Raw genomic sequence first — 113012 nt, 5'->3', positions numbered from 1 at the left:
ATAGGTTTTTGTCTAACTACATAGTTAGTGTTATTATTTACTATGGTATCAGAAGTGTGTTTTTGATTATTGGAGATAGTTAGAAGTGTCAAAATGTATTATGGTTTGTGCCATTAGACTCGGAGGGTTATTTAAAGTCTTATGGCGCAATAACATTTTTTCATATTTTCGGACAAAACTTCTGTTCAAAACTGTAGATATTATTGGATAAAAAGAAATATCTTGAGGTAATTTTCATGAATATTATTGGGTAAAAATATTTTGAGTTGATTTTTATAGATATTATTAGATAAAAATATCTTAAGTTGATTTTTTGTAGATACTATTGGATAGAATATTATGAGATAATCTTTTATAGATATTTTGGGTAGGAGAAAACTACACTCAACTCTCAACTCCAGCCTCATCTCTTCCATATCTCATTCATAAGTATCTCCAGCTACCTCTCCCCACGAAATTATTTCCATTTATACTTTCCATTAAAAGAATATCAAACACTCTCTCTCGGACAGCTTTTAGGAGTTCTTTTGCACGCCCATTTCGAAGCTTTTGTAAGTGTTTTATCATAAAGTCTCCTTCATATAAGTTGTTCCTTTTTGAGTCTAGTTTACATGGATATCTTATTTGCCCCATTTTAAGATCATTTGGTCAGTCAAATATTGTGTAAACTATAGAAAGGTCATTCTGAGAGATAAACTGGAGAATATGTTATAGTTTGGAGTTTTTGACCAAGCTAATGGATAGATATTGGTCCGAAATTTTTATGGAGTATTGTTAACATGTATATGTGACTATTGGTTGAGGATTTTTGCATGATTAAAGGTTTTGATGAAAGATTTTCTTAGATTTAGAAACTTAGAAACTGGAAGAAGAAAAACAGTTTCTGTTTTGAGAAAGTTTAACTCTTTGGTGGTCTAAACCTATTCTAATGACTTTAATAATTTTATTGGAGGATCCTAAGTATCTTATATACATGTTATATTATTATTTTGAAGGTATTTGATGTTAGTTTCAAAGATATGAAATTTTATGTAAAGAGATATTCAAATAAGCCAAAGTGTGGATATTCTTGGCTAAATTTATGTTTTGGTTAATTTCTAACCATGTGATCTTGAATTAGAAGCTTATATATGTTTTAGGACATCTTTTTAAACCATGTGATGGTTTGGTTTGAAGATCATATATTTATAAGTCATAGATGAAGAGATTTATCAAAACTAGTTAAGGAAAAAGTTTCTGTTTTTGGACTAAGTGTAAAATCAAAAACTCCAAATGTTATTTTGTGATTTTGATGATTTTAGTTTGATGATTTAAAGCATGGTTGATGTTAGGATGATATTATGAATATGTTAGAAGTAAGATTTGATTTTTGAAATTCTTGGAGATGTTTTGATTTAAGGTCAAAACTTGTGATTTAAGTGTTTGGATCCTTTTACAAAAAAGTTTGATGTTAATTATTAGCTTTTTTTAAATGGATGTTTTAAGTATGGTTTTGAACTTAGGATTGGAAGATGTTTGTTGCAAAATTTTGGTTTAAGCATGAGTTTTGAAATTGGAAGGAATTGCAACAAAAATCAAGGGAAATGGCCTATGGATGTTTCGGCCATAGTGTGTTCTTCATAGTTGTGTTTTGTTTTAAATTTTTCTGAGTTGATATTTAAGTTTAGGACAAAATTTACATGAGGAATGTAAATTTTGGAAACTTTTGGAGTTAGTATGCAAAATCCTTAAGTTATGGGTAAAACGGTCATTTTCCCATATGTAGAGAGTAAAATGAAAATTTTACTCTTTAAGTTAGTATTTTTCATATTTCAAATTATTAGTGATTTAGTTCTAACTTTTAGAATCACTAATTACAGTTCCTCGTGATCGCACTTGAAGTTTTATAAGAAACGTGGAGATCGAGGTAAGTTAGTTTTTAACTTACTAGCAGTCTACTGTGTATGTGTGCTAAGTAAAGGAACTACAATGTATGTATGTGTGTTATCATATATGTCATGCCATGCCAAGTTATCACGTAATTGTCTATTGTATAGAATTTATTCTGTAATCAATTTTTATCTGTTACATAATATATTCTGTTATGTATTACTGTACATTACAAGTACGTCATGCTAAGTATGTCATCTATTACATGTATGTCAAGTCATGTAATATTCACTGTTGCAAATATGTCATGTTAAATATGTTGTCTATTATATGTTATGCCATGTTACGAAATGTTTCTATCTCAAGTTGGTCATGTATTTCAAGTTATGTTCAAGTCACGTTATGTTACGTCAGGGCTTCAGTCTTTTCGTATTCCAGTCACGTTTCATCTTGATTACTTATGTATGGGGTCACAGCAATTGTGACGCATACATTACGTGAGACACAGCAATTGTGACACGTAGAATACATGGGGCCACAACAACTGTGGAGTATGTATTTAAGCAGTTAAAGAATAAGTTTCCGTATAATACATGGGGCTACAACAACTGTGGAGTATGTATTTACACGTAGAATACATGGGGCCACAACAACTGTGGAGTATGTATTTTTCATGTTAAGTCAAGTTTGTGTAGAATACATGGTGCCACAATAACTGTGGAGTATGTATTTACACGTAGAATACATGGAGCCACAACAACTGTGGAATATGTATTTTTCATGTTAAGTCAAGTTTGTGTAAAATACATGGAGCCACAACAACTCTGGAGTATGTATTTACACGTAGAATACATGGGGCCACAACAACTGTGGAGTATGTATTTTTCATGTTAAGTCAAGTTTCAGAACAAGTTCATGCTAAGTCAAGTTTCAGATCAAGTTTATGTCAAGTCAAGTTCAGTTCATGTTTCAATTTTAGTTATGTCAATTATGCTATGTTGTATGCCAAGTTATGCTTTAATTACTTATGAATTTGATTATGCATTTATGCTTTTACTGTCATCCATGCATTATTAGCTTGTGTGGAAGTTTTTTGTTAACTTACTGAGATTTGTAATCAAATCTCACTTTGGTAGTCACAACTACCATTCCCCCCGAATGGTAGATCTTGTTACAGGACCTGAAAGAGAATCAGGAGCTGATCAACTAGACACAGTTGACTAAGCAATGGTGCGACGTCAATGTTAATATAGTAATTAACGTAAATTACTACTTGTACGATTGAGTTGCATCTCTAGTACTTTTTGGATCATAACTATTTTGGACTAGTGTTGTGATCTTAGTTGTTCAATGGGTTTTTATGTATGAAGTATGTTTTAAGCATTTGGGATATTTTCAATTTGGTGCATAGTATTGCTAAAGAAAAAAATTTATCCGCTGCGAATATTGCATATTGTTAGATGCATGTTAGGAACATTGCATCTTATATGTCATGAACGGGGGCAGGTAACCTTGTGTTGCATGTCTCGACGCTTCAAATGTCCGTCCAATCCCAAACGGAATTTGAGGGCGTCACACAACGTACCCAATGTTCCTTCAATAAAGCCCCTCTGATTCCACCACTCAGGAAGTCACTTATAAATCGTGTGAGTCCTCAACTTCTTTAGACTCTTCCGTTTCTCCCTTAGACGAAGACCTTAGCTTTGTGTCACGGATTTAGAATTTCTTCACACGTCCCGTGCGGCCTTAGGAGGCTTTCTCTCCACAAAGCTCCTAAGTAAGCCTTCTAAATGACTCAAGATAATAAAAAACAAACTAGAGAGAGAAGATAGAGAGAGAAGCTCTAGAGAACTTATTTATCTTATTGCTTGGTGATTTATATAAATGAGAGCCCCTCTATTTATAGGGAACTCTTGGTACAAAGAATGGTTAGGATGGTGACACTTGTCACCAATCCAAGGGTAAAAAACTTTCTAGATTACTACTCTAGAATTGTCTAAAAGGCCATTTCCTAGGGAGTTCTACATCATTCTAGAATACTCCACACAATTCTACAAGATTACAAAGGACTAGGAGACTCTAGAAGGTTAGGGAATTCTCTAGAAAAATCTAGGTGGTGACATTCTCCCCCACCTAGTTTCGCGACGTCCTCGGCGCGGTATCTTCATGGAACCTTCGGATGTGATCTTCAAACTGCCACAATGACTCTTTTGGTTCCCAAGTTGTCTCACTTTCGGGTAATCCCTTCCACTTAATCAAGTATTCTTGGCGTGGCTTATGACTCTTTCGCCTGATGACACGGTCCGCCAAGATTTCTTCTACTTCCTTGTCAAAAGTGGTAGTTATGCCCAAGGGGGCGCGCTTAGACTCTCTTCGTGTTGGCTCCTCTTCATCACCATGGTAAGGCTTCAAACAGCTAACATGGAAGACTGGATGAAGCTTGGACTTGGAGGGTAAGTCTAGCTTGTAGGAGACCTTCCCTATTTTCTTGATGATTGGGAATGGTCCCTCATAACGTCGTACAAGCCTCTTGTGTAGCTTTCTTGTGAACTTGTGTTGGCTCGACAATACCTTTACTAACACCAAGTCGCCTATACGATATTCCGCGTGCCTCCTTTTCTGATCAGCCCACTTCTTCATCTTTTTGGTTGCTTTGTCTAAGTAGGAGCGGGTCACATCCAATTGTTCGTTCCAAGACTTAACAACCTTGAAGGCTGTTGGACAATTCCCCGCATAGCTTGTCTCCAATGATTGCGGAGTAAGTGATTGCTGCCCCATTACAATCTCACTGAGTAAGTTCATCACTTCTTGCACCCAGTGAATCAACACTTCTCGTGGCCTCCTTGCCGACACCAGGTGCTTCCCCATTTCTAGAATATACTCTCTCTCTAGTATGTGGGTTCACTCATTTTTGTACATGTAATTTGAGTCATGTATAAGTTGAGTTCTAAGTGATTTTCTTACTGAGTTTTACACTTAGGTCTTGGAATTTGTATATTTGAGTTCTGTATATCGATTAGAATTTGTTAAATTCAAGTGTTTTACATCTCTTTAGCAACCTGTATTTTTTTTTCGTGATTCAAGTGTTTTTTTCTTTGAGTTTCGTGTATCAATTTTACATCTCTAATTAATTGATAATGAAATAAGCAAAAGTTGCAAAATTCAGTGGAGATGAAAGTGAGACTTTTCAAAGCGTATGATTGTGTGGAATTGCAAACAATTATGTCTTGAAGTCATAAGAATTTTTTTTGAGATAAACACCTCAAGGCTTCATCTAAACTGTTTTGGAAAGGTTTATTTCTCAAAGAAAGCATCGGTAGGAAAAAAAAAAAAAAACTGGTTGAAATTCAAATGTTTTTCTTTCAAGCTACATATGATGCTTATTACAATATTCTCCACCTTTTGTAACTGCTTAGGATGTCGGGAATCTAGGCATTTGCACAGTAGCTTAAGCATTTGCAGCTAACTTAATTTTCTTTATGCTCTTTTGGTGTTTCATCTTATGTAAAGAGAGCAATGGTATATGACACTAACATACTGTACTTTTTTTTTTTGTCTCTCATTAATTTAAGTAGTAACAATGTCAAATTTGAACTTCAAAAAGGGAAGATGAAGTCTTCAAAAGAGAGTTTGAAGTTCAGAAAAGGGAATGCAACTCGTACAAATGTCAATACTATTACAAAACCAGGAGGATGAGCTTAGAAGGCAAAGGGTGGAGAAGAGGTGTTCATGGCTTGCTTTGTACATTTACTGAAGATTGATTATGATATTCATTTTCAACTACTTTGGCAACCAAAGGGAGCTCTCTCAACTGGGTTAGGGCTGAGCACCGATTGAACCGGAGTCGGATTTGGCATCCTCCGACTCCGACTCCGACTTTGTCGGAGGCCGAATCCGACCTCCGACTCCGACTCCGCTTACACCCTACTCCACTCCGACTCCGACTCCGACTTGTCGGAGCGGAGTCGGAGCGGAGTCGGAGTTGGGCTTTTTGTTGGGCTTTTTTATTGGGCCTTTTTTTAGACTTTTTTCTTTAACCCAATTAACATTTCAATTTTACAATTTCCAACTCTAATCGGATTTGGACTTCTATATCAATTTTTTTTTTAAAATATAATTTGAGATTTCTAATTTATCTAACCAAAATCATCACATTAGAAAATAAAACTAAATTCAAAATCTATCACTATAAAAAATAAAACTAAATTCAAATGTGCAACTAAAATTAAAAACTAAATTAAAACTAAATACACACATTAAAATTACATAACCAAAATTACAAAATGTTAATTAAAAAATACATAACCAAAATTAAAACTTAAAATTAAAAATACATAACCAAAAGTCCAAAATTACAACCTAAAATTAAAAATACATAACCAAAGGTCCAAAAAATGTAATTTTTCAACTTGTGCCTGAAAAAAAAAAAAAAAAAATTAGTGAAGAAATAAGATATCATATAAATTTATAAAAATAAAGAAAGCAAAATTGAAATAAGATACCAGAAACAAGATTGTCAATCCTCTTCACGGAGTATGTTGGCCATAGAATTGGCTAATTCTGCATTAAGATGTTAAAGTATAGGAAATTAGTATTACAAAATGTTAAAATCAACTCATATAACAACTTAAAAAAAATCTCTAAATACATTACCTGAGTCTAGCTTATAACTCTCTGCATCATCAATGGCTTCAGAATAATTTTGACTCAAGCATATGGGAGTAGACTTCAACCAATTTTGCGAGCACACGAGAGCTTCTACAGTTCTAGGAGCCAAAGAGCTCCTAAACGGATCCAGGACACGGCCTCCTGTGCTAAATGCTGACTCAGATGCAACGGTGGTGATAGGAATGGCCAAGATATCTCTTGCCATTAGAGCAAGAACTGGATACTTGGTAGAGTTGACTTTCCACCAAATTAAAATATCGAAACTCCCCGTAGGAATCTCAATATTCTCCAACAAATACCGCTCTAACTCTGACTTACAATCCATCAAAGATGCTGTATGCTCTTTATGGAACTCCCTCAAAAAATCCAATGGATCATAGTCTGTAACTGTACTACTACTCCCCATTGATGCACTAGCTTCACCGCTTTGAGTTTTGTTAGCACCAGTTACGCACCCACCACCAAACTCTACATATGCCTCATACAAATATTCCATATCCCTCTTGAGGAGTGCAACAAATTCCTCACCCTTCGCCTCACCCAATGTTTTCTTGAACCAATAAGCTTGAGTAACCAATTTAAACCGCGGATCAAGAATAGCAGCAATAAACAACAACCGATTTATTTTTTCAAGATCACCCCAATATTTATTATACTTTGTCTTCATTCTGAAAGCCATTGAACTCAAACGTCGATTACTATTGTCACAAAAATTATTCAAGTGTTTATGAATGGCAATAAGCTCCTGGACATAATTATTTGATGTGACATATAGTGTACCAGAAATGCGCAATGTAACACCATAAAATATTTGAAGAAACTTCGAAAAGTTTCTTATGGTCTCCCAATCATCCGGCCCAGGAGCTCCTAGACCCTTTCTCCCATGTCCATCCTCAGACAAATAAACTCGTGAGTAGGGATCTTCATCAAGCAAAAGTTGGAAGGCTTTTTGATACTTCTCAGCCACGTCCAACATAAGAAAAGTCGAATTCCATCTAGTAGGCACGTCAAGAGTCAAAAAACTAGAGCATTGAACTTTTGATCTATCAACACAAGACTTGAAAGTGGCAAGTCTTTGGGGAGAAGACTTCACATACTTAATCAGATTTCGGACCCTTACAATTGAGTCATCAACATCTTTCAAACCTTCACTCACAATAAGGTTTAAGATGTATGCCGTACACCTCATGTGAATAAACTCGTGATTTGCTATACAATCCGCACTTCCTATTTCCCTTGTTCTCAACCAATCAATAGCAGAGTCGTTAGAGGTAGCATTATCCACTGTAATTGTGAGGATTTTGTCAATGCCCCAATCAAGCATACACTCCTCCAACTCCCTCCCAATCGTTGCCCCCTTATGGTCGCTAATCCGAACAAATGAAATGATCCGCTTATGCAACTTCCAATTATTATCAATAAAGTGAGCGGTCACACACATGTAATTAATATTTTGGATAGAAGTCCAAGTGTCGGTGGTTAGGCATACTCTTTGTTTGGTGGTCAAAAACATTTTCTTCAAGCTATCCTTCTCTCTCAAGAATACCCTCATACAGTCACGCATTACGGTAAATCGAGAAGGAATAGGAAACCTTGGATCAAGGGCTTTAACAAATTCCCGAAACCCTTCTCCCTCAACACATCTAAATGGTAGCTCATCCACTATCACCATCCTAGCAAGGGCAGCTCGTATTTTTTTCTCATTATATTTGGCCATCCCTAAGGTTTTCTCCCCTTCCCCTCCTTCACTTCTTGCTTCCGGGACCAAGAATGTTTGACTCTTATCCAATTTACTCTTACGGTTTTTGGGGCAAAGTTGGATGTGTGTTTTCATGGCCGAAGTGCCTTGCCTTTTGGGATGGCATTTCCATTGCCTATGACAATGATTACAAGTAGCTATAGGCTCTTCGGGATCACAATCGGGCACTCTTGTGAAGTGGGACCATACCTCAGACCTATTCTTAATATTTCTACTACCAGGTGGAGGGCGAGGGGTAGAATGAAAGGCACTAGGAGTACCTACTGAAGAGCCTATTGGTCCGCTAGACTCATCAACTATTGGAATGAGAATATCAATCGGTTGTTCTGGGGCTGGAATGCCAGGACAAGATGCACCTGTGGATGTAGGAGTGTTTGTGCCTTCCATATCCATTATTTAATAACTAGAACTGTAGAGCACAACAAATAAGATAAACATAAAGAAAATAAATTCATGAACTAATGTAAAGATTACTCAAGTAACTTATATGATATACATATATACTTATATAGTAGTAATGAGAAAAAATGTCCTAGGAATCTATAAATGTGGTTGCATCGCTCGACCCTCGCTCGACACTTCGCTCGAGCGAATTCAGGCAGAGTGTGCCGCTCAACCCTCGCTCGACACTGAGCTCGAGCGAATTCAGGCAGAGTGTGCCGCTCAACCCTCGCTCGACACTGAGCTCGAGCGATTTCAGGCAGAGTGTGCCGCTCGACCCTCGCTCGACACTTCGCTCGAGCGATTTCAGGCAGAGTGTGCCGCTCGACCCTCGCTCGACACTGAGCTCGAGCGAATTCAGGCAGAGTGTGCCGCTCAACCCTCGCTCGACACTGAGCTCGAGCGAATTCAGGCAGAGTGTGCCGCTCGACCCTCGCTCGACACTTCGCTCGAGCGAACTCAGTGCTTACTGGGTTAAAAGCTTCTGCGAATCTGCTTAAACCCATGACCCCCATCCATCTCTCATGAAGAAAACCCATGGCCTTTCATAAATAGCACACAACAATCCTAAAATCCACAACTATCCAACGATTCCAGCACACAAACAAACCTAATATCCACAACTATTTCGAAAATGAACAAAAATAATGCAAAAATAGTTAAGATATACAAATTATAGAGAGAGAAAGAGAGAGAGAAAGGCACCTCGGTTTTGCAAAGAATGGGCTTTCAGAGGAGTGACGGAGGTCGGAGGGGCGACGGCACGGCACCGGTTCAGATGAGAGGTGAGGCACTGAGGAGTGAGGAAGAAAATGACTTGTGAAGGCAGTGGGCACTAAACTGTCTAAACACTGAAAGTCTGAAGGGGGAGGGGAGGGAATCGGGGGGGGGGGGGGAAATGAAAAGTGGAAAACCCTAATGGGTTAGGCTGAAATGGCGCCGTTTCAGCCTAACCCATTAGGGTTTTCCACTTTTCACTTTTAAAAAATTGAAAAAAAAAAAGTTAAAATACAAATTATTAATTTAGTAAAAATAAATTAATAAGTTAGTAAAAATATATTTAAGTTAGTAAAAATGTATACTAATAAATATATTATATATTAGTAATATACTAATACTAATACTATTAGTCTATTAATATATAGTAAATTAGTAATATTTATTAACTTATTTACTATAGTCTAATAACTAGATAGTCTAGATGTAATAACTACTAACTAGTAACTAATAATATGTCCATAACACTAGTTACACTAGTACTAATAGATAATAACTTAAAGATATATATTTAATATATATAATAACTTAAAGTTATAACTAATAACTAGTATATTAGTATATTACTAATTTACTATAAGTATATAAGTATAACTATATATATATATATATTATATAAGTATAGTTAATTAGTAAGTTAATATATAACTATATATATTATAGTATATAAGTATAACTATATATATATATATATATATATACTATAAGTATAGTTAATTAGTAAGTTAATATATAACTATATATATATATATTATATAAGTATAGTTAATTAGTAAGTTAATATATAACTATATATATTATAGTATATAAGTATAACTATATATATATATATATATATTATATAAGTATAGTTAATTAGTAAGTTAATATATAACTATATATATTATAGTATATAAGTATAACTATATATATATATATATACTATAAGTATAGTTAATTAGTAAGTTAATATATAACTATATATATTATAGTATATAAGTATAACTATATATATATATATATTATATAAGTATAGTTAATTAGTAAGTTAATATATAACTATATATATTATATTATATAAGTACTCCTCCAATATATTATATAAATATAGTTAATTAGTAAGTTAATATATAACTATATATATTCTAGTATATAAGTACTCCTCCAATATAGTATAGTTAATTACTAAGTTAATATATAACTATATATATTATATTATATAAGTATAACTATATATATTATATAAATATAGTTAATTAGTAAGTTAATATATAACTATATATATTATATTATATAAGTATAACTATATATATTATATAAGTATAGTTAGTTAATTACTATACATAGTATAGTAACTATATACTATACAAGCCCTTAATATATATAGTATATATATAACTATATATTATATATTGACTTATAGTAAACTAGTAATGTAAAATATAAAATAAGCTATAGTAACTTATATAGTAACTTATAGTAAATTAGTAATGTAAATTAACTATATAAGGTATAGTAACTTATATAGTAACTTATAGTAAATTAGTAATGTAAATTAACTATATAAGGTATGGTAACTTATATAGTAACTATATTAACTTATAGTAACTTATAGTAACTTATAGTAAATTAGTAATGTAAATTAACTATATAAGGTATAGTAATTAGTAACTTATAGTGTAACTAATAACTATATTAACTTATAGTATCTTACTAACTTATAGTAAATTAGTAATGTAAATTAACTTATAGTAACTATATTAACTTATATTATTCATTATAATGTTTATAGATTATTATTTATTAGATGTTAATATATTATTGATAACAAATATTTTTATAAAATATGCACAATATCGGAGTCGGAATCGGAGTAGAAGTCGGAGTCGGAGTCGGATTGGAAGTCGGAGTCGGAGTCAGATTGGAAGTCGGAGTCGGATTGGAAGTCGGAGTCGGAGTCGGAGTCGGGACACCTCTGCCTCCGACTCCGACTCCGACTCCGACTTCCAGGGGGAAAAAAACTCCGACTCCGACTCCGACTTGTCGGAGTCGGAGCGGAGTTGGAGCGGAGCCGGATCGGAGTCGGAGTCGAAGTCGGATTTTCGGATTTCTGCTCAGCCCTAAACAGGGTCTTCTACCATAATATTGTAAATGTAAAAGTAATGCTAGTATTTGAGTTGAAATGTTGTATATTTATATATTTAAAATTAATGTATTTTAATTACTTCATGACATTATTATTAGTTTTAAATAAAAAAAATAGTTAATATGTATAAATCTAAATTATGATTTAAATTAATTAATATTATGATTTATATTTATTTTTATGATCTATGATTTAATTGAGTAATATTTTTTTACATGTAAAATATATTTATGATTTTTTATTTTATTTTATTTTATTGTGTGTTATTTTCGGACTTTTAAATAAATAACATTCTCGCGGTGAGCTATTTCCGTGGGAGTTTCAATGTTGAAAAGAAATAAAAGCAAGTTATAGTGAATGGCAAGACGACACGCAAATCATGCAAATTAATTGTAAATGTTGAGTGGAAAGTAGACGAGCACATACATTCCGTAAACACATTTCTTTTATTTACAGCTTTGGGAAATGAAACACATATGGACAAAAAAGAAAAAAGAAAGCATTAAATGATTTATGTGGAAAGCATGAAACGAACGTACAGAGGAGCACCTTGGCTCTTCGGCAGGACCCAAAGCAAATATTCATTGGTTAAAAAATTGTAATGCACGGCTTGAAGCTATAGAGAAAAAAAAAAAAAAAAAAAGCGTTTTGTTAGATATAGTCGGTAAATGCAATCGACGTACAGTCGACTGTACAGAATGAATAAAAAAAATTATAAAAAAATTATTTTATATTCAGGAGGACTTACATGAATAAAAGAAAGTTATAAAAATAATTTTTTTTTATGTAGGTCCCGTATTAATTCACTTTTTTTCTACGACTGCACGCTGACTGCATTTTCCGACTACAAAAAATATTTCTCTTAAAAAATTGAAGGAGAACGCGAATGCTTGGAAATGTGGGATGCACTGAGGCAAAATGAAGTCGAGTGTGATGCTATGGATACGGAAAAGGAAGTGAGGTGCAGCAGGTGCCTACTTTCAGCACATTTTTCAACAGCTTTCTTAGTGCAAGTTGCAGCACTTTGTTGAGACGCACGACTATAAAAAGAACGAAAACAAGGTCTTATGGGATCTCATTTTTTTTTCCTGTAAAATCAGTTTTCTCTTAACTTTGTTTTGTTTTTGAGTGAGCTCAGGTAGGGAGGGGAGACAACACAGTGGAGTGATACCACTGTCGCGATCTCCCATACCTCCTCTGCTTATAACTTTCTTTCTAGCTCTTGTTAATTTTAGTTTACTTATTTAACTTATGTCATTTGTTTTTCTTGTATTTTACTAAGGTTAGAGGTGAAGTTCAATGATTTCGATATTATTTCCAATCAATAATAGAGTTTATATTGTGAGTTTGATCGATTGAATGGTTTTATTATTAAAAACTTTGACTATCTATTTATTTTTCTTGATCCATTGTGATTTATGAATACATTGGATGCTTGAAGAATTTCTGTGGTATACAAATGGATTTGTGAATATTTTAATCATCAATTGTTTATGCTTAATATTTAGTGATTAATTTTCTTGACTTTAAATGCTAAATCTTCCAATTGAACAAAATCATTATTCTAGTTTAATTGAAATAGATTGATTGGAAACAATATTCAAAATTATTATATGGATCCTCGAAACCTTAGTCATTCCTTAAAACTGTAGTCATTTTTCATATATCTGTATTTTATCATTTTAGTTGTATTATGCTAATTTCAAAATCTTTACCTCAGTAATTTTATCTTCCATTCATTGTACATACCATCACTTTTATTTTCTCTTTGTAAATATCTTTCATCATTATATGAGTTTGATTTTAAGCACATTTTTTTGGAGGAGACGATTTAGGAATTTTATTTCTAATTATTATGCGACATCCCCTACATTTGAAATAACTTTTGTGCTGCTTGTTTTGGAACGAGTCAAGTTTTTCTCTCAAAAGTCTGCCATAATATTGTAAATGTAAAGGCAATGCTAACAACTTGGTCGTGAAGTAGGGATATTTTGTACTTGATAATGGTTGGTTGTAAACATTACTCTCTTATATGAATATTGAATGAGCAGTTTCAATTTTGCCCATTATCTTCACGTTGCTTTTGTCATTTCCTATATATTTCAAACAAATTGGATATGAACATGTTTGCTTTTTTTGCTTTCTGTGCATTAGGATTGTCATGCAAGTCATCATAACTACTTTTAATGAAAGTGTATTTACGCTCCAAGTCCTTTCTCTAGCGATCTAAAATGTAATTAGATGGTAAGGATGAATCCTTATTATGGAGTCTATACACAATAAATGCATGTCTACACAAAATTTCCCGGGTCTCAAACAACGCACATGTACCTTTCACTCCAATCTCATCATTATTTACATAAACAGAGAATTTGACATCTTTAATAAAGTTCTCGATTTGCAAAGTGTCTGAGACGTGGTACGTGGAGATCGCACCCTTTGTTATAACAAGTGAGCAATTACAGTATATCATTCCCATTACTTCAGATTGCACCTCCTTGAACTTAGCACATGTACATTTCACTTCAATCTCCTCATTATTTACATAAACAGAGAATTTGACATCTTTAATAAAGTTCTCGATCTGCAAAGTGTCTGAGACGTGGTACGTGGAGATCGCACCCTTTGTTCTAACAAGTGAGCAATTACAGTATATCATTCCCATTACTTCAGATTGCACCTCCTTGAACTTAGCATTTGTGTAAATGCTTTGAAACTGTTTTTCTATGGTGATAAATGAAACACATGTTATTATGGCGTTGCATGAGGCGAAGTCGGTAGCTTGTTCATTCTCAATTTTTTTCCTAAGGGCATTATCAAATTGGTCTATAAACTCTTTCAGTTTGGTATCCAAATGCACAAAATCATAAAAAAATGCATTCATACTTTCACTTCTCTGTGTGGTGCTCATTCCAGTTTAATGAGCACTCATTATATAAACCACTCAACCACGCATTGTCCTCAAGTTTGTAAGCATGAATTAGCCTCTCCCAACTAGCTTCAAATTCTTCACAAGTTTGGGAGTCGTACAAACAACCTTGAATGCTAGAATTTAGCCAAGTTTTCTTGGGAGTTTTTTCATGATGTGTTACTAGATTTCAGCCAAGTTTTTCTGGGAGTTTTGTCATGATGTGTCACAGACAATATCTATACCTAGTTTTTGGGAAAACAATTGCAATATCTTGATTAGTTATGATTGCAACTGGAGCTCGACCATTCATACACTTCAACTATGTTCGAAATAACCACACGAATGATTGTGTATCTTCACTGGATATTAATCTAGCACCAAGAAGTATAGACTGTCCATGATTATTAACCTCAACAAATGGTGCAAATGACATCCCATACCTATTAGTCAAATACATCATGTCAAAAGTTACAACATCTCCAAAATATAAATACGATGCTCTACTCCGTACATCAGCTCATAATATATTCCGCAATCCCTCTTTCTCGTCCAAGTCCATAGAGGCATAAAAATCATCGTTCATATCGTGCATTCTATCAAAATAATCAATAAGTGCCCCAGCACCTCCTTTACCTAGGTGAAGGTGCCTCACTTTGTCAATGAAATTTCTGCATCCTTTTTTAGTAAACTCAAGGTTCTCAAAGCCACCAACTTCAACAACTAAAGTATTAAAATTCTTATTCATCCTTATTCTCGCTCTATCATTAACTTCTAGCTTCCACTTGGCGAATTAGCCTATACTTCAATGGCATCTCAAGTATCTAAATTTCTGTGGACTCAATAATCCATGATTATGGACAAGCTCTATGGTTGTCAGACACCACTCACCATTACTTTTATGGGCATTGATCTTGGCCTTGCATTCCATTTTTGTTGTTGGACGTGGTTTTGACACGTCAGTCCATCTACTTTTGTGCTTTCCACTACATGCACAACCAATAGTAATGTATTTAATTGTCCTATCTAATTCTTGTTTTGTTCTCTGTGTCAATACACCAAGTCCTGCTTGCTTTGCATACTGCCTGTAGTATGCAATAACATGTTCATCCTTAAAAATCATTCCTCACTTCGGAGTGTTGACTAACTCAATTTCAGATTTTTTTCTCATTCTTCTCATCATCAATATACCCCTCTCAAGCCCTACATCAAGATCATCTTTTGGTTCTTCTAGTTCATGCCACAATAATGGACAAATATGAAACAATCAACATTTACTTAATAAATGAGAGTAAAACATGACTAACGTTAGTTTGTTGCTCAATACAATACTCGCTTAAGTCTATAGGGATACCTTCTTTAGTTCCATACAAGCTCCTTAGTTTCCGCGCTAGATGAACCAGAGTAATTTAATTGAGTTGGATATAAGGGGGCTACCCAATGTTAAAAAATGCAGTGTAAATAATAATAGTATTTTGCAATCATTTTTAACTCATGTCATTAATTTACCTGACTTCCCCATATGTAGGGGTAAGTAGTTGCAGAAGCATTATGTTTTGGAGGAGGCGTATATGGATTTGAATGAGTAGTGGGTGCTGGAGGTGTATATGGGGGCAAAGGCCCAGAAAATGGAACCGGCAGAGATCCATAATATAAAAATAAAAATAGCATTACTTTAACATCAACAATAACAACGTGGACAAATCCAAAAAAAAAAAAAAAAAAAAAAAAAATTGTACTTTTCTCATATTTGTAGAACTTGACAATTCACTCAAAGATATCTTCAATGATTGGCTTACGGGTTGTTTATCTTCTCCTTTGCCCAGTATTCTTTTTGGCCAATGAATTGCAACAAGCAATTTGTTTAGATACTAATATGTACATTGAAGTTAACAAATTAAATTAAATGAAGCATAAATGCAATGCAAAATATTCGAGACTAGGGAATCCATAGAAATCATCACAGAGTACTGTTCAATTTACAATCTGCTTTGACATAACAATACATGATGCATTTTACCAACTCATGCAAATAACACATGCCACATTATTGTTGCACTAACCTCAAAAGTCACACCTCATCCAAAATCCCCTTATATACACTCGTACGTATATCAACTAATGCACATACATAATGCACAAAAATACACAAACAAATTAATGCAAAAAAATTTTGAATCTAACAAGTTAAATACACAAACAAATGAATGCAAAAAAAATTTATCTAACAAACAGATAAAGGTATAAAAATTTCATTACATACACACACAAATTACATTTTTTTTCTCTCCTAACTCGCTTCTCTTTTTCCTGTTAGTGGGTTTCGTGGCAGCAACCTGTTTTTCGTGTGTTTTGACTTCTGTTTTATAATATATATTTTTATTATATTTTTACTGTACAACACTGGCCAGTGTGTTAAAATTGTAGTGTGCTCCGTAGCACAACTCTTTTCTTTAATTTGAGCACGAAAGAGGAACTCAACTTGGAGGGGTGATTTCTTGTCATTTGATGTGGTTTTTAAGCGAATTATTGTGATTTGGGGATGATTTATTGTGGTTTATGTTTGATTTCTAACTTTTGCCCTCTACTTATTAACTCAATATTATGGGTGATTGTAGAAATCCCAACCCCAACTTTTTGTACCTTGAAATGTTAATAGAATTTGCCTAGATTTTTTATTTTTTTTAAAATTTTTTTAAATGTAACCAATTAGAAATGCAGAGCTCTCGCTTGACACATCTAGAACTCTTGGGAGTGTCACAAGATGCTGAATCAGTCGTACATGTGACCATATGAAAACAAAATTGTAAGAGTAAAATGGCAGGTGTGACTTCTGGGATTTCATTGCTGATCAGAAAATTTAGAAGGGCCTTCATAAGTAACCAGTTTTGTAAGGGCCGACTAAATGGCTGCCTTCTCTAAATCGAATACACAAGGAATAATACTATACAGGTATACAAGGATCTTAAAAAGCTGTACATTTTCAAAGACGCTGAGAATCATTGCAGGGGCTGCTTACTGTATATACGTTAGTTTGTACAAATGTTTCAGCAATATTCTATTAAGAATTCAACAAAGGCCATTTGGCAAGGGTCAATGCAATAGCTTCTTCCAAATCTTCCACGGGAAAAGGCATCCTCCTCCTTAATGTTCAAATCTTTCGCACCTGCGGCAGTCCCACAAAAATGCATAGGTGAGGTTCACATCATTTACTCTGGCCAGCAGATCGTGCATACAGGAATAAAAGCAACATTCTGTCACCAGAAAGGGAACCAAAAGATTTTAGTTTGTATTGTATGTGAATACAACAAACTCAACGAAAATCCCTTGTTTATGGGATAGAAGATGCCATTTGGTCTCATTGGCTCAACAAAGCTTCTGCAAATGGATCAACTCTACTACAATGTACCATACCTATCTTATACGAGTTTTCTCCATTGAATCATATTTTTCACTTGGAACAAAAAGAGAAGCTGGTCAAAATAATGGTCGGACAGTTCAAACAGAATTTTCTCAATTCCAATTACTTGTTTCTCATTATTAACAAAAGCTAATAAAGATAAAATACAAGCTTGCCATATGGTATTAGTAATTAATCGTTATTGTTTTAAGTTTAGTCTATTCACTTGTCAAGATTTTATTTTTTTCTGGTCGCTAATAAATCAACTAATGCAATTCATGTTTCTATAATCAATTTGCACTCACAACATCTCTGCAGATAAAGAGAGAGAAACCAAAATGCAAGTCAACCGACAGCCTTGACCTGCCAAGACCATGGTCTAGTAAAACCCCTAACCTGCCAACAATTTGTACCCAAATACAATACATTGAAGAAAAAGAGTCGGTGATCATGATCATAAATGGAAAATGCATATTAATACCTTTCAAACAGTAGGGGAAAAATTGGTTGGTTCTCATGACCTGATAAGAAGAGAGTGACACATGATATTTCTCCAAAGGCACTGACTTTTAAATTCAGTCAGTACTGCTGCCGAAACTTGAACTTATAGGGGCTGATCCAGGCACCTGTTGGGGAGACCAGGTGCAAATGCCTTCTTTCAAAGTGACTTCAGCACTGGTACCATCAGCAATTGGTGAATATGGTTTTGTCACTTTGCTTTTTAGCATTTCCTGAAAAAAAGAATTTCAAAATGAAGTCATCATTAGATGACAGATCAGAGGCAAATATGATGTACTTAAATAACAATTTAATGTATGTAAAAATTGCACACATCTATATCAAGCATTTGTGTAAATTCTGTAGCATTCCATAATTGGATTTGAAGAAAAATAAGTATGTGAACTTAATAGAAGGAATCAGCAGACCTTGACCAGAGTATGGCATGGTCTTTTACCAGCAAGAGTTCATGTAAGTATATTAACAAATGCATTTGTCAACTTCATAGAGGGAAACTGCAAAACATGACACAGTAGGGCATGCTCTTTTGCCAACAAAGGTTCGCACAGTAGAATAACATACGGCATCAGAAACCAACCTTTGAAAGTTTTGACCCATAAGTGTTCCTTGCTTGCTCAATTGAAGCATAAATTTCAAAAGCCTGGTTCGTTTCACGGCTGCATTTTATTACACGAAAAACTTCTTTTGATTCCATTGCTCTAGACTGTAAATATATGATAACTCGTGAAGGTGGAGAATTCTGATGGTCCTTCTTTCCATGAGTCAACTCCATCATCACCAGGCCATCCCACAGTACATCCCACAGTACTGAACATGGATCCCTAGCTGGGCTGAACTTCCTCTGAGCAATAACATTTGAAGGTTGCTGTAGAGAGAGAGAGAGAGAGAGAGAGAGAGAGAGAGAGAGAGAGTTTAAGTTTTGTAGGTGTCCCTGGGTGTAATAAAAGATGGAAGTGAAATATCACAATATGTTCTTTATACTCAAGTTAACTTACTTGCAACAATATGACCCTCCGGTGGGTGACCACAAAGATTTTCCCTTTTGGGAGTAAAAAGTGATCTTCATAAGCATCTGACAAGGCAAACTTTCCACGTACTTTAAATAGATCAACCTGGCCAAAAAATGAACCAGATTCTGCCAGCTGCAATATAACCTTCATGATTGAAACAAAACAAATAGATTCAGAATCATAGTCAAGTTTATAGTGAGAAGCTAAAATTTTAAATAGGCTATAATCATGGCTCATGGTTAGAAAGGGTTGTAGCTGCTTCTTTTTTTCATATGTAAAAGCAATTATGTCAATAAACATATGGGGTGCACCCAAGTTCACATTTATCCATCTCACTTGCTTTAATCTGATCCAAATCAGACGGACACTCCCAAATCCATGAAATAAACAAAAATAACACTGTTAATGTAAATGACTGAGAGCATGGCAAACAACTACTACCTGCCCCTGTGCTTTGTATTCATCATATGGTCGAAGCAAGTTATCACCACCAATAACACGAGGTAGCCTCCGGCGAAGGAGTTGTTCATCTGATGTTATAGCAGATGCTATCTTCATTCTCATAGCATTGGCACCTTCAGTAGTTTTTGACAAGAGATCCAAAACCCCACTCACTGGTTGCGCAGCTGCACCTATTATTCCTTTTCCAACGCCCTGAACAAATCCCTCAACACCAGAAGATTTCGCACCTTCAAGAGGCTTTGTTAATATGCCAGTAACGCCTCTGAATAGGCCTTTTGCTAATGCTCCCCCGCCCTCTCTGATAACATCACCAAGATCCTCCACACCCTTGTTTTCCTGAAAAAGCAAATTAACTGTCAGATTATTACTCAATGTGAAAATAGCCATACAACTAGATAAGTTTTTAATTGTGAAAAATTAGTTATATCATGCCTTGTATCTGAGAAAAAAATTAGCTATGCAACTAGATAAGTTAATTGAGAAAAATTAGTTAATATATCATGCCCTGTATCATACACTGAGAAAAAAAAAATTAGCTATACAACTAGATAAAAAATAACTATACAACTAGATAAAAAAACACTGTATCATGCACTGAGAAAAAAGTCAACCACCAACAAAAATAGCTATACAACTTGTTAGAGGGCATGGTTGTAATTAGTGTAGATGAGGGTATTAGTGTCATTTGTATGTCATATGTATAAACTCAGTAGATCAGTGAATAATCTCTCTTGTAATTTCTCTCTCTCTCTCTCTCTGTCTCTCTCTCTCTCTATTCAACTACATGGCATCAGAGCTCTGCGTAGTCAGTTGGTAGTGGTTGTGCAACAAGAGCTTTTTTCAACACGTTTCCGTGGTTAGTGGTGGCTAGTGGCAACGTGTGGTATCACCGTCACCGTCTGCGGTGGTTTTTCTCTTCGGCGTTGGCGGCAGGGGGTTGAGGAAGCCTTTTTCAACGTGTTTCTGGTGACCTCAATTGTCAAATTCACCGGAATCCAACTTGCCGGCTTTTTTGTGCATGCCGATGTGTTTTCTGTCGTCATTGGCTGCCGGAGCGACGGTTTATCACCGGCAACGAGCTCGGTTTCATGTGTTTGGTTGCAGGTCTCAACAAACCCAGTTCTCAACTGGGTATGCCTCCAACCTGGATTAGGAACTTATTCCTATCCGGAATAAAACCCATTTGGTAACGCATATAAGGTAAACCAGCTTGCCTTATTCTCGTTTCGGATAACTTATTCCAGTTTTAAGTCAGCTGTGAAACTAGTACCCGAAATTTCCCAAAACAGGCTGGTTCAGGCCTGAAATTTGGGTTTTTAATCTGGATTTCTACTTTTCCCGATTATATTTTCCAGTTTTTCATCCATATTTCATGTTTTTGTGTGAAATCTTTGTTTCCAAGTGAATTTTTGTGATACTTTTCTGCATAGCAACTAAATTTGAGTCAAACATCTCTTGTACCAAATGTTAGTATGCCTATGACTTTGGTGAAGTTGAATGGAAAAAAATCTATGTTGTGGTCAAGATCTATTGAAATGTCTTTGAAAGGCAAGGGTCTTCGTCATACTTACTTGGTTGATCCAATGCCTGCCTCGACTAGTTCTACCTTTGCTCAATGGGAGCAAGAAGATGCTTAAATATTGTCTCTGATGTTGACCAGTATTGCGCCTAATATTTGCACAAGCTTAATACATTTTGATACCGCTCAAGAGGTGTGAAGGCATCTCAAACAGATGTGTTTGGGTGCTGGAAATATAACTCGTATTTATTAGTTGTGTAAACAATTCTTTGCATTGGAATAGAGTGCTTTCGGCCTGGAAGAAGATTATTCTCAAGTTATGAGCATATGTGAAGAACTCAAAATGTATCAACCTATCACTTCTGATGTTCCAAGTATACTAAAACAACGAGAAGATTTTAATGTTGTTTGGTTTCTTGTTGGCTTAAAACCTAAGTATGAGTTAGTGCGTTCTCAACTTTTGGCAAGTCCACAGCTTCCCTCATTTCCTGATGTATTATCCCAACTTTAGCGAGCTATATTGTCTTCTGATCAGAGAAATGAGAGATTTGCTTTAGCTGCCTCCTATGTTGCTCCTGGTGGTGTGGAGGCCGGAGTGGTAGAGGTGCATGTGGGGGATGTGATACCAGATATAATCGTACTCAAGGTCATGAATCTCGTAAGTGCACCTATTGTGGTCGCACTAACCACTCAGTGGACTATTGTTGGCATCTACATGGTAGACCATCTGGGTCCACTAATCAAGCCACTTTCCAAGATACTACATCACCGTCAACGAGCTCCAACCTAACTTCAGAGATGATCGAAATATCAAAGGATGAGTATGATCAGTTTTTGGATTGCACACAGGTGGCTTCATCTTCCATAGCTACTTGTGCCCATTCAGGTACAACGTCCGCATGTCTTGTCTCATCTACTCAAGATTCATGGATTATCGATTCAAGAGCCAATGAACACTTGACTGATTTGTCTTATTCCTTATCTAAGTTAGTTCTCTTGTTAAAGTTACAGGCATTGAATCCATTAAGCTCACCGATTCTATATCATTATCATCTGTTTTATATGCTCCTAGTTTTCTCTTTAATTTGCTGTCCAATAGTAAAATTACTCAAAACTCTTTGATGTTCCATGACCTTTAATCCCTCTGTATGTATCTTTCAAGATCTCTAGACAGGGAATAAGATTGGTACGAGGCATGAAGCTGGTGGTCTGTATTACCTTGATGTCAAACAGTCACCTACTCGAGCCCTCACATCCTCACCATCTGCTTTTGAATGGCATTGTCGCCTTGGACACCCATCCCTTTCTCTTTTGAAACATCAAGTTAGGAATCTTGGAAATGTGTCTCATTTTTCTTGTGAAGTATGTCAGGTTAGCAAACACCATCGTGTGTCTTTTGTACCTCGAATTGATAATTGAGCTTCTAGTCCTTTTGAATTGGTCCACTCTAATATATGGGGACCAATTAACATTGTATCAAACAAGTTTTAGTATTTTTTTACATTTGTTGATGACTATTCTCATATGACATGGTTGTTTCTGATGGAGGCACGATATAAACTTTTTTCCATATCAAGGTCTTCTGGGAAGAAATTAAAACTCAATTTAGACAAAAAGTTCACGTCTTGCGTTCTGACAATGCTAAAGAGTATCAATCTAATGCCTTTGCTACTTGAGTAACAAAGGTATTGTCCATCAAACTTCATGTTCTTATAGACCCCAACAAAATAGGGTGGCTGAACGCAAAAATCACCATTTGTTAGATGTAACCTGAGCACTTCTACGGCACATGCATGTTCCTAAACACTTTTGGAGTGATGGTGTTCTTATTGCGTGTCACCTTATTAACTGTATGTCCTCATTAGTCCTTGATGGTTCCTCTCCCTTCTCCATCTTGTTCCATTCCTCTTCACCCTTTTTCTATCCCTCCAAAATTTTTTGGATGTGTTTGCTATATTCATAATCTTGGTCCAGGCTTTGATAAGCTTGATCCACGTGCTACTAAGTGTTTGTTTATTGGTTATTCTTGGACTTAAAAAGGATATCGTTACTATAGTCCTGCTCTTAGATGTTACTTTACTTGTCCTGATGTCACATTTTTTGAGTCCATACCCTATTTCTCGGAAACATCTTCGGTTGTTGAGTGTGATCCTTTACCATTATATGCTCTTACCCTTTCCCTTGCACACTCACCCATTGACACAAGACTTGGGCAAACTTAGATACTTTCTTGGAATTGAAGTCGGTAGATCAAAGAAATGTATTAACCCATCTCAGAGGAAATATGTACTTAACCTTCTGGAAGAAATTGACATTTTGGGTGCACGGCCCATTGACACACCTATGGATTCAAATCGTTTTTTTGATAAGTAAAGTAGAAAAGTAAGTTATTGACGCCCACCGTGGATTCAAATCGTAAACTCTTGAAAAAGGAAGGGGAGTTGTTTGGAGATCCAGGTCGGTATCAAAGACTTGTTGGGTAATTGAATTATCTTACTATTACTATTACTAGACCTGATATCTCTTATGCAGTGAGTGTAGTGCACAGATTTCTACAAATGCCCAGGGTCTCACATTGGGATGCTGTAATCCATATTCTTCGTTATCTTAAGCGAGCTCTTGGCATTGGATTGTTGTATAGATCAAATTGACATTTTAGAATTGAAGCCTTTTCAAATGCTGATTGGGCTGGATCTCCTTCAAATAGAAGATCGACTACTGGATATTGTACCTTTGTGGAAGGTAATTTGGTTACGTGGAAGAGTAAGAAGCAAACAGTCGTAGCTTGGTCTAGTGCAGAAGCTGAATATAGAGCAATGGCTCACACAACTAGCGAGTTGACATGGTTGTAACACTTTCTTCAAGAGATTAGGTTTCCAGCTCCTGTCCCTCTTCAGTTACTTTGTGATAACCAAGTTGCAGTGCATATTACATCTAATTCCATTTTCCATGAGAGGACTAAACACATTGAGATTGATTGTCACTTCATTCGGGATAAAATACTAAGTGGTGACATTTCTACACTCTTTGTGAAGTCTGGTGATCAACTTGCAGATATATTTACCAAACCATTGTGTTGTAAATGGTTTAAACTTATTTGTTCCAAGCTAGGTTTGTATGATATATATGCACCAGCTTGAGGGTGAGTGTTAGAGGTTATGGTTGTAATGAGGGTATTAGTGTCATTTCTATGTAGTATGTATAAACTCAGTAGATCAATGAATAATATCTCTTGTAATTTCTCTCTCTATATTAGACTACACAACTAGATAAGTTAATTGAGAAAAAAACCAACCACCAAATAAAATTCCAAATATCACACGTTTAAAAAAATGTCTGCATATCATCAAATTGGAGCTAAATTTATATACTCTATAATTTTTAAAGCATTAAACTTACTCCAACAAAGCCACATCATCCAGTCTCCAATTGTATTATTGAATGAAAATTAGTTAATATATACAATTAAGTTAAATGAAAAATATTTAGTTAAATTATTACCATGTGTTTGGTTTCATCAATGTACATCATTTATAGCTATGTAACCAAAAGATCCATAAATGTTATTAAATTTTTAAAGACGTTTTTTTTTATAAGTAAGAAGAAATTTTATTAGAAAGGAATGTATTAGGCGAAGCCCATGTACATAGAAAGTATACAAAAGAAAACACCTAAATACATTCTACGAAATAGTAAGCGACATTAGAAAATCATGAGCAGAAGATCCGTTAAAGACTAAAGCAGAAAAACGAAACAGCAAAGAGTGCACAAAAGAATTCCAATTTTGCTCCAAAGAATGCTCATTGTCATTAAAACACCGCTCGTTCATTTCCATCCAAATGTACCACATAAGCCACAAAGGAACCATCTTCCAAGCCACACCCACTTGAGAACAACCAAGAAGCCCGTTCCAACACACAAGAAGGTCAACCACTTTCAAAGGCATTACCCAAGCCAAACTGATTATACAAAAGATGCCATCCCACAAAGCCCTTACCACCTCACAATGCAAGAGTAGATGATCCACGGTTTTCCCATTCTTTTTACACATGAAACACCAATTCATAACTCTAATACCCTGCTTCCTTATTATCCAGGGTCAATTTTCCCGAGAGAGGCAATCCAAATGAAAAAAGCCATTTTGGAAGGCATGTGAGACCTCCAAATACACTTCCAAAGAAAAGGAGGACTATCCTGAAAAGTCAACGGCTTATAGTACGAATGAATAGTGAACTTTTTACACCCCTTAGACTTCCACAACATCCTATCCTCAACATTACCACCAAGCCTCAAAGAGTATAAAAAGCTGAAACTTCATCAATCTCCCAATCCTGTACAGCTCTAGTTAAACAAATATCCCACTGAATCGAACCATTAGAGCGACAAAGCAAATCAGAAACAGCAGCAAACTGATCTGAAGCCAAACGAAAAATAGCCAGAAACACACTATTGAGGGCCCGATCACCATGCCAAATGTCAAACCAGAAACGGATCCTAGATCCCTCACCAACAGCATAGCTAACATGACTAACAAATCTCTCCCAGCCCTTTCTAATGAAGTTCCAAAGCCCCACACCATAAACCCCCCAAACTTCATTAGAACACCAACCCCCCCAAGCAATTCCATACTTCCGATCAATGATCTCCCTCCAAAGCAACTCCCCTTCCGGTAGATATCTCCACAGCCACTTTCCCAATAAAGCCTTATTAAATATCCTCAAATTATGAACTCCCAACCGTCCAACTGAAATAGGAAAACAAACTTTATTCCACCTAACAAGATGGAATTTAGTTTCCTCTCCCATACCACCCCATAAAAAAGTACGAAACAACTTCTCGATCTGATTGGCCACCTCTACAGGCAATGGAAACAGCGATAGAAAATAAGTGGGGAGATTAGAGAGGGTACTCTTTGCAAGATTGACTCTGCCCCCTTTACATAAGTATAGTCGCTTCCAACCAACCAACATTTTCTCAACTTTCTCAATAACCCCATTCCAAATATCACAAGCCTTAAAAGTCGCCCCCAACAGAAGACCCAAATATTTCAGAGGTAAAGAAGCAATTTTACAGCCCCAACAAGCTTGCCAAGCTATTGATGCTATGCACCACCCCCACCCCCACCGGAACCAACTTGAAAGGAACCCCCCTAACAACGGCCTCTACCCTCCGGTGCAATGCCTCCATAATAATGACACAAAGAAAAGAAGATAAAGGGTCCTGTGTCCCAAACCATGTGAGCTATGGAAAAAACCAGCAGGGTTACCATTAACCAACAACGAGAAATGGGCAGTAGAAACACAATGTATAATCCATGAACAGTAACTTTCCCCAAAACCGCATCTCCCAAGCATGTAGAAAAGAAAGTCCCAATTCACACGATCAAATGCATTTTCCATATCAAGCTTACAAAGAACACCAGGACCACCCTCCTTCAAATGATTGTCTAGGCATTCATTTACTTGAGCATCGAATCAAGAATTTGTCTTCCCCAAAAAAATGCATTTTGGGGCTTAGAAATGATTTGCTCCATCACCTCGCCCATAAGTTTAGCAAGAACCTTTGACATCATCTTGTGAACCCCGCCACAAAACTAATAGGTTGAAAATCCTTTAGCTCTAAAGCCCCAGGTTTCTTGCGATAGACACCACTAATTTTTGTAACTTGATATGGTAGAGAAAAAATGTATTCATAAAGATGGATTTCTTAGTTTTTTTTATTCTTGATTTTGGCGTTATGTGGTATAAAATGATTATAAAGCATTTTAAATATCTTTAAAACATTTTAAACATATTCAATGCATTTCAAAATATAAAATATTTTAAACAATTATATATATTATTTTTAACTAAATATCTTAAACTATTTGTCTGCAACTAGTTTAAGTAGTTTTTAAGACATGGTCAAGGATGTAGTCCAAGAAGAACAAGCATAATTAAGGTAACTTGACTTTAGACTATTTTATGGTTAGCATCCAGTATGCTTACTTGAAATTTATTAATAAACTAAAGGATGTACTCACTTTTGAAATTTTCTTCTCTTTCCAACCAAGCCATGCAAACAAGTAAAAAAATTTTTAATTGGTGCAGAACATCCTTTTTCTCATGACACTACAACATTTTTTGTCTTGGGTTACATTATGTAACAAATGCCTTGTACAAATTGCAAGCACCTAGACAGCCAATAAGTGCATGGCAGAGCTTTGGAATGCCTTCTTAGTTTTTAGGAACCATGGTGCATGGTAGAGATTCAACAACTTTGACAATAAGAAAGAATGACAATGGAATACCCTGGATTGAGTGTATGAAGGAGGTGAATGGGATCCCAGATTTTACGAGAGGGAGTTTTTGCAGTTTATCATAATTCTGCAGGGCTCCAACTGTAGCATTAAATAGTCATTTTGGAATATAAGCCCACATGTGGCTTGGGCTTCTACTTGTAACTTGATATTAAAGTCCATCACAACCAGTGTGGGACTTGAGCCATGCCACCTACAATGAAATTGCTTGACAAGCATGGCAATGATTTAAGGGTGGGGATTGCAATATCCTTGATTAAGCATAGCAGTGGTGAATGAGATTCCACATTGCTTGGAATGAGGGATTTTTTGCAGTTTACAAAGATTCCAAAGGCTTTCAATCGTAACATTGATTGATCCTTTTGGAGTATAAGCTTAGATGTGGCTTGTGCTTTTCCTCGGGTTGTTAAAGGAAAGATTTAAAAGAACATGTTGCAAGGTCAAAAGGGACACAAATTTTGTTCAAGAGAACACCTCACAAATTTATATTAAAAAGCTAGCATCCAAGACTGAAGGATTGGGCAAATTAGATTGGATATAGACTACTCTTAGTCATGTGCTATAGGCACCTTGAGCAGTCCACTTCGAATTCTCCCACATCTTATTAGTAATGTATGCTGAAGACAGAAGGAAATGGGCAAAGCAGAATCCATACGGCTAACTCTTATTAGTATGGAGAAGGATGTAAAAAAATTTATTGAAATCTCTTATGTATGTACATATTTGGTCGTTTTCGTTTCCAATGAAAATTATAAACATGGAAGATCACCTAAAAGCTGCTCCAAAATTAACCAGCACATTTATATTTGCACTCCACAAATAGTTTATAAGTCCATGCTATATATTGTATAAATTCAAAATGGCAAACTACAGAAACTATGAAAAGATGAATAATAGATATGAGAATATTTAGCAAACCTGTCTCTGCCGGCTTTGAATGAACTTCTTATCCATTGATAAGGCAGCCACACCTTTACTCATATGTCCAAGTGCGCTGCTTGCATTGCCTAATATGTCAACACCAGAGAGAAGTTGCAGAGGTTGGCTTAAAAGATCCTTCCGAATGTTTGAAATAGCAATACTAATCATGGAACTCTGGCTCATGCACAAGTTCTCACGGATCCTATGATTTATCCTGACCTGATAAACAAATAGGAAAAAAAGAACTTATATTCAGATTTTCCATGATAAAAGAAAAATATGATACCCTAGAAAATGTATAAATTACAAAAATCATCCAGCATTATTTCCACTTTTCAAAAAGATATCTTTCTAGGAAAACTCCATAAAATCGTGGCACTGAGAGCCTGATGTTTAGACAATTGAGCTTTATCACATATGCTATAGAAAAAGCTAAAAAATGCTTTATGCATATGATTTTGAGACTGGAATGGTAGGCTTGGTGAACAAGCATACTAGAAGTAGTTTACATGCAGTGTTAGAGCACTCCCAATGGCTCATCTATCCTATCCTTCAAAATACATCACTAAAACTCTCTTTTTTTATTTTACATATTGACTTTTACACTATACCATACATCAGCTTATCTATTTTTTCTTATCATTTAAATATTATATTTTTTATTCTTTTGTATTCATTTCAAATATTTTTAAAAATGTTTAGACATGAAGAGGAAATGGGAAGTCACGTGAGGAGGAAAGAGAAAGTAATTAAAAATGTTTACATTTGATGAATAGGATCCTCTACATGTAGAGGGATCACTGTAGAAAAATGTATAATATTTGTAAAATACAAAATCTAATGGAATAGTATTTTAAGAACATTTCTTTATATTATGAAGGAAAATGCATTTTACAAGAGCCATTGGGAGTGCTCTTATAAGTCCATTATCCGATTCTACCACAGATAACACACTCTTACAAGCATATTGAACTAAACGGGATGAAGAATTACAATTATTTTCTCAAAACATAATTTGGACCAACTGAATTCATAGTTTTCATGTTAAATGATGAGACATTCTCCATGAGCCTCTTGTTTCAAAATATCATTAAGGGTGGTTCGTTCAATCCAGCCTGAAATTTTAAAGGTCAATTATCTAAGAAAATGTCTCATAATGAGGATCATGTGAAGAAGGATCATAACACATACAGGCATATTCTCAGTGTTCCCCAAGGCAGTCATTAAGGATGACCAAAATCCAAGTACACCCGTTGGCCGTTGACTTGGTGACATTGCCATTGACACTTTGAATCGTACTTCCGAGATGTCAAGGGCTCTGAAATTTCAAAGACGATATATAACTGCAACAACTTCAAGAAACCAGAATGCAGACATTAACCAAAATTTCAATTACAAGTTGAAAAAAGTTCCAAGCATACACAATCTCAATAATGCGGTCGACTGAAACTGCAGTTGTTTGAGTGTCATATAATCTCTTGAGGTTCACTTGCTGGATCATTTCATGAAGGCGCCAAATGATAGGTTCATGAATGTTTACTAGAAAGGCAGAATTTGCAGGTCCCTGTTTAGAAGCAATCAAGATATATTTAATTAGTTTATAAAGGAAACAAAGTGTCATATTTCTGCAAGACATTTAAATGATAGATGCTCACAGTGACACCAATATATGGATACACATAGAGATCTAGGGATCCATTGGATTGCATTGTCAAAGAAAATTTGAATATATAATCATTCTCCTCCCCAACTCTCTGTGGCCTGAAGAGAACTGGCATTGGAGTTAATGGCAACTGGTTATCCACTTGTATTCCTCGCATTCTTAGTTTGAACCTGTAAAACAAAACAATATGTAAGTTAGTTCAACAATTGCAGACAAATTGATAACCAGAAAGCAAAAGAGCGAACCTGAGTAACCTAACATGCCTAATCAAGCGACCATTCATAGGTAGTGAATAATTGGTCAGCTTAGGGAAAAATTGTATTTTAAAATTCTAAAATCATGAAGCAAGTGTGCTCTGAAGGCAAAGTTGTTTTGTTACGTTGAATTGAAAGGTATGTTCTGTCATGATGAAATCTGAAGGTACCCTAAACTCCAAGATGTTATACTATCCAAGATGAAGTACTTCATTGAAAGCAAATCTTACCTACTGATTCCAGAGCCCAAGCCTGTAGAATATGCAAAAAGAAGATTCTGCACTGATAAGTATAACATTTCCTCGGGTGTATGGTCAATAATGGATATTCCAAGCTCAGCCAGCTCAACAGTAACATGAAATTCACAATCTGAGATGGATGCTGATTGCTGCTGTTGAAAGTCATTTGCTGAAAGCTGTGATGAAAGTGATGAATACCTTCTACTCAATGTTCCTGTAGGCTCATTTTCTGGCATCCAATCACTGATCTTAACAACATTCGTTTTCTCCTCTTTTACAATAGTAACACGTACAGCTTTTGTAGGTCCACCTTCCACATGAATTGGTCGGTGATCCAAAGTCTCATCAATATCATACTTCTCTGATTTCAATGGATCATTCCCATCTGCCACTAGTTCCAGGAAAAGTCTTCTACCAAGATCTTCCCACAGAAATGAAGCAGCTGAATTAGGTAGAAGAAACTGCCATGAATCACTGGTACCATCCACTTGCCGAAAGCGAATGGGCAAAAACATCGAGCGATTTTCAATCCTGTTTATGAGAAGTTGATTATGCTATTGATGCAGGAACAAAAAATACCTACATAAGAAGGCAAAGAAAAGATAAAGAAAGTTTTCTGAAAGAAAACAAAAATAACCTGTAAGGACTTGATAATGAATTTGGGCGGAAAATAACTTCATAGCGGGAGTTCTTTCCTCCACTTCTTACTGCTACCCTTAATTGAATCTTTTCATTTCCAATAACCTTTTTCAAACAAATGCGCATCGCACCTTCGGTACAAACACTGAATGGTGTACTCCACTGGTATGCATCAAGGCGCAACTGAAATAAAAAAGAAACTCCACCATGAGTCACGGAATATATCTATGGAATTATCTGGCATAGATGTTTGTATTACACAGACCTTTAACAGTTCAACTTTGGCAGAAGACTGCCATCCAAAGGGTTTTGGAGGATCAGCAGGATGAAACCATACTTCTGAATGAGAATCACACTGCTGCAGGCAGAGACTTTGTCCAACCCTATTAATAAACAAAGTGTGTGGCTGAAAATGAACAACCTGAACATCAACCAGTAACCATTTGTTAATTACTGAGGAGACATGAAGAGAATCACAATTATCATATCTTTGTTATGGTATATTTTAAATACTGTGTCTGGTGAATAAAATCCAAAATACAACAGAACCTTGCATGCAAACTCTGTGTTGTTAACTCATATGATGCATCTCAGGCTTTAAGCATTTTGGTATTCATGGTGTTGGCTATTCACCATAACTTCTTATAACTGTAATGACAAATTCTTTTCAATTGATAAAGATCTAGAGCTCTGTTTTTGGCATGTGTAAATATCAATAACTTTATCCTTTAGTTAATTCTCTTTTTGGCTAAAGAAAATAATTTATTTTACTGTTAAAATCTCTAAGATAATATTTGATAATTTTAAAAAATAGATAGAGTAACTGAAGTAGATTCCTAAAAACATTACAAAGCAGGCAGTCGAGGGCGGATCAATATTAGAATATATGCACCTTAGACAGTATGGCATGATTGCTAAGAATTATACTCCTTCCATCCCACAAATGATGTTGTGTTTCCTTGCTCTTTTAGGTTATCCCATATCCAGCTCCATTACTAAGCAATCTCACTTTCAATTATGATATAAAGAATCTTAGATGGGAGTTTCCAGAAATTAAGGCATTTATTGATTAAATTTCCCATATTTACCTTTTATCGAATCCACCGATAATCAAATTTGAATTCACCTCATTTCATATTTGAACCTCCTATCTTTTTTTCCCCTATCAGTAAATAAAGACTTTATTGATGAGGTATAGGCATAAGACAAGTACATGGGACAGAGACAAAATCTAAGGAATTTTAGGAAGAGCATTGCCTCATTAAGCATAATCTTTTATCTATTGCGGATGGAACAAGTAACATGAAAGCCAACCAAAGATCTACCTACTACCATGAAGCACAGAAATTAATTGAAGATAATTAGGTTCAACCTTTGTTCTGTCTGAAGTCAGATTCAGTAAAGCTGAAAGCTTGTAGTACGATCCATCTGAATTGTATGCCTTGACATCAATTCGTTCCTGGAGAAAAAGTTTCAAAGGGAATCGCATATTATGAAAACTTCTCACACGCACACGCACACAAAAGGTTAAAACAGTTCTATTTGAGTCCATAATAATCTGGTGAACACTTGATCATGAATCTAAGTCACCTTGTTTTCGAGCTCATGAAAAGAAATCCCAGGACTGAAAATTTCAGAATTGCGGATAGCAACGGCAATGCCCACCCGCAAGGACAGATGTGCATCTTTGTTAGATGTAAATGATATAACACCGCTTCTGCCGGCATAATCTTGTGGAGAAAGCATGCTAGGAACAGGAGTAGTATCCTCAATTATTTCAAGTACTTGGATATTTTTTCTTGGGCCAGAATGTCTCCTATCCATTGAGTTTGAAGGATGTTTCAAGGCTAACTTTGCTGACTTAACTGCTCTTGAAAGAATCATTGTATCCACATCTGCTTTGTCCAAAGGTTCAACTTCCACCAATCGATATGCTAAAGGCAGAGATGAATCATTAATAACCCAATAGGGAATAAAAAACCTAATGGTTTTGGGAGCTGCGATTGTTCCTCCTAAGTCACGTTCGATGGTCACACGCAATCTCCTGCATATATGATAATAAAGGAAGACCACTGGTACAATGAGCAAAATTATTCTTCATTTCAAATATTCACATCAAATTAGTAAATATTTATTCATGGCTATGCAGAGGTAAACTAGTATACGTTTTATTCTTCATTTCATACATCCACAAATTACAATAACTAGACAAGACTTCAAAATTTCACAAAATACATAATATTTTTTTGATGACGGACTGTCCAATGTCACAAAAAACATAACATACACAAAATGTATATACACAGCTGCACAGGTATATGAAGACTCAATTTATCCAGAATGTATATTGTAGGATGGCACCAAAATGGTTACCTCCCACAAAGTCCTTGTGTTGCATCGTGTAATTTTGGATGCAATCAACGATAAGCATCAATATAAATGCTTAAATACCAGGCATTGGAGCTGTGTTCTTTATTATAGGACATAAATATACTACTCGTTGTTTATAGATACGATTCCTTATCTATGCTCAATCATAGAGGATTCATGTTTTATATATTTATTTATTTCTTCCTTTTTTTTTTCCTTCTTTTAGTGTGTGTGTGTGTGTGTGTGTGTGTGTGAGAGAGAGAGAGAGAGAGAGAGAGAGAGAGAGAGAGAGAGAGAGAGAGAGAGAGAGAGATATTAGGGGAATACACCTATCTCAACATCACTTAAAATAGAAAAATGTTTATTCAAAGAAGTAGACACAACAGGCGATTGTACAATTAGGGGTGAAAGAAAACCTGTCCGGACAGGAAAACTGGACCGGACCGATAAAACTAGTGGTCCGTTACGGGCTCTTTCATGACAGAAAATCAGGTGACAGCATAATGGAGCGTGCAACTTTATCAAAGGAGATATGTTGGAGATAGAAGTCAAGGGCTCTTTGGTTAAGAGAAGATGATAGGTGCATAAATGTTTTCTATAGAGTAGCTAACTCTAATTGGAGAAAAGATTATTATTAATTTTTTATAAGCGATTGGATAAACAATTATATTGAGATGCTCTTGGTTGATGGCTTGATCTCTCCACTGATCAAGAAAAGATTAGGAGTCATATGCCCAATTCTATGATGACCTATTCTTTAAATAATTAATGTGGAGGCCTAAGCTTGATGGCCTAGTTTTTTTATTCAATTGGAGAGGAGGCCTCTTGGCTTGAGAGGCCTTTTGAGGAGATGGAGGTTCTTAAAGTAGTGAAAACTTTGAATGGTAAAAAGCCGACGTGCCGGAAGGGTTTCTCTATGGTTTACTTCCATGTTTGTTGGGATGTGATCAAAGAAGATATTATGCGAGTGTTCTAAGATCAACATGTAAAGGGTTTGAAAAAAGTCTCAATGCCACTTTCATTGCTGTCGTACTGAAGAAACCAGGGGCTGTGGATGTTAAAGATGTTAGGCCTATTAGCTTAGTGAGCAGGATTTACAGGATCCTCTCTAAAATTCTTGTTAATAGGTTGTATATGGATATATAAAAGATCATCTCAAAGCTGAAGAATGCCTTTGTCAAAGATAGACAAATACCAGATTCTTCTTATTGTTAACTAGATTCAGATGGTAGGGTAGATTCGGAGAGCCTCCAAAGTAGACATTAAGACGGCCTATGATCATCTCAATTGGGAGTTCCTTCTATACTAAAAATTTTGGTTTTAGGGAAAAAGGAAGATTTTGAATTGAAGATTGTATTTCTACAGTACACTTTTCTTTTTCGGTGAATGAGACTTCTTCCAGTTTCTTCAGTAGCTGTCCTCGCTTGCAACAAGGAGATCCCTTCTCCTTTACTTGTTGTCATTATCATGGAGATGCTCAGTAAAATGATATTTGCTTCTAATAATGGATAAGTGACTTTGGTGCTGTCAGAATGAAAGAGGCCCTGTGGAGAAATGTAGTAGATTCTAAATATGGATTCATGTGGGTGGGAAGGTGTTCTAGGGATTATGGATATAGGGCTCTCAAGGAAGCTTTCCTGAACTTGTATTGTGTTGTGTGCTAAGTATGCTTATGTGGCGGACCATTTGAAGATATCTAGTGACCTCTCTCATCTTCTAATCTGTAGTATTCCATCAGGTCGAGAAGACGAGGGCAAGATAAGCTTCTTTGGGCCCCTTTGAATAGAGGGCTCCTCAATGTTCGCTTTTTCTATAATGTACTAATTTCTCATGATAACAACCCCTTTCTTTGGAAGAGTATTTGGTGGATGAAGGTCTGTTTGAGAGCTGGCTTTTGATTGGACAGCCTCTCTAGGAAAGATTATGTAACATACGAACCTAGAATTTAGGTTAATTCAGTTAGAAATTATTTAGTTATGTTATGATTATATTTATTCTTTTTATTAATTACTTATTTATTAAATTATCTCTATGGTAAGATTTTAAGTAATTAGATTGCTACGACACGTTTTCTAGAAAGATTAGTAACGTCTAGTGCCTCGTATAGGTCACGAGCTATAACGTGAGATTTTGGAAGCAGCGCTAAGAGGTAAATAGTATGATCATATAAATGTACGCGTAATGTAAATATTATAATTGGGTATGATAATATGATATGGTTTTGATGGTTATCTACGTTGCGCTAAGAGCCAAGTCAAGGTTAGATTGCTTTCACGAACTTCTATGAATTACGATGATTTACATGAAAGTAAGCCTATATATATGTTATGCTTTTATGGATTGTTGATTGATGGATTGAATGTTACAAAAATCACATGGAAATCATGATATGATCATATAATAATTTAAGATAGGTATTCTATGAATTAAAATAGCCATATCATGCATGCTTCATTCATGTAGTACTTAGACCATATATGCCATGTATTGTTCATGCAATAACTTAAGTCAAGCATGCCATGTAATAAATAGCCTAATCATGTATGACATGTTCATTAGTTCTCAGATCATGTATGCCATGAAATGTCATAAAATGATTAAATCATGTTAGGCCATGTCATGCTATACTATACCATGTACAAGAATATATCATGTTATGCCATGCCATGTACAAGAATATGCCATGCTAGAAAAGTCTAAGAAGTCCAAGAAAATTATCATGCATCAAGAAAGATAAACATTTTAAGGTAACACGGATCCAAGCGTGTTTACCACAATTATGCTAAGACGGTACCACGGACTCAAGCGTGGTTACCACAAGTTAAGTGAAACACGGACTCAAGCGTGTTTCACTCCATGTCATGCAAGTTAGGTGAACATGGACCCAAGCATGTTTCACTTTATGTCAAACAAGATAAGTGAAACACAGACCCAAGCGTGTTTCACTCCATGTCAAGCAAGATAAGTGAAACACGGACCCAAGCGTGTTTCACTCCACGTCAAGTAGGATAAGTGAAATACGGACTCAAGCGTATTTCACTTCATGTTATGCAAGTTAAGTGAAACACGGACTCAAGCGTGTTTCACTACATGACAAGTTATGTGGTGCCATGGACTCAAGCGTGGTTCACCGTGAAATAAGTACAATTCAAGATAAACAAGTTACTCATGCATTCATGCTTCATGTTTGCCATGATTATGAATGTTTCCGCTCATGTTAATCCATGAATGTTATATGAAAGTTATGATAAGGCTTTAAAAACCAAATTTATGCTAAGCTAGATAGTATTTTACGGTATGATGTATTATTTATTGAGTATTCGACTCATTTTTGTTGTTTGTCTTTTTGTTTTCTTCTATGTTGATTGCCACAAATGGTGATTATGATGATGCAGAGCTGGATGGCCAGGAGTAGATTTAGTATAAGGACTTAGAGATGAATAAGTGTCATTTACACAAGGATTAAGTTTCTTTTATGTCATTTCAATAACTAGTCTTGTTTAAGATTAGCTCATGTTTTGCTTTATTCAGTTTCAAGACTATTTATATCCTTTCAGTTAAGTTTCTTTCAATAAATAAGGTATTTCAGAGTAATGAGTCTCTTTACCGGGCATTTTATCATGTTTGTTAGTAACGTCTCTATCCTATGGGAACGGGGTGTTACAGATTATCACAACGGATTATCTAAGGAAAAGAAATATAGTCGTGATTGAGTGGTGTTGTATGTGTACCGGGAGTGAAGAGTCTGTTGATCATCTTTTTACTCCATTGTGAGACTGCTAGAGTTGTGGGGTGACTTCTTCAGTTGGGCGGGTTTGACTTAGGTAACACCTAGAAGAATAATGGAATTTTGTGGTGCTTGGAGAGGGTTAAGTGCAGTTAATTGCAACAGTGTAGGAGACAGTCCCAACTTGCCTTGTATGGTGTATTTGAGGAGAGATAAATGATAGAAATTTTTAGAATCATGAACAGACATTATAGACTTTAATGGGCTCAACTATCATGATTTTCTTGTCATTTTCTTCTTCCAGACAGTATTTTTTTTGTATATATCCCATGTACCTGGCTTACACCTTTTTTTATTACTAGAAGATATTTTATTAGTACTGAAATAGGCATAGCCCAAGTACACAAAACCTGGCCTATACCTTTTGAGTCCTTTACTGAAATTTACCACTTATAAAAAAAGAATTACGCTAATATCAGCAAAACAACCTCTTTACCTCCTATGATAAATTATATGCTTATAGATTAAAACAGGTTGGAGATGACAAGATGCGCCGGAATTTATCCATGAAAGGGATGCATGAGGTAAGCCTTTCTACTATGAATTACTCCCCATGACAACATTGCCTGTCCATGGAAGTCCATTGGAGGAGCAAGTATACCTTGAGAGCAGCTTTCTTTGTTTGGATGGCTGCAATTGGGAAGATCCTTACTTTAGACAACTTGAGAAGAGACACATGATGGTGATTAGGTGGTGCTGTATAAGTAAGAGGTAGCTGGCTTGCTATGGCAAGCTGTTTTCAGTTTATATGGACTTAGTTGGGTAATGCCTTGTCAGGTGATAGAGCTGTTGGACTACTAGAAGGGATGGGTTGGTTGCCATCATAGTGAGATGGGAAAATCAGCCCGATTTGTTTGATGTGGTGCATATGGAACGTAAGAAATGAGTGAAGCTTTGAAGACAAAGCAAGGACCATCCAGGAACTCAAGACTTTCTTTCTAATGCACTGTACCCTTGAATCTCAGCCACTCTATGCCTTACTAGTCTATGGTTCTGGAATTTTACAGCTCTTATCTCCTGACTAGAAGCTTTTGATGTATACCCTGGTGTAGTTCCTTTTCCTTTTTATGGTTGTTAATATTACTTATCTTAGGTATAGGAAGAAAATAATTTGATTTAGCACTTGCAAGGAATTTGACACAACATATATGCAACATACATTTTGTGGAGAGAATATTCAGCAAAATTTCCTAGCTCCAGAACTGTCCAATTAAGAAACTTGAGATCCAGAATGCATGTTATATGCCAAAAAATAAAAAAGTTCCTTCAGAATCCCAAACCTTTTAGTTTGCTGGTGAACCATCCAGAAAGATGAGACATGGTCAAAGGAATAAAGATCCAGAACAAGAATAGGGTCCTGCATAAGAAAAAATAAATAAACATACAAGAAGGGAATAATGCTTGCATAACGTAAATACTCCACATATACTCTTTACGTAGAACAAACAGGAATGAGCATTATTTAGACTATGTTATTACCTTCTCCAGTACCCAACCTCCCTGAACAAACAATGTAAGGTAAATAGGTTTCCGAATATCTGCTGAATATATGTGAACACTTTTCCGTGTAGAGATTATACCATGCTGGCGCTCAATACAACTCCCTTCTTTTGCTTTTTCCCAGATTGTGAACTCAGCTGGACAAGGAAGTCGATTTTCCAACTTCAGAGGGGAGTTAACAGATATTCTCCAATCATAAACAGGTGCATTTAGTTCAGTATGAAGAACAGAAGCATCTACGCCTATGCTAAGCCAGCATTGTCTGCTTCCAGTGCTAGAACAATGCAAAATTATATCCTTCTTCTCAAGCTCATTCAACTTGAATGTATAATTGGACATTTTAGATTCCTGCTTTTGTCTGATTGAACCTTGGTCCATGAATGGAAGTTCCTTTCCATATGTATAGCCAGAACCAACAGCAACAGCACAACCCCATGAGTATGGGGACTCTGGATGATCCACAGAAGGACGTACTTGTAAACACTGGTCAGAATCCTTGGATCTACTTCTCCAAGGTAAAACAGTAGAAGCACCAGGACTTATGGTAGCAAAGTTATTCTTCATGCTATTAATGTCTTGCTCAGGAGATTTTTTTCTTGAACGAATCCATCGCCTTCGACGCACAACATCAACAGCTGACTTGGTGCACGACTTTGAAGATGTTGGTGGCCATTTCAAACTGTTGAAGTCAGTACCATATGCCCAGCCATCGTTGTCAACAAATTGACATTTATCAATATTCCAAGTTGATGTCCATTGCCATCCAGGGGGAAGGGGAGGTTCATAGAATTCCTTCAAAATAAATTAAGAAGAATGTGAATATACACATTGCACTAATAGTTCAGGAATAAGAGTAAACAAATGATATTAAAGCCACACTCTTTGAGAGAACTCACCTTTGATGAATATGAGTAGTACCGGTTGCTCCAACGCCCTGGGTCATCACTACGAAAGCCAGGCCACTTGTTACCCCAACCAGAAATTGGCTGATAACGTTGATTTTCAAAAATCTCTTCCACCACGATGTTAAAACTGCTTGTTTGTGATGAGGGACATATGCAAATATCCAATTTAATATCAGTGTCATTTACAACTGTTGCAAGACCCCTGAAAATCACATGCTTCTTGCCATTTTTCATGACAACTTCCACAGCAATAAAATCATTCTGTAATAATTTGGGGACCACTGAAATTGGAAGCAATGATCGAACACTCTCCCATACACCCTCCGGACTGAGTCCAATCCAAAATCCAATGTCTCTATCTGTAACTTTCTCATTTTCAGCATCTCTTTTTAAGTTTGCAATATTCTTCCTCTCAAAATAAGTAGTAGATACAAACAGACAACTGTGGTGATGTATGTTTTCTGCATTATCATGCTGAACCAGAAAAAAGCAAACAACGAAGCATTGTAATATTCCATAAACATCAAAACTAAGCATGTTTTACTGCATTAAACAAGAATTCATAAAGTGAAACAAATAGCTCACCCTTCTATTTAGAGGATAAGATACGATATTCTGAACATTATAGGGTTGATTTGACATCCTCGCAGAAGCTACCTTCTTCAACATATTTGCACCGTGTCCAACAGAAAATGAAAGTGATCCAACAACTTCACCTGTACCGTTCAAAAACCTTTTTTATGTTATGTGAAATACATATTACTGCAGAGAAAAATCCCACCACTACTTGAAAAGCAATCCATTGGCACTTAATAAAGCATTATGCATTTCAGCATGGACAGTAGATAAATATTGCTCCATTTTGAAGGTGCCACATCACCCATTCAAAACTAAAACTCAATGAAAAAAAAAAAAGACAATAATGAGAAACCCAAGTCTGGGCAAAATATTTCATTGACAGCACAATCAGATTTAAAATAAGTGGAGTACGCTGATTAGCAGCTCAAGCGCAGAAATCAACAATACATTCAAAAATTGAATCTGTTGATGTCCTTGCAAATTTCTTTGAAAGCAAGTCTAATCTGGAGGTTGACGATCCAATAACACCTACCTTTTCCAGCTTTTGCTGCAAGGTTTGTCACCTCCACTTCCAACTTAGCTGGGGCCTGCATCAATAAATGTATTTCATTTATAAAGTAATAAGGCATAGCCAAATTTCACTGGGAGTATACAAGAGAGAGCACCTAATTAAAGGTAGAAAAGGAGGCAATGTAAATATTGGGATCACACAATAAACTATGACAACATTAATTTACAAAGATACAGATAAACTTCAAAAATGCCAAATTACATGCTAAATTTAAATAACAATAAAATCATTATGTTCAAGAAAGTAAAAATGTGTTGACAAGAAAATAATCACATGCTGAAAGAATCATTAGCTTGTGAGAAATTTAATATGGGAAATTTCCAAATAAATATCATTGGGGAGAGAGAGAGAGAGCTCATCTCATTATGTTATAACTTAAAAAAATACAATGACACAAATATACATTTCAGGCAAGCAGTTCTTAGCATACACAATAAGAGAGATAATGATGCAATAAGAACTGAAAGAGAGCAAAGAAACCATTAACCAATGGAATAGTCAATCCAAAGTGCTCCCATCATTATGGCTAATAGATTTAATTGTCATAGATTAGCAAATCTTTTGACAGCATGCTCACATGTCCAGATATCTTTCCAGAAAAAAGATTGGCATGTGACATATCCCTAAATGAAAAAAGGTGCATCTCCACAGGAGACAATAATCCTTTCTTGCCCGACTACCAACAGTTGAAGAATCCTCTTGTCACATGCCTCAGACAGGACAAATTTCTACATCAACCCACTATTTTGAAGTAAGAGAAAGTTTTACATTTGCTTAATGATATAAGTAAATTTAGACACTATCAAACTGTCCTATGCGAACAAGAGAACACCCATTATAATTAAGCTATACTCCATGTTTGTAGGAGGGTTTTGAAAGCCAAAGGTTTAATACTATGATACTAAGATGAGGATGCCTCAATTCCCAACCAATCAAAGTGAAAAAAAATGACATTTAAATATTTTACATAAAACAGGCCGAAATGGACAACAAAAGAGAAGCCTTGGCTAAACTAAAGAGCATAATCTCTATTTTGGTAGATATTAGGACAGACAATACTGATACGGGAGTAACAAGCACAAACGAGAGCTTAATTTTCCATAAGTTTTTTAGAGCTTGCATGCTATAGTTTTTGTGCCAACACCTCTCATTAACTGTCTAAATTGATGGTCCATTAATTGAATAAGTTATTTCATTCTTTAAGAACATAGAAGCAAAAGAAAATAAGAAAGCAACATTGAAGGTATTTCATAAGATACCTTCTGAGAATTTATTTCTTTTTTCTTATTTTAATATTTTTATGGCAAGCAATCCTGGAAACCATGCAAATGCAACATATCTTTATGCTTATTAAACCCCAGAGCCGTGTAATGTGTCCCCATCACACAGCTACAGTAAATCATTGGCTTTTCAGCAATGGAATGTGGCCCCTAGAAATGCTTTACAACCAAGGGTTCAAACCATAGACCTGGAGGGAACATACCACCAAGACCAAGGCTCTTACCACTTGAGCCAACCCCTAGGGTTTTGCCTTCTAAGAAAATTTAAATACTAAAGAAATAAGAATAGCAAAAATGAAGCTATCCCATACGATACCTTCCGAGGAACTTCAAATATGAAAAGTTCATTCCACTTAGCGGTGCCTGAATCGAGGTTATTGGCTTTTGAAATGAAAGGCTTGACACATTTTGTCCTCGCACTCTGAGGAAAAAGCTTTTGTTGATCTGCTGCCTGGCTATCAATGACAATGCGCAAGGCACAGAAAAAGTTATGGCTATTTCCATCATCAATGATCGGTATTCCCTGGAAAAAAGCATAAAAATTATTTTTCTTTCCCAGTAGAAGAGAAGATAATAAATGAAAAGTTGGACGAGTATTTTATAAACAAGAGCCACATTTACAACCTTAGCTTCAAGAATCTGTATAGCTACATAATAACGTGCTTCCCTCGATTCATCTGCAACATTTAATCTATCTGAAAACCTTGGAGGTGGGATCCAAACAGAAGTGCAACCACCATGATGTAGTTGGTCAACGGAATCTGCATTTTGCTCAACTTTTTTCAGATAGATATCAAACCCAAGTTTGTTTTCTATAACCACAGTCTGAAAGTCATCTTCATCTAATGCAGAAAAAGTTGGATCCTCTCCATGCCTACGATGACGACCAGCTTCCTGCAAAGATGGTCAGCTAGTAAAGCATTAAAAGAATCTTCTTAATAGAAAAAAATGAACTCAAGATCAAAACCTCATTTAGCTTGGCAGCTTTCTGCTCGAGTTCTAACTGCCTTCTCCATGAAAGAATGCTCCCAACCAAAGTCTCAAGATTTGCAGCACTGACATTTACATTCAGGATATTAGTAGCAGCTACACGTACTCTTTTCCCAAGTCTTGATGGTTGGTGTGCATTGGTATCATAAGTTTCAAACCTAAAAGGTAAAGAAATATAACACCAATTAGGGACCCAGAGATTTATACTTCTCAAAAAGAAACGAAGAAACACATCATGGATTGAGAAAACTGAACATTACTTGAAGATTCCATCAAATGGCTCAATAAGGGGCTCCCAAGCTTCTAATTGTGTGTTGAATGCAGATGCAGCAATAGAGGAAATGAGTACTGCATTCATTGCCTCCAGTTGACCATGTGTTGCAAGCTTGATATTGGTTATTGTTGTGTCAAATAGTGGAGTCATCTGAAAGGGTCCAAATCCAATCAAAATGACAATATCAATTAGAAGAAAGCAAACTATTACATTGTTGTATCAAATGGTGGTGCCATCTGAAAAGCTTCAGTTTCTATCCCAAAAATAGCATCAGTTAGAAGAAAGGGAACTATCTTAACATCAGATCCTAGGTATTCAAGTTTCATAAAAAAACAGACCATTCCACATAAGCTGTCAAGAACCGTCAAAGAGAAGCATCTTAGCTTCATTTCAGCAGTTATGTTTTCCCGAGCCTTTGGTTTCATGGAATCACCAATAGTATAAGCTAATCGACTCGTTGGTTTTTTCAGATCAGAACGAGCAAGAAATGTGCATGCCTACAAAAAAAAAAAAAAATATAGCGAGTTATGAATGAGAAAAAGAATAAGGAAGACAACACCATCAGGTAGGAAGGATAATGAAAAAGGAAAACCTGGACATACACAAAAGAAATGTCTAGATGAAGAGATCAAATAGGAAATCAAATATTTAAAAGACGATTAAAGTACTAGCCCTGTGAACATTCATTTTAACCTGGTTTTCAACTTTCCAAATGCTCCAGCACTGAGATGCTTTTGAACTTGAAGATCTTGAAATGGGAAGCTCAAGTATATTAGCTTGGTTAACAAGATCCATTCTTGGGCAGCAGAATGAATCCAAGCATGGTGCTTCATCTGTTCTTGAGACTACACATCCTAGAGAAGCATAACCAGGAGGAGCAATTGGATACCAGAAGAAAACTTCGTCAATGCCCTTTCCTGTGATATGGGCTACTCTAGTAAACTGCACAGGCTTTGCAGAAATCTCAGGATTATTGGCCTTGAATATTATTCCCAAAGCAGGTGGTTCTAAGCTGACAAGAAACAAAAGTAACTAAATATGTTAGTAAAAAACAACCCATGAAGAGATTAACAAAATATAGGTTAAGAAAAAATTGCAAGATAAAAAGGTCTAACCCTTCAGTTATGCAATCACCCAGTATAGCATAACCTGGACGTGCAATAGGTCGCCATATTGAGACTGGTTGCCGGAGGTCACTACCCTTGTCCCACCAGATTCGCTCAAAATTAGGGGTGGACACATAACAATTAGTAGCTTTTGAAATTGATCTAACAACATCCCATCCAGATGAATTTGCACTCTGGTTATTTGTGTGTTGACTTCCACTGTCACAACCGTCCCTCAAATCAGAGCCAGATTCTTTCGAGGCAGAATGTTGCCAATTTGAGTTCCAGAGAAGAAGATGATTCAGGTCAAAACTTTTATCTTTGGTAGGGCATTGCGCTGAAGAATGGGCTAAAAATGATCCAACAACATTGTCTAGGCGCCAGATGCTAAATCCATTTGCCAAACTAGAATTTGAATGCACACTGAGTATGCATTCTGAAAATGTTGTTGATGTAACAAGGTCAGAGCGTATGCAATAAACAATGTGACTTGGTGGAGGTTGGTTTCCTACTTGTGCTACACACCCCAATGCTGTATATCCAGGTGGTGCAATAGGCATCCAAATAGAACAATCACTATCAAGATCAGAATGGCCTTCATGTCTTTCAAATCCTTGAATACCAGAGAAGGAACCAATGAGATTGAAACCAATGGGCTTCCTCACACGCCCATATCTATTACTCACTGCCATTACAGCCTGTGAAGGAGGAGTTGGCCTGAAAACACATGTTGAACTTTAACAAATCAGAGCATCTAAAACATAAAAAAGAAGCAAGCAAAAACTGCACCATAATTGGCAACATTGTATATTACGTTTGTTATCTCACTTTGATGTGAAATCTTAATAGTAATAAACAAGAAAAACAATTGCAAGGGTTTAATAAAAATCAATTTAATCTAGCTCAACCTTGAAGTCACGCAGTCTCCCACTATGACATAGTTTGATGGAGCTTGAGGCCTCCAAAAGGTAAGGTTGTAAAGGGACCCATTTACTGGCAAAAATTCTCCCACAGGTAAGTAAGAAAAATACCAGAAACTCAATGAAGACATAGAACCAGTTCATGAAGTACATGGCAAACTATACAGAAGTAAGGTCATTGGTGTCGTAATGAGAATGCATGTGTTTGCATTGATTAAAAAAATAAAAAAATCAATGTTAATATAGCTAATATGAGAGAGACCTTTTGGGGCAACCCATAAACGGTCAAAGTTGGTACAGGGAGCAAGGGCTATTGCATTTCCAAATTGCAATGCTGCTGCTGCCTGGTTTTGCAGATTAAGAATGACAGAAATGGCACTAAGTGAAAGATGGATACATATATCGGTTGATATCAGAGACAGATTTGTTTTGTCCTTTACAGAAGTATATCCTCCTGATATATCCACAGGATCAAGAATGATAAGACCAGAACCAGCCTCAACAGTGAGATCTTTCACCAAGGCTCGAATCCAGGTATCGTTTTCCTTAGATGCATACCTGAAGAAATAAAAAATTGAATTTTTTATAAGCATCTAATCTGTGTTATATAAACAAATGCACATAATTGAGATGGAGATATTGTTGCTAAAAAAATGCTAAAACAGAGTTGAAATTCATCTATTAAGGCTGAGAGAAACATACAAGTTTCAAGGGTACAAAGGACAAAGGAAGAAGAAGAAAACAGACACACATGACAAGCAACGAGTACTTCTCATATAAGTATCCTTTCCAAACTCTTCATATCCCAAAACGAGTTTCTCATAGGAAAAGCCCAAATGGGATTGAGATATCACATTCTGATAAGTGATAAGATTAGGTGGTGTATGGAAGGCCAAGCGACATGGTCTATACTACAAAAGGACTAGTCAAGGATACAACTAGAACTCAATTTGAATATTATAAAGAGCAAGAACTTCTCCTTTCCAAGCAATGTGGGAACTCATACACCACCTACCCTTATCACTTATCAGAAATGTGGATCGAGATGAGTAACTTGACAAAGTAAAACTAAGAATGCTATACAATATATGTGAGTTTCTTAGCCACAAATGTGGATGACAAGATAATAACAAAAACTGCAGCAGAAAAAAAAAAAAAAATCCTTAGAATTGAAAAGTGCAAAACATAAGCCATAATATGTGAAACTGGCAGAAGGCAACAAGATACATTCTTCCTACAATTTAAAGTTTCATTTTCGAAAACTGTGTCGGACTACTAAGGAATGTGGTGAAAACTGTTTTGTTAAATATAATTTCAGTTGTTATGAGATTTAGCAGCAGGATTCCTTGATAAAACTCCTCGATCTTCAGCATAAATGCCTTTTATGCAAATAGTCATATTCAACTCAAATAATAATGTTCACTCTCTCTCAATAGCCCCTCAGTCAGTCTATACTGCACATAGCCAAACCATCTAAGGCAGTTTTCCATCATGGTTTTCTCCACCCCACCTTTCAATTGAAAATAGCTTATTAAAAATTAAGAAAGAAAAGAAAATTCCATATACAGATAGAATGCTTAACAGAATTGGGTTGAAACCATCTAATGCCATCATTATACATAATTGTTATATATTGTAAATGGAAAGTTGGGAAAAAGAAGGTCCCATTTGCAGTATGGTTTACAAGAAGATATGTGCTCCCAAGTGGTATTTACCTTTGACATCTAAAGATGGGATACTTGTTCAATTTCTGTAGAATAATTCTTGCTTGTTATTTAAAAAAGAAAACCTTGCTTTTTATTTGTAAATTTACATTTCTAGGGCAGTGCATCGGATGTGGACCTGGGTATCCGGCTATACCCAGATCTGCATCCAGGTCTAAAATGCGGGTAAGGGTTAGTCTGGTTATAATATGGGTGGGTACCTGGCTTTACCTGATTATAAAAATACGGGTGGTTGTAATCGGATTTATCAAAAAACTGCTTTTAAAAAATTATAAATAAAAGCTATTGTCAATGCCCACCGGAAGAGAGGAAAAAGTGAATAGCAACGATAAGTACAAATCTTCAGACACCGTGTATGCTATGAACTGAAAGATAAAGCCCCAGTCTTCTGTTTGGCAGACAATAAAAGACAATAATTGTTAAATCCTTGGCTAAACAAACCAATTGTGCCAGGCTCAGTTCAGTCAAGGTTTTTGCTTTCTTTATCAGGTCCCAAACAATTAAGAATATAAAGAATAAAAAATTTCAGTTTCTTGTCCTTTCTAACATTTCCTAGGCAAACAAACAGAGCACAAGCAGAGAAATAAACAACGGCTCAGCTCCTAAATTTAAAGCTTTAGCAAAACGACTCAATGGAATCAGAAATGTATTCAGTTTTTGAAAGCATAAAATGATTCAAGGAATGAATTTTTTTTCTTCAAATACAAAAGGCCTACCTGTAGAATGAAGGATCAATATCATGAATTGAAAATGTGGAAAGGGATGTGGGAAGGAAATCGTAGCTAGCTTTCTCTACCCTAGGCTTTATTTTTTACTTCCCTATCTGGAAGAATCTCACTCTCTAGTTTCTTTCTCTTGTTCTGGAAGATCAAAATGATCGTAAGTCAAATTTTTTAAAAACAATTTAACCCAGTTACGAGTAACTGCATTATAAAACCGTACCCACATATGGGTAGATGCAGGTATGAAATCTGAATACCTGCCCGGATGACCCCGGTTTTCCAGGTTCCAGACAGGACCCAAAAAAAGGGGTCCAGACCAACTATACATTTCCTAGAGTACCAATGATACCCCATATTGACTGATGAGTGTAGATGGTATATGAGATCCCACTTTGCTTAGAAGAAAAAACTTCTTTTGGGCTCCGATTGTACCATTGACTAGTTCTTTTGGGGTGTAGGCCCAGATATGGCTCAGGCCTTCCCTATTGGGTGTTACAATCTTGCTCATTACATGATATCTCACATAACATAATCAATACTCCAAATAAAAGTTTACACATTTTAGCAGGATTCTGCAGACTTGAATACTAAATTCAACATCCATGTTCATATATCAATTATACGTGTAAATCGGGATGTTGATGTACTCCTTTCTATTGACATTGAAAACTTGGAGAATACCATCTTAGCTGACCGGAATTACTAATACAGCCTTAATGAAAATTACTTCTCTTTTCTCAAACTGGAAACTAAAACCAAAACTGCTTCTTGGGGACGTAAGTGGAAAATTGTTTCTATTCTCTTAATTAGTCTGTGCACGTTTATTTGCATATGTTCTGTAAGTGTGGGCATGTTTTTTTTTTCCCCCAGCCGGGGGAGAGGGGGGGGGGGGGGGGTTCATTTGTGGAGAGATGAAGAATAATTAGTGGTCTAAAATTTGTAGTAATATCTTAAGAAATGGGGTAGAAAAGTGAAAGCATATAAATTGCATCTGCAAAACAGGATCAGGAACATATGTTGAAACTCCTTCGAAGAGATTTTTACCCATGTGCACTATGGACAAGCACCATAACAAGATACAAAGATTGCACAAGGAAAATACGATGCTCTTACATGAAACTCAAATCCAATTTTGCACGGAGAAGTTTTTCACCATAGGACGAGTCATCCAGAGAAGATTTTGTACCATCATAGAAGGTGAGCTCAGGAGAAACAACCTAAACATAGTATTAAGCAATTCAAACAAGAATACTATCAGATTGGGATCATAAAAAATAGAAAAAGAAAACAAGAAAACACGTCTGAATTCAATAGAAAAAGCATTTAGAAGTGAGAAATGTTGAAAATCAAACTATCAGTTTGAACTCATTTTTATTATCAAGCAAAAGCAAATAAAAATAATGCCCTACATGAAATCTAGTAATGACAGCTTCCTCCCAAAATGACTAAACTTCTCTAAAGTCACCAGCAAAGTGAAAGGTGGGAGCCAAAATCAGAGATGTGGACTTCGTTATGTAATGCAATTATATTTGGACTATGGAAGCATTGTGTACAGTATCAGTAGCTCCCCACTAAGAGCCATATCAGCAGTTCCTTTCATAATAACAACTGGACTGAATGCAGAAAGCTCAAACATAGAGCCGTCCATCCAGGTTGAAGCTGGCAGGGGTGTGATTTTAATGACTTGTAGAAGAAAAGGTTTTTATGCTTTTTTTCTTTTTTCTTTTTTCTTTTTCCAGTAATTAACTAAACAATCTGTCAGAAGCTTGCTAATAAACCAGTGTCTTTCAATTGGCCAAGTGCAAGAGAAGGTTACAACATCACATTGCATCTCTAGGGGCGCAAAAGTCTTAAAAGCTATTGGTTTGATAAATCATCATTAACTTCTTTTTTCTTACAATTATTGGCCCAATGGCCCATTCCATTGTCAAAGAGCAGTGCTTTCAATATTGGCCGAGGAACTATACATAGTGAAAAAGGAGGACAAATAATAATGTTCCAGTTGAAAAAGCCACAGCTTTATATATTAATGGCAAATGAATCCACCCATTTTTCTTACAAGAATTAGTTTTTTTTCTTTTTTTTTGTTAAATGGCTGCAAGAACTTAGCAAGGAGCAAGATAGCCAATTAAGTTAAACATTACTGAAAAATTTAAGGCTTTAGATGGAAGGGCAAGAGCTACCTTGGTAGAACAAGATTATGATGAACATCACAAATCAAAGAGACAAAAATTCAAAACAGGACTGCAGTTCAAGGCTTAACACAAAGTTTTCAGAACTTTGCAAGGGGAGTGTTGCCTAATAATTTTAAGAAAATATTTAAAGTCCAAAGTTTAATGGTTAAAACGAGCAAGCAAATAATACAAATAGTTGACATACAGTAACCAGATATAGACAGCAGCAATTGAAGATCAAAATATCAAAAGGGCAACAGTTCAAAGTAAAACAGAGACAAAACAGGTTGAAAGAAAATATATTCGTACAACATATCTAGAAATGAAGATCAGTCACCTGGGTTTCAAATGTGAAACTTTGCATTGCATTTGTATTATTTTGAGAATACGAAGAGACATTTGTGGTGTCTGAAAATTCATGCATGTGGTGCACACTCTTTTTGTCATCAACAGATGAGGATTTGTCCAGAAACGTAACTTCAACGCCATCCTCTAATGAGACTGAGTAGCTGCTATTGTTACACAAGTATGCATACTTCCTCAAAAGAGAACCATTCTGATGGATAATGAACACAAAATCAATCTAAATGTGGAGTATTGAGCTGATCTAAGCTGTTAAGATATAAAATAAATAATAAAATTTACATCTTCCCATCAGCTTAAGCTTTTGGAACAAGTGTTGATTTCACATGTATCAGAACAGAGGTCCTGAGTTTGAACCTTGACTCTACACTCTACCTCATTTAATTAAATATTTCACGTGTTAGATCTACTAATTGAGGAAGAGCACACGTGAGGGGGAGTGTTAAGATATAAAATAAATAATAAAATCTACCTCCTCCCATCAGCTTAAGCTTTTGGGACAAATGATGATTTCACGTATCAATTGCACATTGTCAGCCAGTTTAATACGATTATAATGCCCCTTCAGCAAAACTGAACTCTTACATATCAATTGCCAATATACTAATAATGCCAATACCACCAATATAAATAAACACAGAAAATGAAAAAGACAATCATAAACAGTCAGGGGACTCTTCAGATTTTATATTTTACACATTGCAGATAAATATCCAGAATTCAGTTCATTCAACTTGATTTGAAATGATTTGGGATTATCTTTCAATTCCATTCAAATCTACAATGTTGGCATGCAAACAAAGCTGACATCTGTATTTACAAATGGAACCTTTTTGTTCATTTTTCCATGCCCAGTCCAGGTTGATGTTTATTAGCTCCCAATTTACATTTCCTTTTTTATTTCGCATTCTACTCTTCTAGTCAATTTTTTGGAGATGGAGACAAAAGACCTTGCAGTTGAGGGAGGGCAACAGCTGTACACAGTTCATCCACTAGGTTTCTAATTCACATTGGCAGAGCAATTCCAGACTCCTTGAGTATGAATGGCATAAATCTTGCCAATCACCAAGAAATCAGGCGATTGCATGGTATAATTCTATAGAGTTTGTACACAGAGCTGTTCAGTTGGAGACCTAAGCTGGATGGCCAGACTTTCAAATATTGGGAGTGGAGGAGGAAAGTGAAGTTTGCGAGGTAGTTAGAGAAATGAGTGGAGACAAAGCCCCAGGACCAAGGGGCTCAGCCATGGCTTTTCTCCAAACTTGTTGGGAAGTGGTGAAAGAAGACCTAATAAAGGTCTTTCACAATTTTTATGCTAGGGGTATATTTTTTAAAGTCTTGATGCAAACATTCATAGCCCTATCCTGTAGAAGACAAGAGCCACTGACATCCAAGAGCTCAACCTACAAGTCTTGTGAGTGGAGTATAGAAGATCATTTCTAATGTGCTAGCTAACATATTGAAGTTGGTGCTAGTAAAGATCATCTCCCACTCGCAGAATGCTTTCACTGGGGGAAGACAAATATCAGATTCAGTTTTCATTGCCACTGATTACTTTGATAGCATAATAACATCAACAAGACAGTTGTTTTGTGTGAACTAGATCTAAAAAGGCATACGATCATGTGAGTGGGGATTTCTTATATTATACGTTGAGGAGATGTGGCTTCAGGCAAAAATGGTGCAGTTGTATAGGTCAAAGTATATCCAGAGTGCACTACTCAGTATTGGTGAATGACGCATTCAGCTCTTATGTAGATAGCGACAAAAGGGTATCCCTTGTCTCCTCCATTGCTTATAATTGTCATGGAGGCCGTAGTAGAACAATCTTGGCACTGGTAAATGAGGACCACGTTTCAGGTTTCTCGATGGGGACCCGCAATGAGGAAGGATTTCTTATCTCACACGTATTATTTTCCATGACATGTTAATCCTTCATGAGTCTAATCCTGAACACACTTTCTCTGCATTGCATGTTCCATAGTTTTGAAGCTGTCTTAAGTCTGAAGATTAGCTGTGCTAAGTCTAAATTACTATTTGTTAGCAATGTGGATAAATGTTGACAGCCTAGTCCAAATCCTTGGATGTCAGGTGTCTACTTAGCCAATGATGCTGAATTCTCTCTTTTATTATCAATAAAAACTTATCTTACTTGTCAAACAAAAATCTGAACATTAGTTTCCTTCCAGCCCATCTGTTTTAGAGAACTCCAACTAGTGGCCAAATCTAATGCACACATTGCCCCCATTTATAAAAATAAGAAATAAATGCAAGTAGTATTAAAAGAGCAACAATCTGTAGGTAGGAAGTGATAGTACCTCAATCTTTACATTCACAAACCGCAGCCTCTTACCACGTCCAATAATTATAATTGGTTGATATCTGAATGAATGGGATTCCTTTGCATCAGTTTCTTCACTTAAACAGATAACCTTTCCACAACCATCATATGTGTATTCATCAATGCTTAAAGAATCTGCAACTAATTGTCTACTTGGGGACAGGTGCACCACATCTTCCTTCTGTTTGTAAACACGTTCACTGAGTACTATGCCATTTTTCCTACTCAGGGGATCATTGGTAGGGTCCATTGTTTCATCCCTTCCAGTTATTGCTCCCAAAGCAGGCACAAAAAACTCACCAACTGCAAGAAGAAAATCAGGTACTACAAGAACTCGAGGCTGCTGAACCCGAACCACAAATGATTGGGATGACTTCCGCCATCTGTAGTCCATCAAGAACATTGTTGGAACTAGCACATCAATGTCAAGCTCAGCTTCTGTGTTTGTTCTTGAAAAGCTGCCTTTATCCAAAAAATATGGAAAATTTCCAGGAGAAGCTTGTTTGGAAGCATCAGTGGATGATCCAAGCATCAGGCGCATCTCAGGTTTTATATCTGGGCGGATATCTAGAATGGAAAATTTGGGAATAGTTACATATAGGTCTGTTTCAGAGGACGATGTCATCCGATATGATACCCAAAGACCTTCCAGCTGAAAAACCAAACAAACAAGATAATTTAAAACATAGCAGCCAACGCTATGAAAAATAAATAGTACAAAGCACAGATACACACACACAGATGTATATATATAATCAAGATCAAGATTCATGTCAGTTGAATCAAGATAATTACTCACGGCAATTTGAGCTAGGGGTGACTCCTGAATGCCATTACACAACTCTAATAAGGCATGGTCAACTACAACCGCCACTGTCGTAACCGTATGTGAGAGTAGCATTTGACTACTTATGTTGACCTTGTCAGCCAGCATCCTCATGGTATCCTTTGAACCAGATTTCCTGCCTCGGAAGCTTGGAGGAAGCCTTGGCTCCTCACATAAGTTCATGTATGTACAATCCAGAATAACTTTGTATTCTTTGTCAGACATCACCCCATGCAATAAACCTACCTGCTCAAAAAATCACTCATACATATCAACCAAGGAATCATTTTTTGATGAGTAAAGAATCAACTAAAGAATCATAATCACAATCATCCCATAAAGTTTTTTTTTTTTTTCTTTAACTCAAAACATATGAGACCCTGAAAAGCTAACCAACCAAAACTGTATAAAATGCATCGATCTTAAATTTTGAATTTTAAGAGATATATTTAGAGTCGGTTGTAGAATAGATGATCCCACTTTGATCTCTAATCAAATTATTCAATCCATACAGCAAAAAAATATTTTCAGAAATGAAATGAGATAAAATCAAAAATATTAAAAAAAATATTGGAACCTGAAACATTGAAATAGGATTACATAAAAGATTCCACCCGACTCTCATCTAGTTCCTTTTCACTATAGTTTTTGAATTGCAGGCATGGATGCTATTATATGTTTTATGGAATAACTTGATAGAATAACTCAATTTTAATTAGGATTTTTTTTTTTTTTTGCATTGTAAATTATGTACCCCCTGAAGGCACAAAATTCATTTTGTCACACTGATGGTTGAGTGGATCTCTTGACAGAATGAATAATAAAGTTGAAACTTTTAGAAGATTACAATTGAAGTGCAACAAATTATAATTATGAGAATAAATTCAAATATCATATCAGGTTAGAATCCAGTCATGTCAGCCTCCTATTCCATGCTGTCAGTTTAAACCAAGAAAAAAATGAAAAAAAAAAAAAAAAGACTAATGGAACCCTTTGTTACTGCATAAATAAGCTTTATATTGTGTGTATATGCGCGCACAGGTGTGTATATTTAGATTGGTTATAATCAACCATTACATCGAATTAATATTTTTTTTTTTGTGTGATTTATCAATATAATTAAATAAAACCAAATTTGAGACAGATTTTTCATTACACTGATACATAATATGCCTTATAGCTAGCGAATGGTCTTCACCATCTTCACCAGAAACTTAGCACAAATGTTTACATCAGAAAATACAAGGAAAAAGAAAAGAAAATAGTGAGCCAGAGTCTCTTTGAAACACCACCACATGACCTTACACACACAGATTTCCCAAAAATTAGTCAGCTCAAGTCCAATACAAATCATAAGTATCATGGATAAATCTAATCAGAAAGAAACAATATCAATTAAGGTATAAATGAACCAAACAAAGACTGCAACCCTTAAAATAATAGACTTACTAAGGAATGACTCCGTTCTTCACCTTGAACCAATCACATCAAATTTAATCTAAAACCATATACTAAAAAGAACACACACAGGTTTGAACTCATTGTAATAAATAAAACTGACAGATCTAAAAAAGCAACCCAAATATATTTTAAATATGACAAATTAAATCACAAAAAATCATAATCATTGCCCACTGAAGAAACTATTGAGCCCAAAAAGTCACAGATTTTTCCACAAATTCTACTCTAGTAAGAAACCAGACTGGGATCATAATTTGTGGAAAAATAAAGCATATATATGTAAAAAAATTTAAAAAAAAAAAAAAAAAAAAAAAAAAAAAAAAAAAAAGAGAAGTGTTCCATACAAAAGGTTTCTTCCAGCACAGAAGCCCACAGATGTCAAGTAAATGCACAAGGCATATTATATACCAGAGAACTTCAGGTCTATACCATCTTCACGTGACACCATATAGAACAATGTAAACCATAATAGTATCAACACTGCCCCCCACACAAGGTATATTAAAGTTGTTTAAACCAACAAATGAAAAGAAAGAAAGTAACTATTTGATAAGAATCTCAAGTGCAAATACTACCTTCACTTCTAGTGAAAAGGTTGGAACTTTTCTAAACACATCTCTCAAACTTCGGCGCACATTAACATCAAATCCTTGGCCTTCCCTTATCATTGGTTTACCAATACTACCATTGATTCCTACAGACATGTTGATACCCAGAATCTGCAAAACAAGATGCCGGTGTGAACAATAGTGAAGTAAATCGATAATGTCAACACACTATGAAATAAAAAAGGATATGAACCTCAGCATGTAAAACATCAATACGGACAGCTGAAGGATCTTTCTCTGGGCTGCCATGCCAACTAAATTTATTTGTCACCTGCAGCTGGCCCAGATCAAGTTGAATGAAGCTGCAAAATACCAAAAGATTACACTCAACTAAACAGTAAGCCTACAAAAATTAACATCATGTAAAAAATTGCAAAGCTATTTTACCACGACTGTTAAATCAACCACAAAAGGAAAAATGAACCATAAGAAGGATAAAAAGGGGAAAAGAAAAGGGGTTCCTAATCAAAATAAATCTATACAACAAAGTTTAGCACTGCTAAATTTGTAGCTTAAGCTCAAATAGGCAGACAATTTAATACGATTTCCAAGCCATGCTCCTTGGACAGATTGAAATGATATAGCATATAATCTTTCAGTAAACATTATATTTTTGTATACATCTTTAAGCAAAACAGGAACTACAAGAGTTCATTGTCATGAAAAGATGTAGGAACTTGGGAGTTTCTGTTTCTGTTGAACTCAATAAAATAGGATTTTCAGAAATCTTTGTATAGAAATCCCAATCCCACCAATCAAAACTTAAAAAAAAGGTGGTCCTTCCAAATCACCCACGCAAGGAGTTATGTTTGAAACCCTTGTCATTGTCATCACAACCAAGACCACCATATTGAACCACCACCATCACCAACACAATGTTACACCAACATCATTGGCATCATTCATGGCTGCAGCAGTCACACCACCACCACCACCCATCATTAGCAGCTTCCATCTATTACCATACCCACAACAGCTGCTGCCGCCGCATTTTCCAACCACTACAGTCATCAATATCACCCAAAATACAAATTCATCGTTACTACGACAACCACCAACATCTAACTCATCACCTCTTCATTGCTATTAGCAACAACAAAACCTATTTGTCATCGCCTTCACCATTTTTAACAATAAAATTCATTCATTCCCATCAACTTAAGGTTTTTGGATAATTGGTGATTCAACATCGAATCACAGCAGTGATCCTGAATTCGAACAAAACTCCACTCGTTACATCTCATTTCGATTGAATATTTCACAAGTTGAACCCACTTATTGAGGAGTGTTAGGCCCACACATAAATGGATATAAGGATATTAAGTAAACAATTACGTTTAACTTTTGTTATCAACTTTAAAATTTGGGACAATTAGTAACTTAACCACGCCACCACCACCATTGTTGTCACCACCTCCACCAATACCAAGATCCCTGCGTCAAAAGTACTACATTACTCCAATTCACATACCTTCCAGATATTTATTTAATTTGTAAAATTTTCATGTGACACATTTCAACCTTTGAAACTAATACCTCTCTCTCTAAAACTCCCAGGTCGTAAATAGTCTCACTCAAATTGTATCTTGAAGTCTATCAAATTAGTATTATACAAGAAACAAGGCCAGATCTACGAACTCTTTGCTCATTGAATTTCTCGGAATGATGATTATTGGAGTGTCGAGTGAGAGGTCCAGCTTTAAAGCAGGAGATCCATCCATCTCATATTTCTGAATCAACCACTCAAAGTCTCCAACTTTATCCACAAGTTTGATTGCTTCTTCAGTACGTGGGGTAGCAAGATCCATAAAGTATGCTGTTATCTGCAGAAAGCATGTAATACAAATATCTTAAAAAAAAAGTTAAAAATCAAGGAAAAATTTTTCATAAGCACTTCAAATCACATAGAAACCATGAGAAACTTGAATGACAATAAATTAAAATACCTTGAGAATCATTAACACTGCTAAACATGGAAACTACGGAAATAATCACCAGTAGTTTTGTAATGTACCTCCTGAACAAACCTATAGAGGAACACAATGCGTACAGCAGAAAGTCTCCCACACAAGCTGTAATCATATCCTTCGTAATCATCATCTTCAACACTATAAGAATTGAATTGGAACTGGAAAAGAAAATGGAAGAAATAGTATTCTGAGAATAATTACTGTGAATATAAATATAGAAGAACAAAACCCACATCCTGCAATGCATCACTTGCTCAACAAAAACTGGGTAACAGACCTTAATAAGGGATTCAACCCCCGGGTTACGTATATCGCAAAGCCAACCCCAGCAGTGATCTGTTCCAAGAGACATGTCACGAAGTCTAAGATTTCCTAATGTGCCTTCAATCGAAAGAGAACTTGGGTGGACCTTGAAAAAGATAAAAGAAAACATGCAATTCAGAATATGGTACGGAAGATCACAGTGAAAAAAAAAACAAAAAGAAAACTGTTGTTGAACTATAGATGAAATTTAAAATCCACATTGGAGAAAACACCATAATATTTTGGAAGAGTAACTTAACTCTCAGAAACAATTCATATTAACAATATTGAAACAGGAAAGGCTGAAACAATTGACTACTGACAAGATCATAACCTTAATATCCAACAGGAAACTTTCTTGTACAAACATGGCAAGCTGGGAACCATCCTCCTTGTTAAGATATACAGAGACACTGTCAACATTCATGCCTAAGAAAAATACTACACGACCTTTACCGTAACCTAGCAACCCTTTAACATGTCCACTATATTCTGTCTTCTCCATGTTCATCAAAGATTCATCTTCTGAAGCTTTTGTCATATCTGTATTGCTTCCCATATGATTCCCAGCGCTTAAATCCAAGCCAAAACCAATTAAGGCAACAAGAGTGGGTCTGTTGCAAAAGAATTCTAGTTTGGACATTCGAATACTCATCTGAAAATATTCAATTGAAAAGATTAGTGTTACAAACTAATGTTATCAAGTCTAACTCAAAGTCCAAGATGCTCAGCTCAGGTACCTGTGTATCGACACCATCATAGTCAGGCGAGCCAGAACTCCTTGTCGAGAAGGTAACAGATACAAAATCTGAATTATCACTGCCCTCTGCCTCATAATAGATCTCACCAGAAATGCCCTTTCCCTTTCCCAGATCTTTTTCACGAGAGAAGGCTTCAGTGGACTTGAACAGAGCAGGATCGCTCATGTCCACCGTCGTTCCACAATGACCCACATCAATATTTGGTGAATAAATGCTGATATCTGACAAAGACATAAAATCTGGCAAAGCATCCTTGAAAATGTCGTCATTCTCAGGAAGTAATAAAGACGTTTCCCTTGGATGAGGATCCAATGAGCCAGGGGAAGCAGCCGATTTGTCATTTTTCTCAACTGAACAAGCTAGATACTGTGGACTTGAAGAGAGATGACCTTGAAGCTCATCTTTAATCTTTAAGGAGTGTAGCTTCATCTTGACTGTAAGGTCGGCCATGCAACGAACTACGTAAACCTGTAATATAAAATGACTAAATATTCAATGGAAAAATATATGATAATTGAAGAATCAGCTGTACTTGTAAATGGTTAGACAAAAAGTTTGTTAAGCCCAAAAAACTTCTCAACTTCAATAAGCTACATATGAACTCCAGTTGTGCACATCAAATATAAGGCTAACACATCTTATGGGAGATATTTATATGGACACACAGCCCCTTGAGGAACAGAAAGAGCTTCAATAAGAAACATCAAGCAATGATTTCTCAAATTTTTATATCACCCAAACAAATCTAGCAAGAACAGATTGGTTTGGCTCTACAGATGGCAGGGCTGGTCTGAGAGGAGAAGGCACTCAATCTCATTACCAAGAAAGCTCTCTCCAGAAACATGTCGTATCCAGTTTGGATTGATACAGAGAGATTAATTTGAGATATTGTACATCCCAACACTAAGGAACCTGCTTGCCCCCATCCATCTGTCCCACAAGGCTGGCTTGGTGTTCAGATTGGGAAGCTATATTGAGGAACCTTGTCCCTCCATTTTCCCACTACACTTCTCTAGAATCATGTCCCTTCTTTTGCAGTATTGTTAGCTGGCTAGCAAAACAATGAAAACCGACTTCACCAGTTTGTAAGGCATGAAGAAAGGGACTCAGTAAAACAATAGAATATAGCTAAATATCATGGATTTTAGAAGAATTAACAGGATTGAAGAGATATTTTATTCCAGTATTCGTACATGAATCAACAGATTAAAACCCCAAGTTCTTTATTTTTTATGCAAGACCCATCTGTTCTACTTGTCTCCTGCATGAAATCTAGGACTCGGCTACCGGGCTACACCCATTCTCTTCTTAAAAATGAAATTGACAGAATTTCCTCTGAACGCCCCATGTGTTACTTCCGTCCAATTATGGAAGAGACAAGAACATCACATTATTCAAGTTAAAACTTTTCAAGTGTGTCAACAGAGAAACCTTTTTCTGGTTAGGTGTATGTAATGTATACTTCATGTGTGCTTGGGTTCCCTTTTTGAGTTTTAATAAAAGATTTCACTTATAAAAAGGAAAAGTTTGTCAGCAGAGAAACAAAAGATACTGAAATAAAAGGCGCTATACAAACCTTGCCCCCACCAGCAAGAACCTCAAGAATTAGAGTCTCATCAAGCTTCTCGTCAACTATATCTCCAGTCTGCATAATTATATGAAATACAAAATTACACAATTGTAAGTCTTAAAGCAATGAAAATTAGCTAGTAGTTAACGATTTGCTAATATAACCTAAACCATACGGGAGGTGAATGAAGTCCCTAAAGATACCTTGAAACACAAAACCTTTAACTGTCATACTAATGAATAAATAAATGCACCTGCTAACCTTTCCGTATACAAATAACTTTGTTTCTACCAATGCCCCATTAATGACAAGGTCCGCTACTTTTGAATTTGAGGACTGAGGCTCACCAAGCACAGCTTGAACATTGCTTCTTTCTCCAAGTAAATCAACAGATGGAGGTGCCTACATGCAGCAGAAATACATATTTACCTTAATGATAATCACCAAAAACCGAATAATGAAAAGCTGGATTTAAAATGATTACAGAGGCTTGATAAGTGGCCTGAATAAGTCCTTTCAACCAGATGACTTTTTCCTCCTCGTTGGAAAACAATACAACCCAGGTACTAGAAGATTCCAAAGCCTGGAAAATAAAAGTTAAAGCATCAGTTTTTCACTTACATAGATGAAAACAAATGCCAGATCCATGCCCAAATTAGAGGAAATAATAGGTATAATAAATTGTTTTGTAATCCAACACAAATAGCATTTTGCCACACGTGGTAATAAAGTATGCAAAAATTTCAGGGCACATTGAATCACATGATACCTCATATATTGTCTAATTGCATTAAACAAAAGATTTTTTTATAGTTAACTTTTGAACAATAGGTTTCCACAAAAAGAATAAAAAAGTAATCTCCATCAGAAGCAAAAACTACATAGTTGAAATCTGTGGCAGAACTAGCAATTTTCTTGAGGGGGGACCAAATTTTCTAATGTGCGACACATTAAAATTCAAAACTCATAAAAACATATATATAAAATTAGATCTCGATAATTTGCAATTTACACGTAGAAATAAAATTCTAAACATACATCTTAATATATGTTTCAGATTTTTTACGATAATGTTTCACGAAATAATATTCATCCATTATTATTTTTATAATAAAATATTTAGAATTTATTTGCTTCATATAAACTATCAAGTGATCTTTGAGAATATCATCTTTCATTCTAGTATGTAAGCTAATTTATTAAGTTTCATGTAAACTCTAGATATTTTCGTGTCACATTAAGTATATAATACTATAATACAGACCTTCAATAAGTTTTTTCTTATTCAATGAAGTCTAGAGGATAAAACCTCTCAACTATTTTCCATATAGATCACCAACCTTAAATGATTTTTGTTGTATTTTTACTTTGGATTCTATATTAAGAAGCCTAATATTGTATAACAAAAAACTTTGGGATTTATATTAATAAGTTTATTATTTCTCCTAAACATAGTTTTGATTTAATTTTGGTGAGACCACACTCTTGAAAATAAATAATCTATAGAAATTATACAAAATTATGAGATTATAGGAAAAAAATTGGAGACATTTCTACGTATATTGAAATTTTATAAAATTTTGTAGAGCATATGGAGATTATAATTTTTTTTTTTTTGGGAGGGGGGGGGGGGGGGAGGGGGGCATTTTCTATATTTATAAAATTATGATTAAAAATTAGCGTATATTTTGATTTTTCAAAAAATTAGGCCCGCCACTGGTTGAAACCTCCAGTTAAGTCAAACTAATCAAAATCAGTATCAATGGGGCCCCAAAAGATAAAAAAAGAAAAAATCAAATCTACTAAATGGCTAACTTTCAAGATCGAGAAGGAAAACTGAAATATTTGCTTAGAATATTATGTAAACAATAAACAACTGGACATGTGAAGGTTCATGTATATATGTGTCTGTGTGTTGTACTAACCGAAAGACACCATACCGTTAGTGTCTGAAGTAAGGCATGCAAAGTATAAAAAACAGCACCTCTTAAAACTTTAAAATAAAAATCTAAAAAACAACAATAATTTTGATTCATACAAAGAAAATGTCAAACCATATTACTTAAAAGAACTAAGCTTACCTTCTGAATGTCCATTCCCCTGAAACTCACGGCAAGACAAAACCGCGCACCACCAACATTTGTTGGAGGAACTTCATGCACTTGTCTGCCAGCCATGCTGCAACACCCCAAAAATGAAATACAACTGATTAGGTCTCTTAAAATTCCAAAAAGAAGATATTTACCAAAGGGAAAGGATCATCCAATAAAAAATTGTGAGGATTGTTGGAATACATAATTGTAATTAAATGTATAGTATGAGGGTATAATGGTCACTACTTGTATATGTATAGTTGGATATTCATTAATAAAAAAACAACACAGTATTCTCTCTCTCTCTCTTGTTTATCGACTACATGGTATCAGAGAAGTGAGTGGTCGGTTGTGGTTGTACGAAGGAGTTAGTGGTGTTTTTCCGGTGGGTGCTGGCGGTTGTCGTTGGTTGTTGGTGGTGTTGTGAAGTTTTGGCTGAAGTTTCGGCCGGCAGCTCCTTCCGAACTGTTTTTCCAGTGACATAAGGGGTTATCTCTGGTAATGGACACCGGAATCGAGGTCGCCGGCGTCCTTTGTCCACTCCGGTGAGTTTTTGTCTCCATCAGCTGCCGGAAGGACTGTGTATCACCGGCCAGAGGAAGAGTCCAGGTATGTTTGGCTGCAAGTTTTTGGCTATTCCTGGTGTGTTCTGCTATCCTATCCGTGGTTGTGCATGCCCCCAATCTGGAATAAGAACCTATTCCTATCTGGAATAGCACTTGTTTGGCATCAGGGTTAGGAATAACTTATTCCGGGTTAGGAATAACTTATTCGCGTTTTCTTATTTATTCTTGAATCCGATACGCCCGAATCCTGTACCGGCCGATACAGGCCAAAACAGGCCGGTTCAGACCGATACAGGCCGAAACAGACAGAAACAGGGCCGATACAGACAGAAACAGGCCGGTTCAGGTCCTAAAATTGGCTGTTCTGACCGGTATAGACTGTTTTTGACCCGTACAGATCCGAGATTTGGGTTGTTAAGCTGGTTTCCATTTTTCCAGCATGTATTTGTTCGTTTTTTGATCCATACTCTCGTATTTTTCTCCATGGAAGCTAAGTTTGAATCATTATCTATTGCACCAAACGTTAACATGCCTATGACTACGGTGAACTTGAATGGAAAGAACTACATACTATGGTCAAAATCTGTTGAAATGTTCTTGAAAGGTAAAGGTCTTCGTCGTACCCACTTGGTTGATTCAATGCCTGAGTCAACTAGTTCTACCTTTGCTCAATGGGAGCAAGAAGATGCTCAAATCTGCTCCTTGATGTTGACTAGTATTGAGCCTAATATTTGTGCTAGTTTAGTACACTTTGACACTGCTCAGGAGATATGGAGGCATCTCAAACAGATGAACTCGGGTGTTGGAAACACAACTCGTATTTATGAGTTGTGTCAACAATTTTTGGATTGGAACATGGTGCTTTGGGTCTAGAAGAGTATTACTCTAAAGTGATGGGTATATGTGAAGATCCCAAAATTTATCAACCTATCACTTCTGATGTTTCAATTATGCTAAAACAACGTGAAGAGTTCAACGTTGTTCGGTTTCTAGTTGGCCTAAAACCTGAGTATGAGTCGGTTCGCTCTCAAATTCTGGCAAGCCCACAGCTCCCCTCATTTCCTGATGTGTTCTCCCAACTCTAGAGAGCCATATTATCTGGACCTGGATCTCAGTTATCTTCTGACCAGAGTAATGAGAGATCCGCTTTAGTTGCCTCTTATGTTGCTCCTGGTGGGCATGGAGGCTGGGGTGGTAGAGGTGCACGTGGGGGACGTGATGCCAGAGGTAACCGTACTCGAGGTCGTGAATCTCGTAAGTGCACCCATTGTGGTCGCACTAACCACTCGGTGGACTATTGTTGGGATCTACATGGGAGACCATCTGGGTCCGCTAATCAGGCCATTTGCCAAGACTCTACATCACAGGCAACGAGTTCCAACTTGCCTCCAGAGATGATCAGCATATCGAAGGATGAGTATGATCAATTTTTAGTTACACGAGCGGCTTTATCTTCTAGAGCTACTCTTACCCAACCAGGTACAGCATCCACATGTCTTGTCTCATCTATCCAAAATCCATGGATCATCGATTCAGGAGCTAATGAACATCTAACTGGTTTGTCTCATTCCTTATCTGAGTTAGGTACTATGTCATTTCCCAAGAGTGCTACTCTTGCTAAAGTTACAGGCATTGGATCCACCAAGCTCACTGAGTCTATATCCCTGTCATCTGTTCTATAGGCTCCTAGTTTTCCCTTTAGCTTGCTGTCCATTAGTAAAATCACTCAAAACCTTCAATGTTCTGTGATATTTTTTCTTTCTGTATGTATCATTCAGGATCTCAAGACGGGGAAGAAGATTGGTACGGGGCATGAAACTGGTGGTCTGTATTACCTCGACGTCGACCAGTCACCCACTCGAGCCCTCACTTCCTCCTCCGCTTTTGAATGGCATTACCGTCTTGGACACCCATCCCTTTCTCTTTTGAAACGTCAAGTTAGGGATCTTGGAAATGTGTCACCCTTTCCTTGTGAAGCATGTCAACTTAGTAAACACCACCGTGTGTCTTTTGTACCTCGAGTTGATAATCGAACATCTTCTTCTTTTGCATTGGTTCATTCTGATATATGGGGACCATTCAACATTGTATCAAACAAGTTTCAATATTTTGTTACATTTGTTGATGACTATTCTCGTATGACATGGTTATTTCTGATGAAAGCAAGATCTGAACTCCTTTCCATATTCAAAGTCTTTCGAAAAGAAATTAAAACTCAATTTGGACAAAAAGTTCAAGTTTTGCGTTCTGACAATGCTAAAGAATATCAATCTAATACCTTTGCTGCTTACTTAAGCAATAAGGGAATTGTTCATCAAATTGCATGTTCTTACACACCCCAACAAAATGGTTTGCTGAACGTAAAAATCGTCATTTGTTAGATGTAACTCGAGCACTTTTACTGCACATGCATGTTCCTAAACGTTTTTGGAGTAATGGTATTCTTACTGCGTGTCACCTTATCAATCGTATGCCTTCATCTGTCCTCGATGGCTCCTCTCCCTTCTCCCAGGCTTTGATAAGCTTGATCCAAGTGCTACTAAGTGTTTCTTTGTTGGTTATTCCCGAACACAAAAAGGATATCGCTGCTATAGTCCTGCTCTTCGACGCTACTTCACAAGTGCTGATGTCACATTTTTTGAGTCCATATCCTATTTCTCAGACATGTCTTCGGTTGTTGAGTGTGATCCTCTACCATTACCTACTCTAACCCTTTCTCCTCCACAGTCCCCACTATTACCCAACCTCCTTTAGTGCCTTCTCTTGTCCCTCTACAGGTGTACTCGCGTCGCTCACGGACCCCGGCTCCCTTGCCTCCACCAACTTTGTCTCCGTCTTCAGACCCTGAGTTACTCAGTGCTTCAGAATCTCCACCTATTGCTCTCCGAAAAGGTACTCGTTCTTGTGTTACTCAACATCCGATTAGCCAATATGTCTCCTGTCATGCATTATCTCCATCTTTTTCATCTTTCACTTCTCAACTGTCAAAAGTTTCTGTTCCTAAGTCAGTTCAGGATGCTTTATTTGATCCGGGATGGAGGACAGCCATGGAAAATGAAATGGATGCTCTTCACCATAATGGGACATGGGATCTTGTTCCTTTGCCGTCGGGAAAACAATCTGTTGGCTGTAGATGGGTATACACAGTCAAATTCCATCCTACTAGCATTGTGGAACATCTGAAAGCTCGCTTGGTAGCTAAGGGTTACACTCAAATTTATGGCATTGATTACGACGAGACTTTCTCCCGTTGCCAAAATTTCATCTGTTCGGGTATTGATCTCTCTTGCTACTAATTTGGATTGGCCCTTATTTCAGTTGGATGTTAAAAATGCATTCCTACATGGTGACTTAAATGAGGAAGTGTATATGGACCACCTGGTTTTGTTGCTCAGGAGGAGTGTCGAGATACAGTTTGCAAGTTAAAAAAGGCATTATATGGTTTGAAACAATCTCCTCGAGCATGGTTTGGGAGGTTCTCTGATAGTGTATTGGCATTTGATCTTCATAGATGCCAAACAGACCACTCGGTATTTCATATGCATAGTGATGCAGGTCATATCTTATTGATTGTATATGTAGATGATATTGTAATTACTGGGAGTGATTCAGCTGGAATCGCCAGACTGAAACAATTTTTACATGATCAGTTTTAGACAAAAGACTTGGGTAAACTTAGATACTTTCTTGGAATCGAAGTTAGTAGATCTAAAAAGGGTATCAACCTATCTCAGAGAAAATATGTGCCTGATCTTTTGGAAGAAACTGGCATGTTGGGTGCACAGCCTATTGACACTCCTATGGATCCAAATCGTAAACTCTTGAAAGAGGAAGGTGAGTTGTTTGGAGATCCAGGTCGGTATCAAAGACTTGTTGGAAAATTAAATTATCTGACTATCACGAGACCTGATATTTCTTATGCAGTAAGTGTACTGAGCCAATTTCTACAAACGCCTAGGGTCTCACATTGGGATGCTGTAACCCATATTTTTCGGTATCTTAAGCGAGCTCCTGGCCTTGGGTTCTTGTATAGACCAAATGGGCATCTTAGAACTGAAGCTTTTTCAGATGCTGATTGGGCAGGATCTCCTTCAGATAGAAGATCGACTACTGGATATTGTACCTTTGTAGGAGGTAATTTGGTTACATGGAAGAGTAAGAAGCAAACAGTAGTAGCTCGATCTAGTGCAGAGGCCGAATACAGAGCAATGGCTCACACTACTAGTGAGCTGACATGGTTGCAACACTTTCTTCATGAGATTGGGTTTCCAGCTCCTATCCCCCTTCAGTTATTTTGTGATAATCAAGCTGCAGTACATATTGCAACTAATCCTGTATTCCATGAGAGGACTAAACACATTGAGATTGATTGTCACTTCATTCGAGATAAGATATTCAGTGGTGATATCTCTACACCCTTTGTGAAGTCTACTGATCAACTTGCAAATGTGTTTACCAAACCACTTTGTCATAGTCGGCTAAAGTTTATTTGTTCCAAGCTAGGTTTATATGATATATATGCCCCAGCTTGAGGGGGAGTGTTGGAATACATAATTGTAATTAAATGTATAGTATGAGGGTATAATGGCCACTACTTGTATATATATAGTTGGATATTCATTAATAAAAAAACAACACAGTATTCTCTCTCTCTCTTGTTTATCGACTACAAGGATAAAAGTACCTAAAGGTTAAGAAGATCAGATCACAAAGAGCAGAGAAGAATCAATATCCAAGAAACACAAGGAAAAGGAAAATGAAAACCTTGTGCATCGCTGGTAGCTCTGGGACTTTTCCGACTCCAAAACATAAAGATATAACCCTGACAACACCAGAAAGCATGGTTGCCAAGTAGCCACAGAATTGCCAATTCCCTAAAAGAAGAAATTTATATCAGGAATGATTGAAATGAGATACACGAGGTGAATATCCAACCTGCTTGTATCCCTTGGAATTGAAAATATACCTTCCAAACTAGGATTCTAGCATCAATAGCAAGATCTGCAGGACTCCAAGGAGCAAGTTCCGCTTGAAAATGATCAACTGTAGGCTGACTGCCAGTTTCCATTGTGCCATACAATATTTTAATCAATTCCATGAGTCTGCAATATCTTGCGGGTGAAAAGTGAATACCAAGGTTTGGCACTTGAATAGAAATGCGAGTTGACGGGCAACTCGGGTGAGGTACTTTGATCTTCGATAATAATATACAAAAGTGTGTTAGCATGACTCCTCATCACTAAAAATGGCATAAAAAGAAACCCATATACCAATCATTATTTGGAAAAAAAAAAATGGCTATACCTGATCAATAAGTACTGCCATCCCACACCTATCAACCAGGGGACAGAAATTATCAGCTTCTTCTGGCATGGAAGATACAATTTGCTGATTACTGTGGTTTTGTGAGACCAAAGTGCAGTTCTGATGTTTAATACCACAATCTGTAAAGAAAGCAGCAATGTCTCTTCCAGATATAAAAAAACGAGTATACATATTATGCCTCGCTTCATCCGACTGACATTCCTGCAATAATGAATAATCGTTTCAGGCAAAGTAAATCCAACTAAGAGCAATAAAAGAAGTCCAATTAAATATGCGTACCTTGGTATACAACGTGAAATGACCAAAATCCAAGAGAAAATGGCTGTCGCATATGGAAGAGCCACAAATTCTTATAGGAATTATAACTTTTGGAGCATCAAAATCAATGTCAAGAGCAAACCTGAGACAACAAGCAGAATCAGAAACGGACTGAGTGCAAATATGGCCTTAGATAGGATATAAAAGAGATATGTATCCGATCCCAATTGTTTTGAGTTAAGGCTCAGTCAAAATAAATAAAGGATATACCAATTGGAATAAAAAAAATTGAAAAAAAAACCAACTATGAAGAAACTAAGTTCAACTGAATGATGTGTGCTTAAATAACCAAATCAATTAACAGAGCAAATACACACAGAAATTCATAACGTCTTAACCTGCTCTTTTCTTCTAAAACCATTTGAATTTGCTCTTGCGCCCTGCGAGTCACTTTCTCAATCTTCATCTGCTCTTAGATATATGAGTATTAGTTCAACTATTACTTAGTACCATCTTAAACACTTTGAAACACATACTGACATCATTACCTGCAAAGCAGTTGCAGTTTCCAATGCAACAGTAGGACTAACTGCATTACTTCTCCTCACAAACTCGAAAAAGCGAGCACAACTTTCCATCAAAACCTGCAAACCCATAGGGATTTAGAAAGTTTCATATGATAGGGACAGTAAGACGGTGGGAGAGGGAAAAGAGAGAATGAAAAGTGACGAACAAATCTGCAAGGCACATCTGTGCATATTAAACATTACCAGCAGACATTAGAGATGAACAAAAGTACCTTGAAAAACTATGAGTTGTTTACAGAACAAGATTCATAGACAACATAAAAACTAAGCCACATAAACAGCGGACAAGAAAAAAATGATCTTTTCCCCACCTAGCTCTGTTACCATCCAACTAAAAGGTAGCAACTTGAAAGATTAGAGATGTTAATGGCTTTCCATGTTTTCTTCTAATTATACAAATGAGATTTGCGGATTTTGTCAGAAAAAAGGGCTTTATTGTGCACGTAAAGTTCAGAATGAGCTCATATAGGAGATTTCTGGAGTGAGATCTGATACTAAGCCCCTCGTTCATTTTCACAAAAATTTTCATCTCATCTAATCTTTACAATTTTTCCAAATTTCCACATAAAATAAAATAAACAATTCAACTTTTTCAAATCCCAATACAAAAATAATATTAAAACAATATATTCTAATAATATTTTATTCAACTTTCAACTTTAATCTCAACTATCTTATTTCATATCTGAAAACAAACGAGGACTAAGTAACTACATTGTTAGATTCACATATCACTCTTAGTTCCTCCTTCGATAACTATGCAATTACCGTAACATGGCAGGGAGAGATAGTAGCTGAAAGCCTCCAGTCAACATTCTCCCCAACCGGTGAGTGTACAAAACTAGCAGCTAATGCGTTCACCTTCTGCTCATTACAGACACTCTGCAAAGCAAATGCTGAAAACATGTAAGTGCACCAAAACAATACATATTTCAATATAGAGCTCTATAGAACTTTTAACTACCGCATCAGTTTTATCTCCACAAATAATAAGAATAAAAGAACTACAGGAAAAATTTTAGAAAATGTAGCAAAGAACAATAAAGGTTGCAAGCAGTACAATTGGATGCATTTACAAACTGATAACCATACAGAAACTCAAGCAACATTTTCAGAGCACCGCCAGTCTAAAACACTTCTATTGCGTCAGACTTAAAAATCTTGACATTATAACAAAACAAACCTGTGCAAGTGAGCCTTCGGGTGCCGATAAACCATAGAATCTCAATAACACATCGCAGTGTTTACTGCGATGTTTAAACTTGGTAGACACATGAAGTTGTTCGAATCTGCCACAAACAATTTCAGTCTGATTTATGTCGATGATCCTAGCAGCAGCCTGTCCGATTGATACAGTTACCAAAAACTGGATCATATTCTGCATGTCCTTTCCTGAATGTGATATCAACTCGTCGTCTGGCTGATGACTCAATAAATTATTGATTGCCTGCCATTCCTCTTTAGTCAGTCCTTCCTTTGTTATCTGTAGACCCTCAGAAGCATCCCCCACAGAGTCATCCTCAGAGTCTGCACGCCTGAGATGTTAAAAAACTCATATAAATAGCCATGTACATAAGAAAGCAGGCAACAAACAGAAGTTTCAGTGAAGCAAAAAGTGAAGAAATTAGGAACTGCACATAGCCAAAGAAACAATCACAGGGCAATACAATTTATATTCAAGAAATAGGTAGTAACATCAGGTTCCCCTCATACCATCTAAATGAAAGCCAGCTTCTCCTTTTGAGCCTCCTCTGCTCAGCTGCTTCCTTCAATTTCACAGATTCAACCTTGGCATGCGCAAGTAACCTATACATGCATAATCAAGAAATCAGAAAATAAATCTAAGACTATTCTTTTTTTATGGAGAAAAAATCAAAGGTATGAACATTACAAGTAAAACCTTGAGAGGCCCCTAAATAAAAGGGAGAAAGAAGAAGAAACTCTTGTAAAAAATAACAAGCATATCTAACATTTTTCATCAGCAGCAAAAGATATTATAGAAGCACATACACATGATCTATACGAAAAAGTACACAAAAAGGAAAATGAAACAGAAAAGACCTCCCCCCCCCCCCCCCCAAAAAAAAAAAAAAACAACATGGAGGAAGATTTTATTAAGAGACTTAGAATGCAGATGCCAACACTTGAATAACTTTCTTAAAAACGCTTCTCTTAGTACACATATCCTTAGTCATGCATCAAGGAACCTTGTAAAGTTGAGGGAACAAAATCCCTTCCAAACCATCTTCTCTTATAGTGCATATTTAGAAGGTAGTATGATAAAACCAAGCCAATTCTGAAACCCAAAAACAATCACCATATCTTTAGAAAGCATGAAAGCAAAAAAAAACTGAGCAATAATAATTTTATTACATTCATTTTCTTTCTTGGCCAGCAACACATTTGGCACACAAAATTAAAGCATGAGACACTCCAGATGCCATAGAGGTTCATTATTATATTAGAACACATGAAACCTACCGTATCTCCCATTTGTCCAAAATTACTACTCCTATATGAATTGTTGCAGTGATGCTCTTCCACATCAAACTTTGTTCCTCCACCTACTAACCATATTATAGAGGAAAAGCTGGAACAAATACCGAGGCTATTGAAAGAAGGAAAAGAAAAGGCCAAAGTTCCCAATTTGATGGCAAGTATAAAGAGAGGATTTGAATAAATGCAGAGGTGAGTTGTGAACAATTCAAACCCAACAATTGGTGGGCCATGAATTAAAAAAGGTTGGTTAAACCCAGCAACCAATGAAGGCACCTCTTTCATCATTTTTGGCAGTAAAGTTTCCATCTCCAAGGAATTCACTTTGATCCCCTATCCAAAAAATTCGCAATTCACCCTTTGGGACTTTGATTCTCAAATAAAGTTTTTGTTTTGCCAATTCAAACATAACAGAATATTTTTCACTAATGAATCAAGATTAAATATTATTTTGCCAAGTCATTCCAGTTTTGTATCAAAGTATTTCAGGTTCTAAATTCTCGTAGCACTCCTCTTGTTTTTTTTTTTTTTTTTTGGGTTGGGGGGGGGGGGGGGGGGGGGGGGGGGGGGGGTGGTCTTTTAGAGCCTGTTGAATTAATATCGAGCTAATGAGTTCGCCCTTTTTTGCCATTGAATTCCCAATCCCATCTGTGGTGATCATAATGATCAACTTTACGAAGATCCCTTTGCATTCTGGAAGCTATCTAAATACTTGAGGTTTCAGTTACTGCAACAACCAAGCTATTATTATCTCTCATATTGGATTGTTTGGATGGAACTGTTTGTTCATTTAACGGATTATTATGGCAAAGATTCTCAGTGGGCATAAAGGAATTTCTGTAGCAGAACAAAGCAGTGGAAATTAAGGCAGCCATAAACCCCTAGTTTAGGCTAGTTAATTGCATGTAAAATATAAACAGGCCAAACATGATGAGAAAGCCCTTGTGCAGTATCCGTTGGTAGTCGTAAGCTATCAATACTAAGACATATACATATATACACACAAAAGCAATCTGTAACCGTGGGTGCCTACGATCTGGGAGTGCTTGAGTGAATGTTTTTGTAACCTTTGGTAGCATTTAAGCTTAATTTTTTTCCTGAATTCTTAAGTTTCATAAGTACATTAATTGTAATAACCTGATCCATCCCAAGCTTTGGAGGTAAACCCAGCCCATTACAAGAAAAGAAAAGAAAAAAAGAAAAGTGCAACACACCATTTGGACTTGGGGTCCAATTATCCCCTTCTTTTTCTTTCCTAACCTATAGATGCCCTCTCTCTCTATTTTTCCCTCTCTAGCACGCAAACACCCCGAAGCTCTTTTCCCTTTCCACTTTTTTCAGTTATGCACATTTCCCATTTTTTCCCTTTTTCTCTCCTCCCCGTCACTTTCTCTTTCCCTCTTTTCACTACGCAAACCCCCCACCCCTTTCGCTCCCCCACCAATTATCTCTTCCTCTCTTTTGTTTCTCTCTTGGTCTCTCACATCCTTTGTGTTTTTTGTATCACTCTACGCAATCTGCCCCTGATCTGTCAGTCTTTTGCACGTGATAAGTACTCTGGCTCTAACAAGCTCCTCCACTGCACGGAGTCCCTTGATCTACCTTGCCGACCAATCCCTAGGTTGTTTCTGGTAAGTATCTCTCTCAGATCGGGTGTTTTTGCTCCTCTTGGTGTACTATCGCTATCTAGTTCTTTTGCTGCCATCGTCCAACCTTGAGACCAAGCAGGTAAACCCTTGATTCCACCCTCTCCTCTCTTGCGGTCCGTTTTCCCCCTCTATTTCTTACTCTATGCTTTGATCTTGCCACCAAGCCGAGCCGATACGTGCCCTCCATTCAAACCTCTGTGATCCAACTAGCTTCACCCCATGAAGCCCCACTGCAAACCACCCACCCCGTTCTGCCATAGCCTACTTGGACTGATTCAACCGAAGGTAAACCTTATTTTTTTGCAACACTATGGTTTCTAGATTGTTAGGATCGTGTTGTTTTGGGTTATGGATTTGGTTAAGCTAAAATGGTCATTGGGTTTGGTGATAAATGTTAATTGCTTGTTGGGTTTGGAAATCCATGGGGATGACTAATTTGGGATGTTTTGCTAATGTGTTGAATTTGCACTGTTGATAGGTTTTTTAGATGATTGAATATGTAGTGGCAATTGTGGCTTTGTACATTTGGGCCATTGTGAAGTTGATGTTTTGGTTGAGCAAGCGTTGGGATTTTAGCAATGGTTTTATAAGGTTAAAAAGGGTGCATGGCGTGGGGGCTACGACGTCACCACAGACTTGACCGACGAACTCCGGCAACTCCATTGTGGGGGCTACAACGTCAGTCCTCCTCTGGCGACTGGGAGTTTTCTTCTATTTTTTCCGTCAACACAGTTAAGGGGCACTGCAATCAGGAGTCCATTCTATGTCTCTGCCTTTCATTTCCAATGGGCATCAATCTGATTTTTTCCTTACAAGGATGAAGCGGGAGCAGTAGGACATCTCTGATTTGGGATTTGGGATTTGACGATGATGACGTACAATGTGGATTCGTCTCAGTTGTAAGGCAAGAGGTGGTGGAAAGTGGAATAAAAAAATTTTTCTTTTTACAAAAGAGGGAGGAAGTAGTTTTCATATCTCTGAATATAGCAAAAGGATAGCTAAGTTCATGTGTCTAGGTGGGATGGCAACTTCGTGTGTGGCTAAGGGGATTGAGGATTGTTTAGAACTTAATTTTCATGCAGTTTTCTTCAGAGAGCTAAGGATGGGTAATGGAGTTTTTATCGTTCAACATCATGTTAACACAAGGGGCAGCTTTCTGCAACTCTCAGAATTCCGGAATGGAAGAAGGAAAGGTTTGTTGGTGATTCTGGAGGGTGCAAATGGCATTGGATGGAAAGGCTTTCTGCAGTCCATTCAAAGTGTTACTGGGTCCAAAGCCACTATTCTGAAGTATGCAAACAGTGGGGAGTTTGTTGATGAAAAAGCAGTGAGAAGGCCTTCCTCAATCAAAGGTGCTTCGTATGCTGTGGTGTTGAGGTCTCTAACAGGTAGTCAGGCTGAGCTCAACTCAACGGCAGAAGGGGAGGGTAAGGCACTTGTAGGAGACAAAGGTCGTCAAGTGACATTAGGAGAAGTGGATGTTACAGAGATACTTTTAGTAACTTTCTATATTTAGATGGTATAGCAAATAAATAGGTCGGATGTAAATAGACTTAACGTATAAATATGTCTGTGTACAGTAAAACCAGCAGCAATTAGGCGCTGGAATCATGCTGAACATTCAGCGCTCTATGTACCTCTCTTCTATATAAATGAATGAAACCAATGGAAAGAGGTATTCAAACCAAACTAACATGGTATCAGAGCCCCTAACCTAATATTCATCTTTGAGGTCTTAATCCTTCGTGTGCGATGGAAAGAATTTTTTTTCTTACCTTGTTTCGGCAAGTTCCATCTTGCTTTGGGTGTGTCAGTTCTTTCGGTGGTGACCCATTTGGTAAGCTCACTATTCTATGGCAGTTGACCTCCTCTGTGGTGGTGTTCGACTTCCTCTGTGGTGATTTGAGTGACTATCAGCGTCTTCTGTGAGTGCCTGAGTAACTGTCGGCGTCTTCTGTGAGTGGGTGTGGGATGTCGCATCATCTGTGATCGTCAGTGACGTCTCTAGGTGGCTGTGTTGCAGTCGGCCCTCTTTGTCGGTGCTCCCAGTACTTTCGCAAGTGCTAGACAAGTTTTTCTTCTTGCAGTTCTTCTCTTTTGCCATGGGATTGTGATTATCTGCTTGGGCTCTCTACACGGGTTGAGAACTTGAGTGGATATCGGGGCTTATTTGATTGTGTTACTTGGGCTCTTCATTTGATTCATAACGCCATGGGACTTAGCTCTTTATTTGTTTATGGGCTTCTTTGTTAATTGGGCTCATTTGTTGTGGGTTGTTATTTTTGGCATTAATTGGGCTTATTCTTGCTGTTTAAACTTGGGCCATCCGTTTGTTCTCTTTGCCTTGGTTTATTTTATTGGATTTGCTGCTTGGGCTTATTTCTTTTAAGTGCTTTTTCATCATGTCTATTGAAAATACTATTGTTCGCTTTACTGGAAAGAATTTTCCTACGTGGGAATTTCAGTTTAAGATGTTCTTAAAAGGAAAATAATTATCAAATCGTATTGATAATTCTGCTAAGGTTCCCACTTATGAAAATGAATTTGCTCAATGGGAGGTCAAGGATGCCAAGGTAATCTCTTGGCTATTGGGGAGCATTGAGTCTCACCTTGTGACCAATCTTCTTTGTTTTACTACGGCTCAGGCTATGTGGGATTATCTTCATCGTATATACCACCAAGATCATAGTGCTCGAAAGTTCCAATTAAAGTTGGAAATTAGTAATTATAGTCAAGGCAATTTACTTATCGCACAATTTTATTTTGGTATTATTAACCTTTGGAGCGAGTATTCTGCCATTGCTCATGCTAAGGTTCCCACTGAGGCTCTCGCATCTCTTCAAGCAGTTCATGCTGAAAGTCAACGCGATCAATTTTTAATGAAACTTCAACCCGAATTTGAGCCCGTTTGTACCATGATCCGGTTCCATCTTTGGACATTTGTTTGGGAGATTTGTTGCGTGAAGAACAACGGTTATCCACTCAGATAAGTATGACTTATGAGAAGGTCTTTTCCAAAACTGTGAATGTAGCCTATGCAACAGCACAATGGAGATGGAGGAACAAGTTGCAATGTTTCAGTTGTAAGGAATTTAGTCATATTGCTCACAACTATTCTAAGAAAGTTTGTAACTACTGCAAGAAAGAGGGCTATATCATCAAAGATTGTCGAATATGGCCTCAGAATCGCCAATCCCAAACTTTTCAGGCTGATGTTCAGTCCTCTGCTTCTTCTTCTGGGCCACCTACTATAAGCTCTAATTCATCTGTTCTCACACCAGCAATGGTCCAACAAATGATTGTGTCTGCTTTTACGGCCTTAGGCCTGCAAGGTACAAGTACTAACTCAACTTCTTGGATTGTTGATTCGGGCGCTTCTAATCATATAACTGGTAATATGACGACTCTCCATGGTGTTCGTAAGTATAGAGGCACGCAAAATATTCAGATCCCTGATGGCAGTACTCTTCCTATTACTACTGTTGATAATTTGGGCTCTTCATTTCGCGATTTTTTTGTCTCTCCTGGATTATCTACCAATTTAATTTTTGTTGGACAATTGGTAGATAATAATTGTAATGTTCACTTTTCTCGTGGTGATTGTCTTGTACAAAATCAGGTGTCGGTGACGGTAATCGCGAATGGGCCTAAAGTAGGACGTTTATTTACATTACAATTTTCTATTCCTAATGTTGTTTCTCTTGCTTGTCCAGCTACTGCCAATACTAATGAAGTCTGGCATAAAAAATTAGGTCATCCTAATTCTGTTGTCTTGACTCATCTTATGAAACATGGTTTTTTGGGCAATAAAGACTCATTTTCTTCTTCTCCTGTATCTTTTGCTTGTGCTACCAATCGTCTTGATAAAAGTAAAACTTCACCTTTTCCTGCGCATGGTAATCGTACTTCTAACTGTTCTGAGATTGTGCATACTGACGTTTGGGGTGTGAGTTCTGTTATTTCTCATGGTCAGTACCGTTATTTTGTGACGTTTATCGATGATTATAGTCGATTCACCTGGATATATTTTCTCCGTTCTAAAGCTGACGTATTTTCTGTCTTTCAAAAATTTGTTGCGCTTATCGAGACACAATTCAATACTTGTATCAAAACTTTACGCTTTGACTCAGGGGGGAGTGCATGTCTCATTCTTTCCAAACTTTTCTTCAGCAAAAGAGGATCATTTCCCAGCGTTCTTGTCCTTATACTCCTCAACAAAATGGAGTCGCTGAACGTAAGAATCGTCATCTCTTAGATGTCGTTCGTACATTGTTAATTGATTCTTCTGTACCCTCTAAGTTTTGGGTAGAAGCTTTATCTACTGCTGTCTATTTGATCAATCGTTTGCTTACTACCACTCTAGATTATGATTTTCCCTATTTTCGATTATTTGGCATATCTCTTGAGTATCAATATCCTTTCATACTTTTGGGTGTGTTTGTTTTATTCATCTGCCACCTGTTGAGTGTCACAAACCTTCTGCACAGTCTGTCATGTGTGCTTTTATGGGATATAGTCCTACTCAAAAAGGATTTGTTATGATCCTCCTATCACTCTTCTTCCCGCTTTTGATGATGTTTGTTCCTCTATTAAGCGATTTCAACTAGGTATAGAGTATCATCGATGTCTTCCCCCTTCTTCAATGCCCCTTCCAGACACTGATCCGTCATCTGACTATGCAGTTCCTATTCCTCAGCACTCCACTCGGGTTACACATCCACCAGATAGGTATGGTTTTCCTCACATCTTGCTTACTACCACTCTCGACACTATTTCTGTTCCTCACTCTTATACCCAGGCATCCACTCAAGCATTTTGGCAGCAATGCAAGAGGAAATTCAAGCTCTTCAAGACAATCACACCTAGGACCTTGTAATTTGTCCCTCTAATGTCAAACCTATTGGTTATAAATGGGTATACTAAGTCAAGTTTTGAGCTTATGGCTCATTGGACAAATATAAGGCTCGTCTCGTGGTTCTTGGGAACCGACAAGAGAATGGTATTGATTATGAAGAGACATTTGCACTTGTTGCCAAAATGACTACTGTGCGGACTATCTTGGCACTTGCAGCATCGCAAGGGTGGTCTCTCCAACAGATAGATGTGGAGAATGCTTTTCTACATAGGGACTTAAAGGAAGAAATCTTTATGTCACCACCTCCCGGCATGTTTGTTACAGTTTCCTCAGTGGTTTGTCGGCTACACCGATCCTTGTATGGACTGAAACAAGTTCCGCGTGCATGGTTTGACAAATTTCACTCTAACTTGCTTGCTTTTCATTTTACTCAGAGTCAGTTTGATTCCTCTATTTTTCTTCGCAAGACTTCTGCAGGAATCGTATTACTTCTTGCATATGTCAATGACATTGTGATTACTGGCTCTGACATCTTCATTTAGCCGCTGTCCGCAGCATTATCCATTATCTGAAGGGCACCTCTACACGTGGGTTTTCTTTTGTAAAGAATCTTCCTTACAGTTGATGGGGTATAGTGATGCTAATTGGGCCAGATGTGCAGACACTCGTCGCTCTGTTACTGGCTGGTGCATGTTCTTAGACAATGCACTCATTTCTTGGAAGAATAAGAAGCAAAACAGAGTTTCCAAGTCCTCTACTGAGTCTGAGTATCGTGCTATGTCTTCCACATGCTCTGAGATCACACGGTTTCGTGGGTTATTGGGGGAACTTGGTTTTCCTCAACTGCATCCCACTCCTCTTCATACTGATAATACTAGTGCTATTCAGATCGCCGCTAATCGTATATTCCATTAGCGTACGAAACATATCGAAGTCGATTGCCATTCCATACATGAATCCTTTGACAAACATATGATTACCCTCCCTCACATTTCCACCGAATGTTAAACTACCGACATATTCACTAAAGCTCTTTCTCAGCACTGGCATCAATTTAAGGGGGGATGTTACAAAGATACTTTTAGGCCTTTCTATTTCTAGATAGTATAGCAGAGAAATAGGTGGCTGTAAATAGACTTAATGTGTACAGTGTAAACAGCAACAATCAACCACTGAAATCACGCTAAAAATGCCGGCTCGCTATTGTAACTCTATTCTATATAAATGAAAGAAACCAATGGAAAGAGGTATTCAAACCAACCTTGACAGTTTCAATACCGTCACAAATAGGGTCATTGGATGCCGGCATCTTTGTCAATGCCAGTGTCACTATGCCTCCTCATGGAGCAATAGGGCCTCAGGCACCAATTGTAGATGGGGTTGGTACTTTTGTCCAGGGTTCATTTTTAGTTAAAGATGGGGGGTCCCTCCAAGGTATTGAGTACTTTGGAAGAAACAACCGAGCCTATTTTAGAAGATGCAAATGGGGTAACAAAAGATAGTGCTTCCCCTACCTATTCTATGTCTCATGAGGGAGCAGTAGAGTCTGACAAAGTGGCACGGCAAGGATCGTCGAGGGGTAGAGCACATACAAGCAATGTTGATGGAGGGGAGGAACCTGTAATGGTAACAGAAACAATGGACGGCAACTATATAGCTAGCAAGCAACCATATGGCAAGAAGAAAATTATCGGTTTGTCGTTGGTGCCTCATGTGGAGGAAGGTTTAGAGTCGGGAGTGCAATTGGGTACTGTGTTTGGGGATAATGTCGTTCCCCTGGTTTCTCTTCCTCCAATAAATGATATAGCGGGTTCACCATCAGATTGGATTCTGAATAAAGTTAACGGGTTTCAACAAATCCTGGGGCTTTCAAATAGAGAATACGAATGCCAATTTAAAGCACTAATCACTGCAATTAAGGCAAGCCACACGCTTGAAACCAAATCAAATTTTAAGAGAAGCAGAGAGTTAAAGTGTCTTTCATGGGCAATCAACTACGATGCTAAGGGAGGTAGCTCAAGTCAAGGAAAGACTAAAGGGAAGGCATTGTGAAGACGTTCTCGTAGTGGGATTTTCGGGTAGAGGATTGGTTTTACGGGAAACAAGGGGCTGGGATTAGGGAGGTGTGTTACATTCCAGGATTGGTGTATTTTGGGTAGTTTGCACAAGCTTTTTAGGTCATTAGGGGCTCTCTAGTATGGGCTAGGTATTTTCTTATATACGTTCAATGTACTTAGTTACTCCTATTAATATATATAATATTTTTACTTATAAAAAAAATGGCAATGGTTTTATGAAACAAATGGCAAGGCATTATGGAGATTGGTTCTAAATAACATGAATGGTAGATAGAGAGGCGGTTGGTGTTCAAAGGAGGTAACAAGGCCTTTTGATGTAAGGTTGTGGAAACATATCAGGAGGAGGTGGGATTCTTTGTCAAAATTTATTGTTGTGGTCAATGATGGTTTTAAGGCTAGTTTTTGGCAGGATGTAAGGTGTGAGAAGCAACCTTTGAACGCATCTTACCCAGAGTGGTATAATATTTCTCATCATATGGATGCATGGGTGGAAGAGAACCTGCAAACCCAAAATGAAACTATTCATTGGGATATCCTTTTTACGACCTGTGTAAGATTGGGAGGAGGATTAGGTTTCCTCTTTTTTGAGATCTACAATTTCAAAATATGACAAAGGGATGGACAGTATATGCTGGGTCTCATCCAAGAGACTCGATTTTGAAGTCATATTATAAGGTTTTGAATTACCTATGGTTCCTCATTTCCTTGGAAGAGCATTTGGAGAGTGAAGACCCCTTTGAGAGTGGCTTTTTCTATATGGATGGCGGCATTGGAAAAGATTTTGACATTGGAAAATCTAAGAAAGCAAAATGTCAATGCTGTGAATTGACATTGTATTTCCAAGAAGACAAGAATCCATGATCATCTTCTTCTTCATTGTGAAGTAGCGACGGCCTTATGGTGTTTGCTATTCAAGGGATTTGGTGTTGATTGGATTATGCCTAGATGGGGAGAGAGTTGTTGCTGAACTGGGGAGGACAACAGGGCCATGATATTGTTTTGCTAGTATGAATTGTTGGCTCCTTTATGCTTAATGTTCTGTATTTGGAGAGGAAAGCGGAATGCATGGATCTTTGAAGATAACAAAGTTTCCACAGTAGAGCTGATAAAGATAGTCCTCAACTCCCTTTATAGATGGACAGCGACTCATTATACGTCATTTTCTCCTACAGTCGCATAATTTTCTAATTGCTTTAATCTTTTTATTCTTGATAGGGGTTTACTTCATGTGTACGAGTATAGCCCTCTGTGCTTTTCAAAAAAACTTCAATACTTATTACAAAATTATAGCTGACTAGAATGGTTTGTTGTTGTTGCACTCCATATTCTTATAATGGAAAGTTGGTACATGCATCCAATGATCTTAAACCCATGATCTCACTCTCCATCCCACTTTTTACGGCGAAAGGAAGTACAATTCAAGCTGGGCTCATTGGCTTATTTTTGTTCAACTTGATGCCTTTGCATATTACCTTTTCCCAATCACATGAAAAACTACAAAGTCCATCGAACCTTAAGAAGGTGTACATATGCACATACTTTTGTTTTATTTGTAAAACAGAAGAAAAGGTACAAACATAATAGAAATAGAAATGAGGCAATTTAGCCAACTTTCATGCAGCATTGTATCAGGGCATAGCAGGTGAAATAGGCAAGGCATTCATGGAAGTTGCAATCAATAATATGCAAAACAAAATGCCAGGGGAACCTTATTCACATACCTCCATAAAAGAAGTACTTTGGAATCAAGATCTTTCTCAATTTCTCTAATTTCTGAATTATTAACATTTGACATATGTTGCAGTGAAACAGCATACAACTGAACGTAATGCCGACGAAGATGACAGAGATGCTGAATTCGGTCCCAAGAGAATCGGTAACTGGGTTGGGGAAGCAGGTGAAAGTCAGATTCAACTATAGAAATGAATTATTCAGACCAGAAAGCATTTTGAAGCTCAAGGTACAGCACAACTATAGATGTTGAAAACACCCACCATATCTACCCAATCTTCCAAATTATTGAATATTTCTTTCTAAGTATAAGTTTCCTCTCATTTTGGATTAACTGATATATTTAAACTATTAACACATAAAAAAAATTTTGATAAGTAATACTATAACACATAAATTACCACATTTTCTTCTGCTGCAGGCCAGCCTGAGCAGCATACCGCCACCACAAATGAGGAGCCTCTGAAACTGGCACTACCGGTCGTAAGTGAGAAACTTCAACATAGGTCTTGTATCTTGACACGGCCTCCAACAGTTTTATCCAATCATGATACTGTGACTGTGTGAGAGCACAAACAAAAAAGTTGATTAAGGAACTCCATTTGCATACTTAAAAAGTAATGCAAAAAAAGACAAATAAACTTCATCTCTCTCAGAAAACTTAAATAGAAAAAAAAAAAAAAAAAAAAAAAAAAAAAAAAAAAAAAAAAGAAGAAGAAGAAGAAGAAAGAAAGGGAACAAGTAGAAGATAGAGAGGAAGAGGACCATTAGGTAATCCCTCAAATCTAACCTAAGGAACATCTTAGAACTGGAAATGCAACTAGCAAAAAAACCAACATAATAGTTTAAGGCAATATGTCACACCTCTGTAACTGTTAAAGAGACATCAGTCAGGACAAGAGTAGCCTTTTCGAAGGGAACCTCCAGATCATTTCTTTCTTGCTTCCCAAGGCGATGATATTTTAAGACTCCATTGATAGGTGATACTAAGTAGTTACGATTTATAGCCCACTTAGACACCATTCCATGGTCAGCAGCAGGTTCCTTTATTCCATCTTCAAATATCTGGTATAACATCAACAAAATAGTACCAAGTGTCTGAAATTCTTTTACCATGTACCAAAAGCAAATGCAATTAATAACCCAAGTACACACACTAATATTTCCATAGTATTGCGAGCAAACCTGAATCCATTCATTCGGGCTGAGATCCTCCCATCTCTTATCTATCTCCCATGGAAGACTATTACAATCATGATACATAGCAAGTCTCTCAAGGTGCAATGACTGTAACAAGAAAATATATGCATTAGCCAAATGACTTTTGTATTCATCGATACATACACACACTACAAAACATTAACCAGATATAAAGTTTCCTTGCATAATTTCACGAAATTAGTTCCTTAATTACAGACATAAATGCAAAGCTTAAATCACAATTCATGTGATAAAGGTTCTTCGGGATCCCCAAAGTAAAAGTTCCTAGGGGGAATTCGATCTAAAATATCAACAAAAATACCCATGACATATATCATGTTCTTTTAGAGATATGTTATATCCATGTATCATGTTATACAACAATATCCACGATACACAATAAAAAAAATCAGTAACTGAAGTCAAAGAATTTTCTCACCTCAGCAAGTGACAATGCTCAATATACTTAACAAACAATAAGCTTTAAAAGGAGGGCACCCATACAGAATTGAACCCATTAACTCACCCTCTACTTGTCACTTAATCTGAGGTAAAGATGCCTTTTGGTCTCTAAAGGGTTGAATTCATGACCCCACCCTCTACTCGTTACTTTTTTTTTATATAATTAATAAAGTTTATTGATCTTTAAAATTAGGCATAGCCCAAGTACACAGGTAGTATACAAGAGAGATATACCTAATTACAACCTACGAACAAAAAAGAGACGTATACAAGTCGTTAAAATTACCCCCATCTAACACAATAGTCTTAGCCCAAAGTAACAAAGTTTGGGCTAAGAAGAATCAGATGCAAGCATTGAAGGCTCTAGTCCTTTGTTTCGAGGCAATGTCCGGGTTGAAGGTGAACCTCGAGAAATCAGAATTGGTGCCAATCGAGGAAGTGCCTAACACACGCCAGTTAGCTAGATCGTTGGGGTGCAAGATAATGTCATTACCTATGACTTATTTGGGACTTCCTCTGGGGAGTGCCTCGAGGGCGTTGTCGATCTGGAATACTGTGATTGAGAAAATTGAGAGGAGATTGGCAAGATGGAAGAGAATGTACTTGACAAAAGGTGGTAGGATTAATCTGATAAAGAGTACACTCTCTAACCTACCTACTTATTTTTTATCTCTTTTTCCAATACCAATGAGTGTGGCAGCCCGTATTGAGAAACTCCAACATGACTTCTTGTTTTTGTTGTTTTTTTTTTGGTTTTGGGAGAGGGGGGGGGGGGGGGGATGAGGGAGGAGTTTAAGTTCCATCTGGTTAAGTGGGTGCAGGTTTGTCATCCCATCTCGGGTGGAGGGTTGGGAATTAGAAACCTAAGGGTGTTCAATCGAGCATTACTAGGAAAATGGCTGTGGAGATATGCAAAAGAACCAGAATCCTTATGGAAAATGGTGATTGAGAAGAAATATGGTGTTCTATGGGGGGATTGGTGCTCTAGTGAAGTAAGGGGGGCCTATGGCGTTGGGTTGTGGAAACACATAAGAAGAGGGTGGGGGGTGAAGAAGAGGGTGGGGGGTGTTTAATCGCTTTGTTAAGTTACAGTTGGGTGTGGACTCAAGGATAAAATTCTGGAGAGATGTTTGGTGTGACAATAGGGCCTTACAAGATTTATTCCCCTCTCTCTTCCAGTTAGCAAGTGCAAAGGAGGCTTCAGTGGCAGAAGTTTTGGAGACATCAGGGGGACATATTCACTAGAACGTTACCTTTAGTAGGGCGGCACAAGATTAGGAATTAAGTTGCTTTGCTTAATTCTATAGCCTAATATATGCCATCAGACCAAACAGGCAGCATGAGGATGTTATGTGGTGGACGCTAGCAGCCAAAGGCACTTTCACTGTTCATTCGTTCTATAAGGCCCTTACTATGGAGCCAAATGCTCAGCTTCCTTGGAAAAAGATATGGAGACACAAGGCACCACCCAAAGTCTCCTTTGTCTGGACAGCTTCTCTAGGAAAGATCCTCACAATTGACAATTTAAGGAAAATGAGGATTATTATTACAGAGTGGTGTTGTATGTGTAAAGGAGGGGGAGAGTCGGTAGATCACCTCCTCCTACACTGTGACACAGCCGGAATCCTTTGGAATGATGTATTTTTTCGACTAGACATGGCATGGGTTATGCCGAAGACGGTGAAGGTAGCTTTGGCGAGTTGGCCAAATTTAAGCAGTAGGCAACCAATTAGAGCAATTTGGAAGATGATCCCTCTATGCATTATGTGGTGCTTATGGCAGGAGCGCAATGAGAGGACTTTTGAAGACCAAGAAAGATCTTTAGAGGAACTAAAAGTTTTATTTTTCAGAACTCTTTGTAGTTGGGCCATAGCTGTGGATTTTAATGGCATGGCTCTTCATGATTTTCTTGTCTCTAATGTGCCTACCTATTTAGGGCATTAGAGTTGTGCAACTGGCTTTGCCATTCTTTGATCAATATAATTTATTTATTCATCAAAAACAAAGTTTGGAAAAATGAGTCTCTAATCCCCTCCAATGAGCATTCACTATTTTCAAAACATCTTCCATTCCTCTCATTCCATATACACCACATAAGACATAAGAGCACCATCTTTCAAACATCCACCACTTGACGATTTCCCCTAGTTCCGCTCCAACAAGCCAAAAGGCCCACCACCTTCTTGGGCATCATCCAAGCAATGTCTAGCCTTAAGAAGATTTCATCCCATCATCCCATAGAGCCTTTGCCACATCACAATGGAGAAGAAGATGGTTCGTCAATTTGTCATTCCTTTTGCACATGAAGCACCAATCTATTATGAAGAAACCACGCTTGCTCAACTTGTCTATGGTCAGAATTTTCCCGTGAGAAGCAAGCCAACTAAAGAAAGTAACTTTTAGGGGTGCTTTGCTCTTCCAAATGCGCTTCCAAGGGAAATTCAGAGAAGAGTGGGTAGACATAGCATTATATAAGGATATAACTGAGAAATTCTTGTTCCCGGGGTGTGTCCACAGCAGTTTGTTTGTCCTCCACACCACCCTCCAAATTCAGTGCATACAAGGTGCTGTATAAATCAGAAATGTCTCCCACTTCCCAGTCTTGAACTGCTCTGGTAAATGACACATTCCACTGCAGCTGGACATTCGAAGAGTCCATGTAATCAGCAATAGAGGGTTCCTTATGTGATGCAATTCTGAAAAGAGAAGGAAAAGCATCCTTCAAAGCAGCGTCATCACACTAAACATCAACCTAGAATCTGACCCTAGTTCCACGCCCCGCCACAAATCTGAAATTACGAATGAAATCCTCCAGCCCTTCCTAATAAATTTCCATACTCCCACACCATGTGATCCTCACCTTTCATTAGAGATCCAGCCTCCCCAAGTACTTCCGAATTTGGCATCAATTACGGTCCTCCATAAAGCCTCGCTTTCTTGATGGTACTGCCACAACCATTTCTGAAGTAAGGACTTATTGAAACTACTCAGCTTTCTAATCCCCAAACCTCCACAAGGTAGGGGAGTGCAAATCTTGTCCCATTTAATCAAGTGGAACTTTTTCTCATCCCCCAATCCGCCCCACAAGAAAGCACAGAAGATTCTTTAAATCCTATTAGCCACGCCAGCCGGAATCGGGAATAATGAAAGGAAGTACGTAGGGAGGTTAGATAACATGATCTTAATAAGAGTGCTTCTTCCCCCTTTAGATGGATACATTCTTTTCCAACCAGCCAATCTATTCTCAATTTTTTCGATAACGCCATCACATATTACTTTGGATTTATGAGGGGCAACCAACAGAAGACCAAAGTACTTCATAGGCAAAGATGAACCTTACAGCCCAAGATTTCAGCCCATTCTCCAATATGGTTTACCAAGCCAACAGGTACCAATTCAAATTTAGACAAATTCACCTTGAGGCCAAAAGTAGCTTCAAAACAAAGCAAGAGAGCTCTCAATGAACGGATCTGATTAGGATCCGGCTCACAAAGAATTTAAGTATCGTCAGCAAAGAGAAGATGAGATACATTGACGCTCCCATAGGAAGCACCACCCACTGAAAATCCAGACAAAAAAGACCCATTCACCTCTGCCCTTAGCATTCTGCTCAATACATCCATGGCTAAGACAGAGAGAAGATGAAATAAAGGATCTCCTTGTCTCAATCCACGAGAGCTGTTGAAAGAACCCTCGGAAGTGCCATTAACCAAGAATCTAGCAGATACAAGACCTGTCTTAACAGATTTTTGTAATTTTAAAAACAAAAAATACACGTGTGCTTTTTGCTTTTCTGAACCTCAAGCTCATGCAAAAAGTGCACTTAAAGCACTTCAGCCTCAGAGCGTTGCTTTTGGTAAGTGAAGCACTTTTGTCTTGGCGCTTTGTGCTTAAATGTGCTTTAACCAGCTTTTACTGACACTGGTCCCGATATAGTTCCTTGAAAGCAACAATATCAGCCTTCACTACTTAAGTAAATTCCTAACCATCAATCTTTTATCCCGCTCATTCAGCCCTCTAACTTTCCACTGTAGGATTATAGGCATCAATTAGAGCAGTTTGATTCCTATCCCTTTTCTTTGCCCCTAATAGACTTTACCCCCCCCCCCCCCCCCCCCCCCTCCTCTTTTTAATAAGTAATCAGAAATTTTATTCATAGAAAAAGGCAAAGCCCAGCTACACAGGAATAGACTTGCCCCCTTTTAATAGAACAAATTAATTGCCTCAACTCATGATGCCTTTAGGTGACAAGATGGGGTCCTTCACAAATCTGGTTGTGCTCTACCAACTTCAATGGCTGTAAAAAGAGCCATCAACTCTTCCTCAAACCATTACAGGACGGCCCCAAATACTAATGGAAGGTATGCACTTTCTGCAATACCAATAGGAAGAAAATGGGTTTAGAAAAGCTTGATGTTCATATGACTCGGAAACCTAATTCATTCCCATAAATTAGAGCCAATTGTGAAGATAGTGGGCTAGAGTTACCGCCATCACCACTTGTCTCCAGCTCCAACTCCGCTTGTGAAACCTGTCCTAACAGTAACACCAACACATTACCCTTGGAACTTTGCCCTCCTACCGATATTCCTTGGAACTCAAGTAATGTTAACCATCCTCAAGCAAGGGAATATTCTAGATTTCTACTTCAATTACGCTATCGGCATACTCAATGTGTTTTTCACAACCTTCCTCTATGCCTCTCTCTTGCTGCTCGATGTTTGTATTTCCTCTAAAACTCCTTATCGGTGACCTCTAAATGGAAATAAGAGAAGCCGGCACCAGAATCCTTTCTCAAGGGAACCTCCAATTTGCTATGCAACCTTGTTGGTTCCTCATTCAGACTCATGCTGAGATCTCAGAGTTTGGAGTAGGCAGCCACTGATGCCTTTTGCCTCTCTTGCTAAAACTCATCATAAACAAATAATAGTAGCCCACCGCTCAGTGCCATCTCAGCTCTCTGTGAAGAAGAAGAGATACCATGACCCAACCCAGTTTCAAATCCTACTGTACATGCATTCTTTTGATTTTGATGCGGGGCCAACATCTTTCTTCATCAATTGTCCCACGTCTATTTGTGTTACAAACCCATCCAGGGTTTCGATCATCCATTGTTGGCCCTTACAAGACTCAATTGGGCAATTACGTGCCACAAGTTATTCCCATTTTACCTTATGATGGCCAATCATTGAAACTTCAAATCCCATTTGGACCAGAGAAATGCTTGAGTCCATTCAACTCATGGAAGAGAAGCTCAACAAAATGCATGGACCACTTGGCGATTCCAAGCCCATATCCAGCTTAAAAAACAAGTCATTGATCTCCAGCCTCATCTTCTTCAATTTACCTTTTACATAAAGCAAAATCAGACTCTCTAGATGTGTCATGCTCATGGTGAGAACATCAACTTCAACAGTAACAAGCTAACCAGCATGACATCTGAATTCCTCTGCTCATGACTCTACACCTCATATACCTTGTACCCCAACCGTTTATGATAGAAATCCTTGCCTCAGGGTTTCCCACCTTGCTGTTGTGAATCTTGGTTGTTGTTAACTCCCTTTCAACACCTTGACATACGACTTCGGAGCTTCCCTCAAAGCCACTGCAAAATATTTTTGAGCTGGTATCAATGCCCCCTTGCGTTCTTCCACGGTGGTGAAACATCCATTGCCAAGAAAGGACTTGAAAAGCTCTGTCACCTTATGCAATTCTTCCATGAATACCAACCACCCATTTAGTCTCTACCTTCTGGTATGGCAAGAAAAACTCTCCTTCCTCCTCGACAATATTGGAGCATGTAGACTCTATTTCCTTCCCTTTTTGGACTTCAAGAATTTTGTCAACCCTTCCTCCTCAACTAGACATTCCAAACAGGACATCAGCCAATCAGCACTAATTTTCCCCCATTGAAATTGACCAAAGTGCCCCTAGTCCACACATTAATTCTTATAACAATGATCATTTCCCTTGACAAGAATTTGATGAGTTTTAGTTCACTGATGACCCAGTTATAGAGACCCATCATATTATTGGCACACAAGTGGATAAAATAGAATAGAATAAGAAATGTCGATAGAGAGAGAGAGAGAGAGAGAGAGAGAGAGAGAGAGAGAAGAACCAACTCCTCTTACCCATCACCCTTTTTATGGTGTAGATTAGCTCAAAACTTACAAGAAAATAAAAAAGAAAACAGAGAGAAGATATGATCATTTAACATTATGCGAGACAGAAAAATGTGATTCTAGATAAGTCATAGTTAATCTCGATATGATGTTTTCTTATTCAAAATAACTGAAGTGTTTTACTATATTACAGTGTTAAGTAATTACTTTCTGACCTATACCAATGTCTCAAAAAGATGCAATATTAATATGGTCTTATATCTAATATTGGAAATGCTTGTTGCTGCTCTTCCCTTAACTATTTGGGTAAAAGCAGCTTCACAAAGAAGACATTTCTAACCTTCCGTAATTTATCTAGAGCACCACTAGCGTCAAAGGTTTCATTTCCCTGCTCATCCATGGTAACAGCAGCAAGTTTGGCCAAAGTAATTCCCGAAGAAAATGGATGTCCTGGATTACTGCAAAACAAACAGTTTTTTTAAACAGGCAGACAGAAAGTCAGCATATAATGGCACTAATAAACAGATGAAGATAGTATTACTAGATTGGCAACTGAACTAGATGAACAGATAAAACAAAGATATCATACTCAACCAAAGACCAAAAAAAAAAAAAAAAAAACTAAAAAGAGCATGTTACCACCAACCTGACAGAATCCTCATATCTAACATGCACATTGCTTATTGATATCTTAAGATTTCCAATGATAGTAGCAATTAGAGACCCCAGCCATGAATTCGCGGGAGGTGGCTACAATAAAATCACAACAGAAACAATCATATAAGAATAACAACAACAGCAACAACAACAATAGCAATAACAATAACACTTAATGAAAACTAAGATGTGCATATATCACTCATATCTTCTATAACAAATGGCAAGAACTTCTCCCTCCCAAGCAATGTGAGATCTCATTCGCTGACTTCCTACACTCAATTCAATCCGGGGTATTACAATCTCCATTATATATGGCACGACTCATGTCCCACGCTTATAGTTGGATTTGACTCTGATGCCATGTGTAACGAACCCAAGAAGGTATAAGCCACATTTGAGCCCATACTCCAAAATAACAAGTTAAAGTTATAATTGGAGTACCTTGGAATTATTATAAAGGGCTTGAACTTCTCCCTCCGAAGCAATGTAAGATCCCATTCAACACCTTTCTACACTCAATCTAATCCAAGCAATGTGATTCGGTTTAAGCAACAGATCTTGCCCCTTAAATACCCAAGGTCCTCTTCAAGTCATTCCACCATAGGTGGTATGGCTCAAGTCTCACACTTCTAGTTGGGTTTTTCTCTAATACCATTTGTAACGAACCACAAGGAATGTCTAAGCCACATCTGGGCCCATACTCCAAAAAAACTAATCAAAGCCACAATTGCAGCCCCAGGGAATCATTATAAAGGGCTTGAACTCCACCCTCCTAAGCAATGTTGGATCTCATTCACCTTCTAACGTATTAACACTACTCCCCATCTCCCCCATCGAAGACAAAATCAAGACCCAACCATCAATATAAAACTATTCCCTCACACCTACAAATTCTGCTAACAAACATATCTTATATCTGAGAATTATCTAGACTGCGTATAAAAATAATATAGACACCAAGAACATACTCCAAAATATTGGCAGAGGAACCATATTTATTCCCAATGTATGCCCAAAAAGAAAAGCTGAATGCTGATCCTCGACATAAAAAAGTATAAAACAAATTCACGCCAACATAAAAACTAAAACAATAATAGTGACAACAAAGAAGTATCCTTCTCATTTCTTTTAGGAAGTATGGGACCGAAGTAGGCTGCAGCCATTTCCCTTCTAAGCTAAAAAATAAATAAAAAAGTAAAACACAAGAAGAATTTAAAAGATCACGTAAAAAGTCTTGCTTTCAAGCCCCAACATCTGATTGAGAACTACTTCAAGGCTTCATCAAATGCCACAACTCACAGTAGAGAATGCCATGAACATAAGCCCATAAGGTAAAAATGAGCAAGCAATTTGCCCAGCAAGAGTCTTTGTAGGCAGGATGAAAAGTTAACAACGCATGTACAAATCAGCAATGCCCACAGAGTAATTTATGATAAAGAAATTGGCACTTAATTGGGAGATGAAGCATGATAAACATAACAAGGTCTACCCAAACATAGAAAGCCACACAGATAATAAATAAAGATAATACTAACAAGTACAGAGTTGCCTAATAACCAATCCCACATTAAAAGGAAAATAAATTTATAAGCTTACACTTCCTAGCCTTGATCTTGATATTGCTTCTAGGGTTGCCGACTCTGCTTCCTGCATACAATATGTGAAAAGTATTAAAAAAAAACTCACCAATGACCGAATATACACAATCTCTTCCTATATCTAATGGTAAAAGGTACATTTCTTATTTTATGATCAACAAAACCCAAACGCGAGGATGAAATTTCAACAAAAGCATATCATAAAAATCCAAGCTCTAGGAAAATTATAATAACCATTAGAAGTTATGTTCTAATTCATCATTATTTAATGTTTCTGCCAATTTTTTTTTTTTTTTTTGTTAGCACAGAGTGTCTGGAACAAAGTCTCAACTAATCTCAGGAGTGCACAAGCCCTCGGCAAGGAGTTTCTCGCAAGTGCACTGGGTAATTCAAGGGAAAATTACCCCAGCCTGATGGTCCCTAAAATTTGTTAGCACCTAGGGTTCGAACCTTAAACCTGGAGAGAGCATACCACCAAGACCAAGGCTCTTACCACTTGAGCCAACGCCTAAGGTTGGAAAGGAGGGCAAAATTATAAGGCACATATCAAAACTTATACATGTCAACACCCTAGAGTGTCGCTCAGATATATCTAAAGCAGGTCTCACATATGTACATAAGAACATTACCTCAATCCGTTGAAGCTTGGCTTCCAAAAGTTTCTGCTGGTCCTCCTCCTGAAAAGAGTATTAGTACAAGATTAACATAGAAAGGCAGCCACCGATCCTTCTTTAGTTATAAGCAATAACAAGATCCATTATTCCATTGAAAAGAATACCATCTTACTTTGAGAGTCCGACTGTCAGCAGCAGGATGAGCAAGAATAAAAATGCGATCAATGAGAACAATAACAGGTTCTTTTCCCAAACTTTTCCATGGAACCTATAATTACAAAAGGGAAAAATTATTTGAAATAAATTAGAACATTAACTTCCAGAATTCAAATAAAATGAAATTTCAACTACTTGATAATTCCAGCAACTTCCTTTTTTCAGTTCACTGCAAAATGATCCATAAGCTTCCGAGTACTCGCCCATCATGACTAAGCAAAATTTTGCAATATCCAGCTTGAATATGCATAAACTAGATCCTCAGAAACAATAGTTTGAATTATTAAGTCCTGGATTTTAGTAGATTCTGATGCAGTAAATCCAGACACAAGCAGGTTTACACAGAAATGCAAGGAGTATTTAAATGTGTGCTACTAATCTCGATGGCCTACAAGAAAGAAAAATGTTTATCTTTTTCTCAGCCTTCCTACACTCAATTTGGGGTATTACCATCTCCTGCCTTAAATTCCCAACATCTTCATTGAGCCATTCCATTCCATCATACATGGATAGAAAACCGACCTTTTCTCTATTATGCATGCCAGGTCAAAAGCATGGACACATAATTTCTAAGCTCACACAGACAACAGTTAGCATAGCTTAATGATGAAATTCATGGCCCAAAAGTTGGATATGTAAATGCCTAGCTGCTGCCCCTAAGTGGACAGCACTACAACTACCTTCAAAAAGGGATGATTTTCAGATTAAAACCACTGCTACACTTGCTGGGAATTTCAGCAAATACCTCATTAGATAAAAGTCCATCCCTTAGATGAAGAGAGAAGTTTGGTTGGTTTTCTATCCATATGTGTGCGGAGACCTACTTTAACACTATTGACCTGCTTTAACACTACTTGATGATATGTGTATAATTAAGTGATTTTTGACATACTTAATTGTCGCTTGAGGCTGAAAGGTACGTAACCATGATCACCATTTTCTAAGCAATTATGATCACACACTTTTTGCTAAATCGCACTTTTTTGTAAAACAAAGTGATCATCCTTTTACTAAGCTATATGATACATACATTTTTTGAACTGATCAAGAAAACAATTTTTTATCTATGACTACATGATGTATGAAAGCCAAATATGTAAAGGAATTTAAGTAGGCTTCCAGAACTTGTGATATTATGTCTATTTATGCCATGTCATGAACAAATGAAAGGCAAGAACACACTAAGGCTTAGACATGACAAGAAAATGATATGATGTGACAAGCAAGTTCATGATTGAATACATGACATGTAAGATACTTGATGGCATATTTATAACAAGACGGTACCACAAGATAATAACAAGTTGCAATGGTAGGATAGGTACAATGGCGATGCAGCCAATGATGCCATCCTCATGTATGGATTCCTACTTACAAAGGTACACTGGCGATACACCCAGTGATGCCATCCTTGTGGATGATATCAAGATCATAATGATTGTTAACCCTAGCACAGAAAGGTCAACAGTGTGTAATGGCCAACAAGTGGAACTAAGGACACATGCAGGCAGGCAAGTATATATGTATGGTAAAGTTTTGTATGAGCATGTTCTTTTAAAAGACAAAATCCTATGTTGTCATGATGTTTACTGTGCAATGTGGTTACTTATTGAGTATCAGACTATTTTTATGTGTTACCGATCCCAAGTGAAAAAAATTATGATGACGAATCTGCAAAACCAGGCATAGGCCGTGTAGCTTGTGGGGAGGAGACCAAGTCTTAGGACTTTATGACTTTTCAGAAAAATAAGTTTATTTCCCATGATTAGTGAAAGATTTGGTGAATAACCACTAGACTTGGAAAAGTTTTAATAATTTCTACTATAACTTTATTTATTTAATAAAGTTTGAATTGTTTTTGTTTTTTGGAATCTTTAATACCTAGCTCAAATAAAGGTATTTAAATGTTAGTACCATTCTTCTATTTTCAATACTTTACTCCATTGGTGAATTGTAATTGATTTGCATGGCTTGTCATTACATGAATTCCTTGAATCTCTAAACTAAACACACTAAGGCATTGCTCTTGTATAAGTCCCGTATACTTGGGCTTTTGATCAATAAAATCTAGTTTGCTGATAAAAATAAAAATAAAAATAAATAAAAAATGTTAGTAGCATTATGGAGGAATGGGGTGTGTTATAAGATACAAATGGACCACCTAGCAAAACCATATACATGGCAAGCAAATCCTAACCTACAGCAAGAAAGCAAGTGAGATACTTAATATTGTTGTTAAGTTGCATAAGTAAGATGCTTAATATTGTTCAACTTATCCATTTCCTGTCAACAATCCTTGTTAGAAAATGAAATAGGAAATTACCTATTAAAAAAAGAATAATGCTAGATTGAGTCATGGGTTGTGCAAGCATTGCGCACTCCTTTTGAAAAAGAGTGGGGTCCACCATTAAATAAATTAATTTTTTCTTGTGGATTCCATATTAACTCATTTTTTCCAAAAGGGGTGTGTGACACTAGAGTAATCTATGACTGTATCTAGCATTACTCAAAAAAAAAAAAAGGGAAAATGCATTGGAAACCAAGGATGGGAGAACATTGTGTTACCCCAATCCAATCAATGATAGAGTTAACGAATCACAAGCATAGGACAATCCTTAAAGACATGCACTCTTGAGTCAGACACAATAGAATTTCATAGTTTCCCTTCATGACTCTACACTCTTTAAGTTTCCCAAATACTTAATTTATCAATCTTATAACTCAATTAAGCTTTCCACTTCCAATTCTGATTTCGCATATAATAGCAACAGACAGAAAAGAGTAACATATTTTAGTCTCGAAGTACCATCACTAATAAGAATGAATAGCCTTAAAGAATATTCAACTGAATCCTGCTATAGCGGCAGAAAAGGCCAGCAGAGGAGCCTGAAGTATCCTAGCAACTGTGAGACAAGCTTTTCTTCAAAAGAAAAATTCCTTTCTCATGTAACAATAGGCAACATGAAACAATTAATTTAACTGAAAATTTATCAAACATGATGTAGCATCAACAAATGGCTTAGAGACAAATTACAAAGACAGGCCCAAACTTCATGCATCTGGAAAACTTAACAAATAACTATCTACCTTTTAAGAGAATGATAAAAAATAAATAAATAAATAAATGGGGAGAAATAAAAGCAAGGGTCAGGAACCAAATTTCAGGCAATGTGGAAGTGATAATCAAAGATGTTACCTTCAAAGTTATGGTACCAACAAAACCAGCTTTCACAGTGACTGGAAGTTTTAGCGAATTTAGTGCCTCAGCCTTCAATTTCAAATCTTTGAGAACAACATCACCTGTGGAAAAAAAAACGCTTTCTAAGAAAAAGAATCTTTGACTTCAAAAATAAATAAGAGCGGCTAAGATGATGAGACTGTGACAGTCAAGGTCATATCAAAAAGTCAAATCACATTTGAACCAATAGATTTCAGCATGTTTCACTTATACCGTAAACATGGTGCTTATATGGGAAACAACTTAAACTGTTGTGATCCTAGCTCAAAAGAGGTAAAGGATAAGTAAAACCATGGCACACAAGCACAGCAAAGTTCAAAGGACAAACCTTTCCAGACACTGATTCTTAAAGCCTCAACTGAGAGTCCATGGACATACTCACCCAAGTATCTTCGCAGCAAATGCAGAACCTACCATCAAAGATCATAAACAACTAATTTATCCCCATGATTTCAAACATAAGTACTAATTCAGAAAAGTCAAAAAAGCATATCCCATATATAAGCTGAGAAATAATATAAAATAAACTCTGCAACAAGAATGTAATAAGAATTTTTATGCACATTAATTTAAAAGGATTCGATGATGCTGATGAACACAATAAAAGAGAGGGAAAAAAAAGAGATGAAAAAGCACAAGCTCATATTCTAGATAAATGGTTCAATATTCCAATTATTGCACATCTGAGACAGAATAAGAGGGCCAAGCTCTTCAAATTATTCCTGGTTTTTAAATTTTCTTCTTTAGAATATTTTGGTCAAATCACTTTATACATGGACAAGGGTCTACAATATATCCCATTTTTCTAACATTCTAAATTTATGGTTTTTCTCTTTTAAACATTAAAGGGGTTATCTCATATGCATCCTACAATACCAAGGTTGTGCCCTTTATGCTTTTAAATAAAATAAATTACTTAAAAATTTTACCTTTTTCATATAAAAAACCTCATTACATACCTTGTTGTACATCATAAGCCCTTAACAACTTTTTGACCTCATTTTATCCAAGCAAGCAACATATCAAGCTGCATTCTCATTATACTCCAGAAGCACTAGTCAAGGTTACAATTGGAGTCCCTTTGGGATCATTACAAAAGGAAATAATTTTTCTCTCTCAAGCAATATGTAATCTCGTTTATCACCCTCCTATACTCAATTTGGAATATCATATTAACAATGATTGAGAACACGATATACCATTTAAAAATTCCTTAAAATTTTCTTGTTCTCAATCCAAACATCTTTACACCAATACAACGTTGAAAATAATTTTTTTCTTATAAGTAACATTGAAAATAATTATCATCAAAACATCTAACCTCAAAAATAACAAACAAAAACCAAAACACTTTTCACAAAACTCAAAATAACCCACAAAAATTTTCTTACTTAATATATTTTCCTTGGGCCCCACCACTTTTCAAACTCAGTAAAAACATATCTCAAAAACTTTCTCAGTCCAAACGCATTTTTAATGGGTCACACCACTTTCAGAACCCCCCCCCCCCTCCTCTCTCAAAAACAATAAAAATCAATCTTTATAATTCAGAAAATTTCAAGAAAATCCTCCATCCAAACAACCCCAAGCTACATCAAGTTTTTAAACAACTTACTTCCTTAGTTTTTTTAATATCAGTTTGCAACAAACTGACATGGATGAGCATTTGGGAGAACTCCGTTTCACTACATTCTAACGAATTTGCAACTGCCAAATACATTCCTAATGCATTTTGAATGCATTTTGTTCTCGTTTATCCCCACATGCATCCCATACATTCCGATGCACTATAATTTTGCAATCGCCCCTTAAAGTTATTCCCTTCGATTGGAATGTATCGAATTGTCTTCACAAGACTTCACATTAAACGGAAGGGGGCCAGTGCAAAACTTGCAACGTAATCCTAATGTAGCTTGAGCTATTCTTCATTTAGCAGTACCGAGTACAGGACTTCTAGATTCATTTTAGAAAAAATCTAGTTGCAAGCATAATTGTGTGCTAATATGTGTACCAATTTAATGTGATTAGTCAAAAAGTAAATTTTATTAAAAACTGTATTAATTTAAATTTTAAATATGAAAGAATTAATATTAATACGGAGATTAGTGTACAATTTTACTTGTATATAGCAAAACTCTTCATTTTAACCTCCCCGGTAGGTGATATCGCTTCCTATTCTACTGAACAGTTGTCAGACATTTAAATCCACAGTAAGTCGGTTCCCGATAATACACATAATCATATCGGCCTATAAGCAAAGAAAGTTTAGTAGAAATATTTCAAAGAAAAAAGGGAGTGCAATTATACCGAGGTTCTTAGAACCATACGTTGATAATAAAACTCCATAACACTTGGCAGTAACCGAAAGAAAACCACATCAAGAGAAAATTCAATGTCAAGGAAAATAATTAAAACCATAACATAAAAATGCAGCAGTACAAGCTCTTCAAATTTCATGAGCTGTTCAATAGGTCAAATCGAGAAATTCATCGCCATGAAAATTCGTAATCAAAACCCTTACGTGAGCCTCGAACATTGTGAGGAATTAAGCCGATCATACAACCGACCACAAATGAAAGGAGTTCACAGTACGATCAACCCGCAAAGTGACAACGATCGATGTCGGGGAATCGCCATAGGATGTGCACGGCGAATTCGAGTCAAATCTACAAGGTTTAAGGCCGGCGTGTCTGTCGTGTCCGTTGATTGATGCCTGCCGAATAACAGTTCTTGAAGAATTGAAAGAACTTGACAGAGGAACGAGAATGGGGTATACATATATATAACCCGGTCATTTCAAGATTCTTTAGGTGCAAAATTACGTTAAGGTGCTCGGTTGAGGTGGACGTGTTTTTGCTTTTTGGCTTTTGAATTTCATATTTTCTTGAAAACATTTTTAAATAAAGATGAAGATTTTAGACTACTCCACGTATTGATTCTTGACGTAAAACAGATCTAGAGGATTTTTTGTCAAAAAAGTGGTATTTATAGACGGTAGGTTTTAGACTGAGATTAGATATTTTTTTTATTAGATTTTATGATCTCATCATCTATTTTAGTATTTTGTTATTTCAAATGGTTGACGTACTAGTTGAGCTACAAAATCAACCGATATTTTTATTAAAATTTAAGAAAAAATAATATTGGTGGGATCTATTTACATGATATTCGATAGTTTTTTTTTTTTTAAGCTTTTGTTTTTGCGTTATTCAAGTTACGAAAAAGAAACCAACATGTGATTAAAATATTTTTCTATGTGTCAAAAATTATTTAGATTTAGGGCTCATTTGGAAAGTAAGATAATTTCAAATGATTTATAAATAATAATGAAAAAGTAATAAAAAATAATGATAAAATATTAAATAGTAGTAAAAAGTAAATAAAAACTAAAAAAAATATTAAATAGTAGTTAGGGGTATAACAGGTTCAGTTCGATCTAATTTTGTATAAATTTTAAGACAAAATCGGTATACACTGATTTTACATTTTCAAGATCCAATCCCAGACCCATTACCCTCCTAAACTAGTACTTTCGATTTTATATGTTCCGGTCTGATTCGGTCTGGTTTTTTAGTTTTAGTCAAGTACCAATATAATTATATATTATATATAATATTACAAATTAATTTTATATATATATATTTTATAAACCGATCCGGTCCGGTGCTGGAAAGTCAAGAACTGAAACCGGACTGGATTTAGCCGGTTTTTAAAATGTTGAAGCCAGTCCTGTATCAAATCGGTTCAAAAGCAAGCAATCCGGCCGATTTTTTGAATTTGCAATTCAAATTTTCACCTCTTATTAGTAATGGAGTGTTCACTCAACTACCAAAACACAGCCTTAATATCAACATCACCATTTGATGAAAATATAATAACAAATATAACTAGAGTAGGTTACATTTATAACTAAGGATTCAACAAATCAATATCAAATTTAATATTTCATGTTCTTTATGTATTCTTTATAAAGATGAAACCTCTCTAAAATAATGTATTTTCACGTTTATTCCAAGCAAAAAAAGTTTTAAATATATGGTCTTATCTAAGATGGTAACGTATTATCAATTCGAGATAAATTTTAACACAAAATTAATATAATATATATAATTTATCGCTCATCTTAAATTCGTCCATCAACCCTTAGATTGGATCCTAAGAAATTTATTTCTATATTTATGAATGAATAGTACTACATGTATTTATAATTTTACTAACAGTTTTACTTACAAGACTCATTTTAGTAATTTTTTTAAAATTTAAATTTTAAATTTCATAATTTTCAGCATATCAATTATTGACAGGTGAAAAAGTAAGTTTTTTATAAATATTTTTTAAGTACATATAACATTTTTCATCTATGAATTATTTATATATCAACTAACATGATAAACACGCACAAAAAATAACATATAATCTAATACGTGTTTAATGAAATATTCTATTATATGTAAGCAAAGCGATTTGTTAGGGAAGGTGTGTGTGGTCCCACACAAGCACAACCTAGATAAAGTCCATCCAAATTGCAGTCCATCGCCCGGAAGTTTCCTACACTTCATAGTGAGGAGTTGCGAAGCAGGACCGAGGCTGCACTCATCAGATTGTTTTGGATATGCCAAAACTGTGCTACAGTGTGTATGTCTTATTGCACTTGCACCCAACATCAAAAATATTTATGCTTTACATTTTTTGTTATAATTTATATGGTCTCATTGTATGTCGAATTAGCTTAATGTTAGTTAAGGTGGCCACCTTTTCCTATTGTATGTCGTCTCATTGTATGTCGATTGTGCATTTTGTGTGTAACATAATCGGTGCACATCATAAATCCCCGTAGAAGAATAATTTTTTATTTGACATAAACATTTGGAATGTTCTAAACATTGGATTGACTATTATTTTTACTATGCTATTAAATATCTTATATATATTTTTTAATCTATTTTTCCAACAATTCTGTCTTTTTTTTAACATTAGGGTCATATTAGTCATTTTATTTAGTTGTAGTTGTTTTTTTCATTAATGGTATTTTTTTATAACTACTTTGTCAAAATCTACTTATCATGCATATTTGTTCTTTTATCTAATGGTATTTTCATTTAATAATTATATATTCCAACAATCACAATTCCCAAAATCTAATTCTCATATGATATGATGAGAGGCCGAGAGAAACATAAAGGGGAGAAAAGATAAAGAGTTTCTTTTGTAGTTTTTCTTTCAAAATGAGAGAAAAAAAGGTAATAAAATAAATTTTGCTATTACTACAGTGCCTCTCTTAATTTGGAAAGGGAGTGTAACTCAAGTCTATTTTAGCTATTCAATGGCTAATTAAATATGGGCCCAAATAAGAAGAATTTAGCTAGCTATATATTTTGGCTAAAGCAAACACCCATGCTCTAAGTTATGTATTTTGAACACCGGCTTCCGCCGGCTTCGTAAGTAGCCAAACTAAACAAGAAAACAAAATTAAAATAATGTTAAGACAGATTTGGATTTATTTTGAAGAAAGTCGGCTCGGTCATTACTTTAATGCAAAAACGCTTCATACACCTTCTTTAACATAATGAAGAGTACAACGCGGCTTTCCGAATTTTGTTGCTACTTGCACTGCGACTTGCCAGGATAGTGCACTAAATTGATAGATCGATGGAATCGAAGTGAGTAATTGGCTAGGCTACGGATATCCTTATTCTTGTTTTGTGTGGGCAGCAGAAAAGTTCAAATCCTTCTCTTTGGATTGTTCGTTGTTGGTGACTTGGTGTTATGTATGATTTATATGTGAAAGAGATGGAGTCAATGTGTATATCGTTTTTGTTACTGATTAACCACAAACGAAACGATCTAGGCTACTGTTTTTATTTTTATTTGTTTCTTTTAAGTGCACCGATAGCACAAACATCAATCTTGCCCGGGACCATTGGGCAAAATATATTTATAGGCTTTTGAGCCCATCGCAGTCATCGACCTCAGTTTGACAGTACTTGGTTTGAGAAAATCTAAACGGATGCTGGATTAAAAATTTTACACCACACATCATCACGTGGCAAATTTGATCTAGGCCCCATATCATGATTCTTACACTTGTCTTAAATTACACTTGTTCCCGTTCCACTATGTACCCCTATCTCTCGTGCTGCTCTCTCTCTCACTTCCTCCCATGCTCCTCTCTTTCTCTCTCAGTTTAGCAAAACTCACTAATAAATCAATATATAATCTCACATAAAAGAAGAAGAAGATGAAGAAAACAAATGAGAAGAAGAATAGGAGGATGGTCAAGGAGTATACAAGATTCAACAAAAATCTGCCTATATTGTGAAAATAAAATTGAAGAAGTTTGGGAAATATCTGAAATGCTACCTTGATAATGGCTTTGGAGGCCCCATGGAGATTTGGCCTTGTCATTGACATGGAATGTGGTGGCCTAATTCGGTGATGGCACCGGTAACATGTCGGATCAATAGCAAAAATTCTATAAGAAATAGGGAAAGAGGTTTTGAAAGGGCATAGAAGAACGTGAACAATGGCCAAGGGACTGTTTTGATACTCTCACGTGTTCTTCATTTTCTATTTGAAAAAACAACCAAACATAGCTAAGTCTACCCATGGCAGTATCACTTTTCTTAAACAAGATTTAGTTCTCAAAGTTTCTTCTCTCTCATTCTCTCTAGCAAGTTTGTTGGGTAGGCCCTCACATTCGACCTGCCTGACCCACCCATTTGCCTGCACATAACGACCATCAACCTGCTTTAACAAGATGCTGGGGGAGGGTGTTGAGTTAGGCCTCAGCCCACTCGAGTCTTCACACGTTTGTTCAACCCAATATATATTTATATAATTAAGCTTTGTAATGAAACGATGCCATTTTGTATAACATCCCCAGATTCTACTTGGGATTGAACCGACTCTGGAACTTAAAGACATACAATATAAGATTATCTACCCCAATTAATGACAGTTAAAAATATAATGCACTTAACATGCATCTTACAGTATGCAATATACACAGTAGATAATAATTTTTATCTTTGAATAAATAACACTGTACCAAAAACTGTATCTCAAAATATAACATGCTTCATAATTTCATAACAGACTACTAACTAAAATGTTACAAAACTTGTCCATCATGACTGTAACATATATAAATATTGAAGATGGTGTTCCATAAGTACAATAATGAGTAATATAACTATTGTGCTAACTCATTGAGCCGCTTCTGCATCTCAGTTAAGATAGATAAAATCCTATATATGAAATGGAGAACTGAAACTATAATCTAATTGTCATCGCATTGGGGCCTAATCGACCTCATTCAATATGTCATCAGCGAGTCGCTCTGGTAACCAGTTACTTGGTTCCATACAAAGCCTTTTGACTTTGCCTTGGCAATGAGGGAATTACATACTATTTTAGTCACTTTAACATGAACAAAGTAGTTGCACTAGAATAATATCTTGTTCTAAATTTTAGAGTCATGATAAAAATAAAAGACTCAATTGCTTGAAAATCTTTCGTAAAACTCAATGCATGTGACAAGCCATGGTATGTAGCATAATAACATGTGATAAAATGATATGGCATTTCGTGATATGTAACAAATAACATGTAGAGTAATTAATGGCATAGCATGACATAATATTAACTGAAATGAACATGATAATCGTGAATGATGGATTCTCTTACCACCACACATACATACATATGAACATGATATACGTAGAAAGGCGTGAACTGAATTGAGATAGTTTTCTAAAGTTTAATATCTCACTAAAGCTCATTCAAACATAAAGACTTACTAACTCAGGGCTAAATTACAAATTTACCCATCTACATGTGAGAAATTATAATTTTACCCATAAAACAAGAATTTTGTAGACTAACTATACATCTTACCAAGATTTAGTCCTTGTTTGGTTATACAGATAATATGAGATTAAATGAGAAATATATAAATAGTAGTGAGATAATTTATGAATAATAGTGAAATGGTTTGAGTTGAGATATTTTATGTAGTTTTAGAAAATGAGAGAAAAAAATTGAATAAAAAACTATAAAGTTTAAATATGGTTAGAATACAAATTTTTAAAATTATTTTTGTTTTGGGGTTTTAAAAAGTTGAAATGATTTTTATGTTTTGTTTGGAAGTTTGTAAAAGTTGCAATAATTAGATAATGATTAAATGAAAATTTTGAAAATTTGAAATTAAAAAATGTTTATGTTTGAATGTTGAGATGATATGAGATGAGATAAGATAGAATAAGATATTTTGAAAGGTTTGTAAAACCAAATCAAGCCGTACGTTCCGAATTCCTTATATAAAAATTATCCTAAAACCAAAAATGCAGTCAGAAAAATTTAAATCAAAATACAACTATACAAATCATGCTTGGACCGATTCACATATGGGTCAAAAACAAGATTTTTGTTGCATCTTAACCAAACATCAATCTAATCAAACACTTGATCCTTGGTTTTCATGAACATTACATAGAACAATCAATTTGCACTAAAGCATCAAAACCGAGTATGGCATGGTTTTGATCCTGAAACAAAACACTTGATCCTTGGTTTTCATGGAATAAAACTTTAATAAATATAACTATATACTTCACACTCAAGTTCTAACTTATTTCTAGCATCAAACCTATCATCATATGTCAAGAATCTCCTTAAAATATAACCGTAAAATCGAAAGCTTCAAATTTGAGTTATAATCAAACCTCTGCATGCAAACCATGCTTCCAACAAAAGATGTAAATTAAATATATTCAAAAACAAACTCTTAACACATAAATGAAAGCCTTAAGAATAACATATATGAATTTCATAGCCATTGGACTAGGTTTCTAGAACCAATAAATATCACAACATCAAAATAGAGTTTGTTTTGTGTGTTCTAGTTTCAACTTCAAAGTAAATGTGTATAACTCTCTAATAAAATTACTAACATGCTTTGTATCAACTTATAACATGTATAAATATGTGTTATCATTTCATCACATCAAGATCTACCCCTAACTTTAACAAAAGCTTAATCTAAACATCAAGATTTCACATCATCATCCAAATTGTCGTCTAGAATGACCTTTGCATGCTCTAAACATATTTTCAACAATAAAAAATCCATGATAAATTGCCGAAATGTGCCATTATAAACTAGACTCAAATAGAGAAAAAATACATTAAGGAAGTTTCATGAGATTCGACTTATAAAGGGCTGGAAAATGTAATGTTATAACTGCCATGAAATATGTTTGGTGCTCTTACCTGAGTTCTCTCTAAACAAGCGAATGAAAAATAACCAAAGGGTGAATAAAATTCATAAGTTGTGATGTATAGGGATAGAGTTCTGACATGAGGTGGTTGAATGACCTCTTGACCAGCCAAAATAATGGGCAAAACCATGGGCTACTCAACTCATGATATCGACTGCAGCTGCCAAGAAGAGTGGAGAAGTTTTGGGTGGCTTTGAGGCCTCCCCGTCCAAGCATTATTTGGGCTGACATATTAGTCATAGGACAACCTTGGGTGGTGGAGGAAACTTGCTCAAGAAACTTTGCATTGGTGGTGGTTTTGTATGGGTCAAAATGGACCTAGCCGAATGGGCCTTAACTTAAGGTATATTTGGGGTTTGGTTTAGGGTTTCAGTTGGGCCCAATGAAATTAATAAGATATAAAAAAGTGAATGATGATGTAATAACATTTATTTGAGTAGTTAATAGCTTGTGAAAGTTATTAAATTAAGTAATTAATCACTTAAACAAAACCAACCATTTTAGGGTTTTGGAAAACCATTTAGTATTTTTGTTTCCTCCATAGATTTTTGGGTTTCAATTGGATTCTAATAGTTTGAAGTTTCACTAGGGTTAAACCCCTCTTTTAATTAGATGGAACAGTGTTTGTCGTGGGTGGCAAGTGTCCTACATCTCATAGTTCCTAGTGCCAAGTGTCCTACATTATTCACCAAGTGTAGTTAGGATTTTTGCCAAGTGTAATATTGTAGAGGGCTATCTTTGTGTGGTAGTCGTGAGTCCTTATAATCTCATTTTGTATCATGCTCTTAGCTATTAATAATTGCAAGCAAAGTGGCTATTAGGGTTAGGAGCCACGGTAACTCCATGGTCCAGATGATCTCAGGTCTAACAAGTTCTCAAGGTTAGTTATAGCTAAACCCCCATTCTAGGGAGATCTTAATGATTTAGGTAATGATTTAGCCATCTACCATCCCCCCACGTAATCCATCGGTCAAACCAACGATTGTTCATCGATCGAAGTATTTAAAAATGAGTGAAGTTTCTATTCTATTTCGTATCAAGTAGGGATACTCTGTTTAGCTCATCAGTGCTCTAGGAAGCAAGAGCAAGATAAGTGCCAAATACAACTACTAATGCTAATGGAAGCCCTTTTCTTGCTCTACAACTCTCGAACTAGATGAAGGAAAGCGCTATACCCACCCACGGAAGAAGCGAGGATAGGAATCTGGTACTAATTAAGTGGGAAGACCGATCTATATCATTAAAGGAAGAAGGGGATTTGCAAGTAGGAAAAGATCAATAAATAGAAGTTAGGTTGGAGGTTTGATGTAAAGAGAGCCTCAATTGACCTCCCGAAAGTGGGCTCAAGAGAGCCATTTACGACCCCCTCATACATTCCTCTACTTTTTTTATTTTTTAAAATGGTGGTATTCATGTTGTGCTTTGGAAGGGAAGAGAATCGCAATGTAGCTATCAGCAACTTCTTCAGGTAGATAGTCGTCGGGGTTGAAGCCCCCTTTTGGTTGGCCACGTAGTGTTTGGTTTGATGGAGTAGTGTTTGCTTTAGGTGGCAGGATCACATGGCTTGGTTTGTCTTCCATTCATTCACATCTCCATCTCATAGTTCCTTCTATTACCAAGTGTCCTACACTATTCACCTAGTGAGGCTAGAATCTTGCCAAGTGTAATATTGTAGAGGGCTATCTTTGTGTGGTAGTCACGAGTCCTTATAATCTCATTCTCGGTATCATCCTCTTTGCTATTAATAATTGTAAGGAAAGCTGATGGGTACCAAGATAGACCTAGTCTTAAAAATTCGTTGCAAGTTCCAAATGAGTCAATTACAAGATTAAGAGCCAAGAAGATCAATGAGGCAATGCAAGAATTGGTACAATCCACTTGAGATGAATTTAGCAAGAGCCCAACACTCAAGATGGGCTTGAAAGAATGAGAATCGGTTTTTGATCCATTAGATACAAGCTATGGAAGAGAGAAGCATAACTTAAAGGTTTTGGGCACTTGAAGCTTCTTAACTTGTTTAATTAATTTAAATGACTTATTTTATTAGTTTAGAATAATTATGTTTATTATGAAAAGGACTTAAGGACATGTTGAAAAAGTTATTATTTTGTTGAACTAGGGTTTCAATGAGTTACTGTAGCACGACACTGTTCACTTAAACGTATTTTTGGGAATGGACCTTATTTTGGCCTTGGGTTATTTTTGTTGAGAAGTATTTAAACATTTTTGGCTGTCTACTTCATGGTTAGATAATTTGATGATTATTTCATTATGAGTTGAATTTTATCTCCTCTTGTTCTTCTTGAAATTTTAAACTTATCAAAGATAAATCACAACTTTTGTGGCGTTTCTCTTTTGTAATCTGGGTTCTTGAGATAAGTTCTTCAATCGGTCTAGATTTTAATATAATTTAGGTTCTTGAAACGAGTTCCTCAACGGGTTTAGATTCTTTTGTCTATTGACTTAATTTTGGCTTTCTTGGACCAGCTTTTAAATTGATTGTGGGTTCAAGAGGTTCCAATCCCACGGGTTCATATCATTTGGTATTCAGAGTAAAGTTTCCAATTAGGCCTGATTTTATCTTTTAATTTCTGCATCTTTAAATTTAATTTTAGGGTTTCATTGTTTTAGGGTCTCAAAAAGAAAAAAAAAAAAAATGCAGAAGTTCCTTATTCTTGGGTTGTTGAAATTTGCTTCATTAGAGTTTCTAAATTTTAGGACTTCTTGCATCTTTGAATTGTCAATTGCTTGGAGTTTCGTTTCATTGTTTCCTTATACTTTTGTCAATTCTTATATGTTTAAATTCAATTGTTTGATTTACACAATTGAATATTACTATTTGTGATTGAATTGGTGAGAAAAGAAAAGAAAAAAAAAAAGATTCGAAAAAAAAATTGAGTATAGAAATCCGAATTTTTTTTTATTAAGCGTCATCATCAAAGGGGCTGCATACATATTATAGTTGGTATCATATTTTGTATTTACTCTTTCCTCGTATAATTTTCTTGATTTTGGTATCATTTTATTCCTTATGTATTTTCTCTTGTTCTTGTTTCTTGGACCTAATTATTAATTTAAATAAAACAAGGTTGTATTATCTTGATTGAGTTCAATCAGTTTATAAAAATTTTGAGTGGGAAAACTCTTGAAGTAAAAGGTAAGAGAGTGTAAAAGCATTATTGGAAAAAAATTAATTAAGAGTGAAACATGAGTGGAATGTCATTATTTGAGCGTAAACACTTAAGGGAATATGTGAGATTTTTACTACTAACATTCTTTTTATACAGTACGTTACGATTTCTCATAATAGTGACTCAATACCAAAAGGAGTGGCAGACAATTCATTGCTTGTGTTGCAATCCATGCAATAAAAGTTTCAAAAGTTAAATTTGTCGTTGGAAGAAGTGGGGGATAGGATGAATTATTGATTAGAAATCTGCAAAGTGTGAGAGATAGTAGAAGGCGTGAGCCTAATATTGAGAATGGATATGAGAATGAAGGGCATAGTAAGTCTCTTATTGCCAGGCATGCTCTCAATACAGAAATTAAAATAAATGATATGGAGCAACAGAGAGAGAATATTTTTCATACTAGATATCACATTAATAATAAGGTATGTAGTATGATCATTAATAGGGGAGTTGTATTAATATGGCTAGCACTACTTTAGATGAGATATTGAATTTACCTACCTTGAAACATCCTATACCGTACAAGTTGCAGTAGTTGAATGATTGTAAGGAGATTAGGTTAAATAAGCAAGTGTTAGTTTCTTTTTCAATTGAGAAGTACAAGGATGAGGTATTTTGTGATGTAGTGCCTATGCATACTGGTCATATTTTGTTAGGGAGGTCATGACAATGTAATAGGAGAGTGATCCATGATGAGTTCAGGAATATGTACAATTTTAAAAATTATGGAAAAACTATCAAATTTTCTCCTCTAACACCAACACAAGTCCATGAGGACCAATTGAAGTTAACAAGTGAGGTCGAAAAAAAAAAAAAGTAGAAGTGAAGTTGATAAGGAAAAAAAAATGAAAGTTGGGTTGATCAAAAAAGAAAGAGAGAAAGTGAAATTGATAAAAAAAGAGAATAAAAGTGAGGTTGAGTGAAAAGAAAAGAGTGTGAGTGAGATTGAAGAAAAAAGAAATAGTGAAATCGAAAATAAGAGATGGAAAAATGAGAGAGAAAAGAAATGAGGTTGAGGCTGAAAGCTCAATAATAATAAAAAAAAAAAAGAGTGAAAAGGAAAATGAGAGTGAAAAGAAAAACGAGAGTAAAGAAAGTGACAAAAAAGAAAGAAAAATGAGTTTTTATGCTAAAGTGAATTTTAGTACTAACGAATTTAGTAAATCTTTACCTAATGTTGTTATCTCTTTATTGCAGAAATATGATGTTGTGCTGCCTAACGATGTCCTTAGTGAATTACCACCTATTAGAGGAATAGAGCTTCAAATTGATTTTTTGTCAAGTGCGACAATTCCTACCCAACTTTTCTTTAAAGAACATGAGTTTTTGACGTACTTGAAGGAATAAGGTAAGTTGACTAGAATACATACCAAGTGGGAGGATTGTATATTGATTCTTCCTCATGTAATCAAATACACACAAGGTAAGGAAAATTTTGCGGTTGTTACAATATCAAGAATGTATGTCTTTGTCTTCATTTTAGAAGCAAAGTTATTGAAATTTGAATATGATAAGAAATTGCATGCTAATGATTATAACTTTGCTAGTGTGTATGGAATTTATAAGAAAGTATTATTTAGTAAGAGCTATAGACTAGATTAGTATTTGTTTAAAGATAATAGATTTTGTGAGCCTATTAGTCTTATGCATGAATTGCTTGTGCATGAGTATGGTTTGTTGGGACATTTTAGTATAAAGAGGACTTTAGACGTGTTGCATGACCATTAGTGGGAGTATTGTTTCCAATTCATTGAGTTTACATATAATTGGAATGATCATTTTGGCGTAAAGAAGATTTTTGGCGTATTGCATGAACACTTTTAGAAGTATGGTTTGCCATTCGTTAAGGTTGCATATAATTGGAGTGGTCATTTTGGTAAAACGAAGACTTCAAATGTGTTTCATGAACGTTTATGGGAGTATTATTTGTCATTCATTAATTTTTTGTATGAATATTTCTTTTGGCTTAAGATGAAAAGAGACATCAATCGTATTTATAGCAGGTGCATTACATGTAGAAAATCCAAATCTTAAGTTTTGCCACAAGAGTTGTATACACCCTTACCCGTCCCTTGTGAGGCACTGGTAGACATCTCTATGGATTTTGTTTTGGGGTTGGCTAAGACAAAAAATGGTAGAGATTCTATTTTTGTGATTGTAGATGGGTTTAGTAAAATGACACATTTCATTCCATGTCATAAAACTGATGATGCCACAAACATAACTGACTTGTTTTTCAAAAGGATAGTGCGATTTTATGATGTGCTTAGGAGTCTTGTTTCTGATATGGATGTCAAATTCCTTAATTACTTTTGGAAGGTTTTATAGAAAAAATTGGGTACTAAGCTTTTTTTTTTCTACTACTTGTCATCCATAGACTAACAGACAAACTGAAGTAGTTAATAAGACCTTAACTCAGCTCTTACACACTGTTATTCATAAGAATTTAAAAACTTGGAATAACTGTTTGCTATTTATAGAGTTTGCATATAATAAGACCATGCATACTACTACTTCATATTCTCCTTTTAAAATTGTCTATAGATTTAATCCACTTACTCTTTTAGGTTTAATGCCATTACTTGTTGATGATATCAGTAGCTTGGATGGACAAAAGAATGTGGAGTTGGTAAAGTCACTTCATGAGAGGGTATGGCTTCAAATTGCCCAAAAGAATGAAAAAGTTGCTTCTAAAGCTAATAAAGGGTGAAAGCGTGTCATCTTTGAATCAAGAGATTGGGTTTGGGTTCACATATTTAAAGAAAGATTCCCAACCCATAGAAGGACCAAGTTACATCCTCGAGGAGATGAACCGTTCCAAATTTTTTAGAAAATTAATAATAATGTATATAAAGTGGATCTTCGAGATGAGTACAATGTATCTGCTACTTTCAATGTTTCTGATCTTTATCCTTTTGGTGTAGGTGAAGATTCGAGGTCGAATCCTTTTAAAGAGAGGATGAATGATGGGCATCAAGATGGGCCTAGTCTTAAAGATCCGTTATAAGTTCCAGATTGATCAATTACAAGATTAAGAGCCAAGAAGATTAAGGAGGCAATACAAGGATTGGTGCAAACCACTTTAGATGAAGTTAACAAGAGCCCAACACTCAAGATGGACTTGAAAGAATGAGAACTAGTTTTCATCCATTTGATACAAGCTATGGAAGAGAGCAACATGACTTAAAGGCTTTGGACACTTGAAGGCTTTCAACTTGTTTAATTCATTTAAAGGACTTATTGTATTAGCTTAGAATAATTAGGTTTATTATAAGAATGACTTAAGAACATATTGGGAAAGTTATTATTTTGTTGAAATAGGGTTTCAAGGAATTACTGTAGCGTGATATTATTTACGGTACTGTAGCGCGGTACTATTCACTTAAGGGTATTTTTGGGAAGAGACCTTATTTTGACCTAGGGTTATTTTTGTTGGGGAGTATTTAAACATCTTTGACTGCCCTCTTTATGGTTAGACAATTTGGTAATTATTTCATTGTGAGTTGAGTTTTATCTCCTATTGTTCTTCTTGAACTTTTGAATTTATCAAAAGTAAATTACAACCTTTGTGGCATTCCTCATTTGTAATCTTGGTTTTTTAAACGAGTTTCTCAACGGGTCTAGATTCTTCCATTCATTGACTTGATTTCGACTTTCTTAGGTGGGTTTTCAAATTGATTGTGAGTTCAAGGGGTTCCAATCTCGCGGGTTCATATCAAGAGTTTGGAGTTGGAACGGTAGCTCCATGGTTCAGATGATCTCAAGTCTAACAAGTTTTCAAGGCTAGCTATAGCTAAACCCCCATTCAAGGGAGATCTTAAGGATTTAGGTAATGATTTAGCCCTCTACCATCCTCTCACATAATCCGTCAATCAAACCAACGATTGTTCATCGATTAAAGTATTTAAGTATAAATGAAGTTCCTATTCTGTTTCGTATCAAGTAGGGATCGTTTCTTTAGCTCATCGATGCTCTAGGAAGCAAGAGTGGGAAGAGTGCCAACTACAACTACTAATGCTAATGGAAGCCCCTTTCTTACTTTGCAACTCTCAAATTAGAGGAATGAAAGCACTCGACCTACCAACGGAAGAAGCGAGGACGGGAATCTTTTACTGATTAAGTGGGAAGACCAATATATTTCCTTGAAATGAGAAGGAGATTTACAGGCAGGAAAAGATCAATAAACTGAAGTCAGGTAGGAGGTTTGAGTAAAGAG

General features: G+C 36.3%; 1 protein-coding gene across 2 annotated transcripts; it reads right to left on the bottom strand.

The window, feature by feature from the left end:
* Window positions 1–17356: 17356 nt before the first annotated feature.
* LOC122317403 lies at window positions 17357–99086 on the bottom strand. Of its 2 annotated transcripts, none has more exons than XM_043134496.1 (64): window positions 98849–99086; window positions 96656–96737; window positions 96286–96389; window positions 93046–93141; window positions 92889–92936; window positions 92258–92308; window positions 90648–90751; window positions 90342–90459; window positions 83400–83501; window positions 83079–83279; window positions 82616–82773; window positions 82205–82363; window positions 71119–71211; window positions 70589–70940; window positions 70174–70287; window positions 69367–69462; window positions 69217–69284; window positions 68840–68960; window positions 68540–68761; window positions 68202–68429; window positions 68000–68109; window positions 62658–62754; window positions 61061–61159; window positions 60838–60978; window positions 60583–60651; window positions 58986–59474; window positions 58580–58900; window positions 58220–58351; window positions 57987–58100; window positions 57611–57795; window positions 56166–56274; window positions 55940–56083; window positions 53877–54149; window positions 53055–53729; window positions 50711–50929; window positions 49313–49416; window positions 46016–46311; window positions 45742–45826; window positions 44843–45550; window positions 44421–44739; window positions 44066–44224; window positions 43714–43877; window positions 43431–43611; window positions 43088–43357; window positions 42780–42986; window positions 41145–41199; window positions 40619–40749; window positions 40025–40507; window positions 39108–39920; window positions 38909–38985; window positions 33062–33515; window positions 32844–32930; window positions 31737–31892; window positions 31470–31654; window positions 30824–31363; window positions 30332–30509; window positions 30098–30240; window positions 29868–29994; window positions 28674–28895; window positions 19918–20274; window positions 19462–19620; window positions 19044–19331; window positions 18429–18678; window positions 17357–17801 (listed from the first exon to the last, which is right to left on the bottom strand). In XM_043134496.1, exons 1-63 carry the CDS (start codon window positions 98861–98863, stop codon window positions 18523–18525), a joined length of 12813 nt encoding a protein of 4270 aa, XP_042990430.1. In that variant the 5' UTR covers window positions 98864–99086; the 3' UTR covers window positions 17357–17801; window positions 18429–18522. The 2 variants fall into 2 exon arrangements, with proteins under 2 accessions (XP_042990430.1, XP_042990422.1); XM_043134488.1 differs by having other exon boundaries at window positions 17357–17713.
* Between the last annotated feature and the right edge of the window lie 13926 nt (window positions 99087–113012).

The sequence above is a fragment of the Carya illinoinensis genome, chromosome 1 (genome assembly GCF_018687715.1).
Source record: "Carya illinoinensis cultivar Pawnee chromosome 1, C.illinoinensisPawnee_v1, whole genome shotgun sequence".
Lineage (NCBI taxonomy): Eukaryota > Viridiplantae > Streptophyta > Magnoliopsida > Fagales > Juglandaceae > Carya > Carya illinoinensis.
Note: the sequence above shows the minus strand (reverse complement) of the source record. Positions and strands in the feature narration are given on the sequence as shown.

Excerpts from the sequence above, each read along its gene's own strand:
- LOC122317403 (XM_043134496.1), bottom strand. Across the intron at positions 31,364-31,469 it reads TCATTATCAAGTCCTTACAG|GATTGAAAATCGCTCGATGT; the intron begins GTTATTTTTGTT and ends TCTCATAAACAG. Across the intron at positions 29,995-30,097 it reads GACCGCATTATTGAGATTGT|AGCCCTTGACATCTCGGAAG; the intron begins GTATGCTTGGAA and ends TTGAAATTTCAG.